The sequence below is a fragment of the Hevea brasiliensis genome, chromosome 1 (genome assembly GCF_030052815.1).
Source record: "Hevea brasiliensis isolate MT/VB/25A 57/8 chromosome 1, ASM3005281v1, whole genome shotgun sequence".
In the NCBI taxonomy this organism is placed as follows: domain Eukaryota; kingdom Viridiplantae; phylum Streptophyta; class Magnoliopsida; order Malpighiales; family Euphorbiaceae; genus Hevea; species Hevea brasiliensis.
The window spans coordinates 87,696,770-87,840,948 of NC_079493.1; positions in this window are offsets into that span (position 1 = coordinate 87,696,770).

A 144,179-nucleotide genomic window follows, 5' to 3' on the forward strand; every position below is an offset into this window, starting at 1 on the left:
AAGTCACCTCGATCGTGGCACTACCTTGGTTACGACATCCCACCCCCGATATGTAGCTTTTTGTAAAAGTGAAACTGCACACTCTAATCTCTATTCTAGTTTGCAATGGCGCTGCTGTAGGACGTTTTCCGGCCTTTCTAACCAATACTCAGCCACTGAAGAATTGTCTTCCTTTCTACCATTGAAATCTACAGCTCTATACTTCATAATTTTTCCTAAAGTGATTTTCACTGAGGCGGTGGTGGAATAACTCCAGTTATCTGTCAAAGAATTTAGTCATCCGTCAAACAAGGCCTGCTGGGGTTGTACAGCACCTCTTGCTTTGGTGGAGCAGATCTCCCCAATTTCCAACATCACTCCCAATCGGGATACGGCTTACTACTTTTTCTCTATCGCCTATGTGATTCTAAGTCCATACGTTAATCTAAAATAACTAAAGAAAACAGGTCTGCATTAGTATCACCTCGATTCATATGAATGCAATGCATGTTATGCACATAATCTTATTCTATCTATCGATGCCTAGGAACACCTAAACCGTGCTCTGATACCAATAAATGTAACACTCCTCACTCGCCTACAGTGTAGCCGAGCAAGGTGTGCTACATTCGATGCTGGAGAACCCTATTTTATCTTACTTTATTCCTTTAAAAATTTTATTCTCAAGTATACTTTAATATCAATTATTTTTCTATGGAGAAATCAATGAGTTTCCTGCTTCATTACCATTTGGCGTATTTCACTATTTACCTGCTTGAAATTTCAACTATATTTTAACAATAAAATCTCATCAATTATTTTCATAATCATCTCATCACACATTCAATTCTTGCAACTCATTTTCACACATCCACTCATACTCAATTTATGTATCAAAATTCTCAAACTTCATAATTTACATGATTTACAAGCTAATTTCATATACCATAATTTACATTATAATTAATAACTAATTATAAATACATAAAATAACTTTTGTGAGCCCTATCTACTTTCATTGCTGAGGAAGTGACAACTTGAACACTTCTGACACTTCTACACATCCGCATCCAAAATCCTAGTCTAATATCCACTGGACTTTATTCAGTGACTGCGCGAGGAAACAAATCCATCGCGCCAAGCATTTCTACTTAGTGGTGCAATAATATAACAAGAAAATAATATATACAAATAAAAAGATCAAGTATAATTCTAAAGTATAATTTAGATCCTTAAGTATCAATTAAATTTGGTATGATATTTCTAATATCAACTATCTTGTATTCTATTTTGTCCTCTTTGGAAGTGTCAGTTTATACAAGAATAATATTCGATATATAGATTAATTCTAGGAGTATTGTATTTTTGGTTCCTATAATTTGAAAATTTCATTTGTACTACTTGATTCAGTTATGTTTCCATTGCTAATCTTTTTCCTCATTTTATTTAATACTTTCTAATGTTTTTAATTACTAATGTTCTTAAATAATTTCAATAATTTACACTGCCTAGGTAACCTATGACAAAGTTAACTAAATCGATAATGGGTCGTTAGCACCGACACCGCGTGCCTTGGGCCGCCATACCATGGGACGCGGAACCTCAACCATGTATGTAGTCAATATGGCTAAAAAGCCATGATAACACATAATCGTATAAAGCCATGAGTGCGGCATAAAGCCATGAGTGCAGTATAAAGCCATGAATACAGTATAAAGCCTTACATCGCACTACTAAAATAATACCCTATTAGCATGCCAATCTATCTAATCTGACACAAGTGTCTAGGCAATACATGGGCACATAAGTACCATTAAGTGTTAATATGTTTTGTTTTATTATTTCATTATTTCACAATAAATTCCAATTATAATTTATAACATTTCAATTTTATTCACAACAGAAATATAAATTTTTAGAATACAATTTTACATAAATTATGCATTTATCATAATTTATACATTCATTTATTATATCATTTATATTGATCATAATTCACAACAATGGATCTCATGTAATATTGTACTCAAAACATTCTTTTTTTTTCTCATATGCCATTAATTATGTCAGGTATTAAGTTTGAGTTCCAAAAGAGGCATAAGCCCTAGTGAAAATTTCACCATTTTCACATTTAATACCATATATATATAATTCACATTTTATGTCACACCTTACCCCTCTGTAAGGCATAACATGATCCTCAGAATACTTAATGAACTACCTAACTCCACCTACCGATAACTCATTAAGTATTCTACAAGGGATTTTAAAACCATTTTCTTACATTTTGAAGTGGTGAGCATTTTGGTCTAATTATAAACATTTAATTGAAGTTTCAAAACTAGTAAAAATTTTGTCCATTTTTATTTTTACATAATTTTTGGAAAATTTCGACAGAGTGTCATCTCAGATTTGGAGAAAATAGTTCTTCAAAACCTGTAAAAACACTTCCAATAATTCTTTCCACAACTCCCAACACCAAAACAACTCAAGTCAACACAATTCAATTTAAGTCCACAATTCAACCAAAGTTTGTCATCTCACAATATTTCATAATTTCATTCACATTGCATTTAAAATTTAATTTACATATATAGGTCTTAATTTACAAAAAGAAAATCCAAAATAATATTATTACAATTTATCAGATAACTAATCAACTTTACATTAATACATATGACATTACAATATTTACATCAAATAACTACAAGGGTATAAATAAATACCTGCATAAAAGATCAATGAAGTCCTTGTCAATTTAATACCACCCGCTACTTTTTCCTTACCCTTATCTTCGATAAAGAAAATAAACTATCACGAGTATAAAAATACTCTGGTGCACAATAAAAATTTGAAATGCAGTACATATAACTTTCGTTGATAAATCACAATTTAGATATTTCACAATCACATTTCACAAATTATTAAAACTCATTATAGCACAATTTTGGTCAAACAATTTAATAAAAATAGTGTTGCCAATTCATACACAACTTAAGCCATGACACAAAATTTCCGATCAATGCCATATTGTACACCACGACAAAGTGATCTACAACCTCACTAATCAAATCAATGAGGAGGTGGCTAGCTAGCTAATGAGTACTCATCCTTTCTACATCCTCAAATTTTAAACCAGAGATTGATGAAAATAATCGATCTAAACCCCATAAATTGAGGAGGAATAATATGGCACTGTCATGCTAAGTTTGAATCAGAAATCAATTTAAAACAATTCATTCAAATATTTCATGAAAATCAAATCAATTTCCAAAGTCACATTTTCATTCACAAAGTGGCAACACAAAAGTTCTTAAACTCATAATTAACAGTAAATTTCATAGTGCATACTAAATCAAATTTTCAATGAGAAAATGCTTAAATAAGGTTTATTGTGCACAAACTCGACGTGAGTCGCTCTAGGCCTTAACTCAGTCTTAGACTTTCTGGTCTTTTTAGCTAAAACACAAAATTTATAGTGTCTCAAGATCTTTGCCTCACAATAATTCTAATAATTAATCCCAATATGCTTAAACTTACATTCTTGAAAATTTTCATGTTGGGGTTACTATTCATGGTACTATTCAAGTCAAAATATTGGCTTTCTTATGCTTAAAAGGTATGGGAACTCTAACTATACTCACATACCACATTTTGGTTACTAAACTTATTGGTTTTGGTCATTTTCTCAAAACTCAAGTCTTTTAGGCAAACTTTCAAATTTTCAGTTTTGGTGACCTATTTTGCACTATTCCATTGGTTATGTTTCTGTTAGAATTTGACTAAGTTTTCTTCATAGAAATTGTTTCTTATTGTATTGACTTTATTTTATTTTTTGAATCACTCCATTTATAGTTTTGTAGCTCAAGTTATAGCAATTTGAACATGGCTGGCCGAATTGGCTTAACCCAGATTTTCTAGGCACCAAAACTGGTTCTGGCAATTTTAGGTCACCAAATTTGGGTGGCTAAATGACTTGGCTAAAGACATAATTTGGGTTTGTGTTCTCATAAAAGTTGTAGGTCTATATCTCAGCTTTCTACTGGTAAAATTTAGGTCATTTAGACTCGCTGGTTGTTATGGCCAAATGAACAAATACTGTTCATTTGGTCATTTTTGTACAGGGCAGAACACTCAATTCTGGATTTGGCCAATTTGTTCACTATGCTATGGTCACTTTTTGGGCATGATTCCTGAATGAAAAATGTGTCATTTTGTGTCTAATTTCATCCCCAATTTGTCTCACACCAATTGGGTTGGTAAATTTTAGTTTTGGTCCCTAAAAGGACCTTGGTCCTACCATCAGTAATGCCCATAACCAGTCCGAATTTCCACTTGATTCCCACACTTCCAACATACCACAATTGGTCACATATGACCATTTTTCAGCTCAAACAAGGTCAAACACACCATTTGACCAATTCTCAAAATTTTTTTCTTCCAAACCCTAGGTCCAAAACCCTAACTTACAATTTGTGTTTCATTTTACTAATTCAACACATATAAACATACTTCCTCAACTCATTCAAGCTTTCTAACATGTTTAATTCAATCAAACTCATGCATTCTCAACTTAATCCCTAGCTGGCCGAATTCACACATAGTCCTCCAAAGATGTTTTTTTTTTTCATTTTAATTATATTTCTAGGTTTATTCAACTATAAACACAATAATTCAATTAGAAATTCAAAGTTTAGATTACTAACCTCACTTTGAATTTCAAATCTTCAAATCTTTCACTCTTCTTCTAAACTTTCTTGATCAATCTTCTTTTCTAGTTGCCCAAATAAGGTTTAATCTAAGGATCTTGCAATTTCTATGGCTAACTTTTGGTTTCTTCAAGCTCAAAAATGAGCTTTCATGGAGGATTTTGAGAGGGAAAGGGTAAGGGATGAGAGACGGCAATATGTGTGAGGAAGACAACTTTGGTTTTATTTTTTTCTTTTCTTTTGTTGTATATTTAATCTACTTTAATCTACAATTATCCAATGAAATTTTCAAATTTTCATTATTAAGTTTATTGCATCATGCATGATGTCATGAATGATGTAATAAACCTTTTTACTTTTTCAACTTTTTTTTTATTTATTTTTCCATTAGTTCTTTAATTTAATTCCCGATTCTGAAATTTTCTTTTCTCCGATTTTATTTGACAGTCAGGTCAGGAGTCAGCTCCAGGGGTCAATTGACCAAATTGCCTCTCGCTAGTTCAACCCGGTTTGTAAATAATTCAATATTTCTTCTGAATCCCTGACCTAATTATTTAACCTACTTAACAATTCTTTTTTGTGATTTTCTCTTTTCCACTGGCTTTACAATAGTCCTAAGGACCGCGGTGTCACATTTTACGGTTCGAAATTTGAGTTTAAATTGACCTCGTAGTCCTTCCCGAAAAGGTCACCCATCACTATGACTTTCAGCTCATTTAACCTCTTATATTATGTTTTTCTTATTTATACTTATCTAATTGACAATTACTAATTATTTTTGTTAAGGGCTTCTCTAGGTGTCTTAGATGTAGTTCTAATCCCCTTAATTATCCAGACCGACACCGGTCGCCGGAACAGTGAAATATATCAGGCTATGCAAATAGGGGTGTTACATTTTATATTCCCAGTTGTATTATGAATATATTACGAGGTCCATAACTGAAAATTAAATTTTCCCTAGCAATGTAGTTAAGATACAAACTTATTTATGTATTGATTTTAATTTCTTTTCCTTATGATGAGAACAAGTATTCATAATTCACCTTAATTCCTCTCATATACCACTTATTGGGTAGGATATTATTATTTCTCTAATTACAATGAAACATAATTCCTCATGATTTAGGTGAATTATCATTCATATTTCAAGTAATTCATGAATATTTCATAGATTTTTCGTTAAATCCTAGTGTCACTCAAATTCACCATTCACAATTTACCTACCACATCCTATATTAATAACTACAATGGTTCTTATAGTTTGTTTTTCTACTTCACATATTTTAGTGGTTACTATTCATTTGACCATTTCCATTCAAAGGTTGACTTTTTGACTTATAATAAATTTTTTGAGCCTAAATTCACCAAGATACCACATTTTACATTTTATTTTTGGTGGCATTGATTGCCAAACTCAATCCCTAGCCTCCTAGGTTTTATTTCAATTATTTAGAATTTGAGGTCCAAGTTTACTGTTTCATTAGACCTTGCTATAGAATTTTAACAAAACTTTCTTCATAAAGTTGTTCCTTTATGTGTCTTCTTTAATTTTCTTTTTTAATCACTCCATTTGGAGTTTTGTAGCTCAAGTTATGGTCAATTTACCATAACTGGCCGGATTGGTCCTTAACCAGATTTTCTGGGCAAATTTGGTTCTACCTGATTTGGTGTCCTAACTTGGACTAGCAATTTCAATTGGTTAGGTTCAGAATTTCAGTTTGTGTTCTTCATGAAAGTTGTTCTAAATTGTCTAAGATTTCTATTGATATAAAATTTAGGTCATTTGAATATTTCTACACCGAGTTATGGCCAAATGAACAAAGTCAATTTCCAGGACAGTATGTATATTACCCGGATTAGGTCAATTTTTAGGCCATTTTACTGTGGTTTTCTGGACATGATTTCTCCATCAAATTTGTGCCATTATGTGTCTAGTTTCATATCCAATTAGCCTTGCACCAATTGAACCTAAACATCTCAAATTATAGCTGCCCAAACTTGTTGGACTCACATCTAGCCCTACAGTCCTATGAGGCAAAGATACCTTACCTCAAATCCAAAGCCACAATTCACTTCAATTCCTCATCAAACACAGCTAAATGGTCACTAATTGACCTTTAGGACTTCCATTCACCAACACATGAGCAAAACCTTAAGTTTGCTCTAAACCCTAACTCCAAAATTCCAATTTACTCAAACATCATGCTATCAAATGTTCTAATCATCAATTTCATGTTTAATTGCATCAATTCACAACTATAATTCACTTGAATCATTGAAACCCTAAAGTACCCTAGGTTGCCAAAATTGAGGTTTTTCATACCTACATAATTTGTTTTATTTCTTCCAAAACTAACGCTCAATTTATAATCTACACAAGGTAAACTCATGGATTTATGGAAGAAGTAGCACTAAACTTGACTTAGCCAATTCCCAAGGCTTGAAAACTCCACTTTTTCCCTTCTTTTTTGCTGTCCAAGTCTTGCTCTAGTGGTAAGGACAATTTTTGTGAAGCTAGAAGGGTTTTGAGGTGGTTTGGTGGGTGGAAATCAAGCTCACTCAAAGCTTTAATGGAAGTCGCTTTCTCTCTTTTCTTTCTCTCTTCTCTTGGTTCTACTGAATGAAGGAGATGGTGCTGGAATTGTTTCATTTTTATCTCATTTTCATGTCATTTTTTCCCTTTAATTTGCTTGTCAAATGATGATTGGGTGGAGCTTTTAAATGACATCATGTGATGTTAAAATTCCAATTTTCTTCATTTTTTTCTTTTCTACTCATTTTCACTAAATTTTTAGCAATATTTATTCATATTTTATGTCATAATAATTATTTTCTTAACTAGACAAGTTGGCCAAGAATCATCTCTCAAGACGAACGCACTAAAATGCCCTCCATTTGGCTTATTGAGCTAAAATCGTCAGACTAATCTAAAAAATTTTAAGCATTTTATTGGCATTCTAATGCCATTGAAACCTCAATGACTCTTCTTTAGAGTCTCAAAATTATTTCATGAATTTTCTCCCGGGTTCAGGCTACTAGTTGTGAAGACAAAGAACTTCCGTTAGGGTCATCTAGCACTAGGCGCTGCTCATTTAATTTTATTGTTTTTCATTTCTAAAATTTTTCTTTAATTTTTATTATACTTATTTGAATTATTTATGACTCTTCACTCTAGTCTAATTATAGTTCTAGACATTCTGGCTGTCTGAACAGACATTGATCACCGGAACAATAGAATGTACGGACTATCTAAAGTGAGGGTGTTACACCAACACATGCCTATATACCCATACATGATAAGTATGAAAGCAAGATCAAACTAAACTACCTATATACAAGATAATCCGTGTTATCTCAAGTCTAAAGATTATATGCACCGATATGATATATGACAATGTATTGACAAGAGTAAACTCCATGTGCTTGTCATAAGCGTCACTGGTTTGGCCTACTTATCATGTATAAGTGCCTATCATGTTTGTTATGTGGCATGAGACTCACAACTCCATCTTATTTATATCTCATATAAATACATTGGGAACTAACATGATTATAATCTTTCTGGATAAGTCATATTCTTTTTGAAGCATCCTCGATTGTGAACCAATTTATGATACTTTGAGCAAGAAATACTGTCACTCATATTCTTAACAACATAAGAATAGAATTTCTAACAAAATATTGATGGAACTTTTCTATTACACATAGATATATTATGAAAACGAAAAAGTGAAATTGCCTTTTATTAATAAAATGTATACAAGATACATACAAAATGATATACTGAACACCTCTCAGAGTAATTCAAGATATTCTACTGCTCCTGACCCGTATCGGTCCTGACAGCTAGAACTTAGAAAAACATTTAAACTAAAGTGAGGAGCCATAATTAACTCAAATATTAATAAAAAAATTAGGAAAAATTTTATAAATAAAATGCAACCAAGTTAAATGAGCTCATGTTCTAGCGATGGGTAACCTAAAGGAGAAGTTGTGGTCTTCAACTAAAAGCCCTAAACCCGAGAGAAAATTCATAAAATAATTTTTGAGACTCCAGAAGAGTCATTGAGGTTTCTATGGCATTAAATGCAAAGAAAAGGATTAGAAAATTTTTCTATTGGTATAGACAATTTTAGCTTATTAAGCCAAACAGAGGGCATTTTGGTCATTTCTTCAGATGATTTTTGGCCAACTTGTCTAGTTAACTAAATAATTATTATGACATAAAATATGAATTAATAATTGTGAGAAAATAATTAAAAATGAGTAAAAGAAATGAGAAAAGAAAATAAATGTAAATTGAATTATTATGTACAATTATGTCATAATGCATAAAAGAAATTTCCAAATAAATTATAAATTTCTAACCAATGGGAAATTGATAAAACTAATTAAAAAGAGGTAAACACAAATAAATTGAGGTAAAAATGAAAAGAAATTATGCTATTCTTTTCCCATTTCAGCCGTACTCCTTCCTCCTCAAAAAATCCTCTCACCATTGTTTCAAAACTTCTCACTATGAATTCTTAATAAACCTCAAGGAGCTTAAGCATAAAAACACAAGTTTAGATCATTAAATTCAATAATTTTACCTAGGTCACATGCATCATGCAATATTCACTTTTATCTATTTGATTTTAATGATAAACAACATATTAAAATCTTTTTAATATATTTTTTGATCTACATTTACCATTTAAGATTTTACAATTAACAATTAATTCTTTATGAATTGAACATTGGTGTCATGAAGAACAAGTGCACTAATTTGTTAAAATCATTAATTGGTGAATTGTGAAATGAAATTGATTTCTTTAAGAAATTTTTTCCTTTGAAATTGATCTTGATTTTATGAATCAACACTCAATTGATTTAATTGTGATTTATTTATTTTTTAAATTATCATTTTTCTTTATGTTGTGCACTGTCGCAATAGATTTTGCGGTCGCCTGGACGATCACTCACCGAAGTGGGAAAAAGTGAGGAGTCACCACCTTAGTTTTGAGGGAGACTAAAGAAAACCATTTGAGAAGTTAAATTAAAAATGAAACCACTTCAAAATAGAGATTCTAAGTTCGGGTCCGTAAACGTGGGGAAGGTGTTAGGCACCCCACCTCGCCCCTTAATAAGGGTAAGTAGATTTAATTCTCGCCCTTTATAAATTAGTTAGGAGGGCTTAGACGGCAATGTTAATCCTTTTGGTAAAAGGAATATTTGATTTTTCACTAAATTTGGATCACCTGATACATAAGTAAATGAGACAACCTTAGTGAACGGGTGTGAGAATCGGATAAGAACTCTCCTCCGATCTCTTTTAAGTTATTTATTAAAATTTTGAGGGGAGACCGGATAAGAACCCTCCTCCGATCTCCTTTAGAGTTATTTATTAATGTTTTGAGTTGAGACCGAATAAGAACTCTCCTCCGATCCCTATTTAATGTTTATTAAAATTTTGAAGGAGACCTGATAAGAACTCTCCTCCGATCTCTTTTACGCTTATTAAAATTTTGGATTGAGACCTGATAAGAACTCTCTTCCGATCTCTTTCAGATTAACAGAGCCCGAAGGGATTTCTCCGATCTCCTGATTTTTAATTTCAACTACATGACATAAGAACCTAAAGCTAAGGATTCTCGCTCTAAGATGTCGATAAGGCTTCTCGATACCTTTGACTAGATAGGGAAAACTAGACTTGATTTATCGACCTTCCATGCTCATTTTACCGATATCTATTAATGACCGATCTACTCTGCTTCGCTTACTTTGGTCTTATTCCACTTTATGACATCTTTGTCGAATTGTCGCTTACGCCGCCTAATAGTTTGGCTATCTTCCGACGTGTTATTCATGTTCTCTCTTTAAAAGAGACCCTAAGTTGCGCTACCTACGCTTACCCAACCACTTACATACTACTAGGAGTTAGAAAACTTGCTTTCAAAAAAAGATGAAGATTAATAAAATGAACCGATCACTAAATAGATGATTTGGGAGTGTCATTCTTTGGGGATCATTTGTGCAAAAATAGTCTTGAAGAAAGTTGCGTATGTAAGAAGAACACAGAAAATGCGGAAAGTAAATGCAGACACTGATAAAACAAAGGATATGAGCTCTACAAGAATATTCTTTGGGGATCGCTTGTAAAAGTAGGAAGTCACAGATGTGAGAAGAACAAAGAAAATGCAGAAAGTAAATGTAAGCACTTAATAAAACAAAGAGTATGAGCTTCACCTGTAAGGAGCCAAATCTACTAAAATAACTATGGGGTGTCAAATAGTGATAAGGCAAGGATTGATTGGCCTGAGGGGTGGTGTTCCTCGTGAACTGGAGGGTGCTTAGCTAAAATGCGACTGATCAAGATGAAAAGAACCGAGTGGAATGAAGTTGAGCTTGGACAATGAAAACAGAGATGATAAAAGCAGAAGTGAGAGTGTGACCAGATAATGAACAAACCGAAATGTAGAGTTCCAAAGATTCGATCTTTTCAAGAAAACACTTCAGAAAACTAGTTTCAAAAGTCTTTTGATTGACACTTCTAAGTAGCAGAGTAGCAAACTAAATGAAATTTCAGAGTTCCTCTGCTATAATAACAGCGTGTTGTCTATTATTTGCCCGTCACTTGAACAGCTTTTTATGTGTATTTATAGGAATCGGGTGCTCTTCGTGAAGGGTCGATTTATTTGAGGGAGATGGAGGGTCGAGATTTCAAGGACATGATCGGAGGTTCAGAATTAAAGAGAATCAAAATGAATGGTTGAGATCACTCTTCATAATATTTGTCCTTTTCTTCTTTCCATCCGACGGTCCAAATTTCCTTGTCCTAACGATCCGAGGGTTAAGAGCGAAAGACGCTGTATTGTCGCCTTCTCTCTTGATCTAAGGGTTCCGGTTTGTCCTTACAAGTGGGATCAACGGTGGAGATTGGGATGTACAGGATCACATGACATACCCCGCACTGCCAAGATTAAGGCGATTCTTAGGCGTATGCGTGAGATCTCGCTCGCAACGCCTTAACTACCTCGCTCCGATTCCGACGACTGTTATTGGAATTTGTCTTATTCTTTTGCCTACCGATCCCTCCTCTTCCGATCTCTTTCACATGTTCTTTCCGACCTTTCATGCTGGTCTCCCACCTTCCGATCTACTATTCCGATCTTTTCCTTCTTCAGTCCGGTCCGTCAAAGTATTAATTGTCCTCGATTCCCAAGCTCGCTTCATTTTCTCGCCAAAGAATAAATGCTCATTTTCCCTATATATACTCCCGCCGACAGAGACATTTCTTTCATCCGATTTTCCTCTCTTCCTTTCTTACTTTCCCCGTCTAGCCGCCCGTGGAAGTTCGCTATAATCGTGGCTTTGATCTTTTCCGATGGACTTCTTTACTCACCGATCAAAATTCACGATCCCGTGATCGAATGACCTTAATCGACGATGGTGAGAGGACCGGATTTGACCGACCAGACATTATGACCTTGGTTGTACCGATCTCGAGTCGCCAACCGAAGTTCATTCGGCTTCTCATCACATTGAGTGTTCCGACAGCCGCTTTTCCTCCACATTGGGTGTTCCGGCAATGGTCGGTTTCGGTGGTAACATCGGTGACGATGTCTCTCATCTTCATGGGAGTCATAGTCACCCCATCCGAGCCGCACATCTATCCGATGTCAACAAATGGCCTCCCGGTCAAACACGCTTTGATTCAGCCACGAGACTAGGCTTTGACATAGGCCTTTAGATAGGATGTTCCACCTGGCCTCTAGAGATCGCCCAAATGATGTAATCCTAAATGTAATCGATCTCTAGAGATCGCCCAAATGATGTAGTTAGACCTTTATTGTAGTCCGATCCCTAGAGATCGCCCAAATGATGTATTTTATTTTTAATGCAATCCGATCTCTATAGATCACATAAATGATGTGATACAATGTTAGTGTAATCCGATCCCTAGAGATCGCCCAAATGATGTAATCCGATCTTTTGAAAATAAAGACTTTATTTTATCTGCTATCATCTTATTATTTTTGCATTGATTATTTTTCCGATCTCTAATGTGGTTATCCGATCCGGTTCTTTACCCAATGACACTTAATCGATCCTTTATTCAAAATATTTAACTTATTATGCCGATCTCCAATTAACCGATCTCAACATTCTGATATTTGAGAGAAGTGTCGTAATGTACCGCCGAGTCCCACCAATCGATGCGCCGCTTAGAACCTCGCGAGCATTAAATGCTCTGACTAGTATAAATAGGGGTGGAGGGTTAGCCATTGTTCTCTCATTCCATTTTCAATCCTCGCCACAACTTCAAGTTCTCTCGCTTTCTCAAGTTCTTCCGACGCCGATCGCACTGTAAGGGCTTTGATCCTCTTTAATTTAAATTCTTTGTTTCTTTTGAAAATGAGCGTGCCAAGGTCGAGAGCGCGAGCCCTCCTTCCATTCAGCCTCGTGGTCATCGTCTGATGAAGAAGAGGCACGGGCCAAGCTGCTCAACAAGAACCTCCTGTGGCCTCCGCTCCAACTCTGGGCGGTCATACCATCAAGGCTCAGACCTTCTTCAGTGGAGAGAGACTCTCCCTATAGACGAGCTACCGCTTGCTTCTTCGAGAACTGATCTACAATCGCTTAGCCAAGAATATAACATTCGCCCGATTCAGACGAGCTAATCAAGTGCCACGGCGATCTTCGTGTCGATCACTCCTTTGAAGAGAATGACATGGTTATGGTGTACGAGGAACAGTTAAAGGCCGGTCCGAGGTTCCTCTAGACGATTTCTACAAGGAGGTCTTAAAACTTCACCGAGCATGCATTGTTCAAATTCACCCCAACTCGTGGCGGATCTTGGTAGCCTTCCGAGGTCTATGCCGAGCTAAGGGAATCAGACTCTACGGCTAAGGTGTTCGCCGAGCCGCATGCACTAACTCACAAAGGATGACGAACATCGGTTCTTTCAAAGTAAGCCTCATTGCGGGCTCTTTTCCGACCGCCTCATCCCTTAAGAATTGGAAGAACTGCTTCTTCATTCCGAGGAGCAAAGATCCGAGCCGCTGAGGACTTCCCTCAGAGCTGGTGGTACCAGGCCCTTGCTTCCAAGCACATTACCCCGAGTCGAGGAAAGTTTAATAGTGATGGATCTCAAGAGTCGCCGCCACTCAAAAGTATTCTTGTTTGGATGCGTGATCGCCGAGCCGCACCATTGGACTATTCAATTGCTCACCGCCAAGACCGCGAACTTCCGCTCTCGACTCGGCATTGGTATTTTCTATATCTCGCTTCACGACCTTAGCGATCTCACTAACCTTTTCTTTGTGCAGTATGGCGGTGGTGAGGGTTCTAGGAAGCTAAGAAGGAAAGGGAGATCTCCTAAGATAAAGGAGATGAAGCGCTCGAATGCTTCAACACCGGTCGTGAACCCGGGAAGTACAAGGAGACCCGCCTCCACCTTCTGACCGCCGACCATCAAGCCGCCCGATCTCCTCCTAGATCTAAGAGCAGCCTCCGACTCTTTCAGCTTGTCCCAAGCACGGAAAGGGGCCTTCTCAATCTTCCGGGAGGACCTCTCTCGTGGCGCCTGGTTAATGGAGTCTTTGAAGAATAACCGATCAGACGGAGAACCCTGCTTGCCCAAGTCTTGGGGTCTTCCATCTTTCTTCGAGGATCGACAGCTATCCTCGAGCAAATTTTGATGACATCTTGACTCACCCATGAGTCCGAATGTGGAGTGCCCGTGAATCGCATCATGGTTTGGGAAAAGGTCCAAATGGTCTGTAAGGAGATCGAAGAAAAATCAGAATTGGCTTCCTCCGATCCCAACTCTCATCCGCCGGATTATATATCTCAAGTTGAGGGACGGCAAAGTACTATGAAGACAGCTGGCCGAATGCACTCGTGTCCCGCCGAAAGGGATCGGCTCTGAGAAGTCCAGCGCTTCGTGCCAACGGCCGCCAGTCGCCTAACTCATCGAGGAGCTTAAGGAGAAAGACGAGGAGCTTAAGGCGAAGGATGAGGAGCTTAAGGAGAAAGACGAAGAGATGGTGACAGGATAGCCGAGCCTATGTGAATGCTCACAAGGACCTCTTGGCCGAACCTAAGCGCCACTCAAGAGGACTTCTCCGGATGGCCGACTGCCCCGAGGCGGCGATGAGGACAGTGAGGAGGAAGCCGAGGTGAGAGAGAGAGTGAGCAGACAAATCAGCCGGGGTGATCCTCACCAATAACTTGTACAAATTATGAAATGAAATGGAATGCCTCTTTGTTCAATGAAGGGTTGTGATCGGAACATTTTAAACCATTGTTTGTCCGAGTATTTGATTGTATGAGCACAAAGAAGACAAAAATGCAATTATTAATCTAAGTATAAGAGATCTAAAGCACAATAAGCATGAGATCTGGGGAAGAAATGCTGAACGGACTTGATTAAAATTGAAAATTTAACTTGAAAACTTAAGATCGAACCTCGTTAAACCGAACCAAAACCTTAGCTCTTGATCTTCCGAAAAGGAGATCGGCTATAAACCGTAAGAAAAGATCTAATGCTAGTTCACTTCATTTATCAACAGAGATCGTGGATATACCCGACGGTCCTAAATTCGACATGGTTTGAGAGATCGGTAAATGATTTGAGAGATCGGCAGGCTTTAACGAATGTTAGACTTAGCATTGATTCAATTCCTTTTAAGGAGAGTTCTAAATATGGTCATCCGTAAAGAAAATGAAGAGAAGTCTGAAATGTCATTGGCTCGCCCAGGAGACCTAGTGTCGGGATCGGTTTCAAAGTCTTGTTGATTTTAGATCGCCAAAATATGGTGTCGACAATGCTCTCTTTACATAATTTCTATTAAAGGAAAGAAATTTCCGTAGGAATTATGTAAAGATTCGACTCATATTTTGGACGATTAAGTGTTTGAAATTAGGAACTAATGACCTAGAAATTGTTAATGGTTGAAGTACTGTAAAATTAAAATCAACTTAGATCAAGGAACCAGAGGTTGATGACAGAAACTTAAATTGCATGAAATTTAAAATCAACTTAGATCAAGGAACCAGAGGTCGATAACAGGAAATGTAAATTGCATGAAATTAAAATCAACTTAGATCAAGGAACCAGAGGTTGATAGCAGAAATGTAAATTGCATGAAATTAAAATCAACTTAGATCAAGGAACCAGAGGTTGATAGCAGAAATGTAAATTGCATGAAATTAAAATCAACTTAGATCAAGGAACCAGAGGTTGATAGCAGAAATGTAAATTGCATGAAATTTAAAATCAACTTAGATCAAGGAACCAGAGGTTGATAGCAGAAATGTAAATTGCATGAAATTAAAATCAACTTAGATCAAGGAACCAGAGGTTGATAGCAGGAAATGTAAATTGCATGAAATTAAAATCAACTTAGATCAAGGAACCAGAGGTTGATAGCAGAAATGTAAATTGCATGAAATTAAAATCAACTTAGATCAAGGAACCAGAGGTTGATAGCAGAAATGTAAATTGCATGAAATTAAAATCAACTTAGATCAAGGAACCAGAGGTTGATAGCAGAAATGTAAATTGCATGAAATTAAAATCAACTTAGATCAAGGAACCAGAGGTTGATAGCAAGAAATGTAAATTGCATGAAATTAAAATCAACTTAGATCAAGGAACCAGAGGTTGATAGCAGAAATGTAAATTGCATGAAATTAAAATCAACTTAGATCAAGGAACCAGAGGTTGATAGCAGAAAATGTAAATTGCATGAAATTAAAATCAACTTAGATCAAGGAACCAGAGGTTGATAACAGGAAATGTAAATTGCATGAAATTAAAATCAACTTAGATCAAGGAACCAGAGGTTGATAGAAAGAAATGTAAATTGCATGAAATTAAAATCAACTTAGATCAAGGAACCAGAGGTTGATAGCAGAAATGTAAATTGCATGAAATTAAAATCAACTTAGATCAAGGAACCAGAGGTTGATAGCAGAAATTTAAATTGCATGAAATTAAAATCAACTTAGATCAAGGAACCAGAGGTTGATAGCAGAAATGTAAATTGCATGAAATTAAAATCAACTTAGATCAAGGAACCAGAGGTTGATAGCAGGAAATTTAAATTGCATGAAATTAAAATCAACTTAGATCAAGGAACCAGAGGTTGATGATGGAAATTTAAATTGCATGAAATTAAAATCAACTTAGATCAAGGAACCAGAGGTTGATGGTGGAAATGTGAATTGCAAGAAATTAAAATCAACTTAGATCAAGGAACCAGAGGTTAATAACAGGAAATGTAAATTGCATGAAATTAAAATCAACTTAGATCAAGGAACCAGAGGTTGATAACAGGAAATGTAAATTGCATGAAATTAAAATCAACTTACAAAGCAAGTCTAACCCTGACACATGAAGTTCTTCCCTGATGAAGTGTACTTAACAAGATACCGAAGGCCGATGATTAATGGAAAAGGAGTTGCAAGACTTGGCCCATGACCTTCAAGGCTACAAAACCCCCACTTCTATTCCCGATTTTTCTTCTTATTTTATGGAAAGCGCTCATGGTTTTCACTTTCTTTCCGTCCATTTAACCATAAGCGCCCTTTTGGGTTTTCACCTCTAGTTTTTTTTTTTTTTTTTTTTTTTTTTTGTAGGCCACTTCCTGCAAATCTCATAATAAAGTATGTGAGGTTATCAATCTTCGAATTCAAATCTTATGGCAAAAATTTTAACTAATCAATAGCACGTTAAACAAAGAGAAAGGATAGCATTAAAAAGTGGGTAAATGGGAAAATGTATGAATGAAGTATAACTTTATTAGGAAAAATAGACTTTCAAAGGAGAAGAAAAAGGTACAAAGATAGATCTCACATGTTCCTTTTAGTTGGTTTTGAAGTCTTTTAACCGCCATTATTTCAAGTTCTCTGCATTTCATGCCATAATGGTCTCTTCTCCATCCTTGGTTTCATACCTCTTCCTTATTTCTCCACTTTGGTTCTTGGGGCGCTCTTTCGGTTTTCGCCCAAGATTTTTTTTTTTTTTTTTTTTTTTTTAGGACGCCTTTCGGTTTTCGCCCTTCACTCATTTTATGCATAGTACCTCTTGACAAAGGTTTCAGATTCACTGTCTCGGAATTCTTCACCGCCCATATGGGTCAAGATTAAGGCTCCTCCGAAAATGCCTTTTAACCACATAGGGTCCTCATAAGTTGGTGACCATTTGCCCCGGGATCATTTTGGTTCGACAAAGACTTTCTTCAACACTAGGTCCCCGGTTGGAATTCACGAGGCGAACACCTTTATCAAATGCCCTAGCCATTCTCCTCTCGTATAATTGCCCATGACATGTCACGTTAACCTTTTTCATCCAAAGAAATTTAATCGATCCAACCTTGATCGATCCATTCGATTCATCAATCCCCGATTCCTTCGTAATCCTAAAGGAAGGAATTTCGACCTCAATAGGTAATACCGCCCATCCCGTAGACCAGTTGAGTATGGAGTTGCCCTGCTGAGGTTCTTACTAAGTCCCAGATGCGTGAAGAGCATAGGGAAGCATATCATGCCAATCCCTATATGTGACCGTCATTTTCCTGATTATCCTCTTGAGGTTCTTGTTTATGCGCTTCTACCGCCCATTCATCCTGGGACTAAGACGGAGGAATTGAGATGCCGGATTTTGTATTGATCACATAATTCCCGAATCTTCTGACCATTCAAGTTCTTGGCATTATCGCGATAATTTCATTCGAGACCATGCCGCAGATGATGTTGCTTTTGAAGAATTTAAGGAACGTGTTCTCGTGATGTGAGCATACGACGCTGTTTCACCCATTTTGAGAAATAGTCGATGGCCACTAGGATGAATCTGCGCCATTGGATGCCTTAGGATTGATAGGACCGATCACATCGATGCCCCACATTGCGAAAGGCCATGGTGAGACGAGGTTGAACAGCTTTATGAGGTGGGACGCTTATCTGATCGGCATAGATCCGACACTTATGGCACTTCCGAAATACTGATGCTATCCTCTCCATTGTGGTCCAAAATACCCACGCCGCATGATTTGCTTAGCCATCATGTGTCCATTGGCATGGGTCGCACAATTTCCTCATGTGTCTCAAAGAGGATTCTCTTTGCTTCTTTTGCATCTACGCATCTCAAGCATTCGCTGGAGCTCCTCTTGTATAGGGTTTCTCCACCGGGAAGTATCCCAATGCTAATCTCCGAATCATCTTCTTTTCATTTTTGGTTGCCCTCGAGGGGAATTCTCCGTTCTACAAGAGACCAGATGTCATGATACCAAGGCTTTCCATCGGTTCTTCTTCAATCGTGAAGCAAAGAGGGTCGTTCATCCTTGCTTTAACCCTCAATGCTTGAGTTGTCCGCCTTCTTCCATTTGGGCCATAACGGCTAGAGTAGCTAAAGCATCAGAAATTGATTCTTGTCCTCGCTAAGATGAGTGAAAGAGATTTCTTCGAATTCCTTGATCACCCAAGAAGTACTTCCGATATGGGATCAACTTGGGATCCTTAGTTTGCCATTCTCCTTGACTTGATAAATTATCGAGCCGAGTCTCCGTGACACCTCCAACTTTCTCGATTTTCATTTCGATAGCAGCTTGTAGACCCATCACACAAGCTTCATACTGCGACATTGTTGGTACACCAAACCTCAACTTGACAAACTATCGGAAGTGTTTTCCGTCCGGATACCAAGATACCCGATTCCGCTTTCCGATAAATTGATCGCTTCCATCAAAATACATTTCCCATACATCACGGCCCTCCTCTTCGCAGCCTACTTCATTAATATGCTCATCGTGGAACTCAAAATCCAGAGCTTCATAATCCTCGATAGGATTTTCTCGCTAGGAGGTCAAGAATTACGCCGCTTTCACCGCTTCCGGTCATGTAGACTATGTCGCATCGAGAGTATAACCGCCACTTGGCTATCCTTCCCGCACGAATGGGCTCTCGAATACATATCTAATAGGATCCATCCCGAGATGAGCCATGTCTTGTGATTCAACATGTAGTGCTTGAGGCGATTTGTCAGTCTGTGCTAACGCGCAGCAAGTCTTTTCTAAGGAAGAATACCTTGACTCACAATCGCTGAACTTCTTGCTTAGGTAATAAATGGCCCTCTCTCTTCGCCGGATCATCATGTTGTCCAAAACACATCCCATTGAATTCGCCGATCGCCATGTACAAGATCAAAGGCCCGCCCGCCACATGTGGAACCAATATCGTGGATTTGACAGATATCGCTTGATTTTCTCAAAAGCCTCTTGACAAACCAATCCCATTGAGTAGAGTTGTTTTTCCGAGTAATCAAAATAGGCTCACTTTGGCAAGAAGATTAGAAATAAACTCGAAATGTAGTTCACCTTTCCTAAAATCGCAAGACCTCCCTTCTGCTTTTGGGGATGGCATTTCTTGAATAGCTCAACCTTGTCCGATCTACTTCTATCCCTTTCTCGCTACTATGAATCCCAACAACTTTCCCGATTTAGTTCGAATATGCATTTAGCAGGTTCACTTCAAGTGGTATTTCCCGAGCCTTCGAATACCCTCCTCATCACCGAACGTGGCTCTCTTCTCCTCGGATTTAATGATCATATCATCCACGCACACCTCCACTTCTTTATGCATCATGTCATGGAATAATGTGACCATTGCGCTACCGTAAGTAGCCCCCGTGATTTTTCAACCCGAAGGGCATGACCCGATAGCGTAATACTCCCATTGAGTGATGAAAGCGCTTTATCCTTGTCTTCTTCGCCCATTGGGATCCGATTGTACCCGATGCCCCATCAATACACGAACACCGCCCAATCCCGCAAAGATTGTCAACTAACACATCAATGTGGGGAGAGGGAAATCGCCTTTCAAGCTAGCTTTATTAAGGTCCTCGTAGTCAACGCACACTCGACTCTCCCGCCTTTCTTCATTACCGAACGACGTTAGCCACCCATTGGGGATATTTGACCACTTCCAAGAATCCGGCCATATCGCTTTCTTGACTTCATCCCAACCTTGAGCAAAGGTGTCGATTCATTCTCCTTAGTTTCGCTTCACCTAATTGTTCCCGGATTAAGGGAATTTTGTGCGCATTATCCGAGGGTCCAAACCCACCATATCCTCATAGCTCCAGAAAACACGCCGAGGAATTCTTGCTGCATCGATCATATCTCCCAATTCCTCACTCTCCACTACCTTAAGTTCCCTTTACTTCCTCCGTGCCTAAGTTTATTGTGCGCTTCGCTTTCACAAGGCATGAGGGAGGGTTCATCTTTTCATCGCCTTCTTCTGTAAGGTCTTCCTCGTAATCACTTGAAGTAATGGCTTATGGGGATTTCAAAATTAACTGCAGGAATTTCGAGTCTATTGGATTATTAGGTGTTAATTGATGAATGGTCCCGAATGAATAAAGAATAGAACATGTTATAAGGATGGAATTTAAAAGGAAAGAAAGAGAGTGTTGGATTTAAAATGCGCTTATCAATTCATTAATAATATTAATGCCATAAGAAAAGGTCCATTTACAGATTACACTTGTCACCATGGACAAAGTGATCAAGTGTAGATAACCTGCAGGTACTTTACTCGAGATTGAGTACGTGGATATCCTCCGTTGTCCAGCTTGTCAAGCTCCCGCCTCAACCATCAAGTAGACTAGGGCCTCATACAAGGAGTCCAGCTTGGATGACATCGATGGATGGATCATCGTGATTCTTCCAGATTTGCCTGATGTTGAATGACCGGTTTGGTGAAGATCTCCGTGATCCCTGACTACTTTCATCTTTCCCATCTTCCGTCAAACCTCCGATCCCGAAGTATTTTCCTCATCCGTAATCGCCCATCCACGAGGGCATCCTCCTCATATCCCAAACCACTACGGCCCACCTTCCGAATAGCCTGATGGGTTCCACGATCCCTTGCAAGGCGGTGCCCAAGCCTTTCCCTTCTTGATACCCATTCCTCGACATCACTTTGGCCACCATAGCCATAGCCCCTCCTTCCCTAGATCTTGCAGCTCAAGGGCCCGAAAGAACTCTCCAATGACTCTTCTACCGCTCCACATAAGGAAGTGATTGCGCTTGGTGACCAAGATGGCTTCTTCGCCTCATGTTGATGATTTTGCTGCCCTTAATGTATTTGATCTTCCGTGCAAAGTCGAAGGAACAAAGATTCGCAGAATGGATCCATGGCCTCCCAACAAAGATAGTGTGTTTACCAATGTTCATGACCCGAACGTGACGCTGAAAGTACATGCACCGACTTGATTGGCAAGTCAATGTCTCCCAAAGACCTCTCTCCGGTACCGCCAAAGGCTCTACCACCATAGCACTGACGATATATGATTGGTCGACCTACACCGCTAAGGTTGCGCTTAGGCAAGACATTAAGGGCCGATCCGTTATCGATGAGAACTTTGGCCACTATACAACCCTTGCATTTCACGCTACATGTAGAGCTTTATTGTGCCCTAAGCTCGCGGATCTACCTCCTCTTCGTAAAAGGCTACAAAGTTGGAAGCCTAGATTTGTTCTACTATCTTCTCAAACCGTCCCTGTGATGTCGTGGTTCACAAAGGCTTGATCCAGATTCTCTCGCAAGGCTTGTCTGTGGACTTCAGAGCTCGTGATTAATGATAACAAAGGAAATTCGGCAGTGTGTCTTCCTCAATTGCTCCACTACATCATACTCACTGCTTCATTATTTGGAGCAGAGTTCTTCTTCTTCTTTATGTTCAAGAGGTTCTACTTCCCCGCTTCTCAACCTCCTCTTCGTATTTTTGATGACTCTCCCATTTTTACTTTCCCTTTCTCTTCTCTCTTCTTCGCTCCTGAACACCTCCCACTTCGAGTTATAAACTCGACTTCTTGCTCGTGGAGAGGGCTTTGTTGTGATAACGGGCCGAGAACCGGTTTGGGGAGTAATGTTGCTAGCAGTCCAAAGATAAGTCATTCAAGTGCTCGTGAGGAGCGAAACATGGTTTTGGTGGTGCCGAGGTGAGGCAAGACAAGGAGCGGATGTACCGCTTGACGCCCCGAGTGTAAACTTGGAAGTTATAGTTCCAAGGACAAGGTGAGTATTGGTGATGGGGAGCCGAGGTGGAGTTCTGATAACTGCACGGCGGTGAGGCTACCGGGGCGAAGGTGATTCTGGTTTGGAGGTAGAAGCATTTTGGCTGCATCCAAAGGGTGTTCACTCCTTTTCCGCCTTCACTTTGTCCGCATCTCGTAACCTTGAGTGACAATAAGTTCCGACTTCTTGCTCGAACCCTCACAATCTCGCACTCATGGTCACCGCTCTCCATGGTAAGGACACTGCATTTCTTCGAATCCCGCCACCGAGGGCAAAGGTAGCCTTCCTCGTTGCTACAAAGAAAATCTCCTCAAGTATGGAACCAGCTTATCCACTTCGTGTTGATCCCTCTCCCTTAGACTCTATCATATTTACACCACCGCCCGCATTGTGGTTAGGCAAAGGGGTTTGAGGTAACATTGGGGAGGGAACCATTTCTCGATCTTCAACCACCCGCTGATTAAAGCGCACTCTTCCTCCGAGTGCCCCGCAGCTTATCGCTGAGTGCCCTTGTGCTCCTCCATGATACTCACAACGGCAAGGCATCATACCACCCGGGATATGGCTACCGGATTGGGTCCAAGGGGACTGCATAATTTGGTTTATACCGACAAGGTATCGTATATTTCACCGAGAGGGAGGGGAAGAGGTGGATCGTGGTTCCTTGGAGGTCTCGGTTGTTTTGTGGTGGTCTTGGTTGAGCCGAGGAGGAGGTGGTCTTGGTTGGAAATTTGTAGGTGGGGCGATTGTGGGCGTGGTTGTGGATAATTAGGAAAGAAGGTGGAATGTTTATATGGTTTGGCCATGAGAGGGAGGATATGGCCTGTAGTTATTTTGGGGAAATTGGGGTAATTATTCGACGGTGATAGAGTGTACATCACCCTCCTTCTTCTTGCCAAAGTCGCGCCTTCTTTACAGGTTCTCACCAACTCTCGTAGTCTTCCTATTCTCGATTAGCTTCAATTCTCTCACCAAATTTGGATGATATCCGAGAAGTCATGGAGGTATTTCCAATCATCAAAGTTGAAGTAGGAGCCTTCAATGTTTCATGAATAGGAGCAGAGTTCATTGTCACCACGGAGGATATACTTCGCAGCCTTCTCCTCCATCGTTGGGCATACCGCTTGAAACCTTCCTGCCTTTCTCTGCACTGTGCTCCGAGGTCCTCCTTGTGGGTGCCGCATCACAATTGAATTTATACCGCTTTAGAAAGGTATCGCTAAATCCTTCCAGAGTGCAGCTTGCTCTCGCCCAATTGTATACACCATCTCGTAGCCGCCCGAGAGGCTCTCGTGAAAGAAGTGAATGAGAAGTCTATCGCCTTCTCGTTAAGGCGCATATTTTGGCAATGTAGGTTGCCAAGTGGATGCGGGATCCGAAGTTTCCTGTACTTGTCAAATCCGAACCTTGAATTTGGGTGGTACCACCACATCCGCACCAATCTCGTGATTTACACATCGATCGAACCATACATGTTCAAATTTCTATTGCCCTCGCCTTTCTTCTAGAGCCGATAGTTTCGCTTTCTCTCGCCTCTATGTTCTCCTTCCATCAGATGATGCGCTCCTCCAACTGGAGCCGAGGGGTGGAGTAAATCGAGGGACGGATTGAAGGGTGAGGCTCGCATTTGAGATAGCCGGTAATAGGAAAAAGGTAGGTCATTATTTATGGTCACCGGATTGACAAAGTGACGGCCGTCCGGATTGATGGTCGGAAAGTGAAGGAGGTTGAAGCGTAGTGAGAATCAACCGCTGTAGGAGGTGGGGAGGTAATGGTAGGTTAGGGTCCAAGTGGGCCTATTTTGGGACATCTCCTCATCATCTTCATAAGTTCTCAAACCTGGTCTTTTAGTTCGCACACTTGCCCTCGTAGGTTCTGTGATTTGTTCCCCGGTCTTCCATTAGTTTTCTTGTTCGAGATCTTGTTAAGTACACTCGGGTTGAACTGTGCTTGGTCGACTTATGCGTTGTTAGAAGCAATATTGATTTCTGTAAGGAGTAAAAAGAAAATTATCAAAAAACTTCGAAATTTGCAAAGAAACTAAAAGTCCCGGTCCGACGAAGGATACAAAGTGGCATTTGAGAGCCAAAGTTGAAATCAGAAAAGGATAATCGCCTCGCCTTTATCATGGTATCGTTCGATAGTCTGACCGTGAATGACGGGATTGAATGCGCATTTATGATACCTGTTCATATGGCGCATTTCAATTTTTCACATAACCCTAGCGAGGAAGTTCCTACGGGAGTCATACTATTTATTCACAAATTTTGCTAAACACTGGTCCAAAAATCACTTCATTAATCGAGTAATTTGTACATCGATCTTTTACATTGGCCTAAGCTCGAAGGTTCTTTATAATAAGATGACATTTTCTCGAGATACTCATATAACCTTTCTTCTTGCTTGGGTCGAATGCTTTCAGAGCGCACTTGATTTGTAATAATTCTTGTTTTCCCCTGCTATTGTTCTCTCCACTGGTCAACATTCTCTTTCACCTTGATAGAGAGCAGCTTGTTTTTCTTTCTCTTTCCTTTCTTTAGCACACTCTTTCAAGATATCGTTGATGAGTAGTGCTTGTTCTTTCAATTCGAGCTTCTTCTTCTTACTTTCTTGCTTATATTCTTCGACGAGTACCTCTTGGTATTTCATCTTTTCCTAAACTTGCTATTCTCAGACTTTCGCTTTTTTACCTCACTTTGAGAGAGTCTCTTTCCCTTTCCCACTGCACTCTTGCTCCTCGAACCCCATCCTTTCGGCCCTTACCTCTTCCTTAAGTCTTCTTACTCTCCTTTTAAGTTTCTCGCTGGTCCTTCACTGCTTTATTTGTTCCCCGCAGCTTGTGAGTTCTCGTGATAGCCTCTCAGAGTGAGTCATCCAGATGGCCATTCGCTTCTTCTAATAGGACATCTCGAGCGGTTATCGCCTTCGAATTTCACAGCTTGAATGTTCTCGCCCCGCCGCCTTCCATTTAAGATAATCGCCCGAGGTGCTTGGGCCCTTAGGCGATCTCTCCATCGAGTGACGTTTCTCCCACGATTTGCAGCCTTTTCAACCCTTCTTCTCCTTTGAGCTCGTGGTAGGCGACCTTGGTGGTATTCTTCAATGTTGATCACGCATCGTGTTGAGCCGAATCGCCTCATTACCAATGCCGAGTGTAACTTGTGTATCCGGCATTCGATCGTGACACCGATCGAATACCTCGCACGATCAAAACGGGTTGGCTTGACGCCCACAGCCTTCCTCCAATAGTAATCATGGCTATTGAAACTCAAAATCTGCTCCCACCATCGTTTTTCATTCTTCGGCCGATCACTAATCGGATCATCTTCTCAATGGGAGGCTGGTCAAGGTACCAAGTCAATCCTTTTGTCTCCACAGACACATGTGACCGATAATCCAGAGGTATAACAGCTTGAGAACAACACTTAAGGGATCCTCTCGCCTGTCCGCAGAGGTAAGGGTTAATAAAGTCTCCGCAAGGATTGCGTGTATTGGATTAATCACGCCTTTCCACCATCCGTAACACTTCCACTGCAAGTTATGATTCCCAATGGTCCCGGAATGTAATCGCATCAGATTCCCAAAGCGAGAGCCATCAAACCCTGGCCCCACTGCTTTCTTGGAGGCATTGATCTAAACATTTCGAGATATGTCCAATACCAACCATGTGTTTTTCCTTGGCGCTTTGACTTTACTTCTTCCGGGGAGAACCCAACATATGTGCCAACCGCTTCTGTGTTTGCCTATGCTCGAGGTGTAAGTAGATCCTGCTCGCAATGAGTATGGGATCCCCAAAGAATGCCCGATATTCTTCCATAGTGGGGACCGTATCAATGTCATTGAAAGAGAATACCCGCACTTAGGATTCCAAACCGACAACATGGCTTTTAATGCCGGATTTGGACCTTGACTTGCATTAAGGTTGCAATCCTCCCGCATTTCTCTTCAAAACGCACTTGGCCTGATCGAAGCGACCTCCATCCGCTAGATAGACCCTCTAGGCTGCTCATTCCGACTCTATTTTATTCAGATCTAGCGAAGGTAGCGAGCCAGCAGTGCCTCTAAGCATCATTTTGCGAGGGTACCGACTATGAGCCGATTTGGACCAAAACTTAGCATTCTCAACCTTTTCTCACGATCGACTGAGGATGCCATGATAAAAATGATGCCTATCCTTTTACTGCACTCTTGGTTTGGTAATGCCTGTGAGAAAATTCGTTAGTAAGACAAATTAGGGTAATTTTGAATCATACTGATGACAGAGTGACACGTACACATTTATCAAAGTAGGAAAATGTGTAGGTGTTCTAGTAGGATTCAAGATTACCCTCAAAAGAAATGAACAAAAGGAAATTAAAGCGTAATAGGTAAGAGAAAGTATGCCCCTTTGTCCTATAGTAGGGAGACTCCTAACACCGGTGAGTGCTACCTACCGATAGTTCTATCTTATGAGGTAGTTTACTACGCCTTCAACTATTGTGATAGTTTAGCTCAGAACTAATTTTCTAAAGCCACAGTTCCTAAATTGCCCTCATCAGAACAAGAGAGCCCATTCTACCCCCGTGATGTTATCTGAAAATTCCACGAGTATCACAAAGGATAGAGCGAGTTTCAATTTGAGCAGCCTTCACTGATACTAACGGGTAAAACCCACTGCACGCTACATGACTCCTCCTACTTTCCTAAAAGGGTAAGAAAGCCCTGTTAGGACCATAGTGTGTGAGGACATTGTGTGAGTGTTCTGTGTGAAGGGACACCTTTACCTCTTCCCAATTTAGGGGATTTTATTTTTCCATTTTTTCCTTTTTTTTTCCTTTTTGAAATGAAGAGCATCAGAAGAGATAGAACAGCAAAACAAAATAGTTAGCAAGAATAATAATTAACATATAAGACATCGCCGAGTGAGCCCATCTAACTATAATTTGATCGCATAAAATTAAATCTACTTTTGGACCACTAGACCGGGATACTCCCCTGAGTCGCTAAGTCGTCGCAATAGATTTTGCAGTCGCCTGGACGATCACTCACCGAAGTGGGAAAAAGTGAGGAGTCGCCACCTTAGTTTTGAGGGAGACTAAAGAAAACCATTTGAGAAGTTAAATTAAAAATGAAACCACTTCAAAACAGAGATTCTAAGTTCGGGGTCCGTAAACGGGTGGGGAAGGTGTTAGGCACCCCACCTCGTCCCTTAATAAGGGTAAGTAGATTTAATTCTGCGTCCTTTATAAATTAGTTAGGAGGGCTTAGACGGCAATGTTAATCCTTTTGGTAAAAGGAATATTTGATTTTTCACTAAATTTGGATCACCCAGATACATAAGTAAATGAGACAACCTTAGTGAACGGGTGTGAGAATCGGATAAGAACTCTCCTCCGATCTCTTTTAAGTTATTTATTAAAATTTTGAGGGGAGACCAGATAAGAACCCTCCTCCGATCTCCTTTAGAGTTATTTATTAATGTTTTGAGTTGAGACCGAATAAGAACTCTCCTCCGATCCCTATTTAATGTTTATTAAAATTTTGAAGGAGACCTGATAAGAACTCTCCTCCGATCTCTTTTACGCTTATTAAAATTTTGGATTGAGACCTGATAAGAACTCTCTTCCGATCTCTTTCAGATTAACAGAGCCCGAAGGGATTTCTCCGATCTCCTGATTTTTAATTTCAACTACATGACATAAGAACCTAAAGCTAAGGATTCATGCGCTCTAAGATGTCGGGATAAGGCTTCTCGATACCTTTGACTAGATAGGGAAAACTAGACTTGATTTATCGACCTTCCATGCTCATTTTACCAATATCTATTAATGACCGATCTACTGCTTCGCTTACTTTGGTCTTATTCCACTTTATGACATCTTTGTCGAATTGCTATTTACGCTACCTAATAGTTTGGCTATCTTCCCGACGTGTTATTCATGTTCTCTCTTTAAAAGAGACCCTAAGTTGCGCTACCTACGCTTACCCAACCACTTACATACTACTAGGAGTTAGAAAACTTGCTTTCAAAAAAAGATGAAGATTAATAAAATGAACCGATCACTAAATAGATGATTTGGGAGTGTCATTCTTTGGGGATCGTTTGTGCAAAAATAGTCTTGAAGAAAGTTGCGATGTAAGAAGAACACAGAAAATGCGGAAAGTAAATGCAGACACTGATAAAACAAAGGATATGAGCTCTACAAGAACATTCTTTGGGGATCGTTGTGCAAAAGTAGAAAGTCACAGATGTGAGAAGAACAAAGAAAATGCAGAAGTAAATGTAAGCACTTAATAAAACAAGAGTATGAGCTCTTACCTGTAAGGATCCAAATCTACTAAAATAACTAGGGGGTGTCAAATCGTGATAAGGCAAGGATTGATTGGCCTGAGGGGTGGTGTTCCTCGTGAACTGGAGGGTGCTTAGCTAAAATGCGACCAGATCAAGATGAAAAGAAGCGCGTGGACTGAAGGTGAGCTTGGATAATGAAAACAGAGATGATAAAAGGCGTAAAGTGAGAGTGTGACCAGATAATGAACAAACCGAAATGTAGAGTTCCAAAGATTCGCATCTTTTCAAGAAAACACTTCGAAAACTAGTTTCAAAAGTCTTTTGATCGACACTTCTAAGTAGCAGAGTAGCAAACTAAATGAAATTTCGTAGTTCCTCCGCTATAATAATACCTTTTGTCTATTTTTTGCCCGTCCTTTGAATAGCTTTTTATGCAGTATTTATAGGAATCGTGCTCTTCGTGAAGGGTCAGGATTTATTTGAGGGAGATGGAGGGTCAAGATTTCGAAGGACATGATCGGAGGTTCAGGAATTAAAGAGAATCAAAATGAATGGTTGAGATCACTCTTCATAATATTTGTCATTTTCTTCTTTCCATCTGACGGTCCAAATTTCCTTGTCCGGAACGATCCGAGGGCTAAGAGCGAAAGACGCCGTATTGTCGCCTTCTCTTGATCTAAGGGTTCCGGTTTGTCCTTACAAGTGGGATCAACGGTGGAGATTGGGATGTACAGACTATCATGACATACCCCGCACTCAAAGATTGCGGGCGATTCTTAGGCGTGCGGTGAGATCTCGCTCGCAACGCCTTAACTACCTCTACCCGATTCCGACGACTGTTATTGGAATTTGTCTTATTCCTTTTGCCTACCGATCCTCCTCTTTCCGATCTCTTTCACATGTTCTTTCCGACCTTTCATGCTGGTCTCCCACCTTCCGATCTACTATTCCGATCTTTTCCCTTCTTCAGTCCGGCCCGGTCAAAGTATTAATTGTCCTCGATTCTCAAGCATTCGCTTGCTTTCTACTCAAAGAATAAATGCTCATTTTCCCTATATATACTCCCGTCGATGCAGACATTTCTTTCATCCGATTTTCCTCTCTTCCTTTCTTACTTTCCTGCTCTAGCCGCCCGGTGGAAGTTCGCTATAATCGTGGCTTTGATCTTTTCCGATGGACTTCTTTACTCACCGACTCAAAATTCACGATCCTTGATCGAATGACCTTTACCGACGATGGTGAGAGGACCGATTTGACCGATTCGTATTGCGGACCTTGGTTGTACCGATCTCGAGTCGCCAACCGAAGTTCATTCGCTTTCTCATCACATTGAGTGTTCCGACAGCGTTTTCCTCCACATTGGGTGTTCCGGCTGGTCGGTTTCGGTGGTAACATCGGTGACGATGTCTCTCATCTTCATGGGAGTCATAGTCACCCCATCCGAGCCGCACATCTATCCGATGTCAACAGCGGCCTCTGGTCAAACACGCTTTTGATTTAGCCACGAGACTAGGCTTTGACATAGGCCTTTAGATAGGATGTTCCACCTGGTCTAGAGATCGCCCAAATGATGTGATCCTAAAATGTAAACAGATCTATAGAGATCGCCCAAATGATCTAGTTAGACCTTTATTGTAGTCCGATCCCACGAGATCACCCAAATGATGTATTTTATTTTCAATGCAATCCGATCTCTAGAGATCACGTAAATGATGTGATCCAATGTTAGTGTAATCCGATCCCTAGAGATCGCCCAAATGATGTAATCCGATCTTTTGAAAATAAAGACTTTATTTTATCTGCTATCATCTTATTATTTTTGCATTGATTATTTTTCCGATCTCTAATGTGGTTATCCGATCTGGTTCTTTACCTAAATGACACTTAACTGATCCTTTATTCAAAATATTTAACTTATTATGCCGATCTCCAATTAACCGATCTCTAAACAGTCGGATATTTGAGAGAAGTGTCGTAACAATTGCCGAGTCCCACCAATCGATGCGCCGCTTAGAACCTCGCGAGCATTAAATGCTCTGACTAGTATAAATAGGGGTGGGAGGGTTAGCCGCTTGTTCTCTCATTCCATTTTCAATCCTCGCCACAACTTCAAGTTCTCTCGCTTTCTCAAGTTCTTCTAACGCCGATCGCACTCTGAAGGGCTTTGATCCTCTTTTTAATTTAAATTCTTTGTTTCTTTTGAAAATGAGCGTGCCAAGGTCGAGAGCGCGAGCCCTCCTTCCATTCAGCCTCGTGGTCATCGCCCGATGAAGAAGAGGCAAAGCCAAGCGCTCAACAAGAACCTCCTGTGGCCTCCGCTCCAACTCTGGGGCGGTCATACCATCAAGGCTCGCACCTTCTTCAGGAGAGAGACTCTCCCTATAGACGAGCTACCGTTGGTTCTTCGAGAATCCGATCTACAATCGTTTAGCCAAGAATATAACATTCGGCCTGATTCGTACGAGCTAATCAAGTGCCACGGTGATCTTCGTGTCGATCACTCCTTTGAAGAGAATGACATGGTTATGGTGTACGAGGAACAGTTAAAGGCCGGTCTGAGGTTCCCTCTAGACGGTTTCTACAAGGAGGTCCTAAAACTTCACCGAGCATGCATTGTTCAAATTCACCCCAACTCGTGGCGGATCTTGGTAGCCTTCCGAGGTCTATGCCGAGCTAAGGGAATCAGACCTACGGCTAAGGTGTTCGCCGAGCCGCATGCACTAACTCACAAAGGATGACGAACACTGGTTCTTTCAGCGGCCTCATTATGGCTCTTTTCCGATTTGCCCTCATCCCTTAAGAATTGGAAGAACCGCTTTCTTCATTCCGAGGAGCAAAGATCCGAGCCGCTGAGGACTTCCCTCGTAGCTGGTGGTACCAGGGGCCCTTGCTTCCGAAGCACATTACCCTGAGTCAGGAGGAAAGTTTAATAGTGATGGATCTGAAGAGTCAGGCCGCCACTCAAAAGTATTCTTGTTTGGATGCGGTGGGCCGAGCCGCACCATTGACTATTCAATTGCTCACCGCCAAGACCGCGAACTTCCGCTCTCGACTCGGCATTGGTATTTTCTATATCTCGCTTCACGACCTTAGCGATCTCACTAACCTTTTCTTTGTGCAGGTATGGTGGGTGGTGAGGGTTCTAGGAAGCGGAAGAAGGAAAGGGAGATCTCCTAAGATAAAGGAGATGAAGCGCTCGAAATGCTTCAACACCGGTCGTGAACTGGGAAGTACAAGGAGACCCGCCTCCACCTTCTGATCCGCCGACCATCAAGCCGTCCGATCTCCTCCTAGATCTAAGAGCAGCTCCGACTCTTCAGCTTGTCCCAAGCACGGAAAGGGGGCCTTCTCAATCTTCTCCGGGAGGACCTCTCTCGTGGCGCCTGGTTAATGGAGTCTTTGAAGAATAACCTGATCAGACGGAGAACCCCGGTTTTGCCCAAGTCTTGGGGTCTTCCATCTTTCTTCGAGGATCGGGACAAGCTATCCTCGAGCAGCCTTGATGACATCTTGACTCACCCATGAGTCCGAATGTGGAGTGCCCGTGAATCGCACCATGGTTTGGGAAAAGGTCCATGGTCTGTAAGGAGATCGGAAGAAAAATCAGAATTGGCTTCCTCCGATCCCAACTCTCATCCGCCGGATTATATATCTCAAGTTGAGGGACGGCAAAGTACTATGAAGACAGTGGCCGAATGCACTCGTGTCCCGCCGAAAGGGATCGGGCTCTGAGAAGTCCAGCGCCGTGCCAACGGCCGCCAGTCGCCTAACTCATCGAGGAGCTTAAGGAGAAAGACGAGGAGCTTAAGGCGAAGGATGAGGAGCTTAAGGAGAAGGACGAAGAGATGGTGACAGGATAGCCGAGCCTATGTGAATGCTCACAAGGACCTCTTGGCCGAACCTGCGCTACCCTCAAGAGGACTTCTCCCGATGGCCGACTGCCCCGAGGGCGACGATGAGGACAAAGTGAGGAAGAAGCCGAGGTGAGAGAGAGAGTGAGCATGTAAATCAGCCGGGGAATAACTTGTACAAATTATGAAATGAAATGGAATGCCTCTTTGTTCAATGAAGGGTTGTGATCGAACATTTTAAACCATTGTTTGTCTGAGTATTTGATTGTATGAGCACAGCAAGACAAAAATGCAATTATTAATCTAAGTATAAGAGATCGGAAAGCATAATAAGCATGAGATCGGTGGGGACGAAATGCTGAACGGGACTGGATTAAAATTGAAAATTTAACTTGAAAACTTAAGATCGAACCTCGTTGAACCGAACCAAAACCTTAGCTCTTGATCTTCCGAAAAGGAGGTCGCTATAAACCGTAAGAAAAGATCTAGTGCTAGTTCACTTCATTTATCAACAGAGATCGTGATATACCCGACGGTCCTAAATTCGACAATGGGTTTGAGAGATCGTAAATGATTTGAGAGATCGGCAGGCTTTAACGAATGTTAGGACTTAGCATTGATTCAATTCCTTTTAAGGAGAGTTCTAAATATGGTCATCCGTAAAGAAAATGAAGAGAAATCGGAAATGTCATTGGCTGGCCCAGGGAGACCTAGTGCTGGGGATCGGTTTCAAAGTCTTGTTGATTTTGGGGATCGGCCAAAATATGGTGTCGACATGCACCACTGAGTCTTTGGCTTAGCGATAGCTATTTATTGTTGTTGCAGGTAAAGAGGTAGATAAAGTATCAGAGTAGGTTGCTTGTGAGTTGAAGTGACCAGTATTTTCGATCTTCACCGGATATATAGATTATACCCTTGTAAATTTATTTTTGATGGGTATGTAACTATATGAATGTACTTTTGACATGAGCAGTTGTATAAATAATATTAGAAATTTATTTTTGATCTGTATAAATCTTTATACTGTAAAAATGTTATTCTTATTTAATGAATTATGTAAGTTTCTTTTTGTAATTGCCAAATAATGAGTTGATTGAGATTGTAAAATTGATTTGAGTTGTATTGAGCTATATTGGATTTGGGGTTGAGATTGAAAATTTATTGGAAGTGTTTTCACAGGTTTTTAAGAACTGATTTTTTCCAATTATAGATGACACTCTACCGAAATTTTTATAAAATTTGCGGAAACTTTAAATTGATTAAATATTTAATATCTATTTTAACTTCTATCAAAGGGTTTTAATACCTGTCAAAATTGCTCACCACTTTAAAAAGGGAATAAAAATTTGTTTGAAATCCCTTATAGTGTATTTAATGGGTTATCGGTAGGTGAAGTTCAGTAATTTATTAAGTATATTATGGGATTATATTATGCCTTACGGAGGGGTAAGGTGTGACATGTTTTAATGGTATCAGAGCAAGTTTTTTTTTTTAAATTATGTTTTGACTTGTGAATCTGAATATTTTTCTTTGATAGTGCAACTGCTCAATATCATTGTTTGATACATATAGTGCATTACATTATAAATATGAACTAATGAAGGGAAATCTCCTTGTGTTGCTTGTTCAGGAGATAGAATACCCTTTACTTGAATATGGAGGAAGGAGACTGCTCAGTTGAGCAATCAGTAGAAGCTGAGGCATAAGGGGAAGCCCTAGCTCTCCAGAATGTGAGTGGGTCAGCAGCTCCAGCTCCTCAAATGCCGCAATTTCCTACTCAGTTTGCTCAGCAAATGGCTGCACTATTTCAGCAAATGGCCGGAGGTATACCCACCCAAGCCCTAATTCAAACCTCAAGAAGACAACCACAAATTTTTAAGGAGCAGAAGCATGAAAAACACAAGTTTATACCATTGAATTCAAAAATTTTCACCTAGGGTCACATGCATCATGTAAGATTTATTTTTATCTATTTGATTTCAAAGATAAACAACATATTAAAACTCTTTTAATATGTTTTTGGATCTGTAATTGCCATTTAAGATTTTAGAATTAATCAGATTAATTTTAGAACCCTAGATTAAATCAAGAACAAATATACTAACCTCTTGATGCACTGCAGCGTATTTGTACCTTTAGGATGCATCTTTAGGACACCAGATGTTGTCTCTCTAGCTTGTCCACACCAAGTTCACCTATGGCAGCCTTTGAACAACTTTTAAAGCTTTTTCTATTAATTAGAAAAATAAGTTTTTCCTTTTAAGAGATTAAAGATATAAATTGGACACTATAAATAATTTGTAGTATTTTTAATTCAAGAGATTATTTGCTAATCTCTTAGAATTGATGAGAGATGAAGAAGAAGAGAGAATGGGAGCCTCAAGGGTGGCGGCACAAAGGAGGCAGCAGCTGGTTGTAATTTTTTTCTTTTCATCACAACACTTATATAGCTAGGTCACCACATAAAACCCTTGCCACATATCACCTTCTGATGGACTCTAGGTTTAATTGACCCAATCACATTGTGCCAAGTGTCAAACCTATATTTAATCTTAATTTTAATCATCTTACATGATTAAAAGACATTTGCCAAGCTTATGTGTAATGCCATGTGTCACCATCTCATGGTGCCACATGTCACCCTGTGAAATGACCAAAATGCCCCTGTGTCTTAATTTTGAGTTCTCAACTCAAAATAATTATTTCTCTTCTTCTAATCAATTTATATAAAATATAAATCAATTACTTAATCTTTATTAATTAATTTCTCATTAATTAAATTCGTATTTAAATACTTTAAATATAAATTTAACTTATACTATACATCCAATAATCTAGATTTGGTTTCAAGTCATGCTAGAGACTTTGCAATCTAATTGCAAACCAAACCTATTTAATTAATCAATTAAACTCTTTAATTAATTAATTAAATCATATTTAATTTGGTGATTACTTGTGTATGTGTATGACTTACTAGGCTCATCACTAATTGGCAATAAGACATGATATCAACTCTTAATATCATCAGAACTCTTTCTTACCATAAATGATTTCTCTAAATCATTTTATGCATCTCATAGACCATGGTTAACACCTAGCATAGCATGCCATGGCTACCTAATCAGTAATAAGGTTTACTTTAAATGAACCTATAATCATATGTTACCATGCACTAGAAACTCTCTGTTACAAAATCTCATTTCAAGCTGGAGTCATGGTTTATGTTAAATCCCATTTGTTATGAATATTATGTTCTTTTTTAATTTCAGTTCTTGATTAAAAATATTTTCTTACCAGAAACTCTTTTCTGATTAAATCTATCTGTCCTGACCAGGAACTTGAAACATCAAGAACAATTAAATGAACATAGGATTTTATCCCTATTTACTTAGAGAAACAGATTCCATCTTGATCAACACCTACCTCCATATATAACTAGTAGGAGCCAACACATGCCCATATACCCATACACAGTACAAGTATGAAAGCAGTATCAAACTCAAACCACCTATATACAAGATAACTGTGCTATCTCAGGTCTAAAGATTATATGCACTTATATAATTTATGACAATACATTGATAAGAGTAAACTCCACGTGCTTGTCAAAAGTGTCACTGGTTCGACCTACTTATCATTTATAAGTACCTATCATGTTTGTCATATGGCATGAGACTCACCATTCCATCTTATTTATATCTCATATAAATAACTTGGGAGTAAACATGAATACAATCTTTCTGGATAAGTCATGTCCTTATTGTGAAGTATCATCGATTGTGAACCTATTTTTGATACTTTGTACTAGAAATACTGTCAATTATATTCTTAACAACTTAAGAATAGAATTTCTAACAAAATATCAATGGACCTTTTCTATTACACATAAATATATTATGTAAACGGAAAAGTGAAAATGCCTTTTATTAATAAAAACATGTGTAAGATACATACTAAATGATATGCTCTAGGGCATACTACTAACAATTTCCCTGTAACACCCCTATGTTCGGTAGTGCGTTCTACTGTTCCGGTGACCAGTGCTGTCCGGACAGCTAGGATGCTTAGAACTACACTTCAAAATGAGTGAGGAGACATAAAATAATGAAATACAAGCAAAGAAATGTAACCAAGTTAAGCGAGCCGGGAGCCCTAGCGATGGGTGACCGCACCGGGAAGTCACGGCATGGACCGTTGACTAGCCTTGATCATGGAACCCCGAAAACATTTTTAGGACTTAAATAGACCCTTATTGAAGAATAAATATCATTAGAAAGATCAAAGAAAAATTAAATAATTAGTACAAAGAAAAGTGAGAAATCGAAAAACGGACAAAACCCGTTGTTACCGAAAAATCGGGAATGTAACCCGAACAGGGGTATTATGGTCATTTGACATCTCGAATTGTCTTTTGACCTAAATGTCCATTAAAAATATGTCACACCCTACCCCTCTGTAAGGCATAACATGATCCCGTAGTATACCTAATGAATTACCAACTCCATCTACTGATAACCCATTAAATACACTACAAGGGATTTTAAAAACTTTTCTTACTTCTTTTACAGTGGTGAGCACTATTTCCAGGTGTTAAAGACTTTGGTGAACTGAAGTGAAATAACTAACTCATTTGTTTTATTTGGAATTTCTGTAAAAATTTTTGGCAGAGTGCCATCTGTATTTTGGATAAAACAGTTCTTCAGAAAACCTGTAAAAAAGCACACTTCGATATATTTCCAAATCCCAACTCCAACATATTTCTCAACACAACATATTTATCAATTCAAATCCATAGAAATTTTTCAAAGATTGAAATACAGGAATTATAATACAATTTATACAAGCCAAAACAACTCATAATTATTTTACAAGTCAAATGTACAATTTGGATTTACAACTGCTCAAAACCAAAAACAATATGTACATACAGTGTCATACATTACAGTACAAAATGCAAAATATTGGTATACTCATTATACCCGAAAAATCTCTCGCTGGAGGTATATGCAGCCTAGTCTGCCTCACTGTCTCTCTACTGCGATAAAGAATTAAAAGCTATCGCTAAGACAATGTCTCAGTGGTCCACAACATTAACCAAATACAATTTAAATCACAATTCATAAGTCATGTAAATAGTGGATACTTAAAATCATAGTTAAATTCAAGACAATAAATGTCAACAAGAATTTAAACTCCATTTGTCAATATCACAATAATTTTTCATAAGTCAGATCATGTTTGAATTCAAAAGACAGTATATGTCAATGAGAGTTTAAATCAATTTCACAATCTCACAATACATAATAATGCAATTTAGTCGAATAATTTAAGAATACAGTGTTGTCAATTCATTCACAACTTAAGCCATGACACAAATTTCCGATCAATGCCGTGTTGTACACCACGACAAAGCAATCACAACCTCACTAATCAAAATCAATGAGGAAGGGGAGCTAGCTATATAATGAGTACTCATCCGATCACCTCAACTAGTAAACCAGAGAGGGAAAAATAAACAATCACGACTCCATAATTGGAGAAGGAAATAAACGATCACAACTCCATAAATGGAGAAGGAATGATATGATACTGTCATGCTAAGTGTGAACACAAAACCAATTCCAAACATTTTATTCAAATGATTCGTGAGAATCCAATAAATTTCCCAAGTCATAATTTCATTCACAAAATGGCAACACAATTCATAATTAACTTCAATTTTCACAAATCACACTAAATCAATTTTTCCACAATTTCAAACCATTTACAATGCTTTTTAATCAATAAGTATCCATCAATGTCATTCAAACAATTTTTCACAGTTTCAAATCATTCACAATATTTCTAAATCAATAAGTGTCCATCAAACTCATTTACACAATTTAAAACAATAATATACAAATAGTCAATATTTATTTCAATTGAAAATAATTCAAAAGAAATAGTTGTTGTGCACAAACCTCTGATGACTGTCTCCCTGGTCTGGACTCAGTGTTTCCTTCTCTTTTCCTGAGTCTTTAGTAACTGAGAAACACAATTTGAAGTGTTTCAGTACTAAATTAAATTGTCTCTAACGATAATGTTTGGTAAATAATGCACTGAACTCAATTTTTCACTTAATCACCTAATATACCGACCCTCGTTGCGTTTTAGGTACATTAGGTTTTAGTATCGTTAATATGTCACATTCGATAAGGTTTTAGGTTTGGTATGTTTTACCAAAGTCATTTCCTCGCTTAGTGCATTTTAATGCAAATTGCTGGATTCCAGAACACTGGTTTGACCTAACCGGACGATCTAGTTCCCTCGGTTTTCGGGTCTCGGTTGAAACTACAAACTTGTAGATCTAGGTCTTATTGCATGCGGTGCAAAATTTCAGGTCAATCCGAGTTAAGTAGACCAAGTTATGGTCATTACACTACTGCTGGTCAAATGGTACCAATTAGGTCAATTTTTGGTCAATTTGGTCAACTCTGGTTCGGCCAGTTTTTGGACCCGAACTTGTGCAAGTTGTTTGACTTGCTTATGGTCATTTCTGGGCTTTGGTGTCTTCATAAGACTTGTAGGTATGGGTCTTAACTATTCTTGGTCAAAATTTCAGGTCAATTGGACCTGGTTTGAGTGAGTTATGGCCTAAACACTCACTGCTGCCCAATTGGTCATTTTTCAGGTCCTAATTGCACCTAATCCGAATTGGTCATTTTCTTAGGTCACCTTGCAAGCAGAATTTTGGTATGGTTTCTCAATGAAAGTTGGCACATTTTGTGCCTAGTTTCACCTCAAATTGGTCTCATACCAATTGAGGTTACACATTCAAGGTTATATGCTAAAATATACACTGCCCTCAATATGCAATTCACATCCCAACTTCAAACACACACTTACCTTTGCAAGGTTTACTTCCATACCCTACCAAACTGTTTTGGCACATTACCAACAACATTTTCTACATAACATTAGCATTATTTTGGGCAGATTCCAATCACCCTCAACACACCAAATATCATTCACAATTACAATTTCTAAGTACCATTACAAACACACCTAAACATTACAAACTTTACATACACTTTACAATGTAAATTGACATACATATCATCAATCCTTCTAGGCCAATATGCTGCCCACACTCCCTTCAATATACACCATTATTCAAGTGTCCACAAGCTGCCACAATTCATTCATTAACATCACATTGCCGTACCATATGCCAATTCCCATCAAAGTGCATCATTCACCATATATACATGCATTAAATCACTAGGTTACTAAATCACCATGATTAACATTATTTCTCATCAATTATATACACAAATACCTCATCAAAAATGTGACCCATGGCTGTCCAAAATGGCAACAACAATAACCCTTCAAACTCAAAATTTTCCTTCACCAAACTAACACCCATAACATGAACATAAACTTTAACAAAGAAATTCTCAAAAATGCAAACTTACCTTTAATTGTAACTTGCTAAACCTTCATCAAACTTCTCAAAATTAGTATCAATATCTTCCTTGTGATGTGTAGACAAAGTTTAATGAAGAACACTAAGAGGTTGGAGTTGAAAATGGAGAGTTAAGAAAGCTTGCATGAAAAATGGCTATGGAGTTTCCTTCACTCTTCAATTCGGCAATTTGAATGTAAATGAGGAAGATGACTTATTCAGCTGCATTTTAAGTGTACACATGTCCCATTATGTATTTAATTAATCCCCTTAGTGGTCCACTTAGTCACTTAATCATATAATAAAGTAATTATTCATTTATTCCACATTTAACCCATAATTTCCACTATTTATTTTAGGTACCACCAATTTAATTTTTCATTTTATTTTCTAAGTGTAATACTATTTATTTTTAATGGACATTTAGGTCAAAAGACACTTCGGGATGTCAAATGACCATAATGCCCTGCTCGTGGCATTCCTGATTTTTCGGTAACACCGTATTTTGTCTGTTTTTCGATTTCTCACTTTTCTTTGTACTAATAATTAAATTTTTCTTTGATCTTTCTAATGATATTTATTCTTCAATAAGGGTCTATTTAAGTCCTAAAAATGTTTTCCAGGGTTCCTCGCAAATTGTATTAGTCAACGGTCCACGCTGTGACTTCCCGGTGCGGTCACCCATCGCTAGGTTTTCCGGCTCGCTTAACTTGGTTACATTTCTTTGCTATGATTTTTCCTTTGTTTTTCTTGTATTTTCTTTTCTTGTATTTCATTATTTTATGTCTCCTCACTCATATTGAAGTACGGTTCTAGGCATCCTAGCTGTCCGGACAGCACTGGTCACCAGAGCAGTAGAACGCACTACCGAACTTAGGGGTGTTACAATTCTCCCCCCCTTAAATAAATTTCTTCCATGAAATTTTACCCAATAGTCATCTTACAATAGTCATACGTTTATTTTCTCCTTTCTATATGATCGTAAGACTTTTAACAATCTAATACAATGTTTACTTTGTTTGGATAACACCAATCTCCTCTTAGTATTGTGTTGTCTAATATTTCGGTTCACGTTCCTTCTTGAATGACCCTTGAGGTCATGTTAGAATCATTCATCAGTCATTGGTCCTCTGACCATTCTAGTCCATATTCTTCCTCTCATTTGTATTATTTCTTTGTTACACATGTATCAACTGTTCTATTCTCTACTTTCATAACTCTTTTTTTCTTTCAATATTCTATAACTTACTTCCTTTTGTACTTAACTATAACCTTTCGATATTTTAACTTTTGAGTTTTAGATCCCTAAGTAGGATTTTCAAACTTATTTCTAACAATTAAATTCTCACGGCATAACTATGCCAAAATGTATGCCGTTGGCAACTATTCTCATCTAGGTGTACTATCGAGTAGACGTAGATCTACACAATAATCTCAAGTTAGTACTGTAATCTGCAGCTTACAGTATAAACATCAAGAACATTGCATAGTTACTACGATACATCCTAATAGATCAAATTTTCCTATCTTTTATCCTTTTCGAATTCACTAATATCCCGAACTTATTATGATTACAATATCCATTAACAATTACTAATAAGACATCCTTGCCCTCATCTAGAGCAATTCTATTTTCAGAACTTATTTTTACGTCCTCTTGCCTTACATTAAGTAGGCTCGCCAATTACCTTATAATTTTATGGTGTGTCACAAATACTTTTCACGATAAACTCTTCCAAAACTAATTTCACTTGTTATCACAATCCTTATCCTAAAGGACTAATCACTAATGCATCAAAATTTATTTCCGACCTCCTATCCTAGCGGACTTGTTACTAGCACCTCAAAGTCCATTTTTGTACATGGAGCAAGAATGCAATCAATGATGCTAGCACACACATAAGAATGGGTAGAACTCGGATCGATTAACACAAACACATCTTGGTTAAAAGTTGAGAAGGTACCAGCCACAACATCGATATCTCTCGCCTCTTCCTCTGTCTCATGGCATAGACTCGATCGAGCACTATCTTGCTCTCGATTGTTTTATCGTGCCTTAGCCGCTCTGGTTACCTCTACTCCCGCCTCTACCTCTGTGGGTGGTCGTGAACTTCTTGTGACAGGCTCGAATCGACCCTTCTACAAGAGTAGGAGGTGGTCCAACTCTGCGACCATCGTGCAGTCCTTGGCAAAGTGTCCTATGCCTCCACAGCTATAACAGCTCCAATAGCCTTATAGCATATCCCACCATGATATCTTCCACAATTTTCACATTGGCGGGAATGGTAGGAACCTCCGCACTATGTTGACCGGATAAAGGAGGTTTCATCCCGAATGTCCTCCCTACTAGACTTCTTGCCACCTCTGTGTCCTCATAGTTCTTCCTCTTTCCAAGAGGGACCACCGAACTCGTTTCTCCGACTTTCCCTCTTCATCCGCCTTCTCCGATCTCTTTTTCTCAGGAGCGTCTCAAACTCAACTCTTTCCAACTCTAGGGCTTGAGAAACAAGTTCAGAGAAGTTAGTGTGTTTGAAGCCGAGCACTTGTACTGACATCGGGCTTCAAGCCGCTTTCAAACCTCTTGCATCTTTCTCGCTGGTAGCAAGCAAACTTCTCGCATAGTGGCTAAGGCGAAAATTCTCTTTCATACTCACCACCGATCCGCTGCTTTCAAACTTAAGAATTCTTGTAGCTTCCGGTCTACATAAGCATCGAGGATGTATTTGCCTCAATTCCCGAGGAAGTCATTCCAGTCAAGATCGCAGTTCTACTGCATCGTGGGGAATGGTTTTCCACCACCATAAGCATCCCCTTGTAGTAAGGATACCGAGTATTCAAGTCCGAGCTCCTCTGCATACAATGAAGTTTCTTGAACACCCTATCCATCCTCTCTAACCACTGCTCACCTTCTAGAGGATCTATCGTCCCTTGAACTCAGAGCCCCATACTTCATTAATTTATCATATCGCCAGAGGAGACCGTGGTTGTACCACTTGTGTCTGTATTGGGAATTGAGTAGGCGCACACAGCCATTTGTTGGAACATTGCAGCCATCTCACGAGCGAATCGAGCAGAAATCGCAGATCGCAGGGTCTTCTTGAACCACCGACATTTTGTACACTGGGGCATCCTTGCACTCGACCTCAATAGATCGATCGATCAACGATCACCCTCTTCCATATTCAATGCGAGGATCTTAGCTTTCTGAACAATAACACAAGAATATTCACTCGTTAGTGCATATTTATCTTCAGAATGTAATCGTATGTATCAAACAATGATATTGAGCGGTTGTACTATGCAAAAAGAACATTCAAATAACAGTGAAAACGGAATTTAAAAACTTTGCTCGATACCACTAAAACATGTCACACCCTACCCTCCAGAAGGCATAACATGATCCCGTAGTATACCTAATGAATTACCAACTCCATCTACCGATAACCCATTAAATACACTACAAGGGATTTTAAAACTTTTCTTACTTCTTTTACAAATGGTGAGCACTATTTCCAGTGTTAAAGACTTTGGTGAATCAAGTGAAATAACTAACTCATTTGTTTTATTTGGAATTTCAGAAAATTTTTGGCAGAGTGCCATCTGTATTTTGGATAAAATAGTTCTTCGAAAACTCAGAAAAAGCACACTTCGATATATTTCCAAATCCCAACTCCAACATATTTCTCAACACAACATATTTATCAATTCAAATCCATAGAAATTTTTCAAAGATTGAAATACAGAATTATAATACAATTTGTACAAGCCAAAACAACTCATAATTATTTTACAAGTCAAATGTACAATTTGGATTTACAATCGCTCAAAACTAAAAACAATATGTACATACAAAGGTCATACATTACAAGATAAAATGCAAAATATTGGTATACTCATTATACCCAAAAATCTCTCATTGAGGTATATGCACCTAGTCTCACGCTGCCTGTCTCTCTACTGCGATAAAGAATTAAAAGCTATCACGAGACAATGTCTCAGTGGTGCACAACATTAACCAGATACAATTTAAATCACAATTCATAAGTCATGTAAATAGTGGATACTTAAAATCATAGTTAAATTCAAGACAATAAATGTCAACAAGAATTTAAACTCCATTTGTCAATATCACAATAATTTTTCATAAGTCAGATCATGTTTGAATTCAAAAGACAGTATATGTCAATGAGAGTTTAAATCAATTTCACAATCTCACAATACATAATAATGCAATTTAGTCGAATAATTTAAGAATACAGTGTTGTCAATTCATTCACAACTTAAGCCATGACACAAATTTCCGATCAATGCCGTGTTGTACACCACGACAAAGCAATCACAACCTCACTAATCAAAATCAATGAGGAAGGGGAGCTAGCTATATAATGAGTACTCATCCGATCACCTCAACTAGTAAACCAGAGAGGGAAAAATAAACAATCACGACTCCATAATTGGAGAAGGAAATAAATGATCACAACTCCATAAATGGAGAAGGAATGATATGATACTGTCATGCTAAGTGTGAACACAAAACCAATTCCAAACATTTTATTCAAATGATTCGTGAGAATCCAATAAATTTCCCAAGTCATAATTTCATTCACAAAATGGCAACACAATTCATAATTAACTTCAATTTTCACAAATCACACTAAATCAATTTTTCCACAATTTCAAACCATTTACAATGCTTTTTAATCAATAAGTATCCATCAATGTCATTCAAACAATTTTTCACAGTTTCAAATCATTCACAATATTTCTAAATCAATAAGTGTCCATCAAACTCATTTACACAATTTAAAACAATAATATACAAATAGTCAATATTTATTTCAATTGAAAATAATTCAAAAGAAATAGTTGTTGTGCACAAACCTCTGATGACTGTCTCCCTGGTCTGGACTCAGTGTTTCCTTCTCTTTTCCTGAGTCTATAGTAACTCAGAAACAAAATTTGAATTTTTTCAGTAGTAAATAAAATTTTATCTAACGATAATGTTTTGTAAAAAATTCAATCAACACAATTTTTAACTTAATAACCAAAAATACCGACTCGCTATGCGTTTTAGGTACATTAGGTTTTAGTATCGTTAATATGTCACATTCGATAAGGTTTTAGGTTTGGTATGTTTTACCAAAGTCATTTCCTCGCTTAGTGCATTTTAATGCAAATTGCTGGATACCGGAACACTGGTTAGACCTAACCCGACGATCTAGTTCCCTCGGTTTTCGGGTCTCGGTCGAAACTACAAACTTGTAGATCTAGGTCTTATTGCACGCGGTGCAAAATTTCAGGTCAATCCGAGTTAAGTAGACCAAGTTATGGTCATTACACTACTGCTGGTCAAATGGTACCAATTAGGTCAATTTTTGGTCAATTTGGTCAACTCTGGTTCGGCCAGTTTTTGGACCCGAACTTGTGCAAGTTGTTTGACTTTCTTATGGTCATTTCTGGGCTTTGGTGTCTTCATAAGACTTGTAGGTATGGGTCTTAACTATTCTTGGTCAAAATTTCAGGTCAATTGGACCTGGTTTGAGTGAGTTATGGCCTAAACACTCACTGCTGCCCAATTGGTCATTTTTCAGGTCCTAATTGCACCTAATCCGAATTGGTCATTTTCTTAGGTCACCTTGCAAGCAGAATTTTGGTATGGTTTCTCAATGAAAGTTGGCAAATTTTGTGCCTAGTTTCACCTCAAATTGGTCTCATACCAATTGAGGTTACACATTCAAGGTTATATGCTAAAATATACACTGCCCTCAATATGCAATTCACATCCCAACTTCAAACACACACTTACCTTTGCAAGGTTTACTTCCATACCCTACCAAACTGTTTTGGCACATTACCAACAACATTTTCTACATAACATTAGCATTATTTTGGGCAGATTCCAATCACCCTCAACACACCAAATATCATTCACAATTACAATTTCTAAGTACCATTACAAACACACCTAAACATTACAAACTTTACATACACTTTACAATGTAAATTGACATACATATCATCAATCCTTCTAGGCCAATATGCTGCCCACACTCCCTTCAATATACACCATTATTCAAGTGTCCACAAGCTGCCACAATTCATTCATCAACATCACATTGCCGTACCATATGCCAATTCCCATCAAAGTGCATCATTCACCATATATACATGCATTAAATCACTAGGTTACTAAATCACCATGATTAACATTATTTCTCATCAATTATATACACAAATACCTCATCAAAAACGTGACCCATGGCTGTCCAAAATGGCAACAACAATAACCCTTCAAACTCAAAATTTTCCTTCACCAAACTAACACCCATAACATGAACATAAACTTTAACAAAGAAATTCTCAAAAATGCAAACTTACCTTTAATTGTAACTTGCTAAACCTTCATCAAACTTCTCAAAATTAGTATCAATATCTTCCTTGTGATGTGTAGACAAAGTTTAATGAAGAACACTAAGAGGTTGGAGTTGAAAATGGAGAGTTAAGAAAGCTTGCATGAAAAATGGCTATGGAGTTTCCTTCACTCTTCAATTCGGCAATTTGAATGTAAATGAGGAAGATGACTTATTCAGCTGCATTTTAAGTGTACACATGTCCCATTATGTATTTAATTAATCCTTAGTGGTCCACTTAGTCACTTAATCATATAATAAAGTAATTATTCATTTATTCCACATTTAACCCATAATTTCCACTATTTATTTTAGGTACCACCAATTTAATTTTTCATTTTATTTTCTAAGTGTAATACTATTTATTTTTAATGGACATTTAGGTCAAAAGACACTTCGGGATGTCAAATGACCATAATGCCCCTGTTCGGGTGGCATTCCTGATTTTTCGGTAACACCGTATTTTGTCTGTTTTTCGATTTCTCACTTTTCTTTGTACTAATAATTAAATTTTTCTTTGATCTTTCTAATGATATTTATTCTTCAATAAGGGTCTATTTAAGTCCTAAAAATGTTTTCGTGGTTCCTCGCAAATTGTATTAGTCAACGGTCCACGCCGTGACTTCCTGCAAGGCCACCCATCGCTAGGTTTTCCGGCTCGCTTAACTTGGTTACATTTCTTTGCTATGATTTTTCCTTTGTTTTTCTTGTATTTTCTTTTCTTGTATTTCATTATTTTATGTCTCCTCACTCATATTGAAGTACGGTTCTAGGCATCCTAGCTGTCCGGACAGCACTGGTCACCGGAGCAGTAAAACGCACTACCGAACTTAGGGGTGTTACAAAATAAATAATATTACACTTAGAAAATAAAATGAAAAATTAATTTGGGGGTACCTAATACAAATAGCCAAAAGTGGAGTGAAAATGGTGTAAATAAAACATTTAACTTATTATATGATTTAATCTAAGTAAGTGGACCACTAAAGAATTAATTAAAGGCTAAATGGGGCAGGTGTACACCCATTATACCATCAGCAATTTCATCTTCCTCACTTGGAATCACCATGCTGTACCAAATTCTCCAAAGAAAACTCCCATGGCCGCCCACCTTCAAAGCTTAATAATCCCATGATCAAGCCTCCTTTTCCCACACCTTTCTTCATTAAAGATTGTCTACACATCATAAGGAAGAGTTTGATACTAAAATCAAGAATTTTAGTGAAGGTTTGGCAAGTTCCAACCATAAGGTAAGTTTGTATTTTTGAAGATTGCTTTGTTAAACTTTGTGTACATGTTATGGGTGTTGGATTTGTGAGGAAAATTTTCAAGTTTGAAGAGTTATTGAGATGTCCATTTTGGACAGCCATGGAGTTATGTATTTGATGAAATATTTGTGCATATATTTGATGAGAAATGATGTTGGTTAGGGTGATTTAATATCCTAGTAAATTATTCCATATGTATATGGTGATTTTGCACTTAGAATGGAAATTGATGAATTGTAGGACACTTTGGTGTTGAGGAAGCTTTTCGGCAGCCTTGGGATTCTTGGATAAATGTATGTGTTCATGAAGGTATTGGCAGAATATTGACATTAAGGATTGATGGATATGTATATAGATTGATTGTGTAAAGTGTATGTAAGAATGAGTGATGTTTAGGTGTATATGTGATTGTACTTAGACTTTGTAAATTTGAGTTTTAATTGGTGTATTGAGGATAATTGTAATCTGCCCAAAGTGACTTTAAAGTGAAGTGGAATATGGTTTTGGTAATGTACCAAAACAGAATTGGTAAGGGAAGTGAACTTAGAGTAAGGTAAATGTGTAATTGATGTATGTTTAAGCAAGGTAATTAAGGGCAGTATGCATTTTAGCCTATAACTTTAAATGTGTAACTTCAATTGGTATGAGACCAATTGGAGGTGAAACTAGGCACAAAATGTGCCAACTTTCATTAAGAAAGCATACCAAAATTCTGCTTGCAAGGTGACATGAAAAAATGACCAATTCGGATTAAGTGCAATAGGACCTGAAAATTTACCAATTGGGCAGCAGTTAGTGTTTAGGCCGTAACTCACTCAAAACAGGTCCAATTGACCTGAAATTTTAACCACGAATAGTTAAGACCCATACCTATAAGTCTTATGAAGACACCAAAGCCCAGAAATGACCATAAGAAAGTCAAACAGCTTGCACAAGTTCAGGTCCAAAAACTGGCCGAACCAGAGTTGACCAAATTGACCTAAAATTGACCTAATTTGATGCCATTTGACCAGCAATAATATAATGACCATAACTTGGTCTACTTAACTCAGAATGACCTAAAATTTTGCCCTGTGTTCCATAAGACATAGATCTACAAGTTTGTAGTTTTGACCGAAACCCGAAACCCGAAAACCGAAGGAACTAGGTCGTCCGGCTAGGTCAAACTAGTATCCCGGAATCCAGCAAGTTGCAATAAAATGCACTAAACAAGGAAATGAGTTGGTAACACAAACCAACCCTAAAATACTATCGAATGTGACATACTAAGAACGTTAATACCTAATTTACCTAGAACGCATCGAGGGTAGATATATGGGTTGATTAAGCAAATAAAGGTATTCAGTGAATTACTTATCGAACATTATCGTTAGAGACAATTTAATTTTGTACTGAAACACTTCAAATTGTGTTTCTCAGTTAGCAAGGACTCAGGAAAAGGGAAGGAAACACTGAGTCCAGACCAGGAGACAGTTATCAGAGGTTTGTGAACAACTAGTTTTTAATTGATTTTGTTCTGAATATTTTATATGATTAAATGACTTATTTTCCTTATGAATTATGTTTATCAAGTATTGGATTTAATTCAATGATTATTGAAATTGTTATAGTATGTATGAATTTAGCTTTGTGAAATGGTATTTTCACAAGTATTAAGTATTATTATGGACTGAATAAATTATGTTTTGGAAAATTGTGATAGAACATGTTTTGAATTGTGATGGTAATTTTCATGGAAAAATGCAAATTTATGATTTGAATTGTGTTGAGCATAAAAATTATTGGATATTGGAATTGACTTTGAATCAAATTATATTGTGATTTATGCTCACTAAAAGGATTGTGACATTGTTTTATATCTCACTATAGATGCTTGACTAGGTTATTACCCGTCTCTCTCATTTGTTGAGAAGACAATGGAGTTAGTTGTGTTTTGATTACCATGGTACGTGCACAGGCTTAGATTTTCCTCTGATTTGAGGTTAGATCTAAGTTTATTTTATCGTTCTGGCCCTTGCGGAAGATTCATTATTGTGATGGTACTGTGCACGATGATTCGACCTCCCCGACCATAGGGAGTTAGAATCTGATTCGACCTCCCCAACCATAGGGAGCTAGAATCACATCGAATATGGCCCTTTCGGATTAGTCTTGCATAGTTAGTGAGATAAAGATTGATTTTTGAGATACAACATGATTTTTGAGATACAACATGATTTTTGAGATACATAATGATTTTTGAGATACAGAATGGCTTTTGAATAGTTAGGAATTGTGATTTCAATTATGGTTTATGTATAATTGATTTTGTTGGAATTACTTAAATGGTTAGTCATGATTTGATAAATTGAATTTTGTGATCAAAGTCAATTATACAAATGATTTACATTATTGGCAATGAATATTTTGAGTTTTGGAATTTGATGAGTATTCAGATTTCCAAATTATCTACTGTAAATTTTGTCATTGTATATTGTACTATGTTTTAAATTATAGTTGTGCACCACTGAGTTCACCACTCAGCGATAGCTTTGTATGCTGTCGCAGGTAAGAAGAGCATAGAGCAGTGAGTAAATTTCTTTGAAGGTACATTCAGATCAGCTCCAGGTATATCATAGATATACCCATGTACATAGGTTTTGATGTATGTATGTAATAATATGTATGTAAATTATTTGAGCAGTTGTATAAAAACTCTTGTAAAATATTTTGGTATGTAATTAAATGTAAATTATTGTAAATGTAATTTATTGTAAATGTAAATTTGAGATTTCGTTTACTTGAATAGTTTTGTATTATAAATTTTGAGTCTTGTAATCAATGAAATGTTTCTTTATGATGAGAATACTTTGAAAATGAATTGATTGTTTATTGAGAATTGAATTGTGAATTGAAATGAAGTTATTGAAGTTGTATGTGGGAAAACATATGGGGAACATTTTCTTTTGCAGGATTGAAGAACTGTTTTCTCAAAATACAGCCGGCACTTTGCCGAAATTTTGAAAAAAATTTTATAACACCAGATTTTAATCTATGACTTAAATTTCCCGAAAATTGTTTTAAAATCCCTTGTAGTATATTTAATGGATTATCGGTAGGAGAAGTACGGTAGTTCATTAGGTATACTACGGGATCATGTTACATCTTACAGAGGAGTAGGGTGTGACACTCCCACTAGCACTAGAGCCATTCATTACAATATCTTAGACCCATCTTCTCAAGATATCGGTCTAGCTGAGTCTGTGACAGAGGCTTAGTGAATGGATCAGCTGGATTTTCAGCTAATGCTATTTTCTGCATGGCTACATCACCTCGTCCAACTATTTCTCTGGTAATGTGGTAACGGCTTTCTATGTGTTTGGATTTCTAGTGAGACCGGGGTTCCTTAGCCTGTATGACTGCTCCATTGTTATCACAGTGTAGTGGAACTGCTGACTCAATGGAAGGAACTACTGCAAGTTCTATCATGAACTTCTTTATCCAAACAGCTTCCTTTGTAGCATCTGATGCAGTAATATACTCAGCCTCAGTAGTGGAATCTGTAGTCGTGCTCTATTTAGAACTCTTTCAACTGACTGCTCCTCCATTACAAATGAACACATACTCAGAGGTAGACTTTCTATCATCGATATCTAATTGGAAATCAGAATCAGTATAATCATCTAATTGCAAGTCTCCACCTCCATATATCAAGAATAAATCCTTAGTTCTTCTCAAGTACTTAAGGATATTCTTCACAGCTATCCAGTGTTCCAAACTTGGATTGGATTGATACCTGCTAGTCAAACTAACAGCATATGCGATATCCGGCCTTGTACACAATATTGTATACATTAAACTTTTAGTGGCCGAAGCATATGGAATCCTGACCATTTTATCTCTTTCTTCATGTGTTTTTGGAGACATCTCTTTAGAAAAATGGATACCATGTCTCACTGGCAACAATCCTCTCTTGGAATCAAGCATGTTAAACCTCTTTAACACCTTTTCCAAGTATAGGCTTTAGGATAAACCAATTATTCTTTTTGCTCTATCTCTGTATATGTGAATCCTAAGAATATAGGTTGTCTCCCCTAAGTCTTTTATGGAGAATGTATTTGATAACCATACATTTACAGTTGTCAACATACCTGTGTCATTACCCATCAATAGTATGTCATCCACATATAAGACAAGGAAAGTGATAGCACTGTCACTAACCTTCTTATATACACATGGTTCATCCTCATTTTTTATAAAAGAAAATGTCTTAATGGCTTAATCAAAATGGATGTTCCAACTCCTCAAAGCTTGCTTCAACCCATAAATGGATCGCTTTAGCTTGCATACCTCGGAACCATCTTGGGATTCGAAACCCCTAGGTTGTTCCATGAAAATGTTTTCTTCAATGTATCCATTAAGAAAAGTTATTTTTACATCCATCTACCAAATCTCATAATCATAGTATGCAGCTATTGCTAATAAAATCCTAATTGATTTAAGCATGGCAACAGGCGAGAAAGTCTCCTCATAGTCGATTCCTTGCCTTTGGCGAAACCCTTTCGCTACTAGCCTTGCCTTATAGGTCTCTACCTTTCCATCCGAACCAATTTTCTTCTTGAAAACCCATTTGTTCCCTATAGGTACAATACCTTCAGGTGGGTCAACAAGATCCCAAACTTGATTCTTATACATAGAATCAATCTCGGATTTCATAGCATCAATCCATTTTGAAGAGTCAATATCTGATATAGCTTCTTCATAAGTAAGTGGATCATCTCCGAATCTACTTCTTAATGAGTAGACAACTCTTGTTCTTCTTCAGGAAGGAAACCATATCTCACTGGTGGGTGAGATACCCTTGTTGTTCTACGAGGAATAGCTGTAGATGTTTCATCAATGGGTGTAGGTTGACTAGATGGATCTATATCCATCTGATCTGTTGGTTGGTCAGAATTCTCCAATTCTAACTCTATTTGGCTTCCTTTGCCTCCTTCTTCAATAAACTGTTGTTCAAGAAATGTGGCATCTCTACTTACCACAACCTTTTGTGAAGTAGGCAAATAAAAATAATATCCAAAATTATCTTTTGGATATCCAACAAATCGACCCTTTTCTGATCTGGTTTCCAATTTATCAATATAAGCTGGACAACCCCAAATCTTAACATGCTTAAGACTTGGTTTTCTTCCATGCCATATCTCATAAGGTGTGGAAGAAACTGATTTTGATGGAATCCTATTCAGAATATACAAAGCTGATTCTAATGCAAATCCCCAAAAGGAGATTGGCATATCAGTATAGCTCATCATACTACATACCATATCCAATAGGGTACGATTTCTCCTTTCAGATACACCATTTAGCTGTGGTGTTCCTGGAGGAGTCAGCTGGGAAATAATGTCGTGCTCTCTCAAGTATTCATCAAATTCAGTACTCAAATATTCACCTCCATGATATGATCGAAGAGCTTTAATACTCTTTCCTGTTTGATTTTCTACTTTAGATTTAAATTCTTTAAACTTTTCAAAGGATTCATGTTTGTATTTCATCAAATACAAATACCCAAACCTTGATTTATCATCAGTAAAGGTAATAAAGTAATGAAAACTGCCTCTAGCTGTTTCCTTAAATGGACCACATACATCACTATGTATTAGCTCCAAAATATTTTCAGCCCTTAGCCCTTGTCTAACAAAGGGTGATCTACTCATTTTGCCCTGAAGGCAAGATTCACAAGTTGGAGTAGGCTCAGAGCCCAATGAGGAAAGAATCCCCATTTCTCCAGTTTTGCAATCCTATCTTCTGCAACATGACATAACCTTAAGTGCCAAATATATTTTGAACTTGAGTTGATTTTCACCATGGCATTGCATTCATTTAGATCACTTGCATTCATTTTATGTTTGTCATTATTATCCAAACAATAAAGACCATCATTCATATAACTCGAACCAACATATTTATTTCCAAAATAAATATTGCAAACATCATCTGTGAACTGAAATTCATAACCATTTCTAATCAAACTAGATGTAGAAATGATGTTCTTAAAAGTATCAGGTACATATAAAATATTATCCAAACACAAAACATGTCCAAACATGTACAAAGATTTAGATACTATGGCTAAAGCTTCAACAGTTGAGCCATTGCCAATCCGGACTATAACATCTTGAGAACGCAAGCTGCTACTATTTGCTAATTCCTACATATCATAAGAAAGGTGAGAACTGGCACCAGTATCTAAAACCCAAGCTGTAGATGAACTATGAGTATCATCAGAATCAAAATAACAAGATATGGATATACCTTTCGAAGGTCTATCCTTCTTGTCCTTCAGAGAAGCAAGATACTCTAGGTAGTTCCTTTTTCAGTGCCCATCCTTCTGGCAATGGAAACACTTTCGTTTGCCTCCATCAGCTTTAGTCTTCCCTTTCTGTTTAGCTATTTTCTTGGAAGGACCAGAATCTGAGGTTTCCTTTTCTTATTTCCCTTCTTCTTGTTGACTTTCCAGTAGAAGAAGATGCAATCAAAGCTACCTCTTTTCCTTTATTGCCCGGCATATTCTTTTAGGCAATAACCAGCATGTTGAGTAAACCAGCCAAGGTGCATTCCTGTTTAGTCATATAGAAATTTGTCAGAAAATTCCCAAAAGACTCTGGAAGGGACTAAAGGATCAAATCCGTCTGTAGTTGGAAATCCATGTTAAAGTCAAGATGTTCCAGCTGCTCAATCAGCCGAATCATCTTGTGGACATGATCCTTAACATTCTGTCCCTCAAACATCCTCATACGGAATAGCTGTCTAGATATCTCATACCTAGCATTCCTGTTGTGCTCACCATACAACTCTTGTAGTTAAAGGAGGATCTCACTCACACTCTGCATGTTCTCATGCTGCTTCTGTAACTCATTACTCATGGAAGCAAGCATGTAACACTTAGCTCTCATATCATGCTCCTTCCACTTATCCAAAGTTTCATGTTCCTCTTGGGTGGCCTCAGGAGGTAAGAGACCAGGAACATTTGAGTCTAGAATATATCCTATATGTTCAAGGTTCAGGACAAGTTTCAAATTTCTTAGCCAATCAGACAGATTAGGTCTTGTCAACCTATTGCGATCAAGTATGCTTGCAAGGATATTGGATGGTGGTAGTTGTTATGTGCTCATTATTATCAGAAAATTAACTACAGAAAATAACTAGATTAATTAGTAAATGTATCATGTAATTAGCCAAAATGATTATGGTTTTTTAATCAAATTGGTCCTCCCACTAACTTAGCGAATCCTACACTTCCAAAGTATAAAACAAAAATCCTAGTTGGATGGATTTTTTGTGGGTGATTAAATTCTTATAATTCTATTAATCATCCTCAGGTACATCCATTATTGGAATTACAATAAACTATAAGTAAGCAACTCCTTGCCCATCACATCTCATGTGAGGTTCAATCCTTTACCTAGCCCCTAATGCTCAAAATCTCAAATACATCCATTATTGATTTATCTTGCATTAGTTAAGTTGATCCCATTGAGCCAGTAATTATGCAAATAATTTTAATGTCCTCAGGTACATCCAATATTGGCCACAAAACTATTTATATATTTACAACATCTCATGCTTAACAATTATTCTTAAGAAAATCTCTTAAATTAATTGCATCATATGCAACTATTTAAAATTTCTTAAAATAATTGCCCCAATTTAGGGCCCATGTTATAATTACTTTAATTATAGCATATCCAACTTAATCATTTGTTTGGAAGATTTTATGGTCATCCTAATTACTATTAAGGTCTCACTTTGCACATTATCCATTTAGCATGTATATATCATATACTTGCATACATTCCCATACATCTCATGCATTCATGGACAATAAATAAATATGGCATGATCATGGACTTTCTAAGGGATTCAATTCTAAGCCACCAAGAATTGAATCAGGGCATTCCTAGGTGTATTTCATTCATTCATTTTACAAGAGTTGCTGAAGGAGTACATAATCAACACTTGATCTTGAATTCCTCCCACTGGTCCCACCAATGCTCTTGACCTCCTTGATCTTCTTGCAATCCAATTACATAGTAATCGTTGGCATACCAAGGCGAATTTACAAGAACTTAAATAAATGAAATTACAACCCAAAATTATTACAACCTTAATAATACATGCCCAAAATAAATTAAAATAAATTAATTAATTTACAATCCCAAAGAAACATAAAAGAAATAAATCCAATCACATTGGTCTTTTATAATCCCTGATCATCCATCATGCATATCACCATTTAACAATTAAATAAAACATACATACTTAAATTAAATTGAATCTCATATTCAACTTAAAAATCTAGATTTGAATATGATTCAAACAAATTTTAAAATTCAGATTTGAATCACATTCAAACAAATTTAAAAATTCAGATTTGAATATTATTCAAACAACTTTATATATTCATATTTGAATATGATTCAAACAACTTTAAAATTTCATATTTGAATCACATTCAAACAACTTTTAAAATTCATATTTGAATCACATTCAAACAATTTTTAAAATTTTGATTTGAATCAAAATTTAATTGTGTGATTAAAAGTACTAATGAAACACTTTAATTAGTCATAGGGTAGGCCTTAGATCATACAACAATTGCAGAATTTAAAATCAAACCTTGCGCACACCATGGGAGGAGCCAAACCATGCGCACCCATGGTGCACTCCACCATGCCGCCACCTTTCATTGCAACCAGTAATGGATCTATCATCTCATGATCATACCACACAATTAAATCATATAATCAATAATCTAAATGGCAAATATAATGGCTCTGATACCAATTGAAGAAGCGGAAGCATGAAAAACACAAGTTTATACCTTTGAATTCAAAAATTTTCACTCAGGGTCACATGCATCATGTAAGATTTATTTTTATCTATTTGATTTCAATGATAAACAACATATTAAAACTCTTTGAATATGTTTTTGGATCTGTATTTGCCATTTAAGATTTTAGAATTAATCAGATTAATTTTAGAACCCTAGATTAAATCAAGAACAGTAGTGAGTGTTGGGCAATGAAAGAGTCGTATGCGTCTAAGATAAGAGTTGCAGAGATGAGAATGTTAAGGTGGATGAGTGGCCATACTAGACTAGATAAAGTCTGTAATGAGAGTATTAGAGAAAAGGTAGGAGTGGTGCCAATTGAAGATAAGTTGAGAGAAAGAATATTGAGGTGATTTGGTCATGTGAAGCATAGACATACGGAGGCTCCAGTTAAACAAGTAGAGCACATTAGGTTAGAGGATAGAAAAAAAAAGGGGTAGACCTAAATTGACTTGGAGAAGAGTAGTACAACATGACCTAGAAGCATTACATATTTCTGAGGATTTAACCCAAAATCGTTTAGAGTGGAGAAAGCGAATCCATATAGCCGACCCTAAATTTTTGGGATAAAGGTTTAGTTGAGTTGAGTTGAGTTGAGATTAAATCAAGAATAAATACACTAACCTCTTGATGCACTGCAGCGTATTGGGATGTATCTTTAGGACACCAGATGTTGTTCCTCTAGCTTGTCCACACCAAGTTCACCTATGGTAGCCCTTGAACAGCTTCTAAAGCTTTTTCTATTAATTAGAAAAATAAGTTTTGCCTTTTAAGAGATTAAAGATGTAAATTGGGCACTAGAAATAATTTCTAGTATTTTTAATTCAAGAGATTGTTTGCTAATCTCTTGGAATTGAAGAGAGATGAAGAAGAAGAGAGAATGGGAGCCTCAAGGGTGGCGGCACAAAGGAGGCAGTAGCTGGTTCTAATTTTTTTCTTTTCATAACAACACTTATATAGCTAGGTCACCACTTAAAACTCTTGCCACATGTCACCTTCTGATTGCCTCTAGGTTTAATTGACCCAATCACATTGTGCCAAATGTCGAACCTATATTTAATCTTAATTTTAATCATCTTACATGATTAAAAGACATTTGGCAAGCTTATGTATAATGCCATGTGTCACCATCTCATGGTGCCACATGTCACCCTGTGAAATGACCAAAATGCCCTTGTGTCTAAGTTTTGAGTTCTCAACCCAAAATAATTATTTCTTTTCTTCTAATCAATTTATATCAAATATAAATCAATTAATTAATCTTTATTAATTAATTTCTCATTAATTAAATTCATATTTAGACACTTTAAATATAAATTTAACTTATACTATACATCCAATAATCTAGATTTGGTTTCAAGCCATGTTAGGGACTTTGCAATCTAATTGCAAACCAAACCTATTTAATTAATCAATTAAACTCTTTAATTAATTAATTAAATCATATTTAATTTGGTGATTACTTGTGTATGTGTGTGACTTACTAGGCTCATCACTAATTGGCAATGAGACATGATATCAACTCTTAATATCATCAGAACTCTTTCTTACAATAAATGATTTCTCTAAATCATTTTATGCATCTCATAGACCATGGTTAACACCTAGCATAGCATGCCATGACCACCCAATCAGTAATAAGGTTTACCTTAAATGAACCTATAATCATATGTTACCATGCACTAAAATCTCTCTGTTACAAAATCCCAATTCAAGCTGGAGTCATGGTTTATGTCAAACCCCATTTGCTATGAATATTATGTTCTCTTTTAATTCCAGTTCTTGATTAAAAATATTTTCTCATCAGAAACTTTTTTCTGACTAAATCTATCTGTCCTGGCCAGGAACTTGAAACATTAAGAACAATTAAATGAACATAGGATTTTATCCCTATTTACTTAGAGAAACAGATTCCATCTTGATCAACACCTACCTCCATATATAACTAGTAGGAGCCAACACATGCCCATATACCCATACACAGTACAAGTATGAAAGTAGTATCACACTCAAACCACCTATATACAAGATAACTGTGTTATCTCAGGTCTAAAGATTATATGCACTAATATGATTTATGACAATACATTGACAAGAGTAAACTCTATGTGCTTGTCATAAGTGTCACTTGTTCGACCTACTTATCATTTATAAGTGCCTATCATGTTTGTCATATGACATGAGACTCACTATTCCATCTTTTTTATATCTCGTATAAATAACTTGGGAATAAACATGAATACAATCTTTCCGGATAAGTCATGTCCTTATTGTGAAGTATCCTCGATTGTGAACCTATTTATGATACTTTGTACTAGAAATACTGTCACTCATATTTTTAACAACTTAAGAATAGAATTTCTAACAAAATATCAATGGAACTTTTCTATTACACATAAATATATTATGTAAATGGAAAAGTAGAAATGCCTTTTATTAATAAAAACATGTACAAGATACATACTAAATGATATGCTTTAGGGCATACTACTAACAAGCCTCCAGCTAGGCAGTATGACAAGTTGATTAAATATGGGGCTACTGAATTCAATGGGACAGTGGATCCGTTAGAGGCAGATCAGTGGTTAGAAAGATTGGAAAGAGTGTTCAAGAAGCTGCACTGCACGGATGAGCTAAAATTGAGTACTCAGTGTCACTTCTACAGGGGGATGCATATGATTGGTGGAAAACTATCCCCCATAGTCTAGTGGAACCTCTAGTGCTAACTTAGGATGACTTCCTTAGAGAGTTTAGACAGAAATATGTCCCAAATGCTTATGTTGATATGAAGCTACAGAAGTTTCTAAGTTTGAAACAAAGAAGTAGAACAGTGGCAGAGTATGAAAGAGAATTCTCACACCTGAGTCACTATGCCGGGAATCTACTTTCTACCAATAGAGAAAGATGTAAGCGGTTTGAGACTGGCTTGAAGTCCAGCCTAAGGATGTAAGTGGTCAGATTCAAACATGATAACTTTTTTGAACTCATCTTCCAAGCACTTGAGCTAGAAAGGATTGAAGCAGAACGGGCACTAGAGAAAGAGAAAATAGAGAAGACAGAAAAAAAGAAAAGTGGAAAGTCAGTGGATCAGGATTCCAGCGGCAATACTGGAAAGAGAAAGAACTTTGGGAGATAAAATAATGGTAAAAAGTCTGGTAGGGGAAGATTCTCAAGACAGAGACCCCCTCGATCTGGTCAGCAGACGACCAGAAGTTCCTTCCCTCCCCGTCCTGTTAGTAGTATGCCCTAGAGCATATCATTTAGTATGTATCTTATACATGTTTTATTAATAAAAGGCATTTTTACTTTTCCGTTTACATAATATATTTATGTGTAATAGAAAAGGTCCATTGATATTTTGTTAGAAATTCTATTCTTAAATTGTTAAGAATATGAGCGACAGTATTTTTAGTACAAAGTATCATAAATAGGTTCACAATCGAGGATACTTCACAATAAGGACATGACTTATCCAGAAAGATTGTATTCATGTTTGTTCCCAAGTTATTTATATGAGATATAAATAAGATAGAATGGTGAGTCTCATACCATATAACAAATATGATAGGCACTTATACATGATAAGTAGGTCGAACTAGTGACATTTATGACAAGCACATGGAGTTTACTCTTGTCAATGTATTGTCATAAATCGTATAAGTGCATATAATCTTTAGACCTGAGATAGCACAGTTATCTTGCATATAAGTGGTTTGAGTTTGATACTACTTTCATACTTGTACTATGTATGTGTATATGGGCATGTGTTGGCTCCTACTAGTTATATATGGAGGTAGGTGTTGATCAAGATGGAATCTGTTCCTCTAAGTAAATAGGGATAAAATCCTATGTTCATTTAATTGTTCTTGATGTTTCAAGTTCCTGGCTAGAACAGATAAATTTAATCAGAAAAGAGTTTTTGATGAGAAAAATCTTTTAACTAAGAATTGGAATTAAAAGAGAACATAATATTCATAGCAAATGGGTTTTGACATAAACCATGACTCCAGCTTGAGTTAGGATTTTGTAATAGAGAGATTTTAGTGCATGGTAACATATGATTATAGGTTCATTTAAGGTAAACCTTATTACTGATTGGGTGGCCATAGCATACTGTGCTAGGTGTTAACCATGGTCTATAAGGTGCATAAAATGGTTTAGAGAAATCATTTATGGTAAGAAAGAGTTCTGATGATATTAAGAATTGATATCATGTCTCATTGCCAATTAGTGATGAGCCTAGTAAGTCACACACATACACAAGAAATCACCAAATTAAATATGATTTAATTAATTAATTAAAGAGTTTAATTGATTAATTAAATAGGTTTGATTTGCAATTAGATTGCAAAGTCCCTAGCATGGCTTGAAACCAAATCTAGGTTATTGGATGTATAAGTTAAATTTATATTTAAAGTGTTTAAATATGAATTTAATTAATGAAAAATTAATTAATAAAGATTAATTAATTAATTTATATTTGATATAAATTGATTAGAAGAAGAGAAATAATTATTTTGGGTTGAGAAATCAAAATTAAGACACAGGGGCATTTCGGTTATTTCAAAGGGTAACATGTGAGACCATGAGATGGTGACACATGGCACTACACATAAGCTTGCCAAATGTCTTTTAATCATGTAAGATGATTAAAATTAACATTAAATATAGGTTTGACACTTTTCACAATGTGATTGGGTTAATTAAACCTACAGCCAATCAGAAGGTGACATGTGGCAAGGGTTTTAAGTGGTGACGTAGCTATATAAGTGTAAGGATGAAAGAACAAAACACAACCAGCTGCTACCTCCCTTTGTGCCGCCACCCTTGAGGCTGCCATTCTCTCTTCTTCTTCATCTCTCATCAATTCCAAGAGATTAGCAAACAATCTCTTGAATTAAAAATACTAGAAATTGTTTCTAGTGTCCTGTTTACATCTTTAATCTCTTAAAAGGTAAAACTTGATTTTCTAATTAATAGAAAAAGCTTTAGAAGCTGTTCAAGGGCTACTATAGGTGATCTTGGTGTGGACAAGCTAGAGGGACAACATTTGGTGTCCTAAAGATGCATCCCAAAGGTGCCAAACACACTGCAGTGCATCAAGAGGTTAGTGCACTTGTTCTTGATCTAATCTAGGGTTCTAAAATTAATCTGATTAATTCTAAAATCTTAAATGGCAAATCCAGATCCAAAAATATATTAAAAGAGTTTTAATATGTTGTTTATCATTGAAATCAAATAGATAAAAATAAATCTTGCATGATGCATGTGACCCTAGGTGAAAATTTTTGAATTCAATGATATAAACTTGTGTTTTTCATGCTTTCGCTCCTACCATTGGTATCAGAGCCACTATATTTGCCATTTAAATTATTCAATATAAGATTTGATTGTGTGATTTGATCAAAAGTTGATCAATTCATTGTTAGTTAGAACGAATAAGGTGGCGGCATTGTGGTGTGCACCATGGGTGCGCATGGTTTGGCTCCTCCCATGGTGTGCGCAACGTTTGGCTTTTTAATTTTCAATTGTTGTATGATCTAAAAGCTCATCCTATGTCTAATTAAATTGTTCAATTAGAGTTTTAATCACACAATTAAATTTTGATTCAAATCAGAATTTTGAAAATTATTTGAATGTGATTCAAATCTGAATTTTAAAATTTGTTTGAATGTGAATCAAATTTGAATTTTTAAAGTTGTTTGAATCATATTCAAAACTGAATTTTTAAAGTTGTTTGAATAATATTCGAATCTGAATTTTTAAAAATTGTTTGAATGTGATTCAAATTGATTTTTAAAAATTATTTGAATGTGATTCAAATCTGAATTTTTTAAATTTGTTTACATGTGATTCAAATCTAAATTTTTAAATTTGTTTAAATCATATTCAAATCTGGATTTTAAAGTTGAATATGAGATATTCAATTTAATTTAAGTATGTATGTTTTATTTAATTGTTAAGTAGTGATATGCATGATGGATGATCATGGACTATAAAAGACCAATGTGATTGGATTTATTTCTTTTATGTTTCTTTGGGATTGTAAATTAATTAATTTATTTTAATTTATTTTGGGCATGTATTATTAAGGTTGTAATAATTTTGGGTTGTAATTTCATTTATTTAAGCTCTTGTAAATTCGCCTTGGTATGCCAAGGATTACTATATAATTGGATTGCAAAAAGATCAAGGAGGTCAAAAGCATTGGTGGGACTAGTGGGAGGAATTCAAGATCAAGTGTTGATTATGTACTCCTTCAGCAACTCTTGTAAAACGAATGAACGAAATGCACCTAGGAATGCCCTGATTCAATTTCAATTCTTGATGGCTCATAATTGAATCCCTTAGAAAGTCCATGATCATACCATATTAACTTTTTATCCATGAATGCATGAGATGTATGTGAATGTATGCAAGTATATGTTATATGCATGCTAAATGGATAATGTGCAAAGTGAGACCTTAATAGTAATTAGGATGACCATAAAATCTTCCAAACGAATGATTAAGTTGAAAATGCTATAATTAAATTAATTATAACATGGGCCCTCCATTAAGGCAATTATTTTAAGAAATTTTAAATACTTGCATAAGATGCAATTAATTTAAGAGATTTTCTTAAGAATAATTATTAAGCGTGAGATGTTGTAAATATGTAAATGGTTTGGTGGCCAATATTGGATGTACCTAAGGACATTAAAATTATTTGCATAATTATTGGCTCAATGGGATCAACTTAACTAATGCAAGATAAGTCTGTTAGTAGTATGCCCTAGTGCATATCATTTAGTATGTATCTTGTACATATTTTATTAATAAAAGGCATTTCCACTTTTCCGTTTACATAATATATTTATGTGTAGTATAAAGAAAAATTTGTATTTTTTTTTTGTTTATATATATTTTAATTATTTTAAGTTATATATGAGTGACAATATTTCAAAAGTACATAAATATATTAATAATCGAGATACTACTACAATATAAGGACGACACTTATCAGAATTTTTGTTTGTTTGTTTGTTTTTATTATATATATATATATGATATATAATAAGATGGAATGGTGAGCTCATGCCCATATAACAACATATATAGGATAATATAATAAATAGTAAAGGACACCAATGACAACACACACATGACAAACACATGGAGTTTTGTCATAAATCATATTTATCATATAATCTATATATAGCATCTTAAGATTTAGATAGTTATAGTAGTCTTGTATATAGTATAGTTTGATGTACTTTTTTTGTACTTTGTATGTGTATATGGTATGTATGTATATGTGTTTGTTATATATATAGGTGATATATGGAGTGGTGTATGGAAATCAATCTGAAATAAAATCTAAAAAAAAAATAATTAAATCTATGTTTTTTTAATTGTTCTCTGTGTTTCGATAGATTGAAGGATGAATTTTAGATAAAAAGAAAATTTTTTAAATAAAGAAATCAAAAGAGAACATTATAAGAGAGAATATAGATATATATAATATAATATGACATAAACCTGATTGACATTTGAGTTGACTTGAGTTTGGATTTGAGAGATGAGATTGCATGGTAACATATGATTATAATAATATTTTTTTAAAAATTGGTTATAAATAATATGCTAGCCATGGTGTTATATGGGTATGTGTTAAAATGAACATAAAAAATTTAAAAGAAATAAAGAGAAAAGATTTAAAGAGATATTAATGATATTAAGAGTTGATATCATGTCATTGATGATTTTAGTAGAAGTGATGAGTACAAGTCACACACACACAATACATATTTTTTAATTAATATAATTAAATAATTTTTTTATTAATTTAATTGATTAATTAAATATTTAAATGATAAAAATAAAAAATGAAAAAGATGACTTGATATTGGACTTGAAATTTATATTTTATTAAAATTAAATTTATAATATTTAAATTTAATATTATATGATTAAAATTAAAATTAATTTATTAATTTATATAATTATTAATTTAATTAATTAATTAAATTAATTAGAAGAAGAAAAGATTAATTAAATTAAGAAAATAATTATTTTGGGTTAAGAATTCAAATTTTTTTATTTTGTCATTTTGGGTTGGATGATGCACCATGGGCATATGACATAAATAATTTAAACATATGTAATTTTTAAAATCAAGAAATTAAATAAATCATTAAATTAAATAATGACAAATTGGGTGATGCAATTGGAACAATGTGACTAAAACTAGGCTAGGGTTGTATGTGTTAAATGTGTTATGTGTTATGTTTTAATATAAATTTAAAGAAAGAAAAAAAAAAAAAATCCTCAAATCTCACTCCTCTCCTCTCCTCCTCCAGCTATTCTCTCTCATCACTTCTCTTCTCTCTCATCAATTCAAAAGATTAGCCATCAATCAAGAATTCTCTTGAATTATTAAATTGTGTTTAATTATTGTTTATAGTTCTAATCTCTTTAAAAATATTTCTTAAAAAAAAAATAATTAATAGATTAATTAAGGGCTAGGGAAGCTGCTCAAGCTGTTCATAGGTGGGAGGTGTGTGTGGATAGTGGATGATTCCAAGGATCCATGCACATCACTCACAGCAAGACAGAAGAAGGTCAGTTGTTCAGAATCTGATTCTTAAAAAGGTTCTAAAAATTAATTTAAAATTTAAAAATAAAAATTAAAAAAAAAAAATAAAAAAAAAAAAAAAAAAAAAATATATAATAAAAAAAAAAATATAAAAAAAATAAAACAATAAATAAAAAAAAAAAAAAAAATTGAAAATTTGTGAATTGTGATCTTTTTGATTTTTTTTTTTCTTCAAAGTCAATAATGGATGTACCTGAGATTTTGAGCATTAGGGGCTAGGTAAAGGATTGAACCTCACATGAGATGTGATGGGCAAGGAGTTGCTCACTTAGAGTTTATTGTAATTCCAATTATGAATATACCTAAGGATGATCAATAGAATTATAAGAATTCAATCACCCACTAGAAATTCATCCAACTAGGATTTCCGTTTTCTACTTTGGAAGTGTAGGATTCGCTAAGTTAGTGGGAGGACCAATTTGATTAAAAGACCATAATCATTTTGGTTAATTACATGATACATTTACTAATTAATCTGGTTATTTTCTGCAGTTAATTTTCTGATAATAATGAGCACAGAACAACCACCACCATCTAATATCCTTGCAAGCATACTTGATCGCAATAGGTTGACAGGACCTAATCTGTCTGATTGGCTAAGAAATTTGAAACTTGTCCTGAATCTTGAACATATAGGATATGTTCTAGACTCAAATGTTCCTGGTCCCTTACCTCCAGAGGCCACTTAAGAGGAACATAAAACTTTGGACAAGTGGAAGGAGCATGACATGAGAGCTAAGTGTTACATGCTTGCTTCCATGAGTAATAAGTTATAGAAGCAGCATGAGAACATGCAGAGTGCATATGAGATCCTCCTTCACCTACAAGAGTTGTATGGTGAGCACAGCAGGAATGCTAGGTATGAGATATCTAGGCAGCTATTTCGCATGAGGATGTTTGAGGAACAGAATGTTAGGGATCATGTCCATAAGATGATTCGGCTAATTGAGCAGCTAGAACATCTTGACTTTAACATGGATTTCCAACTGCAGACAGATTTGATCCTTCAGTCCCTTCCTGAGTCTTTTGGGAATTTTGTGACAAATTTTCATATGACTAAACAGGAATGTACCTAGGCTGATTTACTCAACATGCTGGTTTTTACCCAAAAGAATATGCCGAACAATAAAGGAAAAGAGGTAGCTTTGATTGCATCTTCTTCTACTAAAAAGTCCAACAAGAAGAAGGGCAATAAGAAAAAGAAACCTCAGATTCCTGGTCCTTCCAAGAAAATAGCTAAACAGAAAGGGAAGACTAAAGCTGATGGAGGCAAAGGAAAGTGTTTTCACTACCAGAAGGATGGGCACTTAAAAAGGAACTGCCCAGAGTATCTTACTTCTCTGAAGGATAAGAAGGATAGACCTTCGGAAGGTATGTCCATATCTTGTTATGTAGATTCTAATGATACTCATAGTTCATCTACAGCTTGGGTTTTAGATATTGGTGCCAGTTCTCACATTTCTTATGATATGCAAGAACTAGCAAATGGTAGCAGCTTGCGTTCTGGAGATGTTTGAGTCCGGATTGGCAATGACTTAACTGTTGAAGCTTTAGCCATAGGATCTAAATCTTTTTACATATCTGGACATGTTTTGTGTTTGGATAATATTTTATATTTACCTGATGCTTTTAAGAACATCATATCTATATCTAGTTTGACTAGAAATGGCTATGAATTTCAGTTCACAGATGATATTTGCAATATTTATTTTGGAAATAAATATATTGGTTCGGGTTATATGAATGATGGTCTTTATTATTTAGATAATAATGACAAACACAAAATGAATGCAAGTGATCTAAATGAATGCAATGCCATGGTGAAAATCAACTCAAGTTCAAAATATATTTGGCACTTAAGGTTATGTCATGTTGCAGAAGATAGGATTGCAAAACTGGAGAAAATGGGGATTTTATCCTCATTGGGCTCTGAGCCTATTCCAATTTGTGAATCTTACCTTCAGGGCAAAATGACTAGATCACCCTTTGTTGGATAAGGGCTAAGGGCTGAAAATATTTTGGAGCTAATACATAGTGATGTATGTGGTCCATTTAATGAAATGGCTAGAGGCGATTTTCATTACTTTATTACCTTTACTGATGATAAATCATGGTTTGGGTATTTGTATTTGATGAAATACAAACATGAATCCTTTGAAAAGTTCAAAGAATTTAAATTTGAAGTAGAAAATCAAACAGGAAAGAGTATTAAAGCTCTTCGATTAGATCGTGGAGCTGAATATTTGAGTACTAAATTTGATGAATACTTAAGAGAGCACGACATTATTTCCCAGCTGGCTCCTCCAGGAATACCACAGCTGAATGGCGTATCTAAAATGAGAAATCGTACCCTATTGGATATGGTACGTAGTATGATGAGCTATACTGATATGCCAATCTCTTTTTGGGGATTTGCATTAGAATCAGCTTTGTATATTTTGAATAGGATTCCATCAAAATCAGTTTCTTCCACACCTTATGAGATATGGTATGGAAGAAAACCAAGTCTTAAGCATGTTAAGATTTGGGGTTGTCCAGCTTATATCAAAAAGCTGAACACTGATAAGTTGGAAACCAGATCAGAAAAGGGTCAATTTGTTGGATATCCAAAAGATAGTTTTGGATACTATTTTTATTTGCCTACATCACAAAAGGTTGTGATAAGTAGAGATGCCACATTTCTTGAACAACAGTTTGTTCAAGAAGGAGGCAAGAGAAGGCAAATAGAGTTAGAATTGGAGAATTCTGACTAACCAATAGATCAGATGGATATAGATCCATCTAGTCAACCTACACCCATTGATGAAACATCTATAGCTATTCCTCGTAGAATAACCAGGGTATCTCACCCACCAGTGAGATATGGTTTCCTTCATGAAGAAGAACAAGAGTTGTTTACTGATGAAGAAGTAGATCATAGAGATGATCCACTTACTTATGAAGAAGCTATATCAGATATAGACTCTTCAAAATAGATTGATGCTATGAAATCCAAAATTGATTCCATGTATAAGAATCAAGTTTGGGATCTTGTTGACCCACCTGAAGGTATTGTACCTATAGGGAACAAATGAGTTTTCAAGAAGAAAATCGGTTCTGATGGAAAGGTAGAGACCTATAAGGCAAGGCTAGTAGCGAAAGGGTTTTGACAAAGGCAAGGAATCGACTATGAGGAGACTTTCTTGCCTGTTGCCGTGCTTAAATCAATTAGGATTCTATTAGCAATAGCTGCATACTATGATTATGAGATTTGGCAGATGGATGTCAAAATAGGTTTTCTCAATGGATACATTAAAGAAAACATTTTCATGGAATAACCTAGGGGTTTTGAATCCCAAGATGGTTCCAAGGTATGCAAACTAAAGCGATCCATTTGTGGGTTGAAACAAGCTTCGAGGAGTTGGAACATCCATTTTGATGAAGCCATTAAGTCATTTGGTTTTATAAAAAATAAGGATGAGCCATGTGTATATAAGAAGGTTAGTGAAAGTGCTGTGACTTTCCTTGTCTTATATGTGGATGATATTTTGTTGATGGGTAATGACATAGGTATGTTGACAACTATAAAGGTATGGTTGTCAAACACATTCTCCATGAAAGACGTAGGGAAGGCAACCTATATTCTTGGGATTCGCATCTATAGAGATAGAGCAAAAAGAATAATTGGTTTATCCCAAAGTCTATACTTGGAAAAGGTATTAAAGAGGTTTAACATACTTGATTCCAAGAGAGGATTGTTACCAGTGAGACATGGTATCCACCTTTCTAAAGAGATGTCTCCAAAGACACCTGAAGAAAGAGATAAAATAGCATGGATTCCATATGCTTCGGCTATTGGAAGTTTGATGTATGCAATGTTGTGTACTAGGCCAAATATCACATATCCTGTTAGTTTGACTAGCAGGTATCAATTCAATCCAAGTTTGGAGCACTGGATAGCTATCAAGAATATCCTTAAGTACTTGAGAAGAACTAAGGATTTATTCTTGATTTATGGAAGTGGAGACTTGCAGTTGGATGGTTATACTGATTCTGATTTCCAATCAGATATCGATGATAGAAAGTCTACCTCTGGGTATGTGTCCATTTATAATGGGGGTGCAATCAGTTGGAAGAGTTCCAAACAGAGCACGACTGCAGATTCCACTACCGAGGCTAAGTATATTGCTGCATCAGATGCTGCAAAGGAAGCTGTTTGGATAAAAAAGTTCGTGACAGAACTTGCAATAGTTCCTTCCATTGAGTCAGCAGTTCCACTTCACTGTGACAATATTGGAGCAATCATATAGGCTAAGGAACCTCGGTCTCACCAGAAATCCAAACACATAGAAAGACACTACCACATTATCAGAGAAATAGTTGGATGAGGCGATGTAGCCATGCAGAAAATAGCATCAGCTGAAAATCCAGCTAATCCATTCACTAAGCCTATCTCATAGACTCAGCTAGACCAACATCTTGAGAAGATGGGTCTAAGATATTGTAATGAATGGCTCTAGTGCTAGTGGGAGATTGTTAGTAGTATGCCCTAGAGCATATAATTTAGTATGTATCTTGTACATGTTTTATTAATAAAAGGCATTTTCACTTTTCCATTTACATAATATATTTATGTGAAATAGAAAAGGTCCATTCATATTTTGTTAGAAATTCTATTCTTAAGTTGTTAAGAATATGAGTGACAGTATTTCTAGTACAAAGTATCATAAATAGATTCACAATCGAGGATACTTCACAATAAGGACATGACTTATCCAGAAAGATTGTATTCATGTTTGTTCCTAAGTTATTAAACGAGGTATAAATAAGATGGAATGATGAGTCTCATACCATATAACAAACATGATAGGCACTTATACATGATAAGTAGGTCGAACTAGTGACATTTACGATAAGCACATAGAGTTTACTCTTGTCAATGTATTGTCATAAATTATATCAGTGCATATAATCTTTAAACCGATATAGCACAGTTATCTTGTATATAGGTGGTTTGAGTTTGATACTACTTTCATTCTTGTACTGTGTATGGGTATATGGGTATGTGTTGGCTCCTACTAGTTATATATGGAGATAGATGTTAATCAAGATGGAATCTGTTCCTCTAAGTAAATAGGGATAAAATCCTATGTTCATTCAATTGTTCTTGATGTTTCAAGTTCCTGGCCAGGACAGATAGATTTAATCAGAAATAGTTTCTAATGAGAAAAATCTTTTAATCAACAACTGGAATTAAAAGATAACATAATATTCATAGCAAATGGGGTTTGACATAAACCATGACTCCAGGTTGAGTTTGGATTTTGTAACAGAGAGTTTCTAGTGCATGGTAACATATGATTATAGGTTCATTTAAGGTAAATCTTATTACTGATTAGGTGGCCATGGCATGCTATGCTAGGTTTTAACCATGGTCTATGAGGTGCATAAAATGGTTTAGAGAAATCATTTATGGTAAGAAAGAGTTATGATGATATTAAGAGTTGATATCATGTCTCATTGCCAATTAGTGATGAGCCTAGTAAGTCACACACATACACAAGTAATCACCAAATTAAATATGATTTAATTAATTAATTAAAGAGTTTAATTAAATAAATTAATAGGTTTGGTTTGCAATTAGATTGCATAGTCCCTAGCATGGCTTGAAACCAAATATAGGTTATTAGATGTATAAGTTAAATTTATATTTAAAGTGTTTAAATATGAATTTAATTAATGAGAAATTAATTAATAGTGATTAATTAATTAATTTATATTTGATATAAATTGATTAGAAGAAGAGAAATAATTATTTTGGGTTGAGAACTCAAAATTGAGACACAGGGGCATTTTTGTCATTTCATAGGGTGACATGTGGCACCATGAGATGGTGGCATATGGCACTACACATAAGCTTGCCAAATGTCTTTTAATCATATAAGATGATTAAAATTAACATTAAATATAGTTTTGACACTTGGCACAATGTGATTGGGTCAATTAAGCCTAGAGCCAATCAAAAGGTGACATGTGGCAAGGGTATTAAGTGGTGACCTAGCTATATAAGTGTAAGGATGAAAGAACAAAACACAACCAGCTGCTACCTCCCTTTGTGCTGCCACCCTTAAGGCTGCCATTCTCTCTTCTTCTTCATCTCTCATCAATTCCAAGGGATTAGTAAACAATCTCTTGAATTAAAAATACTAGAAATTGTTTCTAGTGTCCTGTTTACATCTTTAATCTCTTAAAAGGCAAAACTTGATTTTCTAATTAATATAAAAAGCTTTTGAAGCTGTTCAAGGGCTGCCATAGGTGATCTTGGTGTGGACAAGCTAGAGGGACAACATCTGGTGTCCTAAAGGTGCATCCCAATGGTACCAAACACACTGCAGTGCATCAAGAGGTTAGTGCACTTGTTCTTGACCTAATCTAGGGTTCTAAAAGTATTCTGATTAATTCTAAAATCTTAAATGGCAAATACAGATCCAAAAACATATTAAAAGAGTTTTAATAAATTGTTTATCATTGAAATCAAATAGATAAAAATAAATCTTGCATGATGCATGTGACCCTAGGTGAAAATTTTTGAATTCAATGATATAAACTTGTGTTTTTCATGATTCCGCTCCTATACGTCCATGTGAAACATGCGATAGAAATCATGGTGAGATATGCTACAAGGCCACGGGAGCCTGTTATAACTGCAGGGGCACGGGACACTTTGCTAAGGATTGCACCAGTCCCTGCACATCTGGGCCACCCACTACCACAGCAGAGGGATCTATTTTGAGTTTTGCCACTAGAGGTTCACAACCAGCTAGCAGAGGTAGAGGCAGAGGTAAGGGCAGTACTTCAAGCAGTTAGGGTACAATGAATCAGTCAGAGCAAGGCAGTGCTCCAGCTAGAGTCTACACAATGAGACAGAGAGAAGAGGCTGAGACATCTGATATTATGGCTAGTACCTTCTCAACTTTTGATCAATATGTGTTTGTGTTGTTTGATCCGAGTTCCACCCACTCCTATGTTAGTGCTAGCATTGTTGGGTATCTTGCTGTTCCTTATGTCAAAATGGATTTTCAGGTGCTAGTAACTAGTCCGCTTGGACAAGAGGTTAGGGTCAACAATGTATAAAGATTGTCCTTTGGTGATCCAAGGACACACCATTTTATCTGACTTGATAAAAATGCCCTTTAGAGATTATGATATCATCTTGGGCATGGATTGGTTAGCCAGGCATCATGCAATAATTGACTGTAGACTTAAGACAGTCACTTTTGGTCTCCCTCAGTATGGTGGTGTGGTAATACATGGGGAGAGGCAGTTATTGCCATCAAACATTACTTCAGTTGCACTAGCTAGAAAAATGATCAGAAAAGGGTGTGAAGCTTATTTGGCACATGTGGTAGACACCCAAGTGGGGAGTCCAGCATTGAGGGACATCCCTATAGTATGTGATTTTCTGGATGTATTTCCTAATGAGTTGCCAGGATTACCTCCGAAAAGGGAGGTGCAGTTTGAGATAGATGTTATGCCTGGTGTGGACCCAATCTCCATTACACCTTACAGAATGGCACCTGCTGAATTAAAGGAGTTGAAGGTGCAATTATAAGAATTTCTTGACAAAGGCTTCATTCACCCTAGTGAGTCACCTTAGGGAGCGCCAGTGTTGTTTGTTAAGAAGAAAGATGGCACTCTCCACTTATGTATTGATTACAGGCAGTTGAATAAGGCGACAATAAAGAACAAATATCCATTGCCCCACATAGATGACCTATTTGACCAATTGAAGGGTGCAGCTGTGTTCTCCAAAATTGATTTGAGATTGGGCTATTATCAGTTGAAGGTTCAAGAGCAGAGCATTCCAAAAATTGCTTTTAGAACTCGATATGGCCATTATGAGTTCCTGGTTATGCCATTTGGGTTAACCAATGCTCCAGTTGCATTTATGGACCTGATGAACACTATCTTTAGGCCATACTTAGATTTAGTTTGTGGTGGTATTCGTTAATGACATCTTAGTGTATTCGAGGAATGCAGAGGAGCATGATTGGCACCTAAGAATTGTGCTGCAGGGTCTTAATTTTCATCTCCAATTGGCCTTACACCAATTGGAGTAACAGAATTTCAGTTATAGCCATTTGAGTGGACCAAGGTCAAGCTGTCTAGAATTGGACATTACCACATTCACACTTCAATTCATTCCATGCATTCAACCACACTCATAAACACACCAATCGACCAATTTAAGCATCAATTATGTCAATTTTGCATCAATTCATCAAAATCCCCAAATTTTCCCCAATTTCCCAATTACCAAGATCCCTAACTTTTCAATTGCCTTAATTCATGAAATTAAAGTGTACCATTTACATCTACTTACTTATTTGGGTTTGCACACATGCTTAATTGAATTAAAACACATCAATCTTCCCATACCCCATGGCTGCCAAAATTGGTTTCTCCCCAATTCAAAATTGATTTCATTCATTCAAATGCTAATTCATCTTACTCAAGCTTAATTTCAAGAAACAAAAAGTAAGTAAGCTTAAATATAAACTTACCTCAACTATATCACTTTAAATCTTCCAACTCTTCACGTTTCCTCTTCTATTTTGACTACAAATCTTCAAATCAAGACCCAAACGCAAGGTTTAATTAAGGAAACTATAAGATTTATGGTTGAATTTAGGGTTAGAAAAGCTTCAAAGTGAGCTTCAATGGAGGAAAGAAATGAAAGAGAGAGAAGGAGAGAGAGAGAGAGAGAGAGAGAGAGAGAGAGAGAGAGACAACTAGCTTTTGGGGAAGAAGACCAATTTATTTTCTTTTAAATTTTGTTTTTATTTATGTGTAATTATCCCCATAATTAAATAATTAAAAATTAAAATTTTTAATTGAGTCATGCTTACTTCATAGGATGATGTCATAAAACCTTTTTAAATTTGAATTTTCCTTTTTCATTTTCTTCCATACACCTCTCCTCTTTTAATCTATTTCTCAAAATATTAATTTCCTATATTTTATTGGACATTTAGGCCAAGAGTCACCTCTAAGGGTGAATTGACCAAATTACCCCTTACCGGTCTAATCCGTTTTACTAATAACGCTAGATTGCTTCTTGAACCCTGATCTAATTATTTGAACTTGTTCTCAATTCTTTTCTATGATTTTTACATTTCCACTAACTTCGCAATTATCCCTAAGCCTTGGGTGCCATAAGGTCCCATTCAAAAATAGGGCAGTGACTAACCTTACAGTCTCTTCCCAATTTGGTCATCCATTGCTATGGCCTCGGCTCATTTTGTAACACCCTCACTTTATATAGTCCGTACGTTCTACTGTTCTAATGATAGATGTCTATCTGGATAGTCAGAATATCTGGAACTATATTTAAACTAGAGTGAGGAGTCATAAATAATTCAAATAATGGTAAGAAAAAAATTAAGGAAAAATTTTAGAAATGAATTACACTAAGGTTAAATGAGTCGAAGCTCCGGCGATGAGTAACCTAATGGGGAGCTACTGTAAAGATAGTTAGCGACCCTAGACCCATGGGAAAATCCTGTGAAATGATTTTTGGGACTCCAGTGAAGAGTTAATAAGCCTTAGATGGCAATAGAATGCCAAGAAAATGCTAAGAAAAATTTTCTAAATCGGTACAGACAATTTTGGCTCGATAAGCAAAACGAGGGGCATTTTGGTCATTTCACCTTCAGAGATGAATTTTAACCAACTTGTCCATTTAAGTAAGTGAATTATATGATATAAACTATGAATTAATATTGATGACAAATTAATTAAAAATGAGTAAAAAAAAAAAAGAGAAATTGGAAGCAAAAACCTAATTATGACATCATGCATATGCAAGCATGATGCAATTAAAATTTTAGTCAATAAAAATATGACAAACCCTTATAAAAGAAGTCAAATTTTACTTAAGAAAATAAAAATACACATCTTCTTCTTTTAGCAAAACCAGCCGAACCAAGAGAGAGAGAGAGAGAGAGAGAGAGAGAGAGAGAGAAGAATTCCACCATTTTTACTCCACCCCAAGCTCCATCTTCCACCAATTTTCACCATAAGACCCCTTGTTCCCTTCATTAAAAATTATCCTCGCACCTTGGGCAAGCTTGAGGAAGCAAAAATTTGAGGAAAACTTGAAGGTTGGCAAGCTCAAGTTGGGTCTCAAGAGAGGTTAGTGCCATATTGAAGTTATTATCTTTCTTTAATCGTTGTTAGTGAAGTGAGTTAAGTTAAATTCTTATGAAATTAAAAGAAGGTAATGAATAAATGAAGGATCAATTTTTGGCAGCCAAGAGAGGGTTAGGGTTTTGATGGTTTAGCTTCAATTAAGTTTGTATATTAATGTCAATGGATGTGTATATATGAATTAGAATTGAAATTTTATGAGTTTGTATGAGATTGAGATTTGGATCAATTAGGGTTTATGACTAAATTGAGAATTTTATGCCATGAGGGTTGATTGGTGTTCTAATGGTCAATTAGTGACCATTTGAGTTAAATTGACCATAATTTGGAATGAGTTGTGGCATTGGAATGTGAATTAGGTGCTGCCCCAATAGTGCTAGAATTTTTGGACTTAAGTCCAGTGTGTTTGGGCAGCTCTAACTAGACTTGTTTAGCTCTAATTGGTGCAAGGCCAATTGGAGGTGAAATTGAACACAAAATGCCACATTTTTTATGAAGAAACCCTACCTAGAAAGACCAACTTAGGCTGACCTAAATTCTGCCTCAATTCGGGTAACCAATATGCTAGCCCTAGAAAATGACCAAATGAAGAGTGTTTGTTCAAATGGTCATAACTTGGTGTAGAAAAGTCCAAATAACCTGATTTTTATGGAAATGGAAATCTTAGACAATTTAGAACAACTTTCATGAAGAACAAAAACCCAAATTCTAACTAGAACCTAATGAAATTGTCCACCAAATTTAGGACACAAAAACTAGCAGAACCAAACTCTACCCAGAATTCTGAAAATGGGATCAATCCAGCTAGTTATGGTAAAAATGCCATAACTTGAGCTACAAAACTCCAAATGGAGTGGTTCAAAAAGGGAATTAAAGAAGACACATTAAGGAACAACTTTAATGAAGAACGTTTAGCTAAATTCCCACTGTAGCTTGGTCTAATGGAACAATAAACTTAAGTAATAAAATCTGAAAATTTGAAATAACTCTAAATGAGTTTTGAATTGAGGTTGGCAATTAATGCCAATAAGTGTAAAATCCAAAATGTGGGATTTTAGTGTAATTTTTACTAACATAGCTAATATATAAGAAAAGTCAACATTTATGTATGACTAGAAAGGTGAATAGTAACCAGAAAACATAAAATACAAAGAATTAAACTATTAACTTTGTAATATGCCCTAGTATGCCTAGAATGATTGGTTTGGATAGGTTGGTATGCCAATAGGTGTCCAATTTGCAGTACTGCCTATGACTTTATGTCATTCCGTGATTTATGGTCTTAATGGCCAATTGTGAAAATATGGCTTTTGACCATTCTGATACACTTGATACTTTCGGCATTATGCCTGTCTATTACTATGGCTTGTTAGCCGTTTTGTTGCACACCGGGAGACATTTTGTGATAGATGGTGTGACGGCCTGAGGTACTTGGTACCCTGTGCTAGTTTAGTTTACCCGTTTATCCAGTCTAGTCGACTAGAATAGGTTACTTGGGCAACTGAAATAAGACTTAATAAATTATAACCAAATAATGAACACATAATATGCTAAAAGTTATACTATTATGAATAATTATCATAAATTCATTCTGCATGAAAAGAATAATATAATATCTGCATATTTATTTATTTAATTTATTTTTATTTCATTTTTGGCACCACTAAGCTGTATTGCTTAGCGCGTCATTGTTTGCCACACGTAGGTACTGGAGACACTGATGGAGAGCTCAGCAGACCTCAGACTGGGTGAGACTATAGATCTGCATTGAGTCTAGAGTCACCTCCATTACAGTGCATCTTTGGTAGGACCCTTAGGTTTCTTTTGTAATTTGTATTTTGCATATTGTAATAGACATTAGTTTTTATTTTGTACATTATAAACTCATGTAATTATATGTTACTGTAATTATCTATAAATTTTGTTAATTAATAAATTTGAGTATTTCTCCATGAAATTGAGTTTAATTGTGATATGCGTGAAATTGAGTTTTGAAATGTTGAGAATTGTTGAGACTTTTTTGATGGTTATTAGAGTTGAGAATATGATGAATATATTGGGAGTGTTTTTAACACGGTTCGAAGAACTGTTTTTCCAATTTATAGCCGATACTCTGCTGGATATTTTGTTAAATTTGTAAAAGTCCCAAATTAATCAAAATTTCAACGAATAACATAAATGTTAGAAATTTCATTTAAAAGCTCTTTAAATCAATAATATAAGAACTAGAAATTGTAGGAAAATAAGATAAGGTGCTCCGGCACACTGCGTGACATGCCTTGCTCGGCTACACTGCAGACGGGTGAGGGGTGTCACATTTAGTGGTATCAGAGCATTGGTTTAGGCATTTCTGGGTCTAGATAGGGTCCATACCCTGCATTGCATTTGTAAGAGTTGAGGTGACACTAATGCAGACCTGTTGTTTTTTATTCTTTTGGTCAGGAAATGGATCCTACTTCTAAGAGAGTAGTAGATGAAGAGGTGGAGAGTCATGCTCCACCCATGGCTGAAATTAGAGGCAGGGGAGAACCTGCTCTACTAGCAGTTGAGGAACTTGCACAGCCTTAGTTTGCGTTATTCCAACAAATGACTAAATTCTACCGGCAGATGATGGGGGCAATTCCACCACTACGACCACAGCCACAACCTCCGCCACCACCACAAGAGTCCCATTTGGAAAAATTGAGGAAATATGGAGCTATGGACTTCTTGGGAAAAAGGGAAGATGATCCTCCTGAAGGAACGGAAGTGTGAAAAACACAACTTTATACCATTGAATTCAAAAATTTTCACCTAGGGTCACATGCATCATGCAAGATTTATTTTTATCTATTTGATTTCAATGATAAACAACATATTAAAACTCTTTTAATATGTTTTTGGATCTGTATTTGCCATTTAAGATTTTAAAATTAATCAGATTAATTTTAGAACCCTAGATTAAATCAAGAACGATTACACTAACCTCTTGATGCACTGCAGCGTGTCTGCGCCTTTGAGATTCGTCTTCAGGACACTAGATATTGTCCCTCTAGCTTGTCCACACCAAGAACACCTATGGCAGCCCTTGAATAGCTTCTAAAGCTTTTTCTATTAATTAGAAAATCAAGTTCTGCCTTTTAACAGATTAAAGATGTAAACAGGACACTAGAAACAATTTGTAGTGTTCTTAATTCAAGAGATTGATGGCTAATCTCTTTGAATTGATAAGAGATGAAAAAGAAGAGATAAAAACCCTCAAAGTGGCATGACAAAGGAGTGTGGCTGCTGGTTGTATTTTATTTTCTCATAACAACACTTAAATAGCTAGGTTAACACATTAAACCCTTGCCACATGTTACCCTTTGATTAGCTCTAGGTTTAAGTGACCTAATCACATTGTGCCAAGTGTCAAACCTATATTTAATCTTGATTTTAATCATCTTACATGATTAAAAAAACATTTGGCAAGCTTATGTGTAATCCCATGTGTCACCATCTCATGGTGCCACGTGTTACACTGCAAAATGACCAAAATGCCCCTGTGTCTTAATTTTGAGTTCTCAACCCAAAATAATTATTTTTCTTTTCTAATTAATTTATATGAAATATAAATTAATTAATTAATCTCTATTAATTAATTTCTCATTAATTAAATTCATATTTAAACACTTTAAATATAAATTTAATTTATACTACACATCCAATAATCTAGATTTGGTTTCAAGTCATGCTAGGGACTTTGCAATTTAATTGCAAACCAAACCTATTTAATTAATCAATTAAACTCTTTAATTAATTAATTAAATCATATTTAAATAGGTGATAACTTGTGTATGTGTGTGACTTACTAGGCTCATCACTAATTGGCAATGAGACATGATATCAACTCTTAATATCATCAGAACTCTTTCTTACCATAAATGATTTCTCTAAATCATTTTATGAACCTCATAGACCATGGTTAACACCTAGCATAGCATGCCATGGCCACCCAATTAGTAATAAGGTTTACCTTAAATGAACCTATAATCATATGTTACCATGCACTAGAATCTCTTTGTTACAAAATCCCAACTCAAGTTGGAGTCATGGTTTATGTCAAACTCCATTTGCTATGAATATTATGTTCTCTTTTAATTCCAGTTCTTGATTAAAAGATTTTCTCATCAGAAACTCTTTTCTGAATAAATCTATCTGTCCTGGCCAGGAACTTAAAACATCAAGAACAATTAAATGAACATAGGATTTTATCTCTATTTACTTAGAGGAACAGATTCCATCTTGATCAAGACCTACCTCCATATATAACTAGTAGGAGCCAACACATGCCCATATACCCATACACAGTACAAGTATGAAAGCAGTATCAAACTCAAACTACCTATATACAAGATAACTGTGCTATCTCAGGTCTAAAGATTATATGCACTGATATGATTTATGACAAAACATTGACAAGAGTAAACTCCATGTGCTTGTCATAAGTGTCACTGGTTCGGCCTACTTATCATTTATAAGTGCCTATCATGTTTGTCATATGGCATGAGACTCACCATTCCTTCTTATTTATATCTCATATAAATAACTTGGGAACAAACATGAATACAATCTTTCTGGATAAGACATGTCCTTATTATGAAGTATCCTCGATTGTGAACCTATTTATGATACTTTGTGCTAGAAATATTGTCACTCATATTCTTAACAACTTAAGAATAATATTTCTAACAAAATATCAATGGACCTTTTCTATTACACATAAATATATTATGTAAACGAAAAAGTGGAAATGCCTTTTATTAATAAAAATATATACAAGATACATACTAAATGATATGCTCTAGGGCATACTACTAACAATCTCCCACTAGCACTAGAGCCATTCATTACAATATCTTGGACCCATCTTCTTAAGATGTCAATCTAACTGAGCTTGTGACAAAGGCTTAGTGCATGGATCAGCTGAATTTTTTTCAGCTGATGTTATTTTTCTATATGGCTATATCGCCTTTGCCCAACTATATGTCTGATAATGTGGTAGTGCCTTTCTATGTGTTTGGATTTTGGGTGAGACCTTAGTTCCTTAGCCTGTATGACTACTCCATTGTTGTCACAGTGTAATGGAACTGTTGACTAAATGGAAGGAACTACTGTAAGTTCTGTCATGAACTTTTTATCCAAACTACTTCCTTTGCAGCATCTGATGCAGCAATATACTCAGCCTCTGTAGTGGAATATGCAGTCGTGCTCTGTTTGGAACTCTTCCAACTGACTGCACCTCTATTACAAATGAACACATATCTAGAGGTAGACTTTCTATCATCAATATCTGATTGGAAATCAGAATCAGTATAACCATCCAATTGCAAGTCTCCACCTCTATAAATCAAGAATAAATCCTTAGTTCTTCTCAAGTACTTAAGAATATTCTTGACAGCTATCCAGTGTTCCAAACCTGGATTGGATTGATACCTGCTAGTCAAACTAACAGCATATGCGATATCCGGCCTAGTACACAACATTGCATACATTAAACTTCCAATAGCCGAAGCATATGGAATCCTGGCCATCTTATCTCTTTCTTCAGGTGTCTTTGGAGACATCTCTTTAGAAAGATAGATACCATGTCTCACTAGTAACAATCCTCTCTTGGAATCAAGCATGTTAAACCTCTTTAACACCTTTTCCAAGTATAGACTTTGGGATAAACCAATTATTCTTTTCGCTTTATCTCTATAGATGCGAATCCCAAGAATATAGGTTGCCTCCCCTAAGTCTTTCATGGAGAATGTATTTGACAACCATACCTTTATAGTCGTCAACATACCTGTGTCATTACCCATCAACAGTATGTCATCCACATATAAGACAAGGAAAGTGATAGCACTGTCACTAACCTTCTTATATACACATAGCTCATCCTCATTTTTGATAAAACCAAAGGATTTAATGGCTTCATCAAAACGGATGTTCCAACTCCTCGAAGCTTGTTTCAACCCATAAATGGATCGCTTTAGCTTGCATACCTTGGAACCATCTTGGGATTCAAAACCCTTAGGTTGTTCCATGAAAATGTTTTCTTCAATGTATCCATTGAGAAAAGCTGTTTTTGACATCCATCTGCCAAATCTCATAATCATAGTACGCAGCTATTGCTAATAAAATCCTAATTGATTTAAGCATGGCAACATGTGAGAAAGTCTCCTCATAGTCGATTCCTTGCCTTTGGCGAAACCCTTTCGCTACTAGCCTTGCCTTATAGGTCTCTACCTTTCCATCAGAACCAATTTTCTTCTTGAAAACCCATTTGTTCCCTATAGGTACAATACCTTCAGGTGGGTCAACAAGATCCCAAACTTGATTCTTATACATGGAATCAATCTCGGATTTCATAGCATCAATCCATTTTGAAGAGTCTATATCTGATATAGCTTCTTCATAGGTAAGTGGATCATCTCCATGATCTACTTCTTCATGAGTAGACAACTCTTGTTCTTCTTCATGAAGAAAACCATATCTCACTGGTGGGTGAGATACCCTGGTTGTTCTTTGAGGAACAGCTGTAGATGTTTCATCAACGGGTATAGGTTGACTAGATGGATCTATGTCCATCTGATCTGTTGGTTGGTCAGAATTCTCCAATTCTAACTCTATTTGCCTTCCTTTGCCTCCTTCTTGAACAAACTGTTGTTCAAGAAATGTGGCATCTCTACTTATCACAACCTTTTGTGAAGTAGGCAAATAAAAATAATATCCAAAACTATCTTTTGGATATCCAACAAATCGACCTTTTTCTGATCTGGTCTCCAATTTATTAGTGTTCAGCTTTTTGATATAAGCTGGACAACCCCAAATCTTAACATGTTTAAAACTTGGTTTTCTTCCATGCCATATCTCATAAGGTGTGGAAGAAACTGATTTTGATGGAATCCTATTCAGAATATACAAAGCTGATTCTAATGCAAATCCCCAAAAGGAGATTGGCATATCAGTATAGCTCATCATACTACGTATCATATCCAATAGGGTACGATTTCTCCTTTCAGATACACCATTCAGCTGTGGCGTTCCTGGAGGAGTCAGCTGAGAAACAATGCCATGCTCTCTCAAGTATTCATCAAATTCAGTACTCAAATATGCACCTCCACGATCTGATTGAAGAGCTTTAATATTCTTTCCTGTTTGATTTTCTACTTCAGATTTAAATTGTTTGAACTTTTCAAAAGATTCATGTTTGTATTTCATCAAATACAAATACCCAAACCTTGATTTATCATCAGTAAAGGTAATAAAATAATGAAAACCCCTTCTAGCCATTTCTTTAAATGGACCACATACATCACTATGTATTAGCACCAAAATATTTTCAGCTCTTAGCCCCTGTCCAACAAAGGGTGATCTAGTCATTTTGCCCTGAAGGCAAGATTCACAAGTTGGAGTAGGCTCAGAGTCCAATAAGGATAGAATCCCCATTTTCTCCAATTTTGTAATCCTATCTTCTGCAACATGACATAACCTTAAGTGCCAAATATATTTTGAACTTGAGTTGTTTTTCACCACGGCATTGCTTTCATTTAGATTGCTATACTCTGGCCAGTGGAAACACTTTCTTACTGGTAATGGAAACACTTTCTTATTGGCAATGGAAACACTTTCTTATTGCCTTCATCAGCTTTAGTCTTCCTTTTCTGTTTAGCTATTTTCTTAGAAGGACCAGGAATCTAAGGTTTCTTTTTCTTATTGCCCTTCTTCTTGTTGGACTTTCCAGCAGAAGAAGATGCAACCAAAGCTACCTTTTTTCCTTTATTGCCTGGCATATTCTTTTGGGCAATAACCAGCTAAGGTGCATTCCTGTTTAGTCATATGGAAATTTGTCAAAAAATTCCCAAAAGATTCAGGAAGGGACTGAAGGATTAAATCCGTCTGTAGTTGGAAATCCATGTTGAAGTCAAGATGTTCCAACTGCTCAATCAGCCGAATCATCTTGTGGCCATGATCCCCATCATTCTGTCCCTCAGACATCCTCATACGGAATAGCTGTCTAGATATCTCATACCTAGCATTCCTGCTGTGCTCACCATACAACTCTTCTAGGTGAAGGAGGATCTCACTCGCACTCTGCATGTTCTCATGTTGCTTCTGTAACTCATTACTCATGGAAGCAAGCATGTAACACTTAGCTCTCATATCATGCTCCTTCCACTTGTCCAAAGTTTCATGTTCCTCTTGTGTAGCCTCTGGAGGTAAGGGACCAGGAACATTTGAATCTAGAACATATCCTATATGTTCAAGGTTCAGGACAAGTTTCAAATTTCTTAGCCAATCAGACAGATTAGGTCCTGTCAACCTATTGTGATCAAGTATGCTTGCAAGGATATTGGATGGTGGTGGTTGTTTTGTGATCATTTTTATCAGAAAATTAACTGCAGAAAATAACCAGATTAATTAGTAAATGTATCATGTAATTAACCAAAATGATTATGGTCTTTTAATAAAATTGGTCCTCCCACTAACTTAGCGAATCCTACACTTCCAAAGTAGAAAACGGAAATCCTAGTTGGATGGATTTCTAGTGGGTGATTGAATTCTTATAACTCTATTGATCATCCTCAGGTACATCCATTATTGGAATTACAATAAACTATAAGTGAGCAACTCTTTGCCCATCACATCTCATGTGAGGTTCAATCCTTTAACTAGCAACTAATGCTCAAAATATCAGTTTCATCAATTATTGACTTATCTTGCATTAGTTAAGTTGATCCCATTGAGCCAGTAATTATGCAAATAATTTTAATGTCCTCAGGTACATCCAATATTGGCCACTAAACCATTTACATATTTACAACATCTCATGCTTAACAATTATTCTTAAGAAAATCTCTTAAATTAATTGCATCTTATGCAACTATTTAAAATTTCTTAAAATAATTGCCCCAATGGAGGGCCTATGTTATAATTACTTTAATTATAGCATTTCCAACTTAATCATTTGTTTGGAAGATTTTATGGTCATTCTATTTACTATTAAGGTCTCACTTTGCACATTATCCATTTAGCATGCATATATCATATAATTGCATACATTCCCATACATCTCATGCATTCATGGATATGCATTAAATTTGTTATTATCTTGGTCTTTCTAAGGGATTCAATTCTGAGCCACCAAGAATTGAATCAGGGCATTCCTAGGTGCATTTCATTCATTCATTTTACAAGAGTTGCTGAAGGAGTACATAATCAACACTTGATCTTGAATTCCTCCCACTGGTCCCACCAATGCTCTTAACCTCCTTGAACTTCTTGCAATCCAATATTACATAGTAATCCTTGGCATACCAAGGCGAATTTACAAGAACTTAAATAAATGAAATTACAACCCAAAAATTATTACAAACTTAATAATACATGCCCAAAATAAATTAAAATAAATTAATTAATTTACAATCCCAAAGAAACATAAAAGAAATAAATCCAATCACATTGGTCTTTTATAGTCCATGATCATCCATCATGCATATCACTATTTAACAATTAAATAAAACATACATACTTAAATTAAATTGAATATCTCATATTCAACTTAAAAATTCAGATTGGAATATGATTCAAATAAATTTAAAAATTCAGATTTGAATCTCATTCAAACAAATTGAAAAATTCAGATTTGAATCACATTCAAACAACTTTAAAAATTCAGATTTGAATCACATTCAAACATTTTTTAAAAAATCTGATTTGAATCACATTCAAATATTTTTTAAAAAATCAGATCTGAATTTTATTCAATCAATTTTAAAAAATCAGATTTAAATATGATTCAAACAACTTTAAAAATTCAAATTTGAATCACATTCAAACAACTTTTAAAATTCAGATTTGAATCACATTCAAACAATTTTTAAAATTCTGATTTGAATCATAATTTAATTGTGCGATAAAAATTCTAATTAAACAATTTAATTAGACATAAAATGGATCTTAAATCATACAACAATTGCACATTCACCATCCATTAACCTTTGCACACCATTATGATGCATCAACCATGCACACCATGGTGTTCATCATTTGTGCCGCCACTTTGACTTTGCAACCAGCAATAAACTCTTGATCTCATGATCAAACACACAATTAAATCATATAAACATCAATCTAAATGGCAAATATAGTGGCTCTGATACCAATTGAAGGAACGGAAGCGTGAAAAACACAAGTTTATACCATTGAATTCAAAAATTTTCACCTAGGGTCACATGCATCATGCAAGATTTATTTTTATCTATTTGATTTCAATGATAAAAAACATATTAAAACTCTTTTAATATGTTTTTGGATCTGTATTTGCCATTTAAGATTTTAAAATTAATCAGATTAATTTTAGAACCCTAGATTAAATCAAGAACGATTACACTAATCTCTTGATGCACTGCAGCGTGTCTGCGCCTTTGAGATTCGTCTTCAGGACACCAGATGTTGTCCCTCTAGCTTGTCCACACCAAGAACACCTATGGCAGCCCTTGAATAGCTTCTAAAGCTTTTTCTATTAATTAGAAAATCAAGTTCTGCCTTTTAACAGATTAAAGATGTAAACAGGACACTAGAAACAATTTGTAGTGTTCTTAATTCAAGAGATTGATGGCTAATATCTTTGAATTGATAAGAGTTGAAGAAGAAGAGATAAAAACCCTCAAAGTGGCGTGAAAAAGGAGTGTGGCTGCTGGTTGTGTTTTATTTTCTCATAACAACACTTAAATAGCTAGGTTAACACATTAAACCCTTGCCACATGTCACCCTTTGATTAGCTCTAGGTTTAAGTGACCCAATCACATTGTGCCAAGTGTCAAACCTATATTTAATCTTGATTTTAATCATCTTACATGATTAAAAAAACATTTGGCAAGCTTATGTGTAATCCCATGTGTCACCATCTCATGGTGCCACGTGTCACACTGCAAAATGACCAAAATGCCCCTGTGTCTTAATTTTGAGTTCTCAACCCAAAATAATTATTTTTCTTCTTCTAATTAATTTATATCAAATATAAATTAATTAATTAATCTCTATTAATTAATTTCTCATTAATTAAATTCATATTTAAACACTTTAAATATAAATTTAATTTATACTACACATCCAATAATCTAGATTTGGTTTCAAGTCATGCTAGGGACTTTGCAATTTAATTGCAAACCAAACCTATTTAATTAATCAATTAAACTCTTTAATTAATTAATTAAATCATATTTAAATAGGTGATAACTTGTGTATGTGTGTGACTTACTAGGCTCATCACTAATTGGCAATGAGACATGATATCAACTCTTAATATCATCAGAACTCTTTCTTACCATAAATGATTTCTCTAAATCGTTTTATGAACCTCATAGACCATGGTTAACACCTAGCATAGCATTCCATGGCCACCCAATTAGTAATAAGGTTTACCTTAAATGAACCTATAATCATATGTTACCATGCACTAGAATATCTCCGTTACAAAATCCCAACTCAAGCTGGAGTCATGGTTTATGTCAAACTCCATTTGCTATGAATATTATGTTCTCTTTTAATTCCAGTTCTTGATTAAAAAGATTTTCTCATCAGAAACTCTTTTCTGAATAAATCTATCTGTCCTGGCCAGGAACTTGAAACATCAAGAACAATTAAATGAACATAGGATTTTATCTCTATTTACTTAGAGGAACAGATTCCATCTTGATCAAGACCTACCTCCATATATAACTAGTAGGAGCCAACACATGCCCATATACCCATACACAGTACAAGTATGAAAGCAGTATCAAACTCAAACTACCTATATACAAGATAACTGTGCTATCTCAGGTCTAAAGATTATATGCACTGATATAATTTATGACAAAACATTGACAAGAGTAAACTCCATGTGCTTGTCATAAGTGTCACTAGTTCGGCCTACTTATCATTTATAAGTGCCTATCATGTTTGTCATATGGCATGAGACTCACCATTCCATCTTATTTATATCTCATATAAATAACTTGGGAACAAACATGAATACAATCTTTCTGGATAAGACATGTCCTTATTATGAAGTATCCTCGATTGTGAACCTATTTATGATACTTTGTGCTAGAAATATTGTCACTTATATTCTTAACAACTTAAGAATAATATTTCTAACAAAACATCAATGGACCTTTTCTATTACACATAAATATATTATGTAAACGGAAAAGTGGAAATGCCTTTTATTAATAAAAATATATACAAGATACATACTAAATGATATGCTCTAGGGCATACTGCTAACACCTCCAACAGTTGAGAACTGGCTAGATAGAATAGAACGGGTACTGAGACAACTTCACTGTATCCCAGAGCATAACCTGGAGGGTGCTGTGTCCTTATTTTAAGATAATGCATACCAGTGGTGGGACACAGTATCTAGGGAGGTTGTAACACCCCTCACCCGACTACAGTGTAGCCGAGCAAGGCGTGCTACAATCGGTGCCGGAGTACCCTATCTTATCTTACTTTATTCCTTTCATATTTTGATCTCGTTATATTTTAATATTAATTATTTTTCGACGGAGAAACCAGCGGAGTTTCCCCTATTTTATTACCAGTTGACGTATTTTTCTATTTACCTGTTTGAAAGTTTCAATAATATTTTACAAATAAAATCTCATCAATTATTTTCATAACCATCTCATAATTCACATCTCATTCATATATCTCAATTTCATATTCATTTCCATGCATTATCTATATATTTCAAATCTGTCTTCGAATCCATACAATCTCATTCATGCTCAATCACATAAATAAAATTTTCAAATTTCTTTAATTTACATAATTTCATAATTTACATAATATATAAATTAATTACATATGAAAAAGCTAATTTATTAAATTACATTACATTTCTATTAATTACCTGCTCATAATCTACATTATAATACAATATCTAGCATTTTATACTAAATACAAAATATGATCTATATGGGCCCTATCTACATGCATTGCTGAGGAGGTGACAACCTTGAATACTCCAGCCACTTCGCAGATCCGACTCCAAAATCTTAGTCAAAGTACTGCGAGGAAACAAATCCATCGCACTAAGCATTGCTGCTTAGTGGTGCAATAATAGAACAAGAAAATAAAATATACAAATAAAGAAAGAATGAAGCATAATTTGAATATTTAAGAATCAATTTAATTTAATACAACGTGTCTAATATTAATTATCTTTTGTTCTCATTTGTGTCGCTTTGGAAGCGTTTAATTCCGAAATTCACAGTGATAATGTACAACATACAGAATTAATAAAAATACTCAGTTTATATTTATATGGCAATAGAAGGTACATTTAAAATATTTAGTTAAGTTATACCTATTTTTGCAACTCTTTTATCATTTTACTTAACAATTTTTACGTGGTTTGGATCATTTCATAATTGTAACTAATTCTTTTGAAGTCTTATTAACTCATTTATTTGATTTCTAATATTTTTAATTACTAATAGTCTTAATTTGTTTCAATAAATTACACTGCCCAAGTAACCTATGACAGGTTGACTAAACTGGATAACAGGTCGTTGACACAGGACACCGCGGTGCCTCGGGCCGTCATACCATGGGACGCAGAACGTCAACCACGTATGCAGTCAGTATGGCTAAAAGCCATGATAACACATAATCGGGCATAAAAGCCATGAATGTTGGCATAAAGCCATGAATATGGGTATAAAGCCATGAATACGGGCATAAAGCCTTTCGCAGTACTGCTAAAATAATACCCTATTGGCATGTCAATCTATCCAATCTGACACACGTGTCTAGGCAATACAAGGGCACATAATATCATTAAATATTAATATATTGTGTTTTATGAATTCATTATTTCATGATAAATTTCAATTATAATTCATACATTCATTTGATCATTTATATGATCACAATTCACATCAATTATCCTTTTATACCATTGTACTCAAATTACTTCTCCTTTCTATAATAATGAGAACTAATGTCTCATTCATGCATTAATATAGTTCATTTATTCATTCATTATGTTATTCATATTGATTACAATTCTAAACAATGGTTCACATGTTCCATTGTATTCAAAACATTTTTCCTTTCTCATTTATACATTCAAGAATCTAATGTAATTACAAATTTTATATTTCAAGTTGAGTTATTAATATTTTATGAATTGCATTTGTGATGGGCATATAAGCCCTAACTAACTATTCACATCAATTAGGTGACTTATTTTTCATGTTTCAAGTAATCCATGAATATTTCATGGATTTCAATTTTATGGTCTTAATTTCCTTTTAACAATTTTGACTAAGATACATAGTCCACATTTGTCATACAATTCTAAGCATTTAAGCTTAGAATTGGTTCTAGGTCTTCATCTTAGTTTGTTACTCATTTTGATTCCTATTCACCTTACTAGTCAACCAAAATGTTGACTTTTTTATACTTAAGGGATATGTTAATTCTAATTACACCAAGATCCCACATTTTGAGTTTTACATTTTCTAGTATTAATTGCCAATTGCAATTTAAAGTCTCCTAAATGCATTTCTAATTTCACATTTGAATTTCAAGTTTTGGTGTCACTATTCACCTCATTGGTCAACAAAAATGTTGACTTTTGGATAGAAAATAGGTACATTGGTTTTGACACTCCAAACATACCACATTTTGCATTCAAAACTTGTTGGAAGTGATCACCATTACCATTTGTAAGCCTAACACTAAGTGGCAGAATTTTCAGTTTTTGTACCATAAGTTTACTGTTCTATTAGGGACTGTTACAGTGGAAATTTGAGGAAATGGTAAACATGAAAGTTGTTCCTTATTTTGTGTAGTTGAATTTTCTTTTTGGAATCACTCCATTTGGAGTTTTGTAGCTCCAGATATGGTCCAAAAACCACAGCTGGCCGGATTTCAATTCTGCAGAATTTACCAAATCTACAGTACCATGAACAGTGACTGTGACTGCCATTTTGATTAAGTTCTGGTCATAATTTGGGGTAGGTTTCTTTATGAAAGTTGTTTTTCTATGTCTTAAATTGTTGCTGTAAAAATTTCAGGTCAATTGACCATATCTACAGTGAGGTATGGCCAAATGAACAGTTACTGTTCATTTGGTCATTTCTGCAGGTGCTGTTGCAGGGTATCCGGATTGGGGCCAACTTTTGGTCCTCTTGCTTTGGTCTTTTGGGCATGGTTTCTTCAGCAAAAATGTGCCATTATAAGCCTAGTTTCATGTCCAATTGGCCAAACACCAATTGGACCTACACAGCCAAAGTTATGGCTGTCTAAGTGGACTGAAATTTCAGTCACCCTGCTGCTGTCCCTAGGCAGCATACTCATTCACTTTGCCATGCTACATTTCAGTCCAAATTATGGTTAACTTACCTAAAATGGTCACTAATTGACCCTTAAAATGTTCTCTAACAATTTCCTAAGCCAAGTCAAATTTTCACTTCTCAAAACCCTAGTTTCCATTATAAGTTTTCACAATATACCTTAATTACTAACTCATTCACTAACCACATGCATACATGCTTTAAACATGATTTCTAATCCACTTTAAGTCCATTAAAACAATCAAACTCATCCTTCCTTAGGGCTGCCAAAAATTGAAGATACCCTAACATATATAATTTACTTCAAATTTTTACAATTTTTTAACTTAAAGTGATGCTCTAACAAAGATTAAAAGAGTGAGAGTGGAAGTATAGCACTAACCTCACTTGAGAGCTTTTCCAAGAGCTCAAATTCTTCACTTTCTTTCCTTTCCTAGGCCGCCAATCACTTTCCCAAGAGGTATGGACAAGTTTTAGTGAAGGTGACTTAGGGTTTAGTAGTGGAATTTCATGGGAAATGGAAGTAATTAAAGGAAACTCTCATGGAGGGTTATGGAGGAGAAACTCACGTTTTGGCTGAAGAAGAAGGCAGCTGTATTTTAATTCCTTTGGCCTTGTTTATCTCTTTTTATTAGTTAATTAAATAGTTGTTTAAATGGGATTGGTGGAAGCTTTTAAATGACATCATAATGATGTCATATTTGGCATTTTTATGGATTTTTCTTTTCTTCTTTCTTTACTAACTTCAAATAAATTTTTCATCAACATTAATTCATATTTTATGTCATAATAATTATTTACTCAACTGGACAAGTCGGCGAAAAATCACCTCTGAAGGCGAAAAGACCAAAATGCCCTCCGTTTGGCTTAACAGGTCAAAATTGGCTGTACCGATTGAAAAATTTTTCTAAATATTTTCTTGGCATTCTAATGCCATAGGAACCTCAATGACCCTTCTCTGGAGTCCCAAAAATTATTTTATGAATTTTTCCCCGGCTCTAGGGCTCCTAGTTGTGAGAACCGCAACTTCCCTCTGGTTACCCATCGCTTGGGCACCGGCTCGTTTAACTTGGTTGTATTTTATTTCAAAAATTTTTACTAAATTTTTCTTGTTAATATTTGAGTTAATTATGGTTCCTGACTTTAGTTTAAATATTTTTCCGGTCGTTCTAGCTGTCCGGACCGACACCGATCACCGGAACAGTAGAATGTACGGAGTTGCTACAGTGAGGGTGTTACAGAGGTGCAGCCAGATCATATTACATGAGAGTTCTTCCTCACAGAGTTTAGGAAAAAGTATGTTAGTAAAGTGTACCTGGAAAAAAGGAGAAGAGAATTTATTAGTCTGAGGCAGAGACAGTTGTCAGTGGTAGAATATGAGCTAGAATTTATCAGACTAAGCCGGTATGGAAGGGAGATAGTCCCTACAGAGGATGAGAGGTGTAGAAGGTTTGAAGAAGGGCTAAATGATAACTTCAAGGTCATGATAATAACTTTAGGGATTATAAACTTTGCAAAGTTAGTTGAAGCTGCATTAAAGGTTGAAAAAGTCAGAATTAATAAGAAGAGCAGAAGGGATAGACAGTAGAGGAGAGGTTAGGGTCAGACCAGTTCATCGTCTAGTCCTAGTAAGAAATTTAGGGTTCCTCCTGCTTAGAGTACTGGTCAGCCATAAGGTTAGGGCCAGTACCAAAGGCCCAGATCTCAGTTCACACTGAGGAGAGGCCAGTCCACACCATCAATGGACAGCTCTTCAGGGACGATATTAAAGAGACCAACCCCAGCAATCTCTTCAGCCTGTCCACACTACCAACAGTGGCACAAGGGGGAATGTTGACGAGTGACTGGGGGTTGCTTTCAGTGTGGCTCTATAGAACATCATATTAGGAATGTCCATGGAGGACTGCTACAGCTGCTTCAGCACAAGCAGACAGACCTGCCCCTGCAGCTCAAAGGGGTAGAAGGCCTGGTAAATCTGAGGCAACTGGTACATCACAGAAGCCTGCATCAGAGTCAGCTAAGAGGCTAGAGGCAAGGGCACCAGCTAGAGCATATGCTATGAGGGCCTAGGAGGAGCAAGATGTCACACCTTACCCCTCCGTAAGGCATAACAAAATCCTGTAGTATACTTAATAAATTACCAAACTTTGCCTACCGATAACCCATTAAATACACTATAAAGAATTTTAAACAAATTTTTATTCCCTTTTTAAAGTGGTGAGCAATTTTGACAGGTATTAAAACCCTTTGATAGAAGTTAAAACATATATTAAATATTTAACCAATTTAAAGTTTCCGCAAATTTTATAAAAATTTCGGCAGAGTGCCGTATATAATTGGGAAAAACCAGTTCTTCAAAACCTGTGAAAACACTTCCAATAAATTTTCAATCTCAACCCCAACTCCAATATAGTTCAATACAAATCAAATCAATTTTACAATCTCAATCAACTCATTATTTGACAATTAAAAAAAGAAACTTACATAATTCATTAAATAAGAATAATAGTTTTACAGTACAAAGATTTATACAGATCAAAAATAAATTTCTAATATTATTTATATAACTGCTCATGTCAAAAGTACATTCATACAGTTACATACCCATCAAAAATAAATTTATAAGGGTATAATCTATATACCCGGTGAAGATCCAAAATACTGGTCACTTCAACTCACAACCAGCTTACTCCGCTACTTTATCTACCTCTTTACCAGCGACAGCAATAAATAGCTATCACTGAGCCAAAGGCTCAGTGGTGCACAACATAAAGAAAAATGATAATTTAAACAATAAATAAATCACAATTAAATCAATTGAGATGTTGATTCATAAAATCAAGCTCAATTTCAAAAGGCAGAAAATTTCTTAAAGAAATCCAATTTCATTTCACAATTCACCAATTAAAGATTTTAAAAAATCACATAGCTTTATCATGACACTAATGTTCAATTCATCCCAATAGCCTAAGGCTAATGAGGAATACCATAGCTAGCTAGCAAAATATATAAGTACTCATTCAATTCCTCCTCAACTGGCACACACCTCAACACTTCAGCCAGAGAGGGAATTCAAAATCAATTCATCCCACTAGGCGAGCTAGTGAGGAATTCAATCACATAATCAAGATTGCTGTGGTTTTAAACTATTTTAGAATTTCCAAGTATCAAAGCATTCATCGATTTTGCATATAAATAAATTTCTCAACATTAAATCAAATTAAAATATCAATCAAAATTCAACAAGAATTTAGTTATTATGCACAAACCTTGTATGAGTCGCCTCTAGGCCTTGACTCACTTTTTCTTATTGTCATTCGAGTCTATTTTTCAACTAAAACACACAATTTATAGTGTTTCAGTATCATATCTCACAATTAATCTAACAATTAATGTTATGCCTATTTAATTGTACTCCTAAATTTACTTAAAATAGAATTTTTTGAATTTTGTATTTTGGAGTTACTATTTATTATAATATTCAAGTCAAAATATTGACTTTTTCATGCTTAATAGGTATATTAATCCTAAATACACTCAAATCCCACATTTTGGGTGTCAAATTTGTTGGTATTTGTTGTCATTGCAATTTCTAGCTCTTTAAGAGAAATTACAAATTTTCAGTTTTGGACGCTGTTCCATTGGTCTAGTTACAGTGGGAATTTGGCCAACTTTTCTTTATCAAAGTTGTTTCTTATTGTCTTAGCTTTAACTCCCTTTTTGAATCACTGCATTTGGAGTTTTGTAGCTCAAGTTAGGTTAATTTCAAGGTGGCTGGCCGGATTGCTTTTAACCCATAATTCTGGGTACTAATTCTGTTTTGGCAGTTTTGGTGTGCCGATTGCAGCTCACTTTTCGGATGAGTTATGGTCAGAATTTGAGTTTGTGTTCTTCATAAAAGTTTTATTGCTATGTCTCAGCTTTTCATTGGTATAAAATTCAGGTCATGTGGTGTAACACTCCTATTTGCATAGCCTGGTATATTTCACTATTTCAGTGACCGATGTCGGTCCAGATAATTAAGAGGATTAGAACCACACTTGAGACAACTAGATAAGCCATAAATACAAATAATTAATAATTGTCAATTAGTTAAGTATAAATAAGAAAAATAGAACATAAGAAGTTAAACGAGCCGAGAGTCACAGCGATGGGTGACCTTCTCGGGAAGGACTGCAAAGTCAATTTAAACTCAAATTTCAAACCATAAAATGTGACACTGCGGTCCTTAGGACTATTGCGAACACAGTGGAAAAGAGAAAATCACAAAAAAGAATTGTTAAGCCAGTCAAATAATTAGGTCAGGGAGCCGAAAGAAATATTGAATTATTTGCAAACCGGATCGAGCCGGCGAGGGGCAATTTGGTCAATTGACCCCGAGAGCTGACTCCTGACCTAACTGTCAAATAAAATCAGAGAAAAGAAAAATTCAGAATCAAGAATTAAATTAAAGAACTAATGAAAAAATAAATAGAAAAAAAGAAAGGAAAAGTGGAAATTGGTGACATCATGCATGACATCATGCATGATGTAATAAACACTAATTGAAAAGAAATAAAATTTGGATAATTTTGGTCTTCCATGAGGATAAAAATTCATAAAAGAAAAGAAAAGAAAAGAAAAAAAAAAAACAAAAAGTCATCTTCTTCATCAAGGTGCCACCCCACTTCTCTCTCAACTCTCCCTCACCAAATCACCATTAAAGCTCATCTTTGAGCTTGAGAAACTAAAAACCTCACCATAGAAAAATTACTCACCATAGTTAAAACTTGTTTTGGCAACTAGAAGAGGAGATTGAGCAAGAAAGAAAGAAGAAAAGAAAGAAGAACTTGGGTTATTGAACTTCAAAGTTGAGGTAAGCTATTTACTTTGGAATTTTGAGTTTAATACATGTGTTTTTAGTTGAATAAACTTTAAATGAAAAGAAAATTTTTGTTAAGGGACCATATGTGAATTTCAGCCAGCTAGGGTTTGATGGGTGTATACATGTGTTTTGATTGAATTAGTAGAGTAGGTAAGCTTGAATGAGTTAAGGAAGCATGTGTATAGGTGTTTAATTAGTTAAATGCAACAAATAGCATGAACTAGGGTTTTGGCATCTAGGGTTTTGGAGACAAAAATGTGAGAATGTGTTAAATGGTGTGTTGGACTTGGTTTGAGGTGAGAAATGGTCATTTGTGACCAATTGGAGTATGTTAGAAGTGTTTGAACCAAATGCAAATTCGGATTGCTTAGGGTCATGCTGCAGGCAGCAGGACCAAGGTCCCTTTCAGGGACCAAAACTGAAAATTTACAAACATAATTGGTGTGAGGCCAATTGGGAATGAAACTAGACACAAAATGACACATTTTTCATTCAGGAATCATGCCCAAAAAGTGACCAAAACCTACTGAACAAATTGACCAAATCTGGACTTAGGCAATCTGACCTGTACAAAAATGACTAAATGAATAATGCCATAACTTGGGTTAGGCAGGTCTAAATGACCTGAAATTTTACAAGTGGAAAGCTGAGATATAGACCTAAAACTTTCATGAAGAACACAAACCCAAATTATTCCCTTAGCCAAGTCATTAGCCACCCAAATTTGATGACTTAAAACTGCCACAACCAGAATTTGCCCAGAAAATCTGGGTTAAGTCTAATCCGGCAGCCATGATTCAAATGACTATAAATTGAGTTACAAAACTCCAAATCGAGTGATTCAAAAAGGAGAATAAATTTAAGACAATAAGAAACAATTTTTATGAAGAAAACTTTGCCAAATTCTAATAGCAACATGACCAATGGAATAGTGCAACATAAGACACCAAAACTGAAAATTTGAAATTTTGCCTAAAAGACTTAAGTTTTGAGAAAATAACCAAAACCAACAAATTAGGTAACCAAAATGTGGTATGTGGGTGAAATTGAAATTCCCATACCTATTAAGCCTTAGAAAGTCAACAAATTGACTTGAATAGTGTAGTGAATAGTAACCCCGAAACACAAATTTTAAAGAACGTCAAATTTAGCTTATTAAAGCTAGGTAAAAGTAAATTTGAATTTATTTTTGGAAGTTATGATGCTGAAACACTGTGAAACTGTGTGTTTCAGTGGAAAAGAATACCAGGAAAGAACCCGAGGGATCGAGTCATGGCCAAGAGGTGACTCGCTTAAGGTTTGTGCACAACATCAATATGCTTTAAAATTCATTTACAAAGTGCATGAAATGTGTATTATGCTTTTGCTTTGAATTGTTGAAAGTTTATTTGAGTATGTTTGACATGGAAATAAATGTTTAGTAAATTGTTAAGATATGTTTTGAAACCACAGTGTCATGACCATATATTTGAACACCTCACTAGCTTGACTAGTGGGGGGAAATCAGTTTCGAATTTTGATTCATTCTTTGGCTGAAGTGTTGAGGTGTGTGCCAGTAGAAGAAGAAAAAGAATGGGTTCCCATATATTTGAGCTAGCTAGCCTTGTGTTGTGACTTCTCCTTAACCTTTGGCTATTGAGATTATATTTGTTTCGAATGGCATGATATAACTGTGTGTTTTTATGAAATTTGTTTTAACACTTTGAAATGAAATTGTTTGGATTAAAATCTCATAATTCATGTTTTGTATTTAATTCTCATGTTCAGTCCAATTTTTGAATAAATATGATTTGAATTCTGCATAAAGATTATTTTTGTATGTTGTGCACCACTGAGTCCTAGTACTCAACGATGGCTGTTATTGCTGTCGCAGATATAGAGACTAGAAGAGCAGCAGAGTTAGCTGCTGAGGACAGAGGAGCTACTACCCTGAGGTCTATCTGGTATATTTTATACCCTAACTGTAAAAATTTATTTTGATGTAGGTAATGTATGTAAAGGTATGGACATATAAAACTGGTCTTGAGCAGTTTGTATAAAGTTTGTAATAAATTTTAGTTTGAATTTCTCTTAATGTAAATATTTGTAATGATGTATATAAATTGTTTTATCTTTAATGAAATATGAATGGAAGTATTTTGTTTTAAATTAAATGAAATTAATTAATGGTATTTTGATGATTGTTGAATATTGGAAATTGTGGATTTGAATTTTTGGAGATTGATAAATGATGTTGAAATTGATCGGGATGATTGTGAATTTGAAGAAGTTGTTGAGACAAATTATTGGAAGTGCTTTTTACAGGAATTTGAAGAACTATTTTCTCAAAATACAGACGGCACTCTGCTGAAATTTTATAAAATTTACGGAAAAATAAAATGGGCCAAAAATTTTAACTAGTTTTCAACTTTAATTAAATGTTTTAATACCTATTAGAAAATGCTCACTACTTATAAAAAGTAAGAAAATTGTTTTAAAAATCCCTTGTAGGGTACTTAATGAGTTATCGGTAGGTGAAGTTCGGTAGTTCATTAAGTATTCTACGGGATCATGTTATACCTTACAGACAGGTAAGGTGTGACATGTGGACCTTCCTACACCAAGTTATGGCTAAATGAACAAACACTGCTCATTTTGTCATTTCTGTACAGTGGCAGTGTGCCTAATCCGAGTTTGACCTAATTTTTCACTAACTTAAAGTCATTTTCAGGGTAGGGTTTCTACACAAAAATTATGGAATTATGTGTCTAATTTCATCTCCAATTGGCCTCATACTAATTGGAATAGCAGAATTTCAGTTTTGGTCCTCTAAGTGGACTAAGGTCTGGCTGTCCAGAATTGGACCCCTACCAATCTGAATTCAATGTCACTCCTCACCATTCCAACACACCCCAATTGGCCCCAATTGACCAAATGGAGTCTCAATTAGGTCAATTTGTCTCAATTTCAAAAACCCCTAATTTTTTACCCCAATTTTCCCTAAGTCAAGAACCCTAATTTCTATACTTAATTCAATTGATGCAATTAAAGTGTATAAACATCATCTACACACTAAATTAGGCTTACACACAATTTTAATTTCATCAAAGTCATGTAACCCTAACTCATGTCATGTTGGCCAAAAATTTATGAGGGTGTAGATGTGCATGATTTTGTTTCATTTTTTGTTCTTCAAATTCCAAGTTAACTCAAGTTCATGTGCATAAATATAAAGAGTTAAATTGAAAATTTCATACTAACCTCTTTGGTAGATTTCTCAAACTTCAAATCTCTATTTTCCTCTTCCTTTTCTTGATCAATAGTTGAACTAAGGTTGTAGGACAAGGTTTAATTAAGAAAATTGGGGAAATTATGGCCAAATTTAGGGTTTTGAGAAGCTTGATTCAAGATTTCATGGAGGTTTTTAGTGAGAGAGAGGAGAGTGAGAAGAGTGCCGGCTCAATGGGAGAGAAGAAGTGGAAAATTTTGATTTTTAATTTTTTTTTATCTCTTTATTTGACTTGGTCAATAATTAATTAGTTTGATAATTATATGAGGTAATGCTTGGGTCATTGGGTTGATGTCATTAATCTTATTTTTATTTCTTTTCTTTTTCCTTTGTTTTTTTCCATAATTCTTCAATTTAAATCTATACTTCAAAATTTTAATTTCTCACATTTTATTAGGCAGTTAGGCCATGAGTCACCTCTAAAAGTGAATTAACCAATTTGCCTCTCGCCGGTCTAATCCGGTTTACTAATAATTCAGTATTTCTTCCGGAATCTTGATCTAATTATTTGACCTACTTATCAACTCTTTTATGTGATTTTCTCTTTTCCCTTAGCTTCACAATAATTCTTAGGACTATGGTGTCACAATGTCTCGTACAAAATTAGCGTTGGAATTGACCTCGCAGTCACTTCCCAGTAAGGTCACCCATCGCTGTGACCCTCGGCTCATTTAATCTTTAGGCTCTTTTTTTCTTATTTATACTTTACCTTCTGGTAATCCCTATTAATTTTCATTCAGGGCTTTTCTAGGTGACTTAAATATGATTCTAATCCTAGCAATTGTCCGGACCGACACTGATTACCGGAATAGTGAAATACACTGAACTATGCAATGTAAGGGTGTTACTATTCTCCCCCCCTTAAAAGAAATTTCGTCTCGAAATTTTACCTGAGGTTAGTCTCTAAACAGTTGTGGGTGCTGTCTCCTCATATCTTCCTCACGTTCCCAAGTGGCTTCCTGGCTCGAATGATGGTTCCACAACACTTTAACTAATGGTATCTGCTTGTTCCTTAGTTGCTTCACCTCATATGCCAGAATCTTAATAGGCTCTTCCTCATAAGCGAGGTCTGGATTCACCTCAATCTCTTCTATTGGTAGCACATGAAAGGGGTCTGATCGATGCCTCCTCAACATAGACACATGGAAGACATTATGTATCTTCTCTAGCTCTGGAGTTAATGCCAATCGGTATGCCAAAGGACCCACTCTTTCCAGAACCTCATATGGTCCAGTGAAGCGAGGACTTAGTTTCCCCTTTCTACCAAATCTCATAATTTTCTTGTAACACCCCAAAAATTTTAAATTTATGAGTATTTTTGGTATTTTAATTTTATTTGAACTTTAGGAATTTTTTTGAGATTTTTCGGATTTTAAAAATCAGGTTCGATTTTCCGAAAATATAAACTTTGATGATTTTTTAAAAATTAATTTAAAGACCACGTGGCAAAACTAAAAATATATTTGGAGTCTACGTATTTTTCTGAGTTTTACGGAATTTTTTCAGAATTTTTGGACCTCGTTTTCGGTCCCGAGGCAGAGTAAAAATTCAAAATTTTGTATTTCGAATCGAACCGGCCGACCGAATCGACCGGATCGGACCGGTCGAATCTAACCGCTCCCTTTCCTTTTTCTTCTCCTGCGTCGTCCCTCTCTTTTCTCTTTCTTTTCTCTCTCCTCCTCGCGCTGCGTTGCTCCAGCCCGGCCAACCGCCGATCCGCCACCGATTGGACCGGTCTTGTGTCTAAAATCATCTACTCGTGAGAGCTTTCCATAGACACCAAGAACGCCAAATCCATCGAGCGGTTTGTCCGATTTTTGCTCGGGAAGATTTTAGCCCATTTCGACTTTTGGGCTAGATTTCTCGAAACCGTGAATCCCACGAGGAAACCGAGGCCACCAAAGACGCTCCATTCGTCGAGAGCTTCGCAACGACATAAATTTCGAATTTTTCCGACACCGCTTTTTGGTGGGTCCCACGAACCGCGGTGTAATTTCGAGCATTAAATGAGCTTAGAAAATTCTGAAAAATTTATGTGCTAACCCCGTGTTATGGGCTTCGTAGGTATCCTCGATTCGCGGAAATTCGACAGTTGACCGGGTCTGCAAATTTCGGGCCAGACAGACCCGTGACCGGAAAAGTCTCCGAATTGGGCCGAGGTTTTGGCTAGCCCCCCATTGTCAGACGTCCCGAGCGCGTCCCCGAAGTCGGAATCGGCAAAGGTAAACCCGAACCTAGTTTTTACGTAATTTTCTAGTGCTTAAATAGGATTAAAAATCCATAAAATATTCGTGGTAGCTTAGAAAATTACGATTCTTTTTGCAATAGCTTAGTAATATTGCTAAGGACCGTGGGGCAAAGTTTTATAATTTTTAGAGCTTGTTTGGGCAGTTTTTGCAAAAATGATCAATAATAAGGACTAAATTGAAATTTTGCGTATTGTGATGGATGATTGATTTGATGGGCCCAGGAGGGGCTGTGTGATATGATTGAACTGTTGATGTATGGATTGTGAGTATAGAAGTGCGTTTTTAGCCCTTTTGCAGGTTGGGTAGGTCCTAGGTATAGGGGAGACTCTGCCGGATTTTCGGCACGACTTAGGACGTAATTGGTCTTTTTCTTTATTTGTATTGAGTCAGATTGTATTAAATAAATGTAATATGATTGTCAGGTGAGCCGGGACAGCCTTCTTCCTCCGCCCAGCCGCCACAGTAATTTGTCGTCAAGTCTGTGAGTAAAATATTAATTTTAATTATAATTTCGATATTATTATATGTTCAGCATGCCCATGCATCACTTATATGCATATATTTATGTAGTTAAACTCTAGGCACGATTTATGTTGCATTCATAACTGTTGATGTACCATGGATGTTGTTGTGGTAATTTGGAGCAGTGTGCGTGCGTTGGCGTGCGTGTGATGTGGTGTGGACTATGGATAGGACGGGGTAGTCACGGCTTGAGTAATTCGCTGGGACCCGTTCCTTCGAGGGGTAGTCACGGCTTGAGTAATTCGCTGGGACCCTCGATTTGGTTATTAAGTGGAAGTCCGAGCTTGAGTAATTCGCTGGCACCAGGTTGGATTTAAGAGAGTCAGATAGGGATCAACTCCCATATGTTATGATTGATACTACAGGGTGTGTGAGTGCTCCAAATTACCTTTTTGATGTTATGATGTGAAAATGTTGTTTATGTTGCATTTCACTCTACAGGGTGCATTAGTTCAGATAGTTATAGAGATTATAGTTAAGATTGATATTTTACTCTCTGAGTCGAACGCTCACTCCTGTTCAAAAATTTTTACAGGCTACAGGAGGATATTTATTCTGGGTTAACCTGCTTTTATACTTCGCAGGTTGTTTATCGATATTTGTGTAATTTTATTTACTCTTAGAATTTCCGCATGTGTTAACAGTAATTATTTGAATTTGGTCTGTAATATTATTATCATGTTGGACCTGTAAACTTAATATTTTAAGTCTGTTTTGATGGATTGGATGAGGGAGCTGAGCTCCCATTTGTTATTATGTTGATGAGTATGTGGAGGGTGAGCTGAGCTCCCCAATGGATTGTTTATTGTGTTTACAGGTCGGGTGAGTCAAAAACTCCCCGTTGGAAAGTCCATTTTATGGCCGGACTCTGTCCGTTTGTTTTCTTGAAATTGGGCCCAAATGGGCCTCAGCATTGGGTAAATGAACAGTTAGGCTTACTACGGGCCTTGGGGGCTTTAGGCTGGCCCAGGTCCTAGTGCCGGTCCGGCCCATAGGTTGGGTCGTGACAAATGTGGTATCAGAGCTTAGGCTCCAGATTCTTAGGGAATGTTGTCTAAAGTGTTGGGAAAAGTCTAATAGGAGTCACATGCGGAAAAATAGGGTCCATATTCGTCTTGCATTGTCGTCTTTGCTTCTAGTTTCTGCTTCATATATTGTGTGTAAATATGAGTCTATAGAGTGCAATGTGCGCTTTGAAGTTTGTGGGCTAATTATGCTGAATTTCATGAAAATTCGTAGAAGGTGAGAGCTGCCACTGCACCAGAGCCAGATGTGCCTGACGAGGTGTCAGCACAGGATGAGGCGCCTGCCCCGAGGAGGCGGGGTAGGAGGCCTAGAGCTGCTCAAGTAGAAGAGCAGCTACCCACAGTTCAGGAACAGTCTTTCATGGCACAGGGTCCCATGGACCCCATGGCAGCTACTCTAGCTGGTCTGCAGAGAACCATCGACATGATGGCGCAGTATATGGTCCACCCTCCACAGCAGCAGCAGTCCACCGCACCAAGAGGGGAACCGTACAAACAGATCATAAATTTTAAGAAGTTGGTGCCTGGTACTTATGATGTGTCAGACGATGCATATCGGTTTCTGGATTCCTGCAGTGCAGAAATGTAATTACGATTGGTGATAGAAGATTGATAGAGTGTATGCAGCATGTCATGGGGCCTATGCCTAGACAATGGATGAATGACTACGTGTTACCCCGGATGGAGGGTTTGACATGGGCTCAGTTTGTGGAACTTTTTATCAATCGGTTTGTGCCAGAAAGCTTCAGAGATCAGAAGCAGTGGGCCTTTGAGGCCTTAAGACAGAATGGCAGGTCTGTAGATGAATATGCTACAGAATTTCTGGAATTGAGCAGATATGCCCCTACAGCAGTAGCTACAGAAACTATGAAGGTGAAGAGGTTCCTAAAGGGGCTTGACAGGAGGTATGCGAACCTGGCCATGATGTCGGATCAGTCTTTTGATGTGGTGGTTGATCGAGCCAGACAGATTGAGATTAGCTATGCTGTGGATGACAGCGGAAGAGCAAAGAAAAACAGAGCAGAGGGTTCCTCAGGTGTCCCTTCCATGGGTACTCCGGACAGTGGTGGCCAGGGTAATTACAGAGGAAAGGGTAGGAGCAAGAGAAGTGGTTTGAACCACGCACCACGAGGATTCGCACCAGGCACGGATCCAAGCGTGGTCACGATTCGAAAGCGATTCTGGGTCTGGTTCAGGATCCTCCTTGGCACCTTGTGCACAGTGTGGAAGAGGACATTCCGGACCTTGTTTGATGGGATCAGGAGTATGCTTCAGGTGTGGCCAACCGGGTCACTTTGCTAGAGAATGCCCCATGTTCAGCGAGCCACAGATGGGGTCACAGGGTTCTATTGCGAATGTTCCTCGACAGTTGTATCCGGGCGCTTCCAACATGGCAGGCAGTCAGTTCAGTGGCCAACAGGGCCGAGGACAAGGGGGACGTGGATTTGGAGGCAGATCAGGAGGTAGAAGTCAGTATCAAGGTTCTGCCACTCAGGGTAGGGGTCAAGCTTGGGTTTTCACCCTGACCCACCAGGATGCTCAAGCTTCAAATGCAGTTGTGGCAGGTATTCTTCTGGTCTGTTCTTATGAGGCTCGTGTTTTGATAGATCCGGGTGCTACGCACTCATTTGTCTCCCTTGTGTTTGCCATGAGGTTGGGTAGAAACCCTACAACTTTAGAATGCCCTTTATCGGTAGCTACCCCACTTAGTGACAACATAGATGTAGATATGGTTTTTCCGGGTAGCCCAGTAGTAGTGGATGGAAAGATCCTCCCAGCAGACTTAGTTCCTCTACCAGTAATGGATTTCGATGTAATCCTGGGGATGGACTGGTTGGCAACTCATTATGCCACCTTAGACTGCAGGAACAAAAAGGTGTATTTCCACATACCTGATGTGGAAGAGTTTAGTTTTGATGGTGACAGGAGCGTGGCTCCATATAATTTGGTGTCAGCAATTAGTGCCAGAAAAATGTTGAGGCGTGGATGCCAATGGTATTTGGCATTGGTGAGAGATACATCTGTAGAAGGTGTCATCATGGAAAATGTTCCTGTTGTCAGAGAATTTATGGATGTCTTCCCTGAGGAGCTTCCAGGGTTGCCACCAGGAAGGGAAATAGAGTTTTGTATTAATGTTGTGCCGGGTACAAACCCCATATCCATGCCACCTTACAGGATGGCACCAGCAGAATTGAAAGAGCTGAAGGAGCAACTACAGGAGCTTTTGGACAAGGGTTTCGTACGTCCGAGCACTTCACCCTGGGGTGCTCCTGTTCTATTTGTTAGAAAGAAGGATGGGTCATTAAGGTTGTGCATTGACTATAGACAACTGAACAAGGTGACTGTGAAGAACAAGTATCCACTTCCTCGGATCGATGATTTGTTTGATCAGCTCCAAGGAGCTAGATTCTTTTCCAAGATAGACCTACGATCAGGCTACCATCAGTTGAGAATCAGGGATGAGGACGTGTCCAAAACGGCTTTCAGGACAAGATATGGTCATTATGAGTTCTTGGTGATGTCTTTTGGACTCACTAATGCACCAGCAGCCTTCATGGACTTGATGAACAGGGTGTTCAAGCCATTTTTGGACCGTTTTGTCATCGTATTCATAGATGACATTCTGGTATACTCTCGGACCGAGGAAGAACACGTGTGGCACTTAAGGATGGTGTTACAAACGTTGAGGGAGCACCAGCTATATGCCAAATTTTCAAAATGTGAATTTTGGCTAGAAAGCATCTCATTCTTGGGACACGTGGTTTCTAGTGACGGCATTCAAGTGGATCCCAAGAAAATTGAAGCTGTAACTGATTGGCTTAGGCCTACAACAGTCACTGAGGTGCGAAGTTTTCTGGGTTTAGCTGGCTACTACAGGCGTTTTGTGCAAGATTTCTCCAGGATAGCGGCTCCCCTAACTAAGTTGACCAGGAAGAATGTTCCATTCATTTGGACAGATGACTGTGAGGTGAGTTTTCAGAAGCTTAAGGAGTGTCTAACCACTGCCCCTGTGTTGACACTACCTGTGAGTGGTGAAGGATACACCGTGTATTGTGACGCCTCCAGAGTTGGCCTAGGGTGTGTTTTGATGCAGAATGGAAAGGTAGTGGCTTATGCTTCAAGGCAGCTAAAGAGGCATGAGCAGAACTACCCCACCCATGATTTGGAAATGGCGGCTGTAGTCTTTGCACTTAAAATCTGGAGACACTACCTGTACGGTGAAGTGTGCGAGATATACACCGACCACAAGAGTTTAAAGTACATCTTCCAACAGAGGGATTTAAACTTGAGACAGAGGAGATGGATGGAGCTTCTGAAAGACTATGATTGCACCATCCAGTACCAAACTTTGAAGGCCAATGTTGTGGCAGATGCCTTGAGCAGAAAATCTTCTGGCAGTTTGGCGCACATTTCAGCAGAGAAAAGACCATTGATTCAGGAAGTACATGAGTTGATGGATCAAGGTCTAATCCTAGATCTTTCAGATGAGGGGGTATTGTTGGCTCACTTTTCAGTGAGGCCAGACTTGAGGGACAGAGTTAGAGTTCCTTCGAGGGGTAGTCACGGCTTGAGTAATTCGCTGGGACCCTCGATTTGGTTATTAAGTGGAAGTCCGAGCTTGAGTAATTCGCTGGCACCAGGTTGGATTTAAGAGAGAGGCGTATAGGGATCAGCTCCCATATGTTATGATTGATACTACAGGGTGTGTGAGTGCTCCAAATTACCTTTTTGATGTTATGATGTGAAAATGTTGTTTATGTTGCATTTCACTCTACAGGGTGCATTAGTTCAGATAGTTATAGAGATTATAGTTAAGACTGATATTTTACTCTCTGAGTCGAACGCTCACTCCTGTTCAAAAATTTTTACAGGCTACAGGAGGATATTTATTCTGGGTTAACCTGCTTTTATACTTCGCAGGTTGTTTATCGATATTTGTGTAATTTTATTTACTCTTAGAATTTCCGCATGTGTTAGCAGTAATTATTTGAATTTGGTCTGTAATATTATTATCATGTTGGACCTGTAAACTTAATATTTTAAGTCTGTTTTGATGGATTGGATGAGGGAGTTGAGCTCCCATTTGTTATTATGTTGATGAGTATGTGGAGGGTGAGCTGAGCTCCCCAATGGATTGTTTATTGTGTTTACAGGTCGGGTGAGTCGAAAACTCCCCGTTGGAAAGTCCATTTTATGGCCGGACTCTGTCCGTTTGTTTTCTTGAAATTGGGCCCAAATGGGCCTCAGCATTGGGTAAATGAACAGTTAGGCTTACTACGGGCCTTGGGGGCTTTAGGCTGGCCCAGGTCCTAGTGCCGGTCCGGCCCATAGGTTGGGTCGTGACATTTCTTCCAAGGGGAAACCTTGAGGAATACCTTATCACCCACTAAGTACTCAATATCTCTCCTCTTCAAGTCAATATAGGACTTCTGTCGGTTTAATGCAGCCTTTAATCTGTCTCTGATCAGTCCGATCTTTTCCTTTGTCTGCTAAACAATCTCTAGGCTAATAAGTTTTCTTTCACCCACGTCATTCCAATATAGAGGAGTTCTGCACTTCCTGCCATATAGAGCTTCATATGGAGGCATGCCTATGCTTCATTGGTAGCTGTTGTTGTAAGTAAACTCAATCAAAGGCAGGTGTGTCTCCCAACTACCTTCAAACTTAATTACATAAGCCCGTAGCATATCTTCCAATATCTGAATTACCCTTTCAGACTGATCATCTGTCTGTGGATGGAATGCCATACTGAAGTTCAATCTAGTTCCTAGGGCTTTTTGCAAACTACCCCAGAATCTAGAAGTGAACCTTGGATCTCTGTCTGACACAATCGATACTAGCACCCCATGAAGTCTCACAATCTCATCAAGATACAGTTTAATCAATCTCTCTAGACTGTAGTCAATCCTCACTGGCAGAAAGTGAGCAGACTTGGTCAATCTGTCCACTATGACCCATACTACATCATAATTCTTCTGTGTCCTCAGAAGTCCCATTATAAAATCCATTGTTATTCTTTCCCATTTCCATTCAGGCACTGGCAATGGATGTAGCAAACCAGCTGGTATTTGATGCTCTGCCTTCACTTGCTGACAAGTTAGGCATTTAGATACGTGCTCAGCGATGTCCTTCTTCATCCCATTCCACCAATAATATTCTTTTAGCCCTCTATACATCTTAGTGCCACCATGGTGCATAACAAAAGGAGACTCATGTGCTTCCTTCATAATAATTCATCTCAATTCCACATCATCAGGAATGCACTTTCTGCCTTGGTGCAGCAATAAGCCATCATCTCTCACAGAAAATTCAGGTCTCTTGCCATTCCGAGCTTCCATCATCAGTTTCTGATATTTCTCATCATTCTGGGTAGTCATTTTTATCTGATCAATTAACACTAGCTGCACATGCCATCCAACTACCGTTTGTCCCTCATCATCAACCTCCAAACTAGCATGCAGTGCTTTCAACTCATGTACTATGGATAAAGGAGAAACTCTTAGACTTGCCATAGTCTTACGACTTAAGGCATCAGCCACTGCATTATCTTTTCTTGGCTAGTAATCTATTAGAGAATCATTGTCCTTTATCAGCTCTAACCACTTCCTCTATCTCAAGTTCAATTCTTTTTGGGTGCCCAAGTACTTCAAGCTCTTGTGATATGTGTAGATATAACACTTCTCCCCATATAGTTAATGTCTCCAGATCTTCAGAGCAAAAACAATAGCTACCAGCTCTAAGTCACGTGTAGGGTAATTTCTCTCATGGGGTTTTAGCTGGCGTGATGCATAAGCAATGACCTTTCGATATTGCATCAGTACACAACCTAACCCATTATGAGAAGCATCACTATAAATAGTGTATTCTTTACCCGGTGTAGGTAAAGTAAGGACTGGAGCTTCAGTCAAACATCTCTTCAATTCATCAAAACTCTGCTGACATTTATTAGTCCACTGAAATTTCAAATCTTTCCAAAGTAGTTTGGTCAGTGGAGATGCCAACATAAAAAATCCCTTCACAAATCGACTATAGTATCCAGCTAAACTCAGAAAACTATGGACTTCTGTAACATTCCTGGGTGGCTTCCAATAAAGGATGGCTTCAATCTTACTGGGATCTACCTTGGTACCCTCTGCCGATACTATGTGCCCCAAGAAAGAAATTTCTTTCGGCCAAAATTCACATTTCGATAATTTGGCATATAACTGTTTTTCTCTTAAGCAACAATTTTCATGCAGAAATCTTGCCCTAATACTAACCACAAGTTAGTGTAAAATTTGGTTAAATCCGGATTAGGTACCCTGTCACTGGACAAAACTGACCATATGAACAGTACATGTTCAAATGGTCATAACTTGGTGTAGAAAGGTCCAAATGACCTAATTTTTATACCATTGGAAAGCTTAGACATAGTAGAACAACTTTTATGAGGAACATAAACTCAAATTCTGACCATAACCTGGTCAAATTGCCAACCAAACTTAAGTCACCAAATCTGCCAAAACCCTAATGTGCCCAGAATTTCTGGGTTTTGACCAATCTGGCCAGCCTTAGTAAAAATGGCATAACTTAAGCTAAAAAAACTCCAAATGGAGTGATTCAAAAAGGGAATTAAAGCTAACACATTAAGGAATAATTTTGATGAAGAAAAGTTGGCCAAATTTCTACTGTAGATAGGTCCAATGGAATAGTAACCCAAGTGACCAAAACTGAAAATTTGGAATTTCTCTTAGGGAGTTTTGAATTTCAATTGGCAATCAATGCCAACACAATTGTAACCCAAAATGTGGTATGTGGGTGTAATTAGAATAGTATACCCCTTAGGTACGAAAAGGTCAACATTTTGAAATCAATAGTAAAGTGAATAGTAACCTCAAATGCACCAAATGCAAAGGACTCAAATTTTATAAATCTATTGGGGTAGATTAAGTCTACAAAATTTAATTGTTGAATTATTTATTAGAAATGAATTGAATGAGTATTCAAATACTTTAAATTGTGTGTTTCACTAGAAAAGGAGACCAGGAAAGATAAGGAAAAAGTGAGTTAAGGCAGAAAGGCGACTCATTAGAGGTTTGTGCGCAATAACTAACCCTTTTTCTATTTCAATTTTAATTTTGAATTGAATAAGTTGTGAAATTAATTTATGGCCTCATTTGTGTTGAATATGTTGCTTGATAAAATTATGTGTTGCTAGCCCAAATTTTTGGGAAATTATTTTAAATAAAATACGAAAGTGAATTGAATGATATTTTAATGCTTGGAAAATTATTGAAATGGCTTGAAACTACAGTGTCATGACTATATGTTTGAATTCCTCACTAGCTTGCCTAGTGAGAAGAATTGGATTTGTATTCCATCTCTGGTTGAAGTGTTGAGGTGTGTGCCAGTTGAGGATGAATTGAATGAGTACTCATATATTTGAGCTCGCTAGCCTTGCTATTCCCCATTAGCCTTTGGTTATTAGGACAAATTGGAAATCGAGTCATGATCAAAACTATGTGTCTTTTTAGAATTTTGTTTTATGATTGGTGGAATGAAATATGTTTTTATTAAGAAATTTTCTGGCCTCAGAAATAAAGCATGATTTTATATGTATTAATATTTGAATTGACTTACTTGGGGAATGTAACATCCTCAATTTAGCTAGTCCGTACAGTCTACTATTCTAGTGACCAATATCAGTCCGGACAGCAAGAATACCCGGAAAAATATTTAAACTAAAGTGAGGAACCATAATTAACTCAAATATTAATAAGAAAAATTTAGGAAAAATTTTAGAAATAAAATACAACCAAGTTAAATGAGCCGGTGCCCTAGCGATGGGTAACCTAGTGAGAAATTGCGGTTCTCGCAACCAGGAGCCCTAGACCCGTGGGAAAAATTATAAATTTTTGGGACTCTAGAGAAGGGTTATTGAGGTTCTTATGGCATTAGAATTCCAAGGAAATGCTTAGAAAAATTTTTCAATCGGTACAGACAATTTTGGCCTGTTAAGCCAAACGGAGGGCATTTTGGTCATTTCATTTTCAGAGATGATTTTTGGCCAACTTGTCTAGTTAAATAAATAATTTATATAAAATAAAATATGATTAAATGTTGTTAAAAATTTAATTAAAATTAATTAGACAAGAAATGGAGAGAAAATGAAAGAAAATGGCATTATGACATCATAGTGATGTCATTAAGGTTTTCCCAACAAACCGAATGTTGACACATGGCATAAACATATATAAAAGAGGCCAAATGGGCTGGAAAACAAAAAGAAATCAGAACATCTTCTTCTCTTCCTCTCCTTGACGTAAAACACTCCCACCATGGCCACCATGAACAAGCTTTCAAAGCTTGGTTTTCCCCCACTTTTACCCAACTAAACCCTAACCTAGCAACACAAAACTTTCTCTCACACCTTGGTGATTCTTTTGGGAGCAAAAAGAAGAGGAAAACAAGAGCTTTAGCAAGTGGGAAAAATCTCACTCCTTTGAGGTTAGTGACCTAACCATGAATTTTACTTTAAATTCATGATAAGGACTTTGAATGAGTGTAAATTACAAAGAAAAAAAATTGTTGAATACCATTTGTATGTAAACCCTAGATTTTTGGTAGCCATGGTTAGGGTTTGATTGTGTTGAGTTTAATGAAATTAAAAGACTATCATGGCTGCCCATAATATGTATTTACTAAGTGGATTGAAGAAATGCAATCAAAATGCATGAAGAGCAATGTGTGAGTTAGGGTTTGGGGTGGAAAAATGGAATTTTGACCATGTGATGATGAAAATAGGTTTTAATGGTCAATTAGTGACCATTTAGTTCTGTTTAAATCAAAAATGAAGTGTGTTGAGTGATGGGATTGGGTTTGGTGTGGCTGCCATGAAAGTGACCTGTAGAATGGAGTGACCTGCAGAATTGGACTTGAGTCCAGCAGGTTTGGGCAGCCATAACTTGAATTGTAGAGGTTCAATTATGCAAGGCCAATTGGAAATGAAACTAGACACATAATGGCACAACTTTGGTGAAGAAACCATACCCATAAAACCAAACCAAGTGGACCAAAAGCTTGCCCTAATCCGAGTGACCTGCAGTCTGTTTCTGCAGAATAACCAAATGAACAGTGATTGTTCATTTGGCCATAACTCAATGTAGAAAGGTCCAATTGACCTGAAGTTTTACCAGCAATAAGCTGATATATAGACCAACAACTTTCATGAAGGAACCTAACCCAAATTATGACCAGAACCTATCCAACAAGGGAGTTGCAGTCACTGTTCACTGCACTATAGGTATGGTCAGTCCAGAAAAATTTCAATCCGGCCAGTTGTGGTTTTTAGACCATAACTTGAGCTAAAAAACTCCAAATGGAGTGAATCAAAAAAGGAAATTCAACTAGACAAAATAAGGAACAACTTTTGTGTTGATCATTTTATCAAATTCCCACTGCAAAAATGATAAATGGAATAGTAAAAATGAAGCATGAAAACTAAAAATTTTGCTCAATTAGCATTAAGCTTAGAAATGTTATTGGCAACCAATACCAATAATTTTTGAATGCAAAATGTGCTATGTTGGGAGTATTAAAACCAATGTACCTATTGTCTATGCAAAAGTCAACATTTTAGTTGACTAATAAAATGAATAGTAACTTTACACATAAAGTACAAATATTCAAGAAATGACTTTGTAAAATGCCCTAGTAGGCCTAATGTGATTGGTTTGGATAGGTTGGCATGCCAATAGGGTTTTGATAGCAGTACTGCATATGATGTATGGCTTCATTGCCATTCTGTGATGTGATAGCCTATGGCTATACTGATTATGATGTTTTACTTGGCTTTATGCCTTATTGCTTTTATGGCTTATTAGCCATTATGTTTGCACACCAGGAGACACATTGTGATCGATGGTGTGACGGCCTGAGAAACCTGGTACCCAGTGCTAATTTACCCATTTATACAGTCCGGTCAACTTGTATAGGTTACTTAGGCATGGAAAAGTATAACTGTAATTGAATTGATTATTAAGGAAAATACGAAAATTAAATATCAAGAATGATTACAATAAAATAAAAAGAAGCTCAAAATCATCAAGGAAACAATTAATAAAATGCGTGAAGAAGTTAATATTATATTTTACTTTATTTTATTTTATATTGTCACCACTAAGCAGAATTGCTTAGAGCGTCGCTTTTGCCACGCGCAGATACTGGAGACCTAGTTGGGGAGCCCAGCAGACACCAGACAAGGTGAGCCTTCAGAGCTGCATCCGGAGTCCAGAGTCACCTCACATCTGCACTGCATATGGTAGGACATTAGGATTTTGGGTAGCATTTTATATTTTGTATTTTGTATTAGCTTTGGGTTGTAACTATAAACTCTTGTAATTATATAATGATGTAAATATATGAAATTTCATATTATTGAAATTTTCTGCATTATGTATGTTTGATAAATGAAATGTTGAGAAATATTTATAAATGTGCTTCCAGCAATGAAGTGAAAAGAAAAAGTTCTGAAAATAGTGTTGTGATTTGAGATTAAGATTTAATAGATTGACTTGAATGTGTATAATGGAGTTTGGATTTGGAAATTATTTTCGAAGTGTTTTTAAAGAGGTTCAGAAGAACTGTTTTTCCAATTTACAGCCGGCACTCTGCCGGATTTTCTATAAAATTTACAGAAAAATTCAGATTTATCAAAAATTGAAAATAAATGAATTAAAAGGGATAAATTGTAATAGAAACATAAATTGGTGCTTTGGCACACTAAGTGGCATAACTTGCTCGGCTACACTATAAACTGGTAGCGGGTGTCACATTTAATGGTATCAGAGCATCAGTTTAGGCGTTTCTGGGCCTAGATAGAGTACATACCATTGCATTGCATTTGTAAGTGTTGAGGTGACACTGATGCAGATCTGTTTGTTTTCTTATTTTGAATAGGATATGGATCCTACTTCGCAAAAAGCAGTAGAGGAAGAGGTGGAGAGTCGTGCTCCACCAAGGGCTGAATCTGGGGGCAGGGTAGAATCTGCTCCACCAGCAGCTGAGGCACCTGCCCAACCTCAGTTTGTACTATTTCAACAAATGGCCGAGTTTTATCGGCAAATGATGGGGGCAATTCCACCACCACAACCACAACCTCCACCAATACCACAGAAATCTCATTTGGAGAAATTGAGGAAGCATGGGGCTGTAGACTTCTTTGGGAAGAGGGAGGATGATCCCATGGCCGCAGAAAACTGGTTAGACAGAACCATCAGAGTGCTGAAACAGCTAAATTGCACCCCCAAGCAGAACCTGGTGGGTGCTGTGTCCCTACGTCAGGATGATGCATATCAGTGGTGGGACACAGTAACCAGTGAGGTGCAACCTAAACAGATCACCTGGGAATTCTTCCTCACAGAGTTTAGGAAGAAATATATTAGCAAAGTGTATTTAGAAGAGCGAAGAAGGGAATTTATCAGTTTGAGACAGAGATAGTTGTCAATGGCTGAATATGAGCGTGTGTTTGTCAGATTGAGCCCATATGGGAGGGAGATAGTCCCTACAGAGGTAGAGAGGTGCAAACGGTTTAAAGAAGGGCTCAATGACAATATCAAAGTCATGCTCATAGCACTGGAGATCACGGATTTTTCTAAACTGGTAGATGCAACATCAAAAGTGGAAAGGGTCAGAATCAATGAACAAAATAGAAGGGAAAGACAGCAGAAGAGGGGTCCGGGTCAGTCCAGTACATTTTCTGCTCCCAGCAAGAAGAGTAAGGGTCCTCCTTCTCAGAGTTCAGGACCACCACAGGGTCAGGGCTAGTCTCAGGGGCCCAGACCATGGTTCACACCTAGGAGAGGCCAGTCTACACCATCAATGGGCAGCTCTCCAGGGATGGTGTTTAGGGGACCAGCCCCTGCATCTTCTGCTTGTTAGTACTGTCAGAAGTGGCATAAGGGAGAATGTTGGCGAGTGACCAGTGCATGCTTACGGTGTGGATCGACAGAACATCAGATCAAGAATTGTCCAAAGAGGACTACTACAGTCGCTCCAACACAAACTGACAGACCTGCTTTTGCACCACAAAGGGGTAGGAAGCCTGGTAAACCTGAGGTAGCTGGTCCATCACTGAGGCCTGCATCCGAGTCAGCTGAGAGGCTAGACATTAGAATACCAGCCAGGGCCTACGCCATCAAAGCTCAGGAGGAGCAAGATGCCCCGGATGTCATCAGGGGTACGTTTTCCCTCTACAACACTTCTGTACATGCATTAGTGGATCCAGGATCCACTCATTCCTACATTTGCATCAAACTACCCATAGAGAGGGGAGTTCCAGTAGAGGAGAGTGATCAAGACATTCTGGTCACAAATCCCCTGGGCCACAGTGTGGTAGTGAATAAGGTGTATAAAGGTTGCCCGTTGAGGATTCAGGGGTATGAATTCTCGGTAGACCTAATTGACTTGCCCTTCCATGAGTTTGACGTGATTTTGGGTATGGACTGGTTGTCACATCATCAGGAAAAAGTTGATTACAAATTAAAGAGGATTTCTCTGAAAACTTCTGAGGGTAATGAGATCACTGTTGTGGGTGAAAGGACAGATTTCCTATCCAATGTTATCTCAGCCACAGTTGCAAGAAGATTGATGAGAAAAGGTTGTGAAGCTTACCTAGCACACGTGGTTGATACTAGGCAGGCTAAGCCGAACCTGTGTGATATACCCACAGTGAGAGACTTCCCAGATGTGTTTCCTGAAGAGTTGCCTGGTTTACCACCAGAAAGGGAAGTCGAGTTTGCTATTGAGGTAATGCTGGGTACAGCACCCATTTCTATTGCTCCTTATAGGATGGCACCCACTGAATTGAGGGAGTTGAAAACTCAGTTGCAAGAGTTGCTTGATAAGGTGTTCATACGCCCCAGTGTGTCACCATGGGGAGCTTCGGTGCTATTTGTGAAGAAGAAAGATGGAACCTTGAGATTGTGTATTGATTACCGGTAGTTGAAAAAAGTAACTGTGAAGAATAAATATCCATTGCCCAGAATTAACGATCTGTTTGATCAGTTGAAGGGAGCTGGTGTATTTTCAGATCTCAGATCAGGGTATCATCAGTTGAGGGTAAAGGATGCAGATGTGTCAAAAACTGAATTCAGAACCTGATATGGACACCATGAATTTTTAGTGATGCCATTTGGTTTGACAAATGCACCAACAGCATTTATGGACCTTATGAACCGTATCTTCCATTCATACTTAGATCGGTTTGTAGTGGTCTTTATTAATGATATTCTGGTGTATTCCAAGACCAGGGAAGAACATGATAAACATTTGAGGATTGTTCTGCAAACCCTGCGAGAAAAGAAGCTGTATGCTAAGTTGTCCAAGTGTGACTTCTGGATGAGTGAGATCTCTTTTCTTAGACACATAGTATCAACTGAGGGGATTAGAGTGGATCCCAAAACGATAGAAGTAGTGATGGAATAGAAGCCTCCCAGAAATACAACTGAGGTCAGAAGTTTCTTGGGGCTAGTTGGGTATTACAAAAGATTTGTGAAGGGGTTCTCTCTTATAGCTGCTCCAATGACCAAGTTGTTGCACAAGAATGTGAAATTTGGCTGGAACGACAAGTGCCCAGCTAGTTTTGAAAGGTTGAAGGATATGTTGACAGAAGCACCAGTGTTAACACAGCCAGTGTTGGGAAAAGACTTTGTGGTCTACAGTGATGCCTCACATAATGGGCTAGGGTGTGTATTGATGCAAAAGGGGAAAGTGGTCACCTATGCTTCCAGGCAGTTAAGGGCACATGAACAGAACTACCCTACTCATGACCTGGAGTTAGCAGCAATTATCTTCACACTGAAGATATGGAGGCATTATTTATATGGTGAAAAATGCTACATCTATACAGACCATAAGAGTCTAAAATATTTGCCAACCCAGAAGGAGCTCAATCTTAGACAGAGGCGATGGATTGAGTTCCTGAAGGACTAGGATTGTGTGATAGATTACCATCTTAGGAAGGCAAATTTAGTTGCTGATGCTTTGAGCAGGAAGTCCATCATAGCTTTAAGATCACTAAATGCCTGTCTGTCCTTAGCTCAAGATGGAGCTATTTTGGCTGAGTTGCAAGTGAGGCCAACCCTGCTACAGCAGATACAAGATGGGCAGAGGGCAGATGAAAAATTAATGGCCATTGTGGGTAAAATTCCTAAGGGGAAGGAAACTGAATATGAGGTGAAAGCAGATGGGTGTCTGTACTACAAAGGAAGAGTGTGTGTACCAGATGATAGGGAACTGAAGACTAGTATTCTGAAAGAAGCACACACTAGTGTTTATGCTATGCACCTAGGGAGCACAAAAATGTATAATGATTTGAAGCCTCATTATTGGTGTCCTGGTATGAAGAGGGATATAGCTGACTATGTGACTAAGTGTTTGACATGTCAACAAGTCAAAGCAGAACATCAAGTTCCATCAGGATTGCTATAGCCTATAAGCATACCTGAATGGAAATGGGACCGGGTCACTATGGATTTTGGGAGTGGTCTATCTCTCACCTAAAGGAAGCATGATGCAGTGTGGGTGATAGTGGATAGATTGACAAAGTCAGCACATTTTCTGCCAGTTAGGACTAATACTCACTGGAGAAGCTAGCAAAATTGTATATAAGTGAGATAGTTAGACTACATGGAATTCCACTTTCCATCATATCTGACCGAGACCCAAGCTTACATCGAGATTCTGAAAAAAGTTGCAAGAAGCCTTGGGCACACAACTTCGTTTTAGCACGGATTTTCATCCCCAGACGGATGGATAGTCAGAACGAGTAATCCAGGTAAACCTAAGAACTAATTGAATTTTTATAGTTAATAAATTGAAATGATAGTCACAATGTGAATTATGTGATAGATCTTGGAAGATATGCTAAGGAGTTGTGTCATTGAGTTTGAGGGGAGTTGGTATAGATACCTCCCACTGGCAGAATTCGCATATAACAATAGTTACCAAGCTAGCATTCAAATGGCTCTGTATGAAGCACTGTATGGGAGGAAATGTAGAACCCCAGTGTGTTGGACTGAATTGGGTGAAGATAAGCTGGTAGGACCAGACCTGGTGAAACAGACTGAGGAGAAAGTAAAGATAATCAAAGCTAACCTAAAGGTTGCCTCAGATAGACAGAAAACATATGCCAACTTGAAGACAAAAGAGATAGAGTATGCAGTTGGCGATAAAGTGTTTCTCAAAGTCCCACCGTGGAAGAAAGCACTGAGATTTGGGAGAAAGGGTAAGTTAAGCCCTAGGTTCATTGGCCCACATGAAGTCATTGAACGTGTGGGACCAGTAGCCTATCGGCTAGCTTTACCACCAGAACTGGATAAAATTCACAATGTATTCCATGTTTCTATGTTGAGAAGATATCGCTCAGACCCTTCACATGTCATTTCCATGGAAGAGATTGAAATCCAACCGGACTTGACATATACAGAAGAACCTATCCAGATCCTAGCTCGGGAAGTGAAGGAGCTGAGAAATAAACAAATTCCACTGGTGAAAGTGCTTTGGAGGCACCACAACACTGAAGAGGCAACTTGGGAAAGTGAAGAGATAATGAGGTAATAGTTCCCTCAACTGTTTGCATCAGGTATATTTCGAGGACGAAATTTTTCTTAAAGGGGAAGAGTTATAACATCCTCACTTTAGCTAGTCCGTAGCCTATCGGCTAGCTTTACCACCAGAACTGGATAAAATTCACAATGTATTCCATGTTTCTATGTTGAGAAGATATCGCTCAGACCCTTCACATGTCATTTCCATGGAAGAGATTGAAATCCAACCGGACTTGACATATACAGAAGAACCTATCCAGATCCTAGCTCGGGAAGTGAAGGAACTAAGAAATAAACAAATTCCACTGGTGAAAGTGCTTTGGAGGCACCACAACACTGAAGAGGCAACTTGGGAAAGTGAAGAGATAATGAGGCAATAGTTCCCTCAACTGTTTGCATCAGGTATATTTCGAGGGCGAAATTTTTCTTAGAGGGGAAGAGTTATAACATCCTCACTTTAGCTACTCCGTACAGTCTGCTGTTCCGGTGACCAATGTCAATCTGGACAGCTAGAACGCCCAGAAAAATATTTAAACTAAAGTGAGGAACCATAATTAACTGAAATATTAATAAGAAAAATTTAGGAAAAATTTTAGAAATAAAATACAACCAAGTTAAATGAGCCGGTGCCCTAGCGATGGGTAACCTAGTGAGAAGTTGCGGTTCTCGCCACCAGAAGCCCTAGACCCGGGGGAACAGTTATAAATTTTTGGGACTCCAGAGAAGGGTTATTGAGGTTCTTATGGCATTATAATGCCAAGGAAATGCTTAGAAAAATTTTTCAATCGGTACAGACAATTTTGGCCCGTTAAGCCAAACAGAGGGCATTTTGGTCATTTCATCTTTAGAGATGATTTTTGGCCAACTTGTCCAGTTAAATAAATAATTTATATAACATAAAATATGATTAAATATTGTTAAAAATTTAATTGAAATTAATTACACAAGAAATGGAGAGAAAATGAAAGAAAATGGCATTATGACATCATAGTGATGTCATTAAAGTTTTCCCAACCAAACCAATGTTGACACATGGCATAAACATATATAAAAGAGGCCAAATGGGCTGGAAAACAAAAAGAAATCAGAACATCTTCTTCTCTTCCTCTCCTTGACGTAAAACACTCCCACCATGGCCACCATGAACAAGCTTTCAAAGCTTGGTTTTCCCCCACTTTTACCCAATTAAACCGTAACCTAGCAACACAAAAACTTGCTCTCACACCTTGGTGATTCTTTTGGGAGCAAAAAGAAGAGGAAAACAAGATCTTTAACAAGTGGGAAAAATCTCACTCCTTTGAGGTTAGTGACCTAACCATGAATTTTACTTTAAATTCATGATAAGGACTTTGAATGATTGTAAATTACAAAGAAAAAAATGGTTGAATACCATTTGTATGTAAACCCTAGATTTTTGGTAGCCATGGTTAGGGTTTGATTTTGTTGAGTTTAATGAAATTAAAAGACTAACATGGCTGCCCATAATATGTATTTACTAAGTGGATTGAAGAAATGCAATCAAAATGCATGAAGAGTAATGTGTGAGTTAGGGTTTGGCGTGGAAAAATGGGATTTTGACCATGTGATGATGAAAATAGGTTTTAATGGTCAATTAGTGGCCATTTAGTTCTGTTTAAATAAAAAATAAAGAGTGTTGAGTGATGGGATTGGGTTTGGTGTGGCTGCCATGGAAGTGACCTGCAGAATTGGACTTGAGTCCAGCAAGTTTGGGCAGCCATAACTTGAATTGTAGAGGTTCAATTGGTGCAAGACCAATTGGACATGAAACTAGACACATAATGTCACAACTTTGGTGAAGAAACCATGCCCATAAAAGCAAACCAAGTAGACCAAAAGCTTGCCCTAATCCGGGTGACCTGCAGTCTGTTTCTGCAGAATGAACAATGAATAGTGATTGTTCATTTGGCCATAACTCAATGTAGAAAGGTCCAATTGACCTGAAATTTTACCAGCAACAAGTTGAGATATAGACCAACAACTTTCATGAAGGAACCTAACCCAAATTATGACTAGAACTTATCCAACAAGAGAGTTGCAGTCATTGTTCACTGCACTGTAGATATGGTCAGTCCAGAAAAATTTCAATTCAGCTAGTTGTGGTTTTTGGACCATAACTTGAGCTAAAAAACTCCAAATGGAGTGAATCAAAAAAGGAAATTCAACTAGACAAAATAAGGAACAACTTTCGTGTCAAATTCCTACTGCAAAAATGACAAATGGAACAGTAAAGATGAAGCATGAAAACTGAAAATTTTGCTCAATTAGCATTAAGCTTAGAAATGATATTGGCAACCAATACCAACAAATTTTGAATGCAAAATGTGGTATGTTGGGAGTGTTAAAACCAATGTACCTATTGTCTATGCAAAAGTCAACATTTTAGTTGACTAATAAAATGAATAGTAACTTTACACATAAAGTACAAATATTCAAGAAATGACTTTGTAAAATGCCCTAGTAGGCCTAATGTGATTGGTTTGGATAGGTTGGCATGCCAATAGGGTTTTGATAGTAGTACTGCGTATGATGTATGGCTTCATTGCCATTCTGTGATGTGATAGCTTATGGCTATACTGATTATGATGTTTTACTTGGCTTTATGCCTTATTGCTTTTATGGCTTATTAGCCATTATGTTTGCACACCGGGAGACACATTGTGACCAATGGTGTGACGGCCCGAGGTACCTGGTACCCAGTGCTAGTTTACCCGTTTATCCAGTCCGATCAACTTGTATAGGTTACTTGAGCATGGAAAAGTATAACTGTAATTGAACCGATTATTAAGGAAAATACGGAAATTAAATATCAAAAATGATTACAATAAAATACAAAGAAGCTCAAAATAATCAGGCAAACAATTAATAAAATGCATGAAAAAGTTAATAATATATTTTACTTTATTTTATTTTATATTGCCACCACTAAGCAGAATTGCTTAGCATGTCGCTTTTGCCACGCGCAGATACTGGAGACCTAACTGGGGAGCCTAGCAGACACCAGACAGGGTGAGCCTTCAGAGCTGAATCCGGAGTCCAGAGTCACCTCACATCTGCACTGCATAAGGTAGGACATTAGGATTTTGGGTAGCATTTTATATTTTGCATTTTGTATTGGCTTTGGGTTGTAACTATAAACTCTTGTAATTGTGTAATGATGTAAATATATGAAATTTCATATTATTGAAATTTTCTACATTATGTATGTTTGATAAATGAATTGTTGAGAAATATTTATGAATGTGCTTCCAGCAATGAAGTGAAAAGAAAAAGTTCTGAAAATAGTGTTGTGATTTGAGATTGAGATTTTATAGATTGACTTGAATGTGTATAATGGAGTTTGGATTTGGAAATTATTTTCGAAGTGTTTTTAAATAGGTTCAGAAGAACTGTTTTTCCAATTTACAGCCGGCACTCTGTCGGATTTTCTATAAAATTTACGAAAAAATTCAGATTTATCAAAAATTGAAAATAAATAAATTAAAGGGGATAAATTGTAATAGAAACATAAATTGGTGCTCCGACACACTGAGTGGCATAACTTGCTCGGCTACACTGTAGACTGGTAAGGAGTGTCACAGGGAAATTGTAATTTAATTGCTGTGTAAATTATTATTTTCTTTAAATTGTGCACCATTGAGTCTTTGGTTCAGCGATAGCTTTTTATTGCTGTCACAGGTAAATAGGTAGATAAAGCAGCAAAGTAGGCTGCTTGGGACTCGAAGTGGCTAGAATTTTTGCGATCATTACCGAGTATATAGATTATACCCTTATAAATTTTTATTTTAATATATATGTAACTATGTGTATGTTTATTGGACTTGAGCAATTGTATAAAAAATTTTGGAATTTTATTTTGACCATTGTAAATATTTGTACTGTAAACTTATTATTTCTTATTAATGAAAAGTTTAAGTTCTTTTTTTTTTTTGTTTACATTTTTTTTTAAATAATGAATTTCTCGAAATTGTGGTTGTTGAGATTAAATTATGATGAGAATATTGGAGTTGTGGGTATTAAATGTATTGGGAGTGTTTTTAACAGGTTTTTGAAGAACTGTTTTCCCAAAATATAGACGATACTCTGCCAAATTTTCTATGATTTTAAATTAATTATAAAAATTTGATTTATAACCTAAACTTCGATTAAATGTTTTATATAATTAATCAGCATTACCCACCATTTTAAAATGATTGGAAATTGGTTTAAAATCCCTAGTAGTATATTTAATGGGTTATCAGTGGGTGAAGTTAGGTAATTTATTAGGTATACTAAGGGATCATGTTATGCCTTATGGATGGGTAAGGTGTGACAGTATTAGAGCTCTAAGTTAGAAGAGTGGACCTAGATGCTCGTAAAAGTATAGAATAGAGGTGAAAGGAAGTATGTTGACCAACACAGTTAGGAAAATACATGTCTCTTAGGGTTGAGTCCGTATATGATTACATGTTGTATGTTATATGTATGCTATGATTGATGACATGTTGTGTGTTTATATGACTCCGCATGAACTTTTTATGTACTTAACACTTCTTGTTTGCTTTCAGAAATGCGAGGTTTAAGACGGTCCGCTAGGTTGACCGGCGCTCCACCCGAGAATGAGGGTATTAGTGCACTACTTGCTAACCCTATTGTCAAGTAGAGTGTAAGCAGAAATGGAATGGGAGAATCTTTAAGAGGTCCTAGAAGGTCCTTTGAAGTTAGCATGGAGATTGCATATGCACCCAGAATATCTGTAGATGCATGAGGAGTTCTCATGGCTTCTCCCAATAGAAGGAGGGGTTGAGTTGGAGTTTGTATCTCCTCCACAGCTAGGACCAGAGTATGGGTTTGGGATCAATATCATCAGTAGGGAAGTTTTGAAAACCCTAGGTTTATGGGCTATCCCCAATATCCTCCTTTCATGCCCTACTCACCTTACTTTCTACCGTTCAACCCATATCCCATGTACCCTCCACATCAATACTCCTAAAGTTCTTCAACCACCATGGGAACTCAAAATCCCATGGAAGGAGTTAAAAGAGAGCAAGTACCACCACCATCACCCCCCTATAGCTCCTATAATTCTTACACAAGAGGTTAGGATAAGTAGTCAAGGTAAGGCAAAGATGATAGACTACTTAAAGCTAGAAGCTCCCAAGTACAAGGAAGGAGAAGATCCTTTTGAGTATGTTAAGGCAGTCAAAATGATAGCTAATCAATTAGATGCTAGTGACAGTACGGCCATTCAGATGGTCGACTTTACCTTGAAATGTAAAAAGGTAAAGGAATGGCATAAGTCCTATATTGTTGACAAGGTTGACAGTATGACTTGTTCTCAGTTTGTGGCAGAGTTTACCAATTAGGCTTTCCTAGAAAACTAGAAAACTCTAGGGAACTGAAGGTGGTAGAGTTTGAGCAGCTAAGATAGCTACTGATATGGGTGTCAATGAGTATATAGATAAGTTTGTTGGTCTTTTATAGTATGTTGGATAGGAGTATGATACGGATAAGAAGAAAGCAAAGAGGTACACTCAAAGGTTACACTCTAGATACTCCTCATTAATTTTGATTGCAAAAACCTACAGTTTCCATTCTATAGTAGATACTGCAAGAAAGAAGGAAACCGAGTTTATCATTGAAGGGAGTTTGGAGTTGAAAAATACAAAATTCAAGCAATCTGTAATTCCTAAGGCTACTGATATAAGGAGATTCAGTCAGTTAACCAAGCCTATTTCCTCATCCAGATTTGAGAAAGATAAATGAGGGAAGTTTAGCAAGAAGCAGAAGAAGAATAAGTTCTAAAGCAAAAACAAGTCAAGCCTTGGGGTAGAAAGTGGATCTAGTTCAGGATCAGATACCTCTATTTGTGTCATGTGTGGGAAGCCTCACCGAGGAGTTTATAAGTTTGGAACCTCCCAATGCTATAGGTATGGTCAGGAGGGGCACATGTCTAAAGAGTGTCCCAATATGGAAATGGTGGCCTCTTAACAAATCGGGTCACACAGTGTGGCTCAACTGGCAGTGAGATAGATTTTTCATGGGTCCCTTATTAGGTAGAGGTCAGGGTAGAGGACAAGGTCCTTCTTCCTCTATGGTAGGCTCATAAGGGAGGGGTTCGACAACATCAGCTTGGATATTTACCATGACACAATAAGAAGCTAATACCTTTAACACTATGGTGTCAGGTAACCATTGTATTGGAAGTTTCAATGTGCATGTTTTGATTGATCCTAGTGCAACACATTCTTTTGTTAACATGAAGTAGTTCTAAGATTAGGTTTAGTAGTCTTGAGTCTGTAATGTCCATTGCTTGTTCAGTGACAGAGATTATCTATTATGCCTATCTAATGATGTTGGAGGATAAATGTTTTCCAGCTGACCTGGTGGTCCTAAAATTGATATATTTTGATGTCATTCTAGAGATGGATTGGCTCTTAGCCAATTATGCCACCTTAAGCTGTAGGAATAAGGTGGTAAGGTTCAAAGGACAAGATGGGTCAGATGTAGTTTTTTAGGGAGATCAAATATCATCAGTAAAGGGAATAATCTCCGTGATACAAGCCAAAAAGATGCTCCAAAAAGGATGTAGAGGGTTCCCAGCCCATGTTAGATAGGTTATGGAGAATAAAAGTGGACCGGGATCAGTTCTTATGGTAAGAGAGTTTCCATATGTGTTTTCAGAGGAACTACCTAGTTTACCACTTGAGAGGTAGATAAATTTTAAAATTAATCTAGTGCCTAGTACTAGACCCATATCTATTCCTTCCTATAGGATGGCTCCTATAAAGTTAAAAGAACAGCTATAGGAATTAGTGGATAAGGGATTCATCCTACCGAGTACCTCCCCTTGGGGTGCCCCAGTACTATTTTTAAAGAAGAATGATAGATCCTTGAGGCTATACATTGACTATAGGCAGTTGACCAAGGTCACTACAAAGAACAAGTGCCCTCTGCCCCATATTCATGACTTGTTTGATTAGTTAGCCAAAACTAGTTATTTTTTCAAATATAGATTTGAGATCTAGATATCATCAGTTGAGGATTAACACTACAAGAAATTACATAATTTTTTGTGTAAAAATTCATCATTAAAAGTGTTTTTTTCGTCATAGAAAGTTTTGGTGACAAAATATTTTTGTCACAACAATCATCACAGTAACCCTATAAAAAAAAGTATGTGTGACAATTTTATGTATTTATCATCAAATGTTACAGTTATTGTGACAAAAATTACAGTTGTCACACCTTGTTAAAACTTTTAGTAACTCTCATATTGTCTCAATAAATGTCATTATGTTTGTCATTCCAAGTTGTATATCATCATTAAATAGTGGACTTGTGTTGATGAAATTATTGTTCATCACTAATTGATGACTTTTATGACATCCATATTGTCACAATCAATGTCACAATTTTGTCATCCCAAATTGTTTACCGTTGTTAAGAGTAGCCTTTTGAGATGAAATTGTTGTTCGTAATTAATTGATGACTTTTAGTGATGCCCATATTGTCAAAATTGAAGTTATAAATTTGTCATCTCTAATAGTATATCATCATTAAATTGTAACCTTATGTCAATGGATTTATTATTTGTCATCTATCAATAACTTTCTATGATGCTCAAATTATTAAAATTAGTGTAACAAATTTGTCATATTAGACTGTATATCATCATTAAAGAGTATACTTTTAGTAACGAAAATAGTAGTCGTCATAATTAGGTGGTACTTTAAATGACGTCAATATCATCACCATTGATATTATTTTATGTTGACAAAACTATTTTTCGTCATTTATAAAATGTATTTTTCATAACATAAATAATAATCATCACTATTAGTTATTAATTTAAGTGACATCAATATCATCACCTTTGATAATTATATTATATTGATAAAATTATTTTTTGTCACCAACAAATGCACTTTTTCATGACATAAATAATAATTGTCACTATTAGTTATTATTACTTTATGTGACACCAATCTCATTACTATTGATAAATTTATTATATTGACAATTATTTTTCATCACAAATAAAAAATCAATTTTCATGACCAAAATAATAATTTTCACAACAAATTAAAATACACTTCACATTATGGAAATGCTAAGTGACATCAATATCATCACCATTACTTTGTCATAATAAAAATAATATGATATTAGTGACAAATAATTTCATCATTAAATTTAATAATTTATTTAGTGGCAAATTTAGAGTCTTTATTGCTTGTAATCTATTGTTATATTTACTATTGTCACCAATTCACAAATCATTAATGACGAGAATTAAATTGCAAATAAATGTTAGATAATAAACCTTTTAAATAAGATAAAAAAATGTTTGTCAATAATATATAAATCAACAAAATCCAAAGCATCAAATAATTCAAATATGCAACTCTAACATTTAAACAAAAATATCTAAAATAAAGTCACATTGTAATTATTTTATTATGAAATAAGTAAATGTCCAATGCCTTCTCAACTAAATTGCTGGAACTTGCAAAACACCAATGATATTATTGCATCCTGCATCATATCAAAATTTGTATTTATTAGTAATAAACTATAAAGTTGTTTTGAGACACAAAGCTACATACAAGTATTCAATTACAACAACTATATAAAGTAAATATGACAAGCATATATAGGTATATCTTTGATGAAATAAATTTAATGAAATTGAACAATAATGAGCATTAAAATAGTTTGAATAAGAGAAATTTTAATACATATATGTTAGGCAAACAACCAAAATGTATTTCATGTATATAGTAGCTATAATCTTAATATTAGGCAATAAAAAAAAGATGGCTTCACAACAAAAAAAAAAAAGAGTATGAACTGAAGGTGATTTAATATAGCAATGAAATATTAACAAATATAAGTTTTAGCATATGTCTTTCACATATCACAGCAACTATAGTATAAAAAGTATAAAACAATAAATGACTATTTAAGGAAGACAAATTCTCTCACTCATATATCAATGATAACAAGAAGCAAATTATCATTCACTTAAATCCTATTTTAACACTAATGTTTTATGCATGAAGCAACTAAATAGAATTACTAATTATTTTATCATAAGAGCAAAGAAGTTTAAGAACTAACAATCCTAAAAAAGCACAATCAACAAGTAATGAGAAGGTTGGAGTGTTATTAAAATTAACTTGTAATATACCATAGAGGTACTGTGGTATTTAATTTAAGCTATAAATTTATATAAGACCAGTAATAATAAAAGCTACATATTTTCCCTAAATTTCTTTGCAACCAAGTAATCTGCCATAGAGAATAAAAAAATAACTTTCTGTTCCTCTAGTCTCTCGAAATGGATATAGAAACAATTCTCTCAAATGTTAAATCAAATGGAAGAAGAAAGATAATTTAATGGGTAGCCATGTGAAGCTTAAAGCAATTCCATTAGAAGGTTCAAGGTAATTGTTATTCTCCTTAGTAAACAAGATATCATAGACAAACACACAAATCTAATTATAATGACAATATTCATAAAAAAAATATAATGGCAATATAAATTTTAGCAAGTTAAACTGTGTATAAAACTAAAAGTAAAATAAATGGGTCACTTACTTATTCTACGTTCATCCCATTAGCCATCATTAGTTCTAAAAGCTTCTTTACTGTGGCTTTTTGGTCTGTCATGTATCAGTAACTTGTGTTTGAAGCTCCTTAATCTCTGACTCTAGCTTATCTAACTTTTATTGTGTTTCAGCTAGATCATATTTAAGGTGTTGGGATGTTATGCTCACCATTGTTGCATGCTTACTTGGAGGTTTTGGACCATATCCAAGGTCTTTTATATAGCTGGATCCATTAACAAGGACCTCCAAAACTATCACATTTGAAGTTTTTAAAATTTCTTGCTGATTATATTCATCTACCTCTCTTATCATCATATTCTGTTGCAATAAAATCCAATAAAAATACATATATTAGATTTATGGGATGTTATCATTAAAAAAAAAAAAATTGCACCAATAGTATTACCCAATTTTCTTTAGCCATTTATGATGAACAACCATTCTTCTCAGAATAATGTGTTCACTTGTACAACTCAATCCTATCACATGGCTCTCCAATTAATTCTTTTAAGGACTATTAAAAAGTTGAAAAATAAAAAGAATGAAAAATGAATAAAAATAATATGTAGACCAAAGTTATGTTATTATTCAATAACCAATACATGTATTATAAAAATAAAATAAAATAGATAGATGATACTTACAATTTCATTACGATGAACAGTAAATGGTTTTCTTTCTGAAATTTGTGAAACTTTGACTTTATTTCGGCTCGGAGCATTTTTTGCACAAATTGTCTGTATTGAAAAAAATATATATATGATAAAAATATTAACAAATATATGTTTTAATAAATTATGAATATTAAGATTTGCGAGTAAAATTTATACATTTAAATTTAATACCTCATACTCAGGCTTTGCAAAACGTTCACAAAATTCTTTCCAATGTTGCTCTTCCTTAATACTTACAAGTTTGTTTGCCTTTGCCTCATCCACAGGTGCAAACTTCTTGTAGTGCCTATATAGTTGATAACACTCTTGTCAAGAACTATTCTTGAGTCTATCAATCAAACTTTCTTTCACTCCTAACTCACCCATATTCACATCCATGTATATCTACATATATAGAATTATTATATTTTCATTGTGGAAAACAATGACAGGAAAATTCAAGCAAGGGAAAAAATATTTTTGTACTCAAAATAAGTAATGTTTACATCTACTAACATTAATGCCTCAAAACTATCTTACAAGTCATTATTGACATTAATATCACTCCATTTAGTTAGCATTGGAAGAAGATCTATGGTTATAATGCCAATCAGGCTAGCAAGTTTGGCAGATTCCTCTTCGTTAATTGGTCTTCCAATTTTAGGATCCATAGTGATCTTCATTTTAGTTCCAAAAGTAACATTAAATTTCACTAGATTTTTATCCATTGTTTGACCTCGACCCCTCTTTTTAAAGGTGGATACTGCATTATAATAAAGAGAACATATAAACAATCTATTAGAATATAATATAATTTTATAATAAGCAATGCATAAACATTAATGAAATTTAGATCTTATAAACAAAATAGCATTATCTTTTACATATTTTTATTCACGAATTAACATGATTCAATTCCTGATGCTTCTATTGGATGAACTAGACTTTCATTTGCATTATCAAATGAACTATGAATCAATATTTGTTCTGTTGTGACATGGTGACCATTGTTCAATGCTTGAGTAGAAACACTTTCAGGATGAGTAGCATTTTGAGGTACATATTCTTGACAATTTGGTACGTTACTAGATGAGTTTGACAAGATGTTTAGCAAATTATAATCTTTAAAGCGATTTTGTTAGGTCTTCTTTGTGTTCCTAGTTATTTTCAGTTGTCATAACATGCCTCCTGGAGCCATTTTATTGTGATCATTTGTTAAAAAAAATAATGATAAAAAAAGAGGTAAGCAACCTAGATCAATAGTACCTACCAAATAGACATTTTCAAAATTTCAGTCTATAAATATGCAACTGCAAGAGATAAAGTGTCATCCATGCCTACTAATCAACTCAAACATTGGAAACCAAATTCATCCATTTTTTTTTATCTATGAAATTATAATCATACCAGATTTTTTTTATTTTTTTAATAAAATTAAAAAAATATATTATTCCTGAAAAATTTAATTGTAGAATTTTTTATTTTTCTTATTGTTCATTTATTTTAAATTTTTAATGGCTCATTATTTTTTTTTTCTTTTAACAAGTTATAACAGTAAAATGACTCCAAGAAGAGTGATCAGACTTTCTTTAAGTGATTGAATTTATGCCTTTTGGCCAATAAGCTCTAGCTGCTTTTCTTATTAATGTATAAATATTTTATATTGATTATTTTTCGATGAACTTGTATGTAAGACACATTTATCTTGTGTATAAAGAAGTCTTACTCATAGTAGTTCAAGTTCTGGTGATCTAGACAAATACTTACCAATATACTTAAAATAAGAAATGCATTCCTTAACCTATCTTTGCTCTATGATTCAAACCCACAAACACTAAAGTAGCTCATATGTTTAATGAGAATAAGTAGTAGTACAATAGAAGAGTGCGTGAAATAGTGAAGTAAAAGTGGACTATTGACTGAAAACCAAATAAAAGTGTTAGACTCTAGAAGTCACATTCCTTTAGTGTTTGATGATTAACAAAAGTAATTAACTATGATTGCAGAAATAGCAAGCTTACATGGATAAAACGCAAAGATAGAGAGATGGACACTAATGAAAGCCATTAATTATCTTACACAAAATTAGAGAGATGGATACTAATGAAAGCCATTAATTAGCTAAAATGAAAATGTTGAAGTTCTAGATCCTTGAAGAGTGAAGACATAGTTATTAAAGGTTAGACTTTATGTATTGAGAAGTAGTTAATCAATAGTTTTGAAGCTCAAATTAATCGTAACCATCTTTAAAATGTTTTGATTAAAATGGTCTTCAAAAATAAAAATGCATGGTTTTTAGATTTAACGATTTTAGTTAACTAATTTGAAATTAGTTCACTAATTCTTAAATGAATTCACTAATTTCAAATAAGATCTTGCTTAAAGCTATATTTATATGTTTTTTACTAGCCTTTTAGATTCTTTGTGGTTTGTTAATGTTTATTTATTTAGGACATATGAGCATCCAATTGTCTTTTTTTTTTTTTTTTTGAAGCACTTGGACTGCTAATTAATATTTTGGGTTGTTTATTGGAGGTCATGGAGGCCTCGTATCCCTAATTGGATTTTGCCTTGTTGTTTAATTTTTTATAGGTTCTGACTATTAGTTATGCTATTTGTCATGTGCTATTCTACTACTTATTATTGTCAGAAATTTTGGTGCTTTATACTTCTATTTCACTGGATGCTTAGATTTAATTTATTTATCGCTTAAATAGCAAAACTTTATCTAGAGTATTTTGTACCAACATAGATTTTTACTCTTTCTTTGTTAGTGTCTTGGGGTTCTATTATAACAATAATTTTTTTTCCATTTTGGGTTCACATATGTATGTAGTCAGGCTATGCAATTTTTATTTTGCTGATTGTAGTTGGTTTTGCTCTTATGTAATTTGATTTTGTTACAGTTTTTTTTCCTTTTTCACTTGGCGTATCTTTTTCCTAGGTTGGAAAGTATTGAGCAGGTCTATTGACTGGGACTTAGTTGGAATTTATTATGCTAAGTTTTTTCTAGATTTTTTAAATTAATAAATTTTGTATTCATTAAAAAAATTAAAAATTATATCACTAATTTCAAATTTAGTTCACTTACAAACTAGTTCTCCATTTCAGACCAGATTTCTCTTTCCTACATATGTCACTCATTTTTAACATCTACTCATACACATCAAATTAGTCCTTATTTGCTCAACTCAAGATTGCAACTTATTTCTATCTTTTCATCCTTATTTTTGTTAAAATGACATTCCTCCATAAAAGTTTCCTTTATTTATTATTTTTTTTCTTTGTAGATCTCACTCACATCCGTATCTACATCTTGTCCTAAACTTGTATATACTTTCTTTATACTTATTTTTGGCAATGGGTGTAAAAAAATAGAGTGATTTATTTTGATTAGAATTCCTATATCTTTGATCTTCTCTATACTAATGAAGCTTATATTTATTATTAGACAAAATCAAAATAATTTTATGTGCGTATATTAAACAATATTAATGATAAAACTTATAAATAATGGTGACACAAAAAGTTATATGATTTAGGTAACAATATATTGTATTCGTCATAATATATAAATAATTAGTAATGAATCAAGAATGATATATTTTTTATTGGAAATTCTTTTTTATATATTGATAACACATGTTTGTGCAGTACTGTCATTTAAATAAATCTCGAAAAGAAATAAAATTATTTGTGATGAATTATACGGTTGATATAATACGCTCATTGACAATATACATATAACACTCAATGAATATGTCACTAGTTAATATAGAATTCATGACCACACACTTGTTACAAAAAAATGATTTAATTATTAGTAATAATTAATTTATGGCAAAAAATTAACTTGTGATTTTAAGATATTTATGATCATCATAAAATATGATTATTTTATCATTAAATCTTTTTTTTTTTTAATTTTGGGATTAAATTTCAATACTAATTTTATTTATAGCGAATTTCATTCATTTGTCATTACACAGTAATATTGGTGACGTTATTTATAACAAATGATGCACAATTATGTAACATCATACAAGCAAATTATTTAAGTGACGATATATTATATTTGTTATAATATATAAATATTTAATGACAATATACTTGTCATTAAATAAGATATAATTACCACTAACAAGCTACTTGTGATAAAAAAGTCATGTACGAGCATAATTATTTTATTAGTAGTTTTGATGAGAAATTATAAATTGTCATTAAACATATTTCAGCCACAAAATAATAAAAAAATAATATCTTTAAAATCTAATGTGACAAAAATCTATATGTAGTCGCTAAATAGAATTATTAGTGACACAAAACAATTGTCCCAAAAGTATCCCTTATATTCATGACGAATTATTTTTTGGTTACATATAATTGATATTGTATGACAATAGCAATTGTCACAAACTATATTCTACGCAAAATTTTGATGGGAAATTTTGCTTCCAAGTACATTTGTGACAAAACTTTTATCAATTATCACTAAATAGGTTTAGGTTTATAATAATGGTAATAAACATTACACATTTTTTCTTTTTGCATCAATTTATCTGTACATTAATTAATGACAAATTATCAAGTCATCATTAAAAATTTATATTTGGTGATGTTAATAATTGTCACATTAACAATTCCCTCTAAAAATTAGTGCAAAACTTTTTCACCCAAAATTTAATTGTGACGAAATAAAATATCATCAAATAAGATACCAATTGGTAACAAACAAACTCATCATTAACATATCATTATAGACTAATTTATTTTATTAATGACTTTAATGACAAAAATGTATTACGTCATCAGAGCTTCATTATTCATGACGCTTATATAAATCATATATTGTTATATATCATAACTAAAATTTTTTCCTCCAAAAATATTGGTGGGAGATTTTACCTCTAAATATAATTGCGACAGAATTTTATATATCATCACTTTATATATGAATTAGTGATGAAATTTTACTATTATAGAACACAATAGTTTATCATCACAAAAACAAATGATTTAGTGACGATTAGTAAATTTGGTTATAAATAGTAATGTTTAGTGATAAAATCTTATGCGTAACAAAATATTGTCATAAAAGATATAATTTCTTGTGGTAAGGAGTCAAATATTTCAAAGACTACCTTTTGGACTAGATATGGGAATTATGAGTTTCTTGTAATGTTGTTTAAGTTAACCAATGCCCCAGCTGCATTCATGGATCTCATGAGCAAGGTGTTTAGGCCTTATCTGGATCAATTTGTGATCATCTTTATTAATGTCGACCTATTGTACTCCAAAAGTCCAGAAGAGCACGCACAGCATCTGAGAATAGTTCTTCAGACATTGAGGGAGCATTAATTGTATGCCAAATTCTCTAAATGTGAGTTCTAGCTAGAGAGTATATCCTTTTTGAGGCATATAATGTTAGAGAATGGAATTACAGTGGATCCTAAGAAGGTTAAAGCAGTGGCAGATTAGCCAAGGCCAACTACAGTGACTAGGATCAAGAGTTTCCTAGGTCAGGTAGGCTATTATGGGAGATTTGTACTTGTTTTAAGATAGCTACTCTAATGACAAGGTTAACCTAGAAGAATAAGAAGTTTAAATAGAGTGATGAATGTGAGGAAAGCTTTCAGAAGCTAAAGGAGTGTCTAATTTTAGCACCAGTACTAATCCTACCTCTAAGTAATGAAGATTTCACTATTTACTATGATGCCTCTAAAGTGGGTTTGGGATGTGTTCTTATGCAGAATGGGAGAGTAATAGCTTATACTTCGAGATAGTTACAGAAGCATGAGCTAATTATCCAATTTAGAGATGGCAGATATAGTCTTTGCCCTAAAGATGGGAAGTTATTATCTTTATGGAGTAAAATGTGAGATCTTCACAAACCATAAGAGTCTCCCATACATCTTTAAGCAGAAAGAACTGAATCTTAGATAAAGGAGATGGGTAGAATTACTCAGTGATTATGATTATACAATCCGATACCATTTGAAAAAGGCAAATGTTGTTGCAAATGCCTTCAGCTAAAAATCATTAGGCAGTTTAACTCATATATCTGTAGAAAAGTAACCTATCTTAAAGGAGTTGCACCAGTTACTTGGAGAAGGGTTACGATTGAAGTTATCAGTGAAGGTTACCTAAATAGCTCAGATGAAGGTGACACTAGTATACCTAAGGCAAATATCAGAGAAACAGTATGAAGACCTTAAGTTGGTAAAGATAGCAGAAGTGGTACAGAAGGGTAAGATCAGTGAGTTTCATTTCAATAGAAAATGAGTGTTATGGTATGGCAACAAGTTGTGTGTGCCACATGACACTTAACTCAACGGAGACATTATGAGGGAAGCTCATAATGCTAGGTATAGTATGCACCTTGGTGCCACCAAAATGTATCAAGATCTAAGGAAGGTGTATCGGTGGCCTTTCATGAAGAAGGAGATTGCACAGCTTGTGTGTGCTTATGAGGTCTATCAGAGAGTGAAGCTGGAGCATTAAAAGCCAGCAGGAATGCTTAAGCCACTTCCCATTCCAGAGTGGAAATGGGAAAAGGTGGCCATGAACATTATTATGAGGTTACCAGTAGCCTCTAATAAACATGACTCTATATGGGTTATAGTGGATAGGTTAACTAAGAATGCTCACTTCATTCCTGATAGAGCTAACTATTCTATGGATAAGTTTACTTAGGTCTACATGGTAGAGATAATAAGGTTGTACGGATCTCTAGTTGATAATAATCTTCAGTAGTGGACCGCAGTTCACATCAAGATTTTGGCGCTATCTTCAAAATTAGTTAGGCACCAGGTTAGACTTTAGCATGGCTTTTCATCCTTAGACAGATAGACAGTCAGAAAGGATTATACAGAATTTAGAGGATATGCTAAGAATGTGTATTGACTTTGGAGGATCATAGAAAAGGTACCTTTCTCTAGTTGAGTTTACATATAATAACAGCTATCACTCTAGCATCAGAATGGCACTGTATAAGGCTCTCTATGGGAGAAAGTGTAGATATTTTATGTGTTGGGAAGAAGTAAGTAAAAGAGCTTAGTGGGAACAGAGTTAGTGGAAATCACTAGTCAAGTCATGCCTTTAATTAAGGTAAGGTTTAAGACGGCAACCAGTAGATAAAAAAGTTACGCATATCTTCACAAGAGAGAAGAGGGTTTCTAGGAAGGGGACATGGTGCTTTTAACGGTATCTCCAATGAAGGGTGTCATCTGGTTTAGAAAGAGAGTCGAACTAGCTCAGAGATATATTGGACTATGTGAAGTGCTACAAAGGGTCAGAAATATATCTTATAAGTTAGCTTTGCCACCATAAATGGAGAGAATCCATCCGGTGTTCCATGTTTCTATTTGCAGAAGTTCATGTCATATTAGAACAAGGTTATGAGTGAACCAGACATGAAAATTTTGAAAGATCTTTCTTATGTTGAGCAACCTATTCAGATCATGGACATGCAAATAAGGAAGTTAAGGAATAAGGAGATACCTATGGTTAAAGTGTTATGGAGACACACAAATAAAGAATCTAAGGAACAATGAGATGCCTATGATTAAGGAGTTATGAAACTGTCACAACATGGAAGAATGCACATGGGAGATCCGTGATTCCATGATACAACAATATCCCCACCTTTTTTAGATATGTTCTATAAATTATGTATGCTATGTTTATTATGTTATGTTTTTATGTGCTTGTTTTAACATTCGAGGATGAATGTCCTTAAAGGGGGGGGGGGGGGGGGGAGAGGGAAATGAATACTCGTTATTTTCTGAAGTCGGAATATCTGTCCTTGATAGAATATTCTGGTGAAAAAATTAAAACTTCATTGATAAAGGAGTGATGATAAGATGTGAAAATATATTTTTATATGTGTATATGTGCGTTTGAGATGTTTAAAATTTATTTAAAAATGAAAATAGTTGAAAGGTTTTATTTCCTAAAAGTTTTTAAGTAAGTGTTTTTAGCAAAAGGAACTTTAATAGTTGAAGGATGGACTTTCAACAGTCGAAGTCTATTTTCCTGTTGAAATACTCTTTTGGACAAAATAGTTTTTGACAGCCAAAAGCTGGACTTTTGGCAGTCGAAAGTCCCTTGAAAGTAAGGGTATAAAAAGAGTCCAAATCTCATTTTTACTGTAAAAAAACACTTGCATTTTCTCTCTTTTTTTTTTCTCTCTCTCTCTCAACTATTAGAGAATACAAAGAGCTCTTTGAAGAGATCTCCTTGAGTTTTTAAAGATTTGGAGGTGGATTCTTTCATTTAGAAGTTTGGGAGAGTAGATTCAAGCTTTAGGGCTTTGATTTTCAAACCTCCAAGCTCCAAGAAAAGAGGTAACTTTCTTTTCTTCCTGATCTACTAGGTAGATCTAAGAAAGTTGATGAGGGATTAGTTTTTACAACTTCAATTTCATGAAATGTTGTTTTTGAGATGAGTTTTGAGAAGTTTATACATGTTAGGATTAGGGTTTTATGATTTATGTTGAAATTGCATGTTTTGTTGTTAGATTAATTATGTTTAAGTGTTATGGGCCTTAAATGGCTAGTTCCCTTTGATGGATTTGAAGAAATCCATGTATATGGTTTGGTGAAACCTAGAATTTGAGTTTTAGGTTAATGTATATGGGTATTTGTTTTCAAGTTGTTTTACGTCCTAGAGAAGTGTATATGTGGTTGGTTTGTATTTTGGAACTTTAGGATGAGTTTTGAGGTTTTTGGGAGAAGTACACTGCAAGTTTTCAACTTAAAAATTCTAGAAATTTTCAGATTCAGCTACTAAAAACTATAAGTTTAGCAACCGAAGCACGCAGTTTCTCAAAAAATCTAGAAATATTCCACTTTCAGTAGTCGAAGTCTAATACTTAGGAAGTTACATTGGCTACTGCCCAAAATAGGCACCCGATGCTCTAAGGTTTTACAGCCAAAGCTTAAGATTCTGGTAGCTTAACTTGATTTTACCCATTTTATTTCTCTTACGATTCCAAGATCCCAAAACCTAATTTCATGGTTCCTAAGGGCTTAGAATAAGATGTTTATTATGTGTATAGATTTTTAGAGCCATGTATAACTCTCTAAGGTTCGAATTTATAGGATTAGGCTTGAGGGACTCAAAAAGTTAAGGATCCAAGGATATCTACCATTTGAGTTAGGTAGTTGATAGGCTACAAAAGGTGAGTAATTCTAACCATAATAAATGTAAACTTTTTGTCACCCCTCCGTAAGGCATAACATGATCCCATAGTATACCTAATGAATTATCAAACTTCGTCTACTGATAACCCATTAAATATACTACAGGGGATTTTAAACCTTTTCTTAATTCTTTTTACAGTGCTGAGCACTTTTGACAAGTGTTGAATTTTTTTTTTTTTTTTACTGAAGTGAAATCAAATAACAAATCTAAACTATCAATAATTTCTGTAAAAATTTCGGCAGAGTGCCATCTATATTTTGTGAAAACAGTTCTTCAAAAACCTATAAAAAAGCACTTCCAATATATTTGTTCAATCACAAACTCCAATATGGCTCAACTCAAATCAGTGACCTCAATATAGTTCAAACTCAATTCAATATCATTTTCAACAATTCCAAAGATAAAGTGCAAAATAAATGAGTATTTCAAAAGCTAAAATAAGAGAATTGTCATACAACATTTTGACAGGCTAAAATAATTTACAACTTTATTTTACAACTGCTCAAGACCAAGTACAATATATACATATAGTTCACATACATTACAATAATATTTACAAGGAATTGGTATACTCAATAGACCAGGCAAAATCCCAAAGCGAAGTCACAAGCAGCCTACTCTGCTGCTTTATCTGTTTGTCTACCTGCGACAGCAATAAAAAAGCTATCACTGAGTAAAATTTACTCAGTGGTGCACAATAACAATTTAAAATGCGGTATATAAAACTTTTGTTGACAATTCACAATTCAAATAATTCACAATTTCATGTCACAATTTTCAAAGCTCATATAACACAAATTTGATCAAACAATTTAATAACACAATGTTGCCAATCAATAATACAACTTAGGTCATAACACAAATTTTTCTAACAGGCCATGTTATACACCACGACAAGGCATACTCACCTCACTAATCAAAATCAATGAGGAAGGTGAATAGCTAGATAATGAGTACTCATCCAAACTCACCTCAGACTGGCAAGCTAGAGAGGGAGGAAAGTGATCAAATATCAAACTCAACCCCACAAGTGGAGGAGGAACATAGTAAGGGACTACCATGCCAAGTGTGAATCAAAAACAATTTCCTAATTATATTATTCAACATTTCATGCAAAACATTAATCAATTTTCATTTCAAATTTCCATTTACAAAGTAGGCAACACAATATTTCTCAAAGCATTGTTTAGCATAAATTGCTCCAAAATGTATTCAAATAAATTTTCTAATAGCAAATCGAAAGTGAAAAGTTATTGTGCACAAACCTGATTTGAGTCACCTCTAGGCCTTAACTCAATGTTCCTTATACTTTCAATATCCTTTTCAACTGAAACATACAATTTAAAGTGTTTCAGTACTCAGTTAAATTATTTCTAACAACAAAATCCAATATCTAAATTTTCTTGGTACTATTCCCTTCAATTCATTTCATTAGTCAACCTATAATGTTGACCCTTAATACACACTAGGTGAATTAATTTTAATGTTACCAATATGTCACATTTTATAATCCTCAAGTGTTGGTATGTTACCAATTTCATTTTCAAGTGTATTGCATTTTATTGCAATTTACCAGATTTTAGTATGTTGTTTTGACCTAGCCGGATGACCTAGTTTCCTTAGTTTCTAGGTTCTGGTAAGAATTACAAACTTGAAGGTCTATGTCTTATTGAACTTTTACCACAAATTTTAGGTCATTTGGAGTTTACTAGACCAAGTTATGATCATTTTACCAATGCTGGACAGGTTGCACTAAAATGGCAAACTTAGGTCATTTTTAGGTCACTTCTAATTGTGGCAGGTTTTATACCCAAACTTGTGCAAGCATATTGACTTGCCTATGGTCATTTCTGGATTTGTCAGTCTTATCCAAAATTGTAGCCCTATGTCTAAGCTTTCCAACGGTATAAATTTCAGGTCATTTGGACCTGTTTTGAGTGAGTTATGGCCAAAAGACTGACTATTGTTCAAATGGTCAATTTCTGGGTTACCAAGTTACCAATTTTGGATTAGGTCAAGTTTGAGGTCCTTTTCTGGACAGAATTTTGGCAAGCTTTACACATGAAAGTTGGTCCATATTGAGTCTAGTTTTACCTTCAATTGGCCTCATATCAATTGGGCTAACATATTTAGGGTTATAGGCTCATTTGCATACTGTCCTTAAATACATTGCTTAAACATCTATCAATTGCTTATTTACCTTGCTATAAGTCCAGTTCTCTACCCAATTCTGATTTGGTACATTACCACATTCATTTACCACTTCACATTTTAATCACTTTGGGCAGTATATAACTAATTGATAATACACCAATTACACTTCCAATTCACAATATCCAATTCTAAACAATATATACACCTAACACTCCCAATTATTACATATATATTCACTACTAAATCATATACATATTCTGCCACTTTTAGTACCATAATTTGACAACCATTCTATGAAATTAAATACTTCCAACTTCACCATATGGCTGCCCAAATTACACATATACATCAAGCTCCCAATGTCAATTCACACACTCACAATTCAAACTATATACATGGAAATCAACTCCTATACATTTAAGCACTTAAATCAATACCTCAAATCACCAAATACATGAAGAAATAATTCATTCTCCCATGGACATGAGGGCTGCCAATTTGGAGCTTTGTCCATATTCATCAAATCTTTCAATTTCTTTAACAAATCAACTCATCTCAACACCAAGATAAACATTAATGAAGAAATGAAAGAAAATTGAACATGTACCTTAAGTGAAACTTGTCAAACCTCTTCAAATCTCTCCCTTTTTGCCCCCAAAATGCTGCCCAAGATGTGTACTCCAACTTTAATGAAGGAACTTTAACAATTGGAAGCTTAGATCATGGTGAGAGAGAGCTCAAAGGTGGACGTTAATGGTGGACTTTGGGAGGAAGTTTTATTCGGCCAAGAATGGAATTGAAGGAAGAAGATGGTGAATAGTTATACATATGTCCATTAGTGCATTTATGTAATCCCATAGTGCTCCACTAATTCCTTATTAACATTATAATAATCAATTTTAGTTAATTTCAATTACACCCCTTAATTTCTTCCTAATTACATTTTATACATAAATTTTTTTTTGTGATTTTCAAAATTTAATATTACTTATTTTTAGTGAACATTTAGGTCAAAAGTCCACTCTAGTTCTCAAATGACCAAAATGCCCCTTTTTCGGATTGCATTTTGAATTTTTCAGTGCTACCGATTAAATCCTTGACCCGTCGATTTCTTAAATTTTCGTTTTTATTTATACTGACTTACTCATTTTTCTTTGACATTTTCTAAGTCAATTATACCTCAATAGATGCTTATTTAGGTCCCAAAAATATTTCCCAGGGTTCCCCGTGGTCTAAGGCTAGTCAACGGTCCCCGCCATAACTTCCCAGTGCGGTCACCCATCGCTACAGGTTTGGCTCGTTTAACTTAGTCACATTTCATTGCTCTTATTTTTCCTTTGTTTTTATTGTATTTTTCTCTATTGTATTTCATTATTTCATGTCTCCTCACTAACATTTAAGTATAGTTCCAAGCATTCTAGCTGTCCGGACAGACACTGATCACCGAAACAGTAGAACGAACTACCAAATATAGGGGTGTTACACTTTTAAATTTAATTTATGATCATCCCCATGAATCATGTCATATTTATTTAGAACGTATGTATCTAGAACATGAAGATGCCGCGTAATTACATCATTGTTATTGGTGCATTGATATTAATAGGTGACCCACCAACTCTCCCCATGTTTATGGCTATGCAATCTTATGTATGTTATGGATCCATAAGTAAATCCCTTAGGGAGATCTTTATGATGCCCATTAGGGGAGATCTCTAAGTTGCCCTAAGTGCATGACACACTTCATATTTTAAGCGAAAGTCCTAAAGAGTCTTTATATGATCCAGGCACTTTAGATTCGGGGAGTCACTAGTAACAAGTCCATCCTACGTGAAATGTTTGTGATGTGAAAAACCACTCAAATGATGCATTACATATATATGAAATGAATGATATAAGTAATGTTGGTTAGTTTACTCACTGAGCTTGTGTAAACTTAGCCCTTTCCCCTAACCCCTAGATGCAGGATTGCAGGATTAGAAGAGTTCTTTAGAGAGAGAGCATCAGGAGTAGTTTAGCACTTTTCTTTATGTGTGATGTCTAGGTAGACAGACATGTAAAATGTGAATGGATAGTACTGTGCTGGCAATGATAGAAAATTAGAGTTATGTAATATTTTAAGTATGAATGATGATGTTTATATTTATGTTAACTGTTTTAGGAGTGTATATTTTAAACCATTACTCTTTAGTGCTTGTGTATATTAAGGTTCAATTTATGAACCACTATTGTAACACCTTTTACCCGATCTACAGTGTAACCGAGCAAAGAATGTTACATTCGGTGCCAAAGCACCCTATCTTGACTAGTCTTATGCATTATTAATTTAAATTCCATTTATTGGTGGTATTCCATTTATTGGTTTTTTTTTTTTTTTTTATGGAGAGATGGACAGAGTCTCCCCTGTTTTATTAACATTTAACCTATTGACAATTACTTGTTTAAGTCATTTCATATCAATATCCTGTATCATATGTCAATTCTCATCATCATTTCATGTCATAAATCATATCATGAAAAAAAAAAAATCCATCTCATTTCTTTCATATAATTCATGTACATGATTTACATAATTACAAGACTTATACAGTCTCAAAAATTAATTACAATTCTCACTTATGTACAATGAACAAAAATACATAACTATGTAACCACGAGCCTACCAAAATAGACAACTAAGGTGACAACCCACTATTGCAGATCTGATCAAAATTCCAATCTAGACTCTACTGATCATTGTCTCCAGTACCTACGCGTGGACAAACCAACATGCTAAGCATATTGCTTAGTGGTGCAATAAGATAATGAAAATAAACTAAACAATAAAAGTACAGGTTTCATGTGTGTAATATCATAAAATGTTATGCTTATGTAATTCATTCACATATCTATGTATAGTTCAGGTTTACACATTTTTTTGGTGATCTTTGGAACATTTAGCTCATTTGGATCTTTTTCATTCATTTAGTTAACATCCAATCTTATTATTACTTTTCAATGCCTAAGTAACCTACAACAAACTATTAAAACTGGATACACGAGAGTATACTAGTTAGACACCCATGTGTCTATTAGGTATACATATGTCAGGCATAAAGCCAGCAGGCAGGCATAAAAGCAAGTAAAACATGTGAAGCATAAAGCCAAAAGAATAATCATATCAGACATACATTGTCTATCAATGATCATCCATGAACTGGGCTCGAAAGCCATGGGCAGTACTGCATCTATAGTCCCTAATTGGCATGCCAATCAATCCAACCCATACACAAATGTCTAGGCATACAAGGGCAAATTTATATCATTATGTGTTCATAAATCTCAATATTTGATCACATTTGTTATTCATGCTTCATAGCATTAGTACACTATTCATAGTGGGAACATGAGTCCCAATTACATGTTCATATGATACATGTAGTCATCAAACCATTTATGTCAAGTCCTTTTCACATTTAAAGTCATTTATGAAAGTTTCATGAATTCCAGAATTAATGTTTTAGATTTTCCTATCAATTTGGCCTCACTTTCTCCATGAAAGTTGTTCCCCTATATTTGAACTTTAATTCCCTTTTGGAATCATTCAATTTGAGATTTTGTAGTTCTAATTATGGTCAAATTATCAAGCACTATTTCAGGGTACTAAACCCTGCACTTTCCCTATTTCCTAGATTTTACCAAGTCTTACAACTAGTATCCAAGTACCATAGGCTTAGAATTGGTTTTAGGTTCCTTAAACAAAGTTTTAGGCCTTTGTCCTAGGTTTCCAAATCTTTTTGAATCACTTCATTTGGAGTTTTGTAGAGAAAGTAATGGCCAAATAACCATTCGGAGGTCATAAAGCACATTTGCTAGAATTCAAGAATTCCAGCATTATCACTTCTAATTTACTCTAATAATTTCCCTAAGTTGCCTTAAGATCTGGGTTCTAGTCAAAACACAAAAGTTGTAGTTTTATATGTTATGAACATTTTGGCTTTAGAATCA